The sequence below is a fragment of the Strix uralensis genome, chromosome 12 (genome assembly GCF_047716275.1).
Source record: "Strix uralensis isolate ZFMK-TIS-50842 chromosome 12, bStrUra1, whole genome shotgun sequence".
NCBI lineage: Eukaryota > Metazoa > Chordata > Aves > Strigiformes > Strigidae > Strix > Strix uralensis.
The window spans coordinates 493,012-637,190 of NC_133983.1; the positions used below are offsets into that span (position 1 = coordinate 493,012).

Here is a 144,179-nt window from a genome sequence, read left to right on the forward strand (position 1 = left end):
CACAGGCACAAGAGACAGCAGTTGGCAGGTTCTGGTGCCTGCCCCTGCCAGGACATCCAGTTGTGTACACCTGAATGATGTCCTGCAGTTCTACCCATCAGACAGCTGTGAAATGGTTGGTGGGGTAAACGTGTTCACTGTGTATCTAGGGAGTAGTGATCTTTCAAGATATGGATGCTACCTACAGTACTCAGTATTTTTGAAGGACTTTGCCCTGATTACTCAAATAAATTTCCCTAATGTTTGCTGTATGCTCTGGTTGTTAAGGGTGATTTCTTTCAGGATTTCAGGTTGGTCTCTTTATTAAGGAAAAGTCTTTCAAAGACTTGCTGGATTTGGGTGCAACTTTTATGCAAACTTGAACATGTTTTATGTAACAGCTGTACTGGTGGTGTCTCCTTTCAGCCTGTTTTTCTAGGGAAATGAGATTTCTTTTTGCTTTTTTCATGCTTATAACGTGTTTGTGATTTTTCTCCCCACCCTGTTGCCACTGTTGACATTACAAATTTGTAGAACACAGGGTTGAAGGAAATTCAGCTTCTGCATGAGTAAAGCAGCTGAAGAGAAGAGAATCCACAAGGAAAGGCTGTGGTATGATATCTCCTTTTATTAGACATCAAAGGATCCCCATGGGAACACAGCCTCTTGAAATTAATTCAGGTAACTTGTTCTCTGCTCAGAGTTACTTTACTGCATGGCAGGACAGCTTCTTGCAAGGGACAGTTCTCTTCTGCAAAGACATAGCTGAGAAGACCATTCAGTTCTGAGTTTCTGTTTTGGTTTTGTGTTTTCTACACTAGCAGAAATGGCATGTAGGACATGTGGGTTTAGCTTCTGATTATGCCCCAAACTCATTCTGGGCCTAGGGCCAGTCACCAAATGCCTCTGGGACTTGAGACATTACTTCTCATCAAAGCTAGGGATAAAGTTGTGCTCTTTGTATATCTCTTGCCTCATCAGAACTTGGTTTTCTCTTGAATTTCATAGCACACCTTGGCCTGCAGGAGTAAAGTGTTTGCGTTGTAATGTAGCAGGTCAATAACAAACACATCTCAGCAACAGCAGAGTCAGATGAATTAAAACGCTTGTTTTCCAGCACATGCAGGCTGTCAGCCAGTTCTGGGATTCAAGATGTCTTTGAAGTGCTTTGGCTGTCATTTGTCTGTTTGGATTAATTTGTTAAATAGTGCATGTGACACAGACTTGAGTGCAGAGGGAGACACAGTGAGTGTCCGTAAGAGGGAAGACACCAGGGCAGTAACAGGCAGTGCAAGAAAAAACTGGCAGTGCATAGGTAGGGTGCTGTGAGGTTTGGAGAGAGGATTACCAGAAAGCTCCCATGTGGTGGTTGTGGGCATTTATCCATTGCCAGTTTTCTGAGGGGGCTCATGCTCGTAATGGGGTATGACTGGCAGAGCCCTGTTTGCCCTGGATAGACAAACATGATAATAGCAGAGTCCTAAGAGGGAATTATTTTCAAAGATCAGCTTAATTGTGTTTGGCCTTCCTTTATAAACAGAAGTACTGTTTTCTTGTGGAAATCAGGAGGAATACGGGTTGGATGGAAGATGTAGCTCTACGGTTTCTGCAATTGCTTGCTACACTAGACAGGGTTAGTAAAGAGGCTGAAGTTCCTCAAACCTCCTTTTATACGATCAAGTTCATACCTGATAGTACATTAGTAACCCTGGGACTTCCATCTGGCCCTGCTATAAATGGAGTTTCTCAAAATCAGAGATCAGGCCAAGCAGACTCTGTTGCCTTATTCCATTTCAAGAGATACATTGAGAGATCCAAAATGGTGATAGTGCAAATTAAGACCTTTTTTTGCTCTTTTTGCTTTAACTTTCAAAAATGAGCTAAATTTAGCTCACTCTTTGAATTACATAGAGTACTTATCAGGGCAGGCTCAAGAACGAAGTCAGTGATGGTTCTGCCCCAGAGACATGAAAGCAGAAGCCCAGCTGCAGTGCAGTGAACACGTTAGCTCATTGCCTGCCCAAATAACATAGCGCCTGCACCATAAAACAGCTTAAAGTGAAATTGGTCCTTCACAGTGGTGAAAAATCTCAGTCTAGTTTAATGAGGTCAGGAAAATAAAAAGGAAAGGGGAAGCTGAAGCAATGACAGCAAGAGAAGGAAGGGGAGAAACCAAAGGGGTTTTTGTGTTGCAGTATAACGTGTACTTACAGCTGCAGAACTCGGTACGTTTCCGTAAGAAATTTTATGGGTAAGCTGGATGCAATTTACTTCTGAGAGTCCCAAACACTACTGACCACAGGGATATTATTAATTTCTTTTGAACTCTACTGTTGTAAGGGAGTTGAGTTGTGGGGTTTTCTGCAAGGGCTACGGAAAACCAAAGGAATTGCTGAATCCAGCACAAGAAACATGCAAGCAGCTATAAAACAACAGAAAAACCTATACAGAGAGTTATAGCCACAGTGTATTTATAGTGGTCTACTGTGCTACTTGAAGGGTTTTAACAGACCGGAATAAGAGATTGTGTTAAAGGTGGTGGTTTTAAGCAAGTAGGTAGTGTGTTCTGCAGAGAAATAGCATGACTGGGATTGCCATGCGTGAGTGTGTTCTTACACCTTGTGTGGGGTGGGAGAGGTCATACAAGCAGCTATATAGTGCAAGTGTCTCTGTCCAGAAAAGCTGGTCACTCCGCGTGGCAGTGGAAAGAACAACATGTCTATTGACAGCTGGGTGATTCAGGGCTGTGCTACTCTCCCATCTTGCTTTCTTTGCCTACGGATTCCCCCTTTTCCTCTCCTTCCCTCTGCCTGGCTTGTAGAGTTGCAAACTCTACCAGAGAGGCCAAGATGGAAGCACCAACATCAGCACAAACCCTGGCACACACAGGCAGCTATAGAGAGTGTCTGTTGCCCCCTCTGTCCCTTTTGCCTTTCCTTTTAGTATTTCTTGCCCTGTAGTAAGGAGTTCTTATCACGCTGGGCTCGTTTCTTTCGGAGTCTGTCCCCCCATAGAAGATTTTCCAGCAGCTCCCTGATCACCCCGCCAACCTTGCCTTTCTGTTCCAGCCCCTCTTGGTACTTGGCTCTTTTCCTCTCCAGGGCTGGTAGGGAGATGAAGCTTCTCTCTTACCTGTGGTTAACTCCTTGCAGCATTTGCCTATGTCGGACGGGCTCCCTTTCACCGTTTATAGTTGTTAAGCCCCTGCTGTTTGTTTGTTCCAAGCAGTACCAGTCCCCACACCTCCCCATCGTGCTTACAGAGTGCCAGGGCTCTGTTTCAGTGTCCCTGTGGCGAGGGTGCTTTGTGGCAGCGAGGAGAAACCAATTGGTGTGTTTTTTCAGCAACTCTGACACACAAAAAAAAATTCTGCTTCTGTCGCTTCGACACCTCTTCCCAGTGAAACGTGCCAGAAGATGGTGCTAACCTAGAGAGTATGGAGTCGTGCCTAGCTGTGGTTGCTGAAAAGCTGGTTTGTGGTGTAGACTGGCTTGGTCTTTCAGTAGGTTTTAGTAGTAATGCAGCATGTTGCTACACTAAGAAAAGAACTGAGCCATCAGTTTGAGATGCATTAGATTCACACGGAACTGTTTTTCACCAAGTATTTCAGGCCTTTTGATTAAAAAAAAATAAAAGAGAGAAATCCAAATAAAAATGGTAGAATTGGATCCAGGCTCAGACTAGTGTTGGTAGTTTGCACTTGATCTTCTGTTTTTCAAAATATATGAACAGCCTGAGATTCAGGAGAGTGTGCCTATGCAAACATTCGGGTAATGCAGAGAAGTTACACTTGGGTTCCTTCAAGAGGCTTTTGAAATGAGTGTAGGACCTAAACCTCTAGCATAATCAGTTAAAGCTGGTTTATGCTTGATTCTGGTTCCAGTTGTTATTTACGGGGCAGCAGAATCATCCCAAGGGAAGACAACATCCCTGACTGCAGGGCCTTACTGGTTCAGTGTGTAAGTAGCAAGTTTGAGGAAATCTTACGGTCTTGACTGTTGTTCAGGGTTAGGAGTTCAAACCCAGCTGAGGTTTGTTTAGTCACTGATTTTTGTTGTACATATTTTGCTTAGTTCAGATGTCAGCAGACAATCTTGGCTCTGAAGGAAGAGCCCTTTTGACTCATGAATATTTTGAGTGCTACCAACTTCAAAGCCTAACATGAATTTCTGCTCTGCCTGGCCAAGTTACAGTTTTAACCATATAAAAGCATATTTTGCTTGGTGACCAGCCTCTGGCAAGCATGTTCTCTTCCCTTGAGAGAACTTGCCATTTTCCTTAAACCGTCCATCACATGGCTTTTCATCAGCTGTCACAGTCTAAAGACTTTACTCTCTTTTTCATAAATATAATTATTTCAAATTCCCAAGCGAACACGAGTGTCCATGTAGGATGAGCGCGGTGCACCCCAGGTGTACACGAGTAGCCGCCCTGGGTGAGGCTCAAGGTGCAGCAGTCCCCGTCTCTGTGTTCCTGGCAGCGGTTGGTACCATGCTGAGGGGAGGCTGCGAGGAGCAGGGCGATGACCCGGTGACGTGTGGCCCTGGGCACCCTCTCAGCGCTTTGAGACCGCGTGGAACGGTTTGTGGGTAAGTCAGTGATGGACTGGGGGTTTTCAAGGAGTGTCTGCTGTGAGATAAATAGGCTGAGGCTGGGGATATGTGTGAAATTAGCCTGAGCAAATTACCCTCGCTCATAATCTGGAATTCTTTTATGTCAAAATGGTCATATTTTGCACTGAGGCTGCAGAGCATTCCTCGAAGCAGTGAAGGTGGCCCCTCCCGAGGCTGCTTTGTGACAGCAGGGTCACTCACCTTGGGTGTTAGCAAACTAAACACTAATGTCCAGGTCTGAGCACGCTGCCTCCCCTGCACTCCTGCCTTCAGGTTCCCCAGGGCCCCCTTTGAACACGTCCTGCATGTTTACCTGCATTTAGATGCCCTTTGCTTTAAGCGTGAGTTTATTCTGTAAGATAATCGCCCCGTTCTTACCTGTACCCTCAGCACGGTGCTTTTAGTTTCTTCAGAGAATGTTCTCTCTAAGGGTCACCTTCTACCCTCTGATTTGAAGGGAGAGTTACTTCATTCAATGGGAGCCTCGCTACAGATTTATAATTATATTTCACCACCCCCACCACGAAATGCAGTTAGAAATGCAATCTGGTCTCGAGCAGTGGTGTGGGTCCAAAGTTAGTGTCTTGTCATCTACTTTACATTTCACTTCATGAAGTATTTTTCAGAGCATGTTTCAAGCAACAAGATACTTGCAGTATGGAAATATTACATTCCTCTGCTGATGAAAGTAAGTATGAATTCCAACTAAACGTGTAGTTAAAATAATTAAGCCTGGGTGCTAAGAGCTGGAGTACAGTGGCAAAAGAAAAAAAAAAAAAAAGACTGACTTTACAGTGATTCTAAGCTTGTATAGTTTTCCATATTGTCTAAGGAGAGCTAACTCTGCTCAACGTATTGAGGGGAAAAAAGCAGAACGCTTTTAGTTACATGCCTCTTTAAATCAGAAACAATTAGTTTCATGGTAGTGCTTCATGATTTTTAATCCACACTAGAAAGACTTTGTGGCATCTTTCCAGAAACAGCTCAAGTCATATGTATTTCCTTTAGATTTCTGCTTGCTCGATGGCTCCTGTTGTGTTGTTTCCTGACATGGATGCCGTCAGTCTCCTGTCTTTCAAGGCTATTTGCAGGCTTGTAATGTCTATTGGCTATAGTCATCTCTTGGTGCTGCTTGCTAAAATGCCCAGAAAGCTTTGGGCAAGACTGAGGTTTTCCTATTTTTAAGAAGCAGCTTTGAATTTTTGTTTGTGTGCCCGGTGTGACCCTCTCAGCCTCTTGTTAACCAACTGATAGAGGAAATAATTTTTTTTCCTGCATGTGAACAGTTTGGAACAAAAACCCAAACTTTCTTAAATGGGTGCTTTATTTAGTCTTAATTTACCCAAGGACTTCAAGTGTGTTTAGTTTAAAACAAACATTCTGCAATGCATCATCCTATCAGAAGATGTTGTTTAATGAAAGTCACAGGAGGAGTTTGTTTATCCTTCTTCTCCTCCCAAACCCGTGCCCAAGGTTCTGCTTTGCCAACATTCACCGTAGTTGCAAGGAACAGGGCTGTGGAGAATATACACAAGCCCTCAAGGAATAAAGTACCTCATGCAGCTGATACTCTGTTTCTTTTGGGATGGGATGGACAAAGCCTTTTCTCTTTTAGAGATTAATTAAACACTTCATTAATTAAAACCTTCACAGGTTTATTTTAGGCCCTCATTCAAGGAAGGTTTAACTGCTTTTATGAAACAAGTTGAAAGAAATAAGCTAGCACAATCCCTTCCTCAGCCCAAAGTGTGGGTTTTTGGGGTGTTATTGTCATTTAGGGATGGCTCAGGAGGTTTGTGAGGAAGATGGAGCTTTTCAGCTTCAGGTCAGTACTGTGGTGTTCCGAGGTCCTAGAGAGTCTGAAGCTGTAAACCCACTTTAATCTTACTGATAACTATCTAGCTAGGTTTATATCTGCTATTTAGATCCAAAGCAGCATGCCTTGCTGGGGCTGTTTGTAGATTAATTGATTTGCTGGATCAGAGCTCTAAGGGACTAATTTCTGTATCAGTGAAAAGCCAAGAACTGGTAACACCTCTTCCACCTTCTTCATTTGAGCAAAAACATGCCAATGGAAAGGTCCCCATTTATTTGATTTTCAGTATCCTAATTCTAAAATACCAGTTACTCTTACAATCAACTGTAAAACACTCCAAAATGACCAGAGGACTTTGTGAGCCTGAGGCAACCCTGTTGTGGCAGACACTGCTTGTCACAGCTCCGCAGCCTCCTGTGCCCTCTCGTGTGGGGGACACACAGCAGCTGCAGAGCAAGCTTGGGGAAGGGGACTTGGCAGCCTGCAGCTGACCTGAATGGAGAATCCATCTGTTTTAAGGGTATTTTTTAGGCTTCTATGATTACTCACTTTGAGTACATATTCTGACCAAGGATTTAAATATTGATTCTGAAAATCCTGGAATCTCTGGAAAGGCTCAAATCCAAAATGGCTTACACTTTTGCTCTATCCCTCTTGAGGTTTCTATGTTTTTCTCCAGACCTGCAAGATCAACATGTGAAGAGCTATTTTTAATCATGGTTGGGGTTTTACTTATATTTTCGCTAAAATTAGCAAGGCCAAAAAATGTGGTCATTTGTCGTCTTTAGGGACGATGTTTGTTGCAGCAGCAGGAATTGCTGCTTACAGTACACCTCGTAAAGACCAGAGCTAATGAGCACTTCTTAGCTGCTATTGAAGACCCTTCTTGCTTTTTTGGCTCACTGTCAGGTGCACTGCCTGAGCCGGGATTTCACAGGAGGAGTGTCTGTGTAGGTGAATGCATGTGTCCATGGGAGAGAGAAATCTCAGGCCCTCTCCTGTCAAGGCTGTTGACACTTTGCACGTGTAATGGCAAAGCTGCCTTGGCACTGGTTTTTGTGCTCTGAGCAGTGAGTGTCTGCACTTTGGGGTATTTACTTAGAGCGCTGTTGAAGAGCAGATCATCTGGAGTTGATATAAATAACAAACCAAGCCCTTCCAAGGGCACAAAATGTGCTGGCAGCCTCTTCAGCAAGGAAATAATTCTCCCCATCTGTGGTTTTGTTTACAAGAGGATTCTAAATATATCTCTCATCTCCTGATGATGATTAGAAATAAGCCTACTCCTGCACTGTAGGGTTAGAAGACAATGGACTCCTGAAACTGGTTTTTCTTAGAGTACACTGGGTGCAGTGTTGCTCCCTGACTTTAGTTACGTGCTTAATAATAATGAATGCTATTACTGAAATCATGTGAAGAAGAGTTGTATCTGTAGAGGTCCCTGCTATAGTTGTCCCCTTCTGTGGTAGGGTATACATCTGGCTGCTGGGAGGAAATGTGAGACGATTGTTATGGATTAGAGTTATCCTGAAAGCCCTGTGTTTACTCTTCTCTGCCACAGGTTCAGCAGCATTACGACAAGAGAACCCTGTGAGAAATTACGTAGTCTTTTTCCAGGTCTTTCTGCAGATTTCATTGGAATAGATTTTTGGAAATTTGGAGGTAGGAGCAACAAAAACCACATTTCTCGCCATCAGGAAGAGGTAAAGCAAATACTTCCCAGACATTTGATTTGTTACCAGAATTGTAGTCCTGCTTTTGATGTGCGTTTTCAGGAAGAGAAGTTGCCCTTGGGGGTGTTGGTCTCAAGCCTACCTGTTGAAGTTGTTTGATTTGCAGATGTCATTTGCTTGTGGACTGGATGAATAAAGCGGCATACAAACAAAAGCTTTTCAGGCAAAGAGGCTGTGCAGGTAGTGCACACTTACTCCGTGTATATTTAAGGTCTGCGTTGTAATTGTAGACTAAAAATAACGACCATTTCTCCCCCAGCAGTACTGCTGCTTGGTCAGTAATGGTGCAGACCTGTGCCTTTTCCCTGGCTCAGATACAAACGTCACTTAGTGGCATGTTCAGCAGGGACTGGCGCCAGGATCTCTCCCAGCACATAAAACATGCAGACAGATCCCAGGGCTTGATGACGTCTCTGTTAGGACGCAGTGATCACAGGGTTTGTGTCAGCTCACTGTACGTGTTCTGCATGAGTGGTGTTCCACGTGCTTCCTCAGTGGGTTGTCATCTCTGACAGTGGGAAATCCAGAGCAGGTGAGATTTAGCTCTACTCTCTGAAGCACAGGATGGAGAAGAGGAAGGCCCTAGAGACTAGAAAAAGTTTCTTTGGAAACTACTGTTCCAATGCTGCAACTCATGCAAGAGAGAGTGCAAGTATTTGAGGAGAAATACCCAAATAAGCAAGGAGGAAGAAAGAGAATGCAAGCACCTGGCACAGAATAAATTAGAGATAGAATTTGGAAAAGAAAAGGCAAGCATGTTTGAAAAACTCCAGTTCTGTTTTAACCCCTAACTAAAGTAAGTATTTGAAATTTTCTTTAATAAAAGGAATTGGTTTCTGAAATACAGCTTTAGGGAACTGGATAGGAAACTGTTTTTCCCTTTCTTGATCTAAATTGCATGATTATCAGAGATTAACTTCTCAAAGCAGTGTCAGATTTGAATGCACTCTTTTATTTGTGAGCCACTTCACAGCAATTACTCTTGATGTGTGCTGGTGCCACTTGGCAGGAAAGCAGACTTCACTCCCTTTACCTGTGTTCTGTGGCTATAACGCAGCAATCCATACCTTAGCTAGTGTCTAGACCACCCCTGCGTTTGGTGAAGGGGCACTTTCAAGGTGCCATTTGTCTCATCTATTTTAGAAGTCTGCCTTCAAAGGCAGTTGCTCACACCTGAGGAGTGCATGTCTCTCCATGGACGACCAGGGGAGTCTCAAAGATGAGCTCCAGCATTCATATGGAACATGTTTATGTTTAGGTGAGAGGAATCCTACTTCATTTCAGCAGTGAGGCGCAGTCTTGGGAATCTCCCTGTTCTGTCGCTTGAACTGAGTTGTTCTTTTCTCATTTCTAAAGCTCTTACTTTTTGATTTTTTTTCTTCTGTTTCGAAACCCTGGCTTGCAAGTCGTGATGCTCAGCCAGGCCCAAAAGCATGACAGTGAGTGAGGAAGCTGTGTACCTAAAAAACCCTCTGCTTCATTTGTGGCTCGGTCCTTTGAGATTGCTTTGTAGACCTCAAACACAGCTGCTGAGAGTGGAAGTTCATATGAACCATAAATTTCTGAGCAGAGCCCTTTTTTAACTTTTAAAAGCCTATTTTATGCTCTTGGCATGTAAATTTGCCTAAAATTGACATATACAGGACATACAACTCAGGAAACCCTTTGTTTTCCATAGGGAATAAACATGTGTAGTGACTAGTTAAGGAGCAGTTTTCTCAAGGAGTTATTTCTTTAGGATGCTGATAATATGTCAGTCAAGTTAGCTTGGATGAAAAAAGCCTTTTTTGTGAATTCAGCATGCCCTTTGGGGCCAAATGTAAGCTTCAAGTGTGGCTGTTCTGAGCTTGAGACAACTGTGTGTGTTGTCGGAAATGAACACGGTCTGTGTGCAAGTCCGTTCAAAAGGAACTGAAGTCTGATAGATGTGGTGCTGGCAGTTAGTTTTTCAGAGTGCTTTCTGATTCAAACACCTGATTTTCTTCTTGCTTTGCCCAGTTTTTCTCTATGCAAATTATGTATATTTGTAAACCATTTCAGAGTCTCTGTGCTCAGGTGCAAACAGCTATGCTGAGGCCAGGGGGAGAGCAATCTCTCTTGGAAGCTCCTTCCTTCAGTGCACTGCTTTTAAACCTCAAGGACCTTCACGCACCAGAAGGACAGACCTGGAACAAAATGGCCAAGCTAGGAATGTCACGGTCTTTTCACTATTTCAGGTGTTGAGCTCTCACCTTGTACATCACAAAGGGGGTTAGATTTAAGGAGGTTACAGTGCAATGCTTTCTGGACATCTCTTGGAAGGTACCACGTAGTGACTATCAAAAGCTAAAGAGCACAAGAACATCAGTCTCTCAAGAAAACCTTTGCCAGGATTGCTGTGAATGGGCAAGACAGATGGAATTTCATACTCTAGGAACCAGATCATTCCGAGTAGAAGAGGATAGGAGGAGTACTGCATGTGGTAGTGGAGTTTGAGAAGTAATTTTGTACTACTTTCAAGTGATTTTAATCATCAGGTTTTGTCACTTACTACTATTCTGTTCTGCCATTTGGAGTGGAAGAACAGAGGCATTATGCTATCTTAGTACAAAAAGACTCAGCATTAAACCCTAGAAAAATCAGTATGTTGCTACCGTGCATTTCAAAGGTTGGAGTGCTGAAAGAGAAAAGACTTTCCTCATAGCAGAGGAAGAGGAGTAAGCTGGATCTGTAGATTCTTTAGAGAGAGAAAGAGAAGCAAACTAGTGGTATTGAAACAGATCATTTTTGGCTTACATAAATTTATTTTGTTGTATAATGGATCAAATAAAAGGTGACCCAGCTGAAAAAGCAGCAGCAACTAGAATTGGTATTGAATGAAAGGAGCTTTCAAACGAGAAGCCTTGTAAAGGAAGGTTCTGTGCTAACGGCTAAAGTGGACTCCTGATAGAGAAAACAATTGACCTTTGCTTTGTTTGCCTGCAACAGAGGCTGAGAGAGTGTGGCTGATGCTGTGTGAGTGTGTCTGTGCCCACACCTGCATGACAGCACATCACCGTGTGGGTGAGGGGGGGGTGCCTACGTAGTGCCTGCACACGTGGAATTGTACAGCAGATTTCAATGGAGGCGTTTTCAAATGGCAGTACAAATGTTTCAGGTATGAAAAAAGATAAATCAGTTCAGCCAAATAGAAGTGTATTCAGTTTTCAAATGCTGTGGTTTGACTTTGTTTTTTAAATGACCTTTCTTCATGTATTGTTCTTCAAAACATTTTATTGAAATAATAGGTAAAGTGCTGTATAGGTGTTTTTCTCTTGTGTTTACAAAGGGACAGATGTGGTCATTGCTATTATTTATTTGTATATTACTGAGGTGTGCTGAAGGTTTTGAACCAAAGTATAATTAAAGCTGCAGAAGATGCTGAAGTGGCTATAGTGGGGTAGCCAGAAGCCATTTATGTCCTTATCGATTTTTTTCTTTCAGTTTTGAATTGTAGCAAGTTGAGGGGTTTGTTATGGTGTTATGTAAACTGAATGTGTCACTTTTTTATTTTTTTTTTTTTCATTCTGCATGCAGTGCAAGTTATTTTTAGGACTGTTCTTAAACGTAATTATCCAAGTGCTGGCTAATCCTTGCAGTAGTTCTGTAGAGCAGGAAAGATGTCCCTTGTCCAAATCCCAGTGCCTTCCATAAGGTGAATAGTCTTCCTTTCCCAGTTTCTGGTCTAGACTTTAAATTACATGTCTGCCCCCAGGATGCTTTCCCAGATGCTTATGTCAAAAAACTAACCAGAGGTTCTCCATCATGTGAGTGCATGTACAGTGCTGTGGACGTGCACAGGTGCCTCGCAGCCTCCCTTGTCTGAATTGTTTCTCAGTATTACCATCCCAACAGCCTGCCTTGAGATTTTCAGAATGCATGTTACAATTACTTTCAATCAGTTCTAGCAGTCTCAAGTGATTGAGTCAAAATGAAAGTGGAAGGGACCTGCACACGCTTAAGCTACATAAATTGATGTGAAAGATGAGGCTACTGTGCGAGCAGTGCTGGTAATAAAGTTAGTGGTCAAACGTATTTTTTCTGGCTGCTCTTGCCTGGAGCTCCGAGGCCTCCTCACACCCTCTAAGAAGTGACTGTGTGCTTGTTAAAGCTAATCCCTGAGGTACTGTAGGTTGGACTTGAGAGGCACCGGCAGAGCTTTGTGTAAAGCATCTCACCTACTCTTTCCACGGTGTGTGCTGTTGTTTCCAGAGAGCCATCCTCAGAGCAGAGTGCAGACACTACCCATGATATTTCAGTGTGTTGCTCTTCGTTGCATGTCAAGGACAAAGAGCCCTCCTTGGCTGTCAGGCCTTCCTTTACTTTCCCTTTGTCTCTGGTGTCTCGGTGTAGCCCTTCAGGACTTGGGTCTGAGAGGAGGTGGTGAGGATCTGTGTGTGACCGGTGCTGTGCCAGTATCTGCTGCCACAGATGAGCACTGGGAAGTAAGGGTATTTGGTATGACGAGCCCATTTCAGAATCTGCCTGATCGTCAGAGGCTGTAAGGATGATTTGTTTTTCATAATCAAGCAAATTAAAACTCAGCTTTTATGTAAAATGAGTAATGCTTTTGATTTCTCTGAACGGATGTGGACACAAGTGCACCGATGTGTGTCTTGGCCTTCTTGTGTTCTCACCTATTAGCTGGTTATAGGAAAGATAATTAAGGTGGTAAGATAAGTGTGACTGAGGTTTTGTACTTGGAAGAGAGCCGTTTCTGCCAAGGACCAGCCATACTCCGTGAGCTGTGGGTGTGTGTCTGGTGTGCAGGGGCTGATCCCCTTGTTCTTCAGTGGGAATGGAAGTGTTGAGCACCTGTGCAGGCTGCTCCCCAGAGGAGAGGAGCTGGCGTCCTCAAGATGAGCAGTTTGGGATTTTTCCTTCAGACAGGCAAGTTCAGAGGAGAGAGGGGTGAGACCCTGCTTTCTAATGCATTACAGACACTACAGCCTCATCCTTCTGTGACTGTCAGTTAGGATGAATTCCAGTGCGGACTGGTGGAAGAAAGAGAAAGGACTTGGCTTTTCCAAGCCCAGTAGTTCCATGGCTTTGCAGAAATCCACATATCATTGCTGCCTCTGAAAACCCTACCTGGATTTTCATCCTCCTTCGTCCACAGGTGTCCATATTGAGATAAGCTTTGTTCCTAGACCATAATAATAAATGTGGTATCCAGGATGCACAGACCCTGCATTGTCCAGTGCAGCAGAAAGCAGGTAATTGCCTCTCTCAGCAAGCTGGGTGCGGCAGCCCTTGCTGTGAACTGCTGGCGCTGCATCTGCCACTGCTGAAGTTGTACCTCAGCACACTTCTGTTCTGGATGGAGCGGTCAGAATTCATCACGTATTTAGTCCCTGTTCTCCAGAGAAACTCTTTAACGTACTTGTAAGACACCGTGTTTCATGGGATAGTGTCCGAGTATCACTTTGGGTTGAAAAAGCTCTTCTCTGGAAAGCTGTTGTTTTCTCCTGGAGGAAGCTGAAGAAGGTTTTTTGGGAACATTTATTCTTCTGAATGGGTTCTTCACTTTCCATACACTGCCTTTCTTAATTACATAAAGAAGAGACACATTAACTGAAAGGCAGCATGTGTATTTAGCTCTACTCAGCATAGATCTCTGCTATTTTAACTTAGGGAAGCGCATCTACTTATGTAACAGGTTATTTTGGGCCAGTTTCACATACTTCATATGAAAAAAATGAAGCAACAACCAACCTTGTGAAGTTTGTATCTGTATTGGATAACCCAATACGATGGTTCAGAGAAGACAGCCTCTGCTTTTGTCACTACAGCTGCATGTTTTGCTTTCTTCCCTCTTTCTCTCTCCCCGTCAAAGTTCTTGGCAGGAAAACCTGCTCCCCTGCCACTGAGGAAGGCTCTTGAAATGCAAATAGATAAAGCTAGCAAGAAACCACTGGAGAGAAGAATGGGCAGCAGGCACTGGGCACACGCACAGCTGGGCACGTGACTGCTAATCCCGCGGTGATAGAAAGGAAAGGTGTGTACTGGAGCTGCTGCTTCTCCTTCAGAGCATCAGTTGAGTTCCCTTCCCAACAGGAATGGGTATCCTGTTGGAAAGAGATAACTCGCAAAGATCTGAGTCACTGCTGTTAAACAAAAACAAATGGCCCAGGTGAAATCCTGTTTTCCCTGGTGGTTAGTCTCCTGCCTGGAGGACTGGGAGGTGTGGGCTTGTGTAACACAAGTTACAAAGGCCACAGCCCTGTTAGCGCAGCCTGCGTGTGGTTGTGTCTGCGATGTCTGGGAATGGCTGCAGAGCAGAGCATTTGAAAGATGCTGTGACAGCATCTTATGCTCGGGTAGCATGAGTGGGAGACCCATCAGATCGAGTGTAATGGAGGGGAGATCATTAATTCTTCATCCTGTATGATCTTTCCTAAAGCTTGTGATGCCTTAGCCAAAAGATGAAATGCTATTGTTTGCTAATCTAACTGTTCCCATCAGATATAACCAAGAAATCTGGGTTAATGCCCCTTATTAGATAAACAGCAATCTTTCCAGACAGCAGGGTGCCTACTTTGGAAATTGTAAGCAGATTTACTTTCCCCATAACTTCTCTGGGGGTATAATTATTTCTGATTTCCCCATCCCTGCTGCTGTTTCCATTAGCTTTTCGAGAATGGCTTTAGGCAGAATGATATGGATGTATCTTATATTGCCATAAGTTTCTTCTCCTAAAATCCAAGTGAAAAAGCTCTGTGGTTTAATTGGGTTTGTGCTATCAGGTAGCGGTGCTGCTTTATCTTTGTATATGGTTAAGCTTGTACTGCTGAAGCTATACGAAGGATGCATATTGTCTGTCAGAGTATGAAGGAACTTAGTTTTACAAAATAGCATACCCTAAGCATCCCTCTGGGTTGTGGACAGCTTTAGCAGAGGTGATGGTTTTATGAGAGGATTGTGCTGCCAAGTCAGAGGAGAGCAAATTAGGACTTTGAAGTGAATCCTTACTGAAGTTGCAGGCCCACAGTGGAAGTAAGGGAGTCTTTAAATGTCAGGCTGTGTTTCAGCTGTTGTTCTTCAAACAAAAATCTGGTGAAAACATTTTCCTGTACATATCAGTAATACATTCTTACTGATGCTAGTGGGGTCACTTTCATTTTATTTATTTTAGTGACAACCTGAAAAACTAGTGACAAGCAGGAGGGAGTTTATTCTCTGCTACACAGCATAAGGTAACCTTCTGTTGGAGTGGGTTGCTTGCCACAAAAGCATATTGCTGGGAGGCAAGTCCCTCGACCTGATGGCTCTGCAGCCTGAAAAATGGAACAAGCTCTGGGATTCTGTAAGTGCAGTTAGAGAGTGTAAAGGAGCTTGCGTGGTAACAGCTTCATCACAGTTTATTGTGATAGACAAAGACATGGTAAAAGAGGGCACCATTGACAGAATACAGATGAGGAGCTTCAGCTGTTCATGTCAGGGATGCTGAACAGTGGGCTTGGAGGGGAGTGTAAATGGAAACAAACAGGGAAGATGGATTTCATTCAGCGTGACAGGCTGTATTTTATCTATCAGATTTGTAATGATGCTGTTGCTGCTCTTCCACATAAGAAAGCTGGCCTGAAAAGCCAGGGATACCTAGCGACCTGCTATCTGCAGGCTAGATGTTTTCAGAAAGCAAAAGGTCTTGAATCAAACCTGCAAATGGAGGATTTAAATCAAGTAAGCAAATAGATTGTTAGGCAGAATCACTTGCAGAGGAATACTTTGTGAGAAATTAGCCATTGCTGAAAATGAATGAGTGTAACTGGCTAGTTTGTATGTGACCGTTAGAGAAAATAACACAGCTTTTGGTTCTAAGGGGATGAGAGAATTCTGTGTCTGCCCTGAGAATTTAATAGCATAGATCCTAAAAGGAGGAGGTAGTAATCTGTAAGACAGAGGCATACTAGTGTCGTAGTTTAAGCCCAGAGGGCAACTGAGCACCAACAACACAGCCACTCACTCACTCCTTCCCCCTCAGGGATGGGGAGAAGAAAATAAAAAAAAAAGGCTTGGGAATCAAGACAAGAACAGGGAGGGATGACTCCCCCATTATGGTCATGTGCAAAAGACAGACTTGTTAGGGGGAGAAAAAGAACAACAATTTGATTTAAACACCACACCAACAACACTTAATCTAACAGTCAAACAGAGTAGGACAGTGAGAAGTATAACCACATCTTAAAAACACCTTCCCCCCACCTCTTCCTAATTCCCAGGCTCAGCTTTGCTCACGATTTCTCTACCTTCTGCCCCACAGTGGCGCAGGGGGCAGGAAATGGGGGTTGTGGTCAGTTCATCACCCCTTGTTTCTGCCACTCCTTCCTCCTCAGGGGGAGGACTCCTCACGCTCTTGCCCTGCTCCAGCGTGGGCTCTCTCTCACGAGGAACAGTCCTCCACAAAGTTTCTTCAACATGAGTCCTTCCCACGGGCTGCAGCTCTTCCCAAACTGCTCCAGCGTGGGTCCCCGCCATGGCCTGCAGCCCTCCCAGCAACTGACTGCCCCAGCGTGGGCTGCCCTCAGAGTCCTGCCCTTCTCCGGGCGCAGCCCCCTGCTCCCGCGTGGGGTCCTCCATGGGCTGCAGGTGGCATCTGCTCCCCCGGTGACCTCCATGGGCGCAGGGCACAGCCTGCCCTCTCACCATGGGCTGCAGGGGTCTCTGCTCCGGCACACCTCCCCGTCCTCCTCCTTTCTTCCACTGACCTCGGTGTTTGCAGAGGTATTTCCCTCACAACTCCTTCTCCTCTCCGGTTCCCCTTCTTAAACACGTTATGGCAGAGGTGCAGCCACCGTCGCTAATTGGCTCAGCCTTGGCCAGAGGTGAGTCTGACTGGGAGCTGGGGGAGCTGCGAGAAGCTCCTCACCAGGGCCACCACTGTAACCCCCTCCCCTGCTACCAAAACCCCGCCACACAAACCCTACACAACTAGCATAGCCTAATGCTAAACTGAACAGAGCGGTGGGTTCTACCTAAGCAAGAAAGGCACAAGTGTGTTGTTACACTACTGCAGCAGTAGCAGGACAAAAGTGAACTTGAGTCACAGCCACCATTTCTCCTTTGCTTACCCTTTGTCCGCACGTAGAAGTAACTTCCCCATCATTGCACAATCACTGCCCAGGGTACCTGGGGCAACAAGGAGTTGGGGGGGGACACACACCTGCCTTCACTCATTGCAGTAAGATATAGGGAAGTGCTCCCTGCTGTAGATGCTCACGGTGGGACCAAGCAGAGGGAGGTAAGCAGGCTCCTCTGTCTGTGCTGCTCAGCCAAGAACAGCCTAACCCTGAGAGAAGTGAAATATCACTGCAGTGTCAAAGCTACCATGACATTTGACCTTGAGCCTCAACTGTGATGCAAAAGAAGTGTGACTGGAGTGGCTTGGGAGCAGTAGTTGGCTGTCACCAATGCAGGTGTACTGGCCCGCTTGAGAGCTGCAGCCTGAAAGAACTGCGAATTTGGAAAGTATTATGGGAAGTTCTCACAGGCTGGAACTGAAGCTGCAAGTTTTGACCAAGCATGCTTAAAGAAAGAAGATGATCAGACAAACTCCCGTGTGCCTCATGATTGATGAGATGAACTGGTGAACAGAAAGGCCATTCAGCAGGAAAAAAACCACATGGAGAGCTATTTTTCCTTTGTTTCTCCATAAAAAAGGCCATCTGCATGTAGCAGAAGGTCACTTAGACAATGTTTTGCTGATTAGGGATATCAATTAAACTCAGACACCAGAGTGAAAAGAGCAGGTGTATTTTACTAGAAATAACTAAATAATATAACAGAATAATACAGAAAACATACAGTAAGAAAAGACAGAATAGTGCACTTAAACAAACAGGCAAATCCAGGGTAATGCATCACATCATTGCTACCTGAGAGAGAGAGAACAGTGATTAAGAAAGATCCATCACCACTTGCACACTTTACCATCATCCAGATCCGCAGTCGCTGGGCAGCCCCGGTTACAGCGAGGATTTGGAGAACCTTTCCCTGCAAGTGGGAAATCCTACGCGGTGCGTCCACCCGTAGGTGAGGCTTCCAAAGTCGCTGTGAGCGGGCCCAGCCTTATATACCTAAAAATCAGTAAGCCAGAATAGCTGGCACCTTTGTTTTAAGCGGAAACGTCTGGTTTTCATCTCACGTTAGGTTCCCCCCAGAGCCTGGCCAGGGCTTAAGGGAGAAGCTAAGGGAGTTTCCCTGCTTATCTAGTTAATTTATGAGCAAGGTCACAAGGCCAGACAACTGTTTCTGTGGCCTTGTTATCTTGCTCACACATAAAGAAATATAAGGATACATTCAGGATAGACATGTTTTATGCTGTTTAAGCTACATCTTCTATGCATATTTCACTAATGACTACACACTGGGTTAGCAGTTTCAGTTCAGGGCCTGTTGCTCAGGCTTCAGTATTCCCACCTTTTACATCAGAACAGTTGGTTTGCTATAACTTAGTATAATACCTGTTAGCACAATGGTTATCAGTTATAAAATGTACAGGATTCATCTATAGGTCAACTCTGGCTTGGGCCTATTGTCCAAGCCTTAGCACTTCAGACAGCTAAACAGAGTGAGAAGAAATTTGCCTCCATCCATAGGAAACTGGAGAAATAATAGGAAAAAATTGTGAAGCAGAACTATGTCACTCCAGAGGCTGATACAGAAGAGCACTGTCTGCCCACTGCCACAGAAACAGGGTGGCTCTCGACTTACCAGGAGGTTGTCCAGCCCTATTTTCCTGTGATACCTCTTACTTCCCATGGCTGATTAATCTCAAAAGGAAAAATAGTTATTAGTAATTTTCAGAGATTCCATTTCCTTTTCTCAGTTTTGTGTGGCTCCCCGTCTGTCATTATCCTCAGTAGTAGCCTTAGACTTTTCTAGAGATGCTTTTTCTTCACTTCTGTGTCCTGCAGCCTGGGCAGGGGGAGGTGGCATTGGTCAGAATTTCTGTTGTAGACCACCTCGTCCATGGTCAAAGCTCTTCAAGGACAGAGGAGAAGATGGTGTGCCACAACAAAATACTATTTTTGGTAGACAAGATGAGACAAAGGATGGGAAATCTGTGTGTTATTCTTCCTGTTTTGTTGATCAGGAGCTATTGTTAGTGGGGTTAAATTTGCTGAGAATTGACTGCAGGTGCTCTCATTTCACATGCAGATTGGTGACTGCAGGGACATTCTTCCTAGGTTCCCCTCAGATCTGCCTTAGCCAGAAAAAGAAAGCCCCCAAAATGATCACATTCTTCAGAGAAGTATCTTCATTTTGTCACCAAAACAGGGAATAAACCTCTTAACAGCAATGTAGCATTACGAAGCAGGCCTTCTCTTTATTACAGCACTGGATGCACAGGGGATCGCTCCACCTAACGTGTTTACAATAAAATAAAAGTTCATCCTTTAATACTTTAAAGACATGAATATTCATACATTTTCCAAGAAGTCTCCACCTTTGTGCCTATCTACTACATTTACATAATGTTGGCATTGCAAAGCTACACCACGCGTGCGCGGGGGTCTCACGTGGTCCTCGATGGTCGGTTGGGGAGTTACCCCCATGCTCCTTTTTCCCTTTTACGGTCATGAGTCTTTTGAGGACAATTTCTTCTCCTTGGATATGTCCCAACTCTGTTGTCTGGCCAAGTTGTTCTTATCCACCTTGTTTGAGCAGTTCTGCCAGGATGTGTCTCTTCTCAAGGTTAGGATATCTTCTCTGTGCACTTTAATCACTCAGGCCTCGTTAACTACAAAGTTAAACATTGTTTGGTAAAAGAATTTCTCAACAATTTCACCCCACCAGCAGGAAGCTTTGTCACTGTAGGATGGGGAAGAACATGATGGGATATCATAAAATTAGCTGCCTCAAAAAAGAAAAAAACAAACCCCAAACTGAAAAACAAGATGTGGAAAATATGGTACAAAGTTCTCAGGGTGCCTCCCACATGGACTGTTAGCACTAGGTTCATTCTGAGCCCAAATTTCTTTATTTTGAATTTACTGTGAGCAAGCCAACAGCTGAGGTGCAGTTCCTGCATGGTTTGCACATAGATCCTATTTGACTTCACTTACGATTAACTTGCTTTAAATTCTCCGTGAGAGAGAACAGAAAAACTTCATCTTTCCTGATGGCAGAAGTGGCTGTTGGTGGTGCTGCCTTTGAGTATTAATCTCTCAGTCTTCGTTATCATCTTGTTGTTCTATGCTATGAAGTATAAAGCCAGTGAGTGCACTTCTCATATTTTTTTGAGGTAATTCAGATGTTGAGTGGGATATTTATGGGCTGAAGGACTTGATGTTACTCTTGTGAGACTTCACAGTGGTGAGCTGTAACAGAAGCACTCCTCCAGCTCTCCTCCCCCGGCTTCTGAAGGTATTCATACTAGGTGAAAACAAGCTGTTTCCTTTCTCACTGATGTAGAAATACAGAGAAATGCTTGCACTCTCTCAAATCAGAGCATATCCCCAACAATATTACTTGCATTAATGGTATTATACATACCCTGAAGTGGATAGTACCCAGCAGAAATGGAGCTGCTTGAGAAGTAGACACAAGAAGTCCTGAGCAACCACCTGGAAAAAGCCGTGTCAGTCCCTTTGGAAGGACATAAAGGGCTGGACTTTCCTGCACCAGGATTGTCTGTAGGTGGGATTTGGCAGTTAGCTGAGGAGCTGGCACAGTTGGCAGATCTTGTGCTCTGACCAGTCTGGTGCTACTCTGAAAAGGGTCTTTAGCATTACTGGTCACTGATAGGGAGCAAATGTTGTCCTTTGGAGCACTGGCAAATATCAAAACACAGCCCTAATGTAGGAGTAAAACAAGAAAAAAGAATTTGGACTGCTGCTAGCTCAGCTGGTTAGGGAAACTTTTGGCTAGCTTACACAAATTCTTGGTCTGTGTGTGTGTGTCTTTAGGTAAAGATTGTGTCAAAGTTTCCCTGACACCAGGAATGTGAAGCGCCCCAGCCCAGAAGGCTTAGGTTTGGTTAGGTGGTTTTGTTTTCTGGATTAAGGAGGGCACGGCTACTCAGTTGATTAAGCTGGTGAGCTATACTGTATTTACAGTGTGTCTACTGGAGCAGAATGAAGTTTCTGGGATTTTCTTTCCCCCCCTGTTTGTAGGCATTTCTGGAGAAAAGGTACTACTCTCATTTTCTCTGTGGTAATCCCTCTCCCATAATTTTTACAAGATTAATCCTGTGGTTTTCGGGGAATTTCGAGAGAACCCAGTTTGGATTCTACTGAAGTGAGTGGCAGAGCTCCAGCCTGCTCTATGAGAGAGCTGAGACAGATCCTCTAGCTTCTGTAGAAATTCCCATTCAAACACACAATTCTTTTTATCACTTGTACTTTCTTGCTTAACAATTTAAAATGAGTTAACTTGTGGTGCGAAGTAGGCTCTTAGCACTGTGGTAGCCTTACTGGAAAATCGCAAGATGTTCTGCAACCATAGTCCCCCCAGAACTGAGTGAATCTGATGTTCACCTCTTACCACTGATAACAACTCCGAAGCCTCAGTTCGGTGTGAGAAGTTTTCATGTGAACAGGGCCGTGCACCAGCAGACCATGTACATGACTGGCTCAGGCAAAACCACACCTGGTTTGATGCCAAACACTCACCTGCTGCTGGTTTTTTTCATCCCTTTGCTGTATTTTCCTGTTGTATGTCTGCCAAGCACCCGGGCCATAATGACCCCGAGGTCTCCCCTCACAGCAGTGAACCTTTCTGCTGTCGGCTGCAGCCCTGGCCTGGGGAGTGGTGCTTCGCTGGCCTGGGGAAAGCCCCCCCTCCAGAGCCCCCGTGGGATGTGCCTCGGTGGCCTGGCAGGGTCCTTCCAGCCCTGGAAGTGTCTTGTCACACTAATTTGGGGCCAGATCCTCTGGGAGTTGTTGGGGGGCTGATGTAGCCCTTTATGGCCTTGCAGTTGTTGTTCACAGAATCACAGAATCGTCTCGGTTGGAAAAGACCTTGAAGATCATCCAGTCCAACCATCAACCATATGGTGAGTTTATTGACCTGGCTGGGAGCTTCCTAGTGAGGAGAGCTAATGTACAGTAAATAACCAGCAAACGGGCCAAAGCTAAAACTCTGAAGGACAGAGCTTCCTGAATTCGTTGCTAGTTCAGAAATGATGGTATTTAATGACACAGTCAGAAGGAGCTGCAGTCTCTTGAGTGCTTTAAAAATTATTCAATGTCAGGATGGGCTTTTAACTCCTCAGATTTTGGTAACACCATTTAAATTGATTTCTAGCATACGTCATTCTGTCTGAAAGGTCTCTGCAAATTTTGACTTGGAGACCTGGAGCATAATGGGTCTCTAAAGAATTCCTTAAGGGATAAAAGGAGCACGGGGTCTTTCTGACAAGTTGTATTTATAATCCCCCCTGGGTGACTGCTGAGTAAAAGATACTGTGTGGCAGCAAGCGGCTCTGAAGTGGAAGTACTGGCATAGCTGGTGCCTGGCTTCTGCTTTTCCACAGCATCAGACTGTTCCAGCCTCTTGTCAGTAAACTTGAGTGTACCGACTGTATCGGTCAGTTTTATCATTAGCCGAGGGTTAGTCTTGGGCACTGGGTATTTACAGAGCCAAGTAAATACGTCACAAAAGGAGACATCAAGCATAACTCCTAATGGGTGTGCATTTGAAATGTGCTTTTTCACTAAACCTCGTTCTAACAGGATTTCGGAGCACGCTGCATTCAGCACATGGAAGTGACTGAGAAGATGCACGAAGTGGAGTGGTCGTGTTTGAGGAGAAGGTGGCATTTTGAGTGCTGGTTTGTTCCGATACAGGAAAAGGTCCCAGGGGACCTCTGAGTCTCAGCCTGGATCTCTGTAGGAACTTGTAAGACCCCAAGGCACTCTTGGCATCTAAGTTTTAAGATGATCTCCGCTATAGATAGCGCCATCACGTGATGTTGAGGAAACATTTGAAATGCTGCAAAAGGCAGGGACAGCCCAGTTTGTGTTGGAATCGCAGCCAAGGAGATGTTTAGCTCCCGAGTCACTCTCCATGCAGTAGATTGTATTCTGTCAAAAATTCCTTTGGGCCTCAGGATTTCAGCATATCCCCGAAGACTTGGTACATGCCAGAGATCTCTGGCCTCTATGGAAGCATTTCTTCTCGGCCCATCTCCAGCAATACTAGCTACCCACCAGGGCTGTGCAGTTGGCACCATGCCACGTCCTGTTACTCCTTGGCTGTTTGGAAGTGCAGCATTGCAGGAGCTTTCAGCCAGCCTCGCTCACAGATGTAGTTCAAGGCCTTCCCTTGAGTAATGTTTTGATATTACCAATGACCTTGCCGTGATCTTAATTCAAACTAGACCAAATACAGATTAAAAGTATTTAATTAAAGTGTAGAAAGCCTACTGGAAAAAAAAAGCAAAGAAATAAAAGGCAAGTTTTATCTGCTGATACCAAGATAACACCTAAAAACTGTCCCTCCTGTATTTGGCTGTTGTGTTGCAGGTGCTTTCTGGTCCGACATCCCTGGAAGCCGATGGCCTGGCGGTAGCCTAGTTAGATTTCTCAGAGAAGACTGTTTCCTGGTGCAGCATATTTGCTTTGTAGTCCTTCTGCCTTTCAGAAGTTTTCCAGAGGTTCCATTCACATTCAGTCCTTTTTCAGCAGACCTTGTTCACTCCTGGCAGCTGATGACTGTGATACCTCCCGGGAAATCTAGATAGTTCACTGGGATGTCATCTATCACTTTCTGTATGTATTAAGAACTTTCTGGCTCCACAAGGGGTTAAACTCTCTGTTTTACCCCCACACCTACTCTCAGGAATATACAAACAGTGCGTGTATCCCTTGAACTGATCATCATGTCTCTATCAATATTTATATCATCTGTAAGACTAAATGCCAGAAACAAGAATGAATTAATGCAGCTCATTTCTGAGACTTGGATGTGATCAAACATGATCAAGCTTCCACCTGATTGATAGCTTGGGCAAGGCACCCCCTTGCAGTCTGGCTTGGATGGCCGTTCTTTTAAATGCAGGAGTCTCTGCCCCCTCTACATGTGGCACGTTGCCGTGTCCCAGGGTAGGACACACAGCGCTGGGTCCATGTTGGTTTGCTTGTGTTGCAGATTCTGGGTACGAGCGGTGGGAACTACGTAACTGTTTTCTGTCTGTACTTACGATCAGGAGTATTGGTTATGGTAAGATTGGCTTGGTGAGTCCCTGTATTCAGTTTTTAACTTAAAATTGCCAAAAACAAGCACTTGATTGTAAAACAAACCCTCTAGTGTTTTTTACATAAAAAAAAAAATCAAAGAACAGACCCAAGCAAGAAATAGATAAATCCAAACCAATGCTTATTCACCATCATCTCTCAGCAGAGGGGTAGATGTTTGAGGGAGAGCCGAGTTTTCATGTATAAACTTGGAAAAAGAAGCATAGAAAACAGAGTTCACAAGACTATAATTCCACTTAGAAACTCGTAAAGGGAAGTAGGAACGCTGTGTAAAATACTGCTGTTACATTTCTTAGGAACTTTGTGTAGGCTTTATTTCTGGTTTTGAATCATGTGAACTCCCAGTAGTTGAGCTTTGTTTTGCGTTTGGATGAAACCAAACCTTTCGAAACAAAACTCAGATTAAACTGCTCATTTTCATCCTTTTTGTGGTTTGATCACATGAAGTTAACATATTTCCCATGGTTTCTAGTCAAAAACATTAATCTAAGGTTTATCTGAAACTCAGTAAAAATTCATGTGGAATTGGGCTCAGGTTTTGAGGTGATTTCATTGAATCTGGACTGAATATCAGGGTTACAGCAGAACCACAGCACGTAGTGGAAAACACCTGTTTGGTTAAGTTCCCTGTCTGCCTCCTCGATATTTAACTTGACAATTTAACTAACATTTCTGTGCTTGGAAATAATAGTGAAATATTATTATGGCACCATCTGTTATCACCCTTTGAGCAAAGAGAAGCAAAGGGCAAACCAAAATCTTGTTCCACAAGAACATAAAGCAGTTGCTGGGTTTTTTTCCTTCCCTGTGTTCTCTGGTGCTATGCTGTTTTCTGACTATAGGGGAAAGTTTCTGCAACCTAAAATGCACTTTGGTTCTACATTTTGAATATTAGGTGTTCAATACTATTCAGCTTTGAGGGGTGGATACTACTGGGCTGGAATGAATGGGACAGGCCGTCTTTGCTGTGAGTCGTCTCAAGGAAGCTTGGCATTGCAGGATCTGACCAGGCAAAAGGAGCCATTGCCCAGGAACGATTGTGTCAGGATCAGTCCCGCTAGGTGCTGGATGTTCTGGCCTCCATCCATCAAAGCACTCCAGGAATACACAAAATACCCAAGAGATCTCATTACAGAGAGAAACTGTACTTCTAGGTTAGAAGGATATCCTTGGCTGGATTGAAGCTTGAATGCTGAATGACTTGGAGGACAAAACATTGATTCATTTTATTTACATGCACAGAGAAAAGGCAGAAGAACAACTTCAAGTCCAGTTGAATAAGGGTGGAATAAGGATTTTTTTAAATGGAATTTTTAGAGGCACTTGGATACTTAATGCTGCAGCTCAGTGCCAAAAAGGCCCTTGAGCAGTGAGCTGAAGTGTTGAAGACTCATTTTTCCCTGCTCAGAGAGAAAGAATGAGTCAATCGAAGCACTCATCCCCACCGTGCTCCTTCTCTGCCTGATTCCATTGCTTTGGCTCTGGTGCTCATCTGATCCTCTTGTGAGCTGGTTCACCCTGGTTGGTCTATCTGCTTTTCCTTTAAAAAAAAATTTTTAAAAAATGGACAGAGGAGTGCTAGATACAGAGTGAAAAGGAGGAGGGAGAACCTTCTGGGTGAGTAAATACTGTCAGCATGCATTTTAACATACTTGATGTAAAGGTCTGAATTAAATTAAATACTTATAGGTCAATGCTGTCTCTTGGCTGAAACCAAATGAAATTGGAATTAATTGCTTTAGGATGAGAAAAGGTTTGAGGAGACTGACCTGCCTATAGCAGTCTTCTCAGGATCTTTACCTTTAATCCAAGGATGCTTACTGTGGTCATGTTACTTTTCACTTCACGTGAAACCCCTGAGAGCAAAATTTGCCTTTAGTTCACTGTCAGTTGCATGTTTCTGCTAAGGTATTACTGCTGGGGAAAAAAGAGTTTCTGGGGTCATACATACAGTTGAAAGTTTCCCCTGAGTGCAAATAAACAGAACATATCTGTCACCTACCTGTTGGTAACAGCTTTGCATCCTCCAGAATGACAGCGTGTGCAGTGGAGTTGCGTGTAGAGACTTTTTGGCTGTGTGTTTCTTCCTCAGAATAAACTGATGATACGAAAGGCTTCTCAAATCACAGTTGCTTCCCAGTGGGAATGAACTGAGCAGTTTCTTGTGCCAGATCTTATGGTTTTGAGGGGAAAATCCTGCTCCTGCTGGAGTTATGTGCCCTGTATGCAGTGGGAATTTAACAAAAGTGCTTTAACTAGACTGGTACGCTCAGAGAAAAGTAAACCTGTGCTTTGAACCAATTCCATTCACTCCATCCTCTGCCAGTGCAGTCTGTGCTGCTAAAACTTCTCTTCTGACAGTATAACTGTGCCTAAATAGGGGTTTCTCTCTACTGAGTGGGGGTGTCACCACCACACAGCTTGGGTAATTTAGCTGTACTGGCAGAGATGTGTAGAGTAGCCAGCTGTACCAGGATGCTGGTCAGACATTGGGGAGATGTAAATGGCAGTTTGCAGCTTACTGGATATCAGGGAGAACATGCCCAGAACAAATTGTCCCCACGTCCGTGCCACCGTTTTAAGTACAAATGTGCTTTCATGGCTGCCTTAAATTAGTCTGGATGTAGTTCTGGAGCTCTCAGTGGCTCTGCCAGCTTAAGTGGCTTCAGGCTGGTTGTTCATCCTCAGCTGTGGCAGTACAACTGTTCGTGAGACAAAAGGGTGAAAAGGCTTGGGCGGCTGACCCAGAAGTTTTCCTCTCAGTTCTCTTCCATGTCCGAGCCGTGTTCCCACAGCAGCTTCCCAGACAAGCTGTACTGGTACAACTGCAGCCCAGGGATGAGCGGGGAGTGAGCTGTTGGGGGCAGAAAGTCTTCAAGCTGGTGCTTACACTGAGAGAAGTGGCCACAGCAGCAAGGCTTTTGGCTCTTTTCATGAGCTTCAAGACATTTTCTCTGTACCTGCTGCACGTGCATAAATACAAGGCTGCTTGTTATATTGTTTACAGCATTTCTGTGCTGACTACCACCGAGCTCATCTGAATGAGTGCAGATTCACTGTCATTTGTGAGAGTGCATGATCAAACAGCCACAGTAAATGTGATACCAACTGTCAAGAAGATTTAATCATCATATGAAGTGAAACATCTCCCACTAATGACACAGCCTAATCACAGGATGCTCTTTTGCATTCATCACTGTCAAATGCTTTAATAGTTTTAGTCTGAAGGTATTTCAGAGATTACAAGATGCTTGTGATTAAAATTAGTACAATTACACTGAAGGAATGGGATTTGTGTAGTTGCCCAAAGACACTTTTTGAAAAATAAAACTAAATTCCTGTATAAAGGATGAAACAACGCTAAGACAGGTTCATTTGAAAGCGTATGTCAGTACTGGTCCTAGTGACCCATGTGTTTTCTCTGTCAGTTTGCTTCTCTTGTATGTTGTCAAAGAAAATCCTTCCCTTTGAAATACAGACTTCAAAACATAAAAATAGAATGCCTGCCAAGAAGAAAGAGAATTTTTATTGGGGAAAATAACCAGAGAAGGATATGGAGCAGAGATGTGCATTTTTTTCCCCACTCTAGTATTAAGAATGTGTTTATATGTTTGTAGACTGAGTAAAACCATCTGTTTGGGTTAATGCCTAAGCTCAAGTGACACTTTAATTTAGGATCGAATGTATTGCACTGGTCTTCTAAGGAGGACCACTAAGCATTGGCTCTGTTGTGTAAGCCTGATACTTGGTATAAATGATGCAGGCCTTGTTAACGACTGTACCCTTGAAGAGGAGCTAAAAGATTGGTAAGAGGGGAACATCCTGTCCCAGAAGGCATCAGAGGCTGGATTGTCTCTGAGAAACTCTTTTATTTGCCAGATGCCTCATAGCAAAGAATTACTCTCCATTTATGAAATGTGACTGTTTTCCACGCTCTGAAGATACATATCAGAGCACACCTATGCAAATGGATTCCCTTCAGAAACTTGATCCTGAGCTCTCTGAAACAAGTATAAATAAAAAAGGAGGGTCTCTCAGATTCAGGATTTGAGCAGCAAGACCCGCTCATGGTTAGCATTCCTGCGCTCAGTTCAGCTTTTGGTACTCCAAGGAGTTTTCAAACCTGTTTTTCCACAAACGCTGCATACAGCTAGACTTGACTGTTATTTCTAAGTTCTGGTCTCCAGAATCTCCTGATCATGGGGGCTGATGTAAAGCTCCTTACCTTTTGTCCACAAGCATTATTGTGGAATAACAAGTGGAGAACTCTGCAGGCTATCTTACTTGGTGGTACAGTTCCCTCACACATGCATGGGTGTGTATGTACTGCAAGGACACTGCTCTGAGCAATCTGAAGATTGCTTGAGAGCATTTCTTTATTTGTCGCAACACAGTTCTAGATGTCATCAAATTCAAAACGTATTTGAACTTTCTGGTAAGCATTTAGCTTCTCTTTGAAATGCAAAAGGACATATCATGGCCCCATTCCATAAAAGCTAGCAACAGTGTCTTTAGAGGCTCGGGGCTAAATTCATGTGGAAACACTGATACCTTTGGAACAGTCTCCTTCATTTCAGCTATTGCAAAAGGGCCTGCCAAATTCTATACTTGGAGAGGACAATTAATAAAATCTTATTAAAGAAAATTAGTAATGGATATTCCAATAGTCATGTGAAGAGTTACAGATAAGGTGGTGCTCTGAAAGGTGAAGGCAGTCATATTAAACCAGCTGGGTGACTTCTGTTTGCATTTATCCTCTTGGTAGAGGAGACCGCATGACATAGAATCATAGAATAGTTTGGGTTGGAAGGGACCTTTAAACCTCATCTAGTCCAACACGATCTTCACCTAGATCAGGTTGCTCAGAGCCCCATCCAACCTGAACTTGAATGTTTCCAGGGAGGGGGCATCTACCACCTCTCTGGGCAACCTATTCCAGTATTTTACCACCTTCATCATAAAAAATTTATTCCTTATATCTAGTCTAAATCTACACTCTTTTAGTTTAAAACCATTACCTCTTGTCTTATCACAACAGGCCCTACTAAAAAGTCTGTTCCCATCTTTCTTATAAGCTCCCTTTAAGTACTGGAAGGCTGCAATAAGATCTCCCCAGAGCCTTCTCTTCTCCAGGCTGAACAACCCCAACTCTCTCAGCCTGTCCTCATAGGAGAGGTGTTCCATCCCTCTGATCATTTTGTGGCCCTCCTCTGGACCTGCTCCAACAGGTACATGTCTTTCCTTTACTGAGGACTCCAGAGTTGGACACAGGTGGGGTCTCACGAGGGTGAAGCAGAGGGGCAGAATCACTTCTCTCGACCTGCTGGCCACACTTGCTCTTATACAGCTCAGGATACGGTTGGCTTTCTGCGCTGTGAGTGCACACTGCCGGCTTATGTCCAGCTTTTCATCCACGAGTACCCCCAAGTCCTTCTCCACAGGGCTGCTCTCAATCCCTTCATCCTCCAGCCTTTACTGATACCGAGGGTTGCCCTGACCCATGTGCAGGACCTTGCACTTGGCCTTGTTGAACCTCATGAGGTTCACATGGGCCCACTTCTCAAGTTCGTCCAGGTCCCTCTGGATGGCATCCCATCTCTCAGGTGTGTCAGTGGCACCACTCAGCTTGGTTTGGTCTGCAAAATTGCTGAGGGTGCACTCAATCCCACTGTCTATGTCACTGATGAAGACATTAAACAGTAGTGGTCCCAAAACAGACCCTGCGGGTCACCATTCATCTCTGATCTCCGTCTGGGCATTGAGCCATTGACCACTACCCTCTGGATGCAACCATCCAGCCAGTTCCTCATCTACTGAGCCATCCATCCATCAAATCCATCTCTCTCAAATTTAGAGAGAAGGATATTTATTGTGGGGGACTATGTCAAAGGCATTACAGAAGCCCAGACAGATCATATCCGTAGCTCTTCCCTTGTCAACTGATGCAGTCATTCCATCACAGAAGGCCACTAGGTTGGTCAGGCAAGACTTACCCTTGGTGAAGCCATGCTGACTGTCTTGAATCACCTCCCTGTCCTCCATGTGCCTTAGCATAGCTTCTAGGAGGATCTGTTCCATGATCTTCCCAGGCACAGAGGTGAGGCTGACAGGTCGGTAGTTCTCAGGGTCCTTCTTTCTACTCTTTTTAAAAATGGGTGCAGTGTTTCCCTTTTTCCAGTCACTGGGGACTTCACCTGACTGCCATGACTTTTCAAATATCATGAAGAGTGTTTTGGCAACTATGTCAACCAGTTCCCTCAGGACTCTGGGATACATCTCGTCAGGTCCCGTAGACTTATGTATGTTCAGGTTCCTCAGGTGGTCATGAACCACCTTCTCTGAAATTGGAAGGACTTTGCTCCCCCAGTCCCTGTCTTGTGGTCCATCCACTCAAGAGGTGTAGAAAGAGAGGTTGTCAGTGAAGACTGAGGCAAAAATGTTGTTGAGTACCTCAGCCTTCTCCTCATCCGTTGTTATCAGTTTGCCAGTTATATTCATCAGGGGAGGTACACTTTATTTGACCTTCCTTTTCTGGCTGACATACCTATAGAAGCCCTTCTTATCATTCTTTGCGTCCCTTGCCAAGTTCAGCTCCAGCCTCACCTTGGCCTTCCTGACCCCATTCCTACACAACCGGGCAACATGCCTATACTCTTCCTGGGACACCTGTCCCTGCCTCCACTGCCTGTGCATTTTCTTCTTGCTCTTCAGTTTGACCAGCAGGTCTCGACTCATCCATGCCAGTCTCTTGCCTTCTTCTCCTGATTTCTTACACCTGGGGATTGAGAGCTCTTGCACCCTATGGAAAGCATCCTTAAAGATCTACCAGCTCTGTTCTGTTTCCTTGTCCCTGAGGGCAGTTTCCCAGGGGGTCCTGTAGACTAACTCCTTGAACAACTCGAAGTTGTATTTCCTAAAATTCAGGGTCCTGACCTTACTCTTCATCTGACCCATATCCCTCAGGACTATGAAATCCACCAGTGCATGATCACTGCAGCCCAGACTACCTCCAATCTTGACGTCATGGATTAGCTCACCTGCATTGGTGACCGTCAGGTCCAGTATTGCATCCCCTCTGGTAGGGCTGTCTCTTACCTGGCTTAAGAAGTTGTCCTCAATGCACCCTAGGAGTCTCCTGGATTGCCTACAGCTTGCTGTGCTACTTTTCCACCAGATGTTGGGGTGGTTCAAGTCCCCCAGCAGTATGAGTGCCTGCAAGTGCAATGCCTCCTGTAGCTGGAGTAAGAATGCTTTGTCAATAGGCTCCCCTTGCTTGGGCAGCCTGTAGTAAACACCAACCACAAGGTTCCCTTTGTTGCCTTGGTCTCTAATTCTTACCCGTTATCTTTCAACCTGCTTGTGGCTATTCTTCAGAGACAGTTCTTCACAATCTATCCCTTTCTTGACATAGAGGGCAACCCCTCTGCCCCTCCTTCCTTGCCTGTCCCTTCTGGACAACCTGTAGCCATCAATAGCCACACTTCATTCATGGGATTTGTCCAACCAGGTTTCAGTAATGGCAGCTAGGTTGTAGCATTCTAACAGCATGCTGTCTTCCAACTCCTCCTATTTGTTGCCCATGCTGCATGCGTTGGTGTAGAGGCACTTCAGCTGAGCTGTTGGCCGTGTCACCTTCTTAGAGGAACACACCTTAATTCATTTGAGGTACTTCACCAGTGTTTCCCTGTTGGGTCCTATTACCTAAGGAGCCCCTGGCTCATCTCTGTAAGACTTCAGGTGTGCTCCAGTGTACCCAGCACATCTCAGAGCAACAGGCTGAGGGTCCTCTAACCTTGGTGTGTCATCCCACAGCTTGTCATGAACAGGCCTGATATTATCCTCTTCCCACTTCAAGTCTAGTTTAAAGCTCTGTCAATGAGCCCCACTAGCTCATGAGCAAAGAATCTCTTCCCCCTTTGAGAAAGGTGAATCCCATTTGCTGCCAGCAGGCCTGGTGCCATGTAGACCATCCCATTATCAAAAAACCCAAAATTGTGGCAATGGCACCAGCCACAGAGCCATGTATTAATAGACCAGGTCCATCTGTTTCTTCCTGTATCACTGCCTGTAACTGGAAGAACAGAGGGGAAAAAATGAATTGTGCTCCAGATTCCCTTACCAACCATCTCAAGGCCTGAAGTCTCTTCTGATTGCCCTTCAACTACTCTTTGCGGCTTCATTGCCACCCACATGGAAGAGCAATAATAGGTGGTAGTCTGAGGGCCATACCAGTCTAAGAAGTTTCCTAGTGATGTCCTTAACCTGGGCTGCAGCGAGGCAGCAGACTTCCCTAAGGGGAGGGTCTGTCCAGCATATCAGACCCTCTGTTTCCCTCAGAAGGGAGCCGCCTACAACTATAAGCCGTCTTTTCTTCCTCGTGGAGGTGGTCTTGATACATGGGGTAGGCCTTTCTGACCTTGGCAACACCTCTGGTGTAGATGGACCATCATCCACATCATCTGTTGACTGGCCTTCCACATCCAAAGCCTCATACCTGTAGTACAGAGGCACCTAGGAAGGCAAGATAGGTAAGGAGGAGGTTCACCTGCTGCCCGTAACATGTGAGCACAGGCCCACAGTGGCTCTGTTTGCCAGCAGTTCTTTTCTTGGGAGGTTCTTCTTGTGACTTACAGTTCATTTACCACCATGAGTAAGGTGATGAAACACTGGCACAGGTTGCCCACAGAGGTGGTAGATGCCCCATCCCTGGAAGTGTTCATGGTCAGGTTGGACGGGGCTTTGAGCAACCTGATCTAGTTGAAGATCTGCTGGACTAGATGACCTTTCATCCCAATTTGTAATTGGTGAGAAGACCTACAGAGATAAAGGTCTTTCAGTACTGTCTCTTATGTGGTTGTTCAATATAGAGCAGATGACACAAAACGAAGAATGATTTCCTGGTGAGGAGACTCATCCAGGACTTTTGCCCATGAAATTATTGGAGCGAACTCATTCCGATGATCTTGTTGATCGCTGGACTGACCTGGGTCTACTCAAGAAAGAAAATATGGACAGCAAAGAACTGTATAGATAGAGAAGCTCTCTGATGATAGTTGTAATGCAATGAATGTCAGCATGCAAGTGATGGGAAAGAGATAAAAACGTCCCTGTGGTAAGGATGCAGAATGTAATTTTTTGAGTTATATAGCTTAGTTTATTTGGGAGTTTAGACCACTCACATTTGATTAAATTTAATTTTCTGATAAACTTTGCATTATTTACAATATGTTTAGTGGTCTCTGCTTGGAGGGAAGAGAATCAAACCTCTTGTCTCTTTTCCTTCCAAAGGCAGGAATAATATGTAGGTGAAAAATACATAGATGAGAAAGACTACCTGCCCAGCAGATGTGCTAGGAGAGAGCCTAGGAACCACTCAGTACAGAAGGAATGAGAACTAAAGAATACTCTTTGCAGACTGGTTATTTTTCATTTGATCACTGGATTTACATGCCTGTAAGCCAGCTGGATCTGACAGGATCAGATAGGCTGTAGGTCCGAGTTTCATTCTTCAGGTTGCGCTTTCCCAGTTTGAAACCCTTCCTTGGGAGGTGGGGATCCATAATCCAGCTGCCATCAGCTCACACATCATGCAGAGGTTTATGAAGCATCCTCAGACACTTATGTGCACAAATCCAGTTAGCTGTCGTAGTTGAACTCTGCAAAATAAGGTGAGGAGTGAAGAGTGTGAGAATGTGTTGTTGCACTTCAATCCCAAACAGCATTGAAGAGTTTTGGATGTATGCAAAGCAGTTAATTCCCAAATTCACTCTTTAACTTTCTGGATGCCTTACTACATTTCAAGAGTCCTGTGGATAGATGGAGCCTACATGAACTTCAAAACAGGAGCTCTAGTCTGCACTGTGGTAGTTACTGTCACAACGATAGTACAGAACAAAGGGAACCTGGGAGTTGGCACAGATGGGTTTCCCTATAGTGTCTGACTGGACAGAGCTACAAGAGTGAGGTCTGCAAGCTGCTGAATTTTCTTTGAAGCCCATATGTTAGTTGAAGGTGTTCCTAGCTGGTGAAGCACTTTAAGCCTACCTGTGACGATCTGTATCCAGCCCGTATGTTGGCAGATACAGCTTTAAGCTCACAGGGGGAAATGAGGTAATTGCGTGCGGGGGGGGAGGGTGTTCTTTGCCTGGTAAAATTTTGGAAGTTGCCTTTGTGCTGTCTAGCAAATTTTTCTATGAGTAAGTGTCTTTTGTAACCAGTGTGCTGGTTCACCAGTTCCTCCTTCTGCTGTGAATAGCAGCGGCAGTCACTTGTGGCGCAGGCAGCTGGCACGGGACTTGCCGGGGTTATTGGGAGGCAATCACGGAGTGAAGGCTGGAGAGAAACTGAGCTGGTACTTTGGGACAAAGCACAGTTCACCTGGGTGCTGACATACGTGCCCTGTCACTAACAGAGCAGCTTTCCATGTCCACCCCTAAGCAGGGCTCAAAGGTGTTGAGACTGAGCAGAGCAGAACCCCTCAGAGCTTACAGCTCTGGGCGTGACTCCTACAGCAGCAGGTTCATCTCCAGGTGTTGTTCCATTTCTTGCACGTCCAGACTGGCCCTTGGCATTGCTGAAGTAACCAGCCGTAGCTAAAGGACAGTATTCATGCCTGAAGCTGAGTGTAAAATCTATAAAGCGTTAACGCCAGGACTTGGAGCCGTTAAGCCCCACCGTATCTCACATCCTGGGAACCGACTGATGTTGCAGCATCGCAGTGACAGAGTGTGTTGTCTGTTCAGTCTGGATCTGGGCTGCAGGAATAAAACTTTCCCTTTGTGCCCAGAGCGCAGCCAGAGTTTGGGAACTATTAAACTGCAGGAAGTGAGCGATGGAGAGGGAGGCAGGCTTTCAAAGGAAGTGTGTGGTGGGACGGTAGAACTCCAGCAAAGCAAGTATGTGATATCCAGAAGGGATCAGGACACTGATTGGACCCACATGTCACAACAAAGAGTGAGAGAAAGAAATCTGCTTAAATGTGGGCAGATTGAGCTGCAGCGTTAGGGAGACCCAGCATGTCTTCCACACAGATCCTCATCCCTCAGAAGCAGGAGTTCAGCTCCATCTCTCTAGGAGCTCCCTGTAACTGCTCTGAAGCCTTCATAGAATCCCTTCACCGGAAGCCTTCCCCAGGGTGTTCTGCAGATTACAGGCCCTTTGAGTTGGGGAGAAATAGCTGATTGCCACAGACTGTAAACACCTCACTTCTAGTCAGGGTTCAGCTCCTTCCTGTTGTGGCTTTTCCTTCCTTACTTTTTCTCTCTCATTACTTCTTCAGGGCTACACATGGTCTCCGAAAGTGGCTGGAGAGCATGAGCCCATTAGAAGCAGAGAAATCCCCTTTCCTGCTCCGTGGAACACTTTTAGCCAGGAATCAGAGAGTTCCCTTCCTGCACATCAGAGAGAGATTTTGTGAATGACTCAGCATTCTGTTGCGCCGTACCCTACAGATTTATAAGGAGATGTAACTTTTGGTTGCAGCTTCTGAAGTGCTAAGGCTTGGACAATAAGCCCAGGCCAGAGCTGACCTATAGATGAATCCTGTACATTTTATAACTGATAACCATTGTGCTAATAGGTATTATACTAAGTTATAGCAAACCAACTATTCTGATGTAAAAGGTGGGAATACTGAGGCCTGAGCAACAGGCCCTGAACTGAAACTGCTAACTCCGTATGTAGTCATTAGTGAAATATGCATAGAAGATGTAGCTTAAACATCATAAAACATGTCTATCCTGAATGTATCCTTATATTTCTTTATGTGTGAGCAAGATAACAAGGCCACAGAAACAGTTATCTGACCTTGTGACCTTGCTCATAAATTAGTTAGACCAGCAGGGAAACTCCCTTAGCTTCTCCCTTAAGCCCTGGCCAGGCTCTGGGGGGAACCTAATGTGAGATGAAAACCAGATGTTTCTGCTTAAAACAAAGGTGCCAGCTATTCTGGCTTACTGATTTTTAGGTATATAAGGCTGGGCCCGCTCACAGCGTCTTTGGAAGCCTCACCTACGGGTGGACGCACCGCGTAGGATTTCCCACTTGCAGGGAAAGGTTCTCCAAATCCTCGCTGTAACCGGGGCTGCCCAGCGACTGCGGATCTGGATGATGGTAAAGTGTGCAAGTGGTGATGGATCTTTCTTAATCACTGTTGTCTCTCTCTCAGGTAGTAATGATTTGATGCATTACCCTGTATTTTCCTATTTGTTTAAGTGCACTGTTCTGTCTTTTCTTACTGTATGTTTTCTGTATTATTCTGTTACATTATTTAGTTATTTCTAGTAAAATACGCCTGCTCTTTTCACTCTGGTGTCTGAGTTTAATTGATATCCCTGATCAGCAAAACAGCTTCAGAATCTCATCCACACTTTTTTGTGCTTAAGGAGCGGTTTGTCTGCTTTGCAAAGGCAGCAATGACTTTGTAAGGCATGAGGCAGAAGGGGGTTGGGAATTTGGTTTCATTGTGGAGCTTTCTCAGAAAAATGCTACTTAATTCACTTTGCTGATACTTGGTGGAGTAGAGGCCAACTTTTACGTTGTTAGTGTATATTAATGAAAAATACACCCCAAAGAATGTTGCATTTCACAAGCCCCTGCACCTCTCTCTGCCTAGTTGCGTGTATCACAGAAAACCAGTTAGCTCCATTTAGAGCTACTGAAAAGTACCACAGAGGAAAATATTGCAGGTTTGGAAGTTGCTTCTATTATTCTTGAACAATTTGAATAGCATTATTTGTTCATGTGCTGCACGATTTTTAAACTCAGAACATCTGTGTAACTTGAAATTTCATTGTCCTTATTACCATTTTCTCCAAAAAAAACCCCTGGAAATGAAAATGTTTATAAGTACAGTCAGTTAAAGAAAGCTTTGAAAAATCCTAGCCAGCAGATTATTTTAAAAAAATTGCTTTTGAATAGGCTATTGTGTTTCAATGAAAATAACTCCATATGAAGTCCACCACATGTAGTTGTGTATATTTTCTGCAGAATTTTTTTCTGAAGATTTTTCTTGTTTCTGAAACAGAAGCTGAATGACCACGAAGGTCCTAAAAATCAGAAACACTGACATCAGTAAAATAATAATCATTAATATTATGCTGAATCTCTCATCAGTATAGCTATTCTGGACTTAACAAGTGGTGAAATATCAATTAAAAGGATGATTTCTTCTCCTGTGTTGTTTTCTAAATCCCAGCATGGTAAATTCTTCAAATTAGTACTTTTCGTCTGTTGAAAGCACTTTGAGAGATGGAAAATTTACACATTTACTGTTCAGTATCTCTGTATTAAAAGTAATAGTCATTGTTACAGCAATGCCACAAACCAGAGGGGAAGAAAGTGATCTTGTAATTATAGCAAGCCTTCCCTGAAAGTGTCCTCTTGAACTTTAATGCTGGCATGAACAGGAGTCAATTGTTCTCCATGGGTTACAGATCTCTCCTATTAAAGCGGCACACAAGAACCACAGAGGAAAAGGCAGTTTGGGACGGCAAAACAAAACTATTCTGGGCTTCCAGACCTTCTGTACTCAGCAACACAGCTTCCAGGCAGGAGCCAGTTCTCAGCTAGGAAAGCCCTACTGCTCTCAGCAACTTTTTTGGCCTGCCAGCTACTGAACTGAAAATGAAGAGTTGTCGTGTGGTGTTGCATCATTTTTCTTTCTGCTTCAGTTGTACTTTCCAATGAAACAATGAAGTGGCCGGAAAGTGATTTTCAGAAATGCACTGGTAGCTCTTCCAAAGATGTACATTGATAACCCACAGTGGTTAAGGGGTGGGGAAGGGTAGCACATTATCCAAGGCAGGATTGTAAACTCACATACTGGATGCAAGCCAGATTTGGAAATGAGGCAGAAGGAAAACTCCCAGGCATTTGGCCTGCCTTCTGTGAGCACTAAGTTACCCGTTATCAGGTGGTGATGTAGAAACCAATGCTTCTTGTGTTGACCTAGGCTTTCCTGTTCAGCACTTTGTGGTCTGTGACCCCAAGGGAAGATGACCTTGTCATTAGCAAGTCAGCCTTAGCGTTAGGAGACCAGAGCTTAAAAGTGCTTAAATGAGTCACGGGAAGGTGTTTTCCTGATACAGATACCCAGCTCTGAGAGCTCCAGCTAGGAGAGTGTCTTACCTGAGCAATGATCTCTTGAGCAGGGTGTTTCTGAAGAAGCAGCTGGGACCCTCAGTGACTGCTGCTGCCAGGACCAAACCAACCACCCCTGGAGGAGAAGGGTGTGGGAGCCGTGGGCTTCATTCCCCCTGTGGATTATTAGTTTCTGACTGTGTTAACAGTGAGTTGTAATCTCTAGAGTGTTTGGAGAGTTGGGCTGGTTAATGTGCTGGATTAAACTTTAATTAAACTTTATCACCTATTTCTCATTGTTTGAGTAGGGCAATCTGGGAAGTTATGTCCCTCTGCTTCACCTGGGTATTTTTATCTCCTCTTTAAAGCAGACAATCGGATAATTTCAGGGGGGTATAAAAAGAAATGTTTGTAAGGCCTTGACCAGAAAGGAACTGTTTGCATACCATGATATGACATGATTTTTATATTCCCCAGTAAAGATTTGTGATTACTGTTGAGTAAAAATTTTGAATAATTTTAAAGACATCAATATGAGTAGCAGTGCCCCTTTGAGGGTTTTGTTCCTTTGGCTGAAGCAAAACCCCTAAAGCTTTCTGGGTTGCTTCTGCTGGGTCTGATCATAATGTTTAGAGCCCATTGCTGCCTGATCCTACGGAGAGTAGAGCAGATTGGAGTGATGCTCCTGAGCCACAGGTGATGGAAAAGCCACCTCTGTAACGGGTGATGATGGGAGCCTTTCCATGTTCAATTTAGTTAAAACCAGGCACAGCTCTTTAGATGAAACGTGGAGTATGGGTTTGGTTTTTCTGCCTTCCATAGAAGAACACACAAGGAGTCTCATGGCAGCTAGGACCAACTGCTAGAGTCATGAATTTTTATGAAGAGCTTTCTGGCAACCACATTAAATTGTCCACATACTGGCTCTCTGAAGTAATTTTTATATCAACCCTGCAGATGGGTGATTTGTTGCAGCACTGGCCACTATTCCTACAACAAAAGGCTCTTCTGCTTGTCAAGATTTTCAAGTTTGCAGTTTCTCTTCCACTCAGGGTGATACTAGTGCTAGAAGAATTATGGAAGGGAAAGAAGAATGAAATATTATTTCACCCCCAAGACTCAGTTATAATATCAGTTTTAACACCAGTTGAATTTCTTTACATCTTACTACTGATCCTACCTTCCAGGTTATTGGAAATCTTCACACCTCTGACTTCTTTGAAATGGCCTCTAAAAATGAGTGTCACCAGGAGTTCACCCTTCAACGACTGATACCTCAGTCCAAATGGGCCCATATTATGTCATGCAGCAATACAGAAGGACAAGTGCTGTTCACCTTTATGTGCATCACCTGCATGCCTTCAAGACTCACGATGGGAAAGCAGTAAGTGTTGTAGCAGAGGTTGTGTGCAGGTAAATGAAAGCAGAATCTATTCTGCAGAGTGCAGGGCAGGTCTATTGGTAAACACTTCTGGAAGGAAATCCCATAGGGCTCAAGCCAGTAGGTTCATTTTGTTATGGTCATGCTATATTCTTCTCCATGATGTTTACTGAAATATGAGTTCCATGGTTTTCACCTCAAAATCCACGGCATTGTAGAATACCAGAATCCAGAGTAAGTTCCTTCTCTAATCAAGTTAAATAATTAAAACCATTGGGGTGTCATTCACTGATGATATAACCACCACCCTGCTTTGCTAGCACTGTTTTTATTTCAAGAGGCAGCGTCCTACTGGTGCTCTGCAGCTGCTCTTGATTCCGTGAAGTCTGGTGGTTGCAGTTGTAAAGGATGCTCGTAAACATTCTCCTAATTGTTAGAAACTGGTTTGGGAAGTGCTTTTCATTTCTCATTCTTCTTTTTGAAAGCACACCAAACTCCGTGTGCATGGTGATGCTCTTACTCTGGAGCTGTGGACTGTCTGACAGCTCCATGGAAATGACCCAGTTTTGCACTGAAGGTCTCATCCTGTAGGAAACAGAAAAAGAGAAACAGGGGCATAGAAGGGAAGTGATGCACGTACAGCTACAGAAATCATCGGTGACAGAACCCAGAGAATAACTTTGCTCTTTGCTCTCTAGTTCATTGGAGCCATCAATGCCTGTTGGCAACATTATCTCCAAGGTTTCATGAAACATCTTTTCCTTTGGCTGTTTCCTGACACCTATTCAGTTGTGGTTTTCTGCCGTTCTGATTTATACCCTCTGCAGGCTGGACAAGGCCCGTGACGTTTATAAAAGTAGAGTCCACTAATCTGTCGTATGCTCCAGGAAAGCAGCATGCAATCACCTATTGCCTTTGCTTTTGAAGATGCTTGGTACAGGCTTGGGGTTTCTCTGTGTGGACAACCAAGACACCTTTAGCAGGCTTTCCCGCACATCGATGTCACACTGTTCCTTGCTGCTGTTCTTCCCGTTTGATTACAGCACGGCTGCACAGATCTTAAACTGCAACAAAATGGTTTAGTGAAAACTGCACATAACAACCTCTGATTTCCTCTTAGGAACCACAATCCCTCTTAATTATCTTCTGCAGCACGGAGTTTTGTTATTGCTTTTGTGGTTGGACTTCTTTTTTAGCCAGTCCACCTTTGTTTATCCAAATGTGCCCCCTCTTTCCCTTCTCCAAAGCATAGCATTTGAGGGAATTTCTTAAGAGGTGGGAACCTTCTTAGAGCTTTGTGCTGCCCTAGTCAGAATACTTGTCAGGATAACCTCTGATCTGTGTGAGCAAGTGGCGTGAAACAAGGCCCATATGTCCTTGGCCAGACACAGAGAGGGGAGGAAAGGGAAGGAGACCTTGGAATTGGGAGCCAGTGTTGACTCTTACTCAAAAGCAAAAACCCTTTTGGCTTTGATCACATCAAACATTTGTGTTTGCCAAGAGAGTCAGAATTGTGCATGACCATGTGGAATGCCACCTGCTCATTTGGCATTACGAATTGCGTCTAAGCCTACTTAAAATTAATCCTGTCCTCAAAGAATGCTTGTTAAATTTGCAGGAGGAGGTACTCTCTTACCCAGATTATCCTCAGCAGTCTGTACGTATTTCTTAATCTGAATTTAGGTACATTCTCCCCTGTGCTGGAAAAAGGAAGGGATAGGCCAGGCTCTTGATGAAGACGATAATTCATGTTTATTCTTCAGAAATAGAGATCTATGCTGGGATATAGTTGACTGTTTGACTCATGGGTAAAAATCAATGTTGTATTGAAATTCTCCAGCTGGAAGCAAATGGAAATAATTTTGTGAAAATATTTTATTTACTTCAAAATATGAAATAGAAATCACTTTTAAAGAAATCACTCAATCTTTTTCCTACATGTTCCAGACCAAACCAGAGTAGATGTGTTTTGCTGGCTGTGCTTTCCCATGCCCAAACCGAGGCCTACTACAGAGGTTGTGAGAGGTGTGAGGGTGCCATGGATAATACCTAGAACCTCCCCCTCTGCCTTTGCTTTCTCCCAGACAATTGACAGATGAGCTGGAATACCTTGAGGTAAAAACAGGGTTATTTTTACATGGCTTTTTGAGCCTTAAAAATACATTTGGGTCATACATGCATGCTTCTTCCCATGGCCATGAAATTTAGGTAAAACCAAACAAAGGAAACAGATTTTTTGCTTTATAAAAATTTCTTTCAATGCAAGGAAGCAAATATCTTCATGCCAAAACATTTCTGATAAAATATTTGGAGCTGGCCAATTGAACTGAATTGCTGAAAAATGGCAGGACAATTCTGGCTTTTGTTGCAATATGAAAAATGAGCACAGTGTTACTCCAGTAACCCAGAAGGCTGAAACTGTGGCACTGCTGATTTCCAGAGACTTGTTTTCAGATACGTTCATAATCACTTCTGCATTTTACTACTGTTGTGTTTCTGAATTCTGACACTGTGGCTGTATCATTGTTTAGGCGCAAGAAAGAGGCAGGAGTTTATGTAAAAAAACCCCAAACTAGACTCAAAGCCTCTTTTTTTTTTTTTTTTTAATTAGTCTTCTGATTAATTTCTCCTAATTGCCTGTTGTGGTGTTCATCCCAGCGTTAGAGGTGATGAGAAATATCTTACTTGGCTGAGGTGATGCTCTCACAAAGTAGTACTGATGACAATAAAACAATCATATTTAAACACTGCTGTAAATCTGAGGAGGAAATTGCACTCTTTAGTGTAAACATCCTTCCTCTCAGCCTGTCTCCTACATACCTGCGCTCATGTGCTCTGTCTGAAGTACTGTGTGAATGTTTAATGAGACTCTCTCTCTCTCGGGTCAGCTCCTCTTAATGTTGAGCATGTGCATAAGGGTTTGCAGAATCTGAATCTTGGTTTCTGGCAGAGTGCCTTTCCTTTCCATTGTGTTGTAGGAAGGTGAAGAAGCCAACTGCCATTGAGAGCTGGTGAACTGGCACAGCAGACAAGAGTTTCAGCCTATCATGGGTGTAAAACTCTGCCTGCTAAACCATATTTAGACAAGAATTGAAGCGTTCACTATTTATTCCGTTTCAGGAATGGCTGTTTTGAAGCCATTTCTGTTGCGTGAAGTAACATTTAAACAGTTTTCAAATGTCTGTTACTTGCTTAATAGAATGAAACACTGGAGAGTCACACGGTGACAGGACAAGCTGCTAAACCTGCCTTGTTTCCCTTGAGACTTTTGTGTGTTCGCTTTCTGCCCATCAGAAGCATTGACTCGATGGCAAGTCTTTGCAGTGACAGAGAGTAACAGCAGAAAAAACATCAGTAGTAACCGTTCCTATCCTCTACCCCACCACTTTTTTTTCAGGAAAGAAAAGCCTTAGCATATTTCTGCAAAGAGATGCCCATCCCAATAGGGAGATACACAGCCAGGGCTTCTACCCTGCAGCTGGAGAAGGTTTTGGGTTGTTTTCTGCCTTGCATGTCCTGCCAGGAGGACAGTACCTGTGGCGGTCTATGAGCTCAGGAACTGTTGTTCCAGGACTTTTGGGAGACATACACCATGCTAAAAAAGGGGCTGAAGGCTGAGCACCAGCTGGTTTTCTTGCTTTGGGTGTAGTAGCTGCTCCATTATATGTGTGTGTGTGTGTGGAGTCGAGGGCTCCAGGCAGGTTTTATTCTGCAGACCTTTGTAATCCTCTGCACTGGAAGCTGGAAGGGGCAGCTGGGGACACACAGGCGACCTTTCAACTAAGTGGAGAGAGTATGAAATTTCCCAGGGACACTTTTTTCCCCTCATGACCAGACAAATTTTCAAAACTGAAAACCATCAGGAAAAAGGGTAGTTTTTGAAAAAACAATCTGATAACCTTCTCACAGGGGGAGAATTGAAAAAACTTTGAGATTTTCTACTTAGTTATTTCTGAATTTCAAAAATTGGGGTTTTTTATTCAAGCCGACCTTTGTTTTCACACATTGGTTAATTTATTAAATAAGGTTTTAAATAATACAAAATTTTGAATTTGAAATTTAGTCTTTTAAAAAATATATAAATTTTCAGTCTGAACTACGTTTGAGATTGTTGGTTCATGAACATGCATTTTTTGGGGCGATTTCAACATCTTTTGGGAGGGATTTTCAACATCTCACACATACTTGCATAGGAAGGCTATTCCTCATGCAGCTGCTGGGTGCTGTGGTGACAGTTTTGAAAATGTGGATCATTCCCTGGAACTTGAGAGAGGTCACACACCAGATTCTTTTCACGTAGACTGTCAAACTGCTTTCATTCATAACAAATCTTCCTTTTTCTTCACTGACCTGCAACTGAACTAACACCTTAAAAGTAATAAAGGCATTATTTTCTTCATTTTCAGGACATCTTTTCATTTCCCTTGCCTTTTCTGTTGACCTATAAGCCTATTTTGCACCACATAACAGTGGAAAGAATGCCAGATCCCTTCACAAAATAGCAAGCATAGAGAAATGTGTGTGCATACTCTATCCATACTTCAAAACAACATTTGTTGGTTTTGAAGTCTTTTAATCCTTTGTGTACTGGTTGTGGGTAGAGATGTCTGAACTCTAGCCAAAGATTTTGAGAGATCACTGCCAAGTTTATTAAACATCTGGGAGGCGTACCAAGTTTCCTGCAAGTCATCTGGTACAGAAGCTTCTTACTATAACCAGTGCTTTGAGGTTTGTCTAAGAGCCATCACTGCTGCAGGTTAAAAGGATGAATTTCCTCCATGACATCGCCTGACGGGGTTGGTATGGTTAGAAGTGACAGAAGGGAATGTCTGTCAAGCTAATGGATCATCCGTTACACCAGAGCGCCAGACTGGCTACATGCTAGGCATACACACAAGAGAAATAAACCAAGGACTAGTATAAACTTTAAGCAAACATAGTAGGATCATTTTCTCATTTTGATAATCCATTCAAATGGGGACTGTTGTGCCCTCGTGATACTTGTGGTACAAGACTCTGCGCTCCAAAGGCAGTTCAGAGCTCTCGAATTCCAGTTCAGCAGTTCAGGGAGGGTTTATGAACATTAGAAAATTCAGAAGAAGGGTTGGTTTGGCTCTGGGAGGAGGTGGTTTGTTTGTTTTCATTTGGAGCTTTGTTTTGTTTGTTGCATTTTTTGGTTTTGGTGGTTTTGTTTTTTTTTTTCCTGAAGACTCCCTTTGTTTCTGTCTACTCTTTCCTGTTATTTCCCCAAACCAGTGAGTCTGTTTCTGGTAGCCCAGATCCCAATATACAATTGCAGTACAGCGAAAGACCTTCAAAGCCTCACTGGCCAGAGCTCAGGCCTTGTTGTCTGGAACAGCAAAAGGTGGCATTCACCCCCACAGCTAATCTGTCGCTGCAGTCTTGCCCAGCCCCAGGCATGGCAAAATTCAGTGCACAAGGGTTTTTTTGGCTGCCTGTGTGGGTGTAGTGAGTCCACAGAACATTATTAACTTAATTATTAAATTATTAATTATTAAACCTTAAACCTGTGCCAGACTGTTAATGTCTTAATGCTTATTCAACTGCCATCAAGTGCTGGCAGATGGCAGAGTACAGGGCGGCTGTCAGTAAGGACATCAGCTGCCATTCCCAGGGGGATTGCTGCAGGCTGGCAGGAAGCTTTGAGAGGATGGCAGGCTGAAAGGAGAACAGGGCTGCAGGAGAAGTTGTAAATGTTTCCTTGTCTTGAGGGGGTGAGGAAGAAGCCTCCAGCAATAGCAACTGTAAATCAATAACTAAACAGAAATAAAGATCCCGACAGCCAGCTCTGGAATGGTGCTACTAAAGGAGGAGTTCAGGGCTGTTAAAGCTTAAGGCACGGGGCCCCGACACAGTCTAAAGCATTTGCAGTTCCCCACCAGCTGCAGAAGCCAGATCACGTTCATCAGTTCTCCTGTAGTTGTACGTCACATGCACATCATCAGTCGAGGTCCCAAATGAGAGCTTTTACCCGTAGTTAAAGCCAGTAATTGTGCAGGGCTGTTATTTCTTCTGGACAGTCTGGTTTGCAGTGAGGCTACTTCCCATCGCCAGCGCTCTGACCTCCCAGGGCACAGAGGGCTTGGGAATCAGGGTTCAGCTCTGTTCTTGGGGCTGGCTGCTCATGTGCTACATCATCTGCCTTTGAAAATGCCTCATCTTTGTCTTTAAGACAATGTGGAATATTTTTCAAATTTGCAGGTAGCTGTAAAGATTTATTAGTTTGAATACTTTGGGGAAGTTTTATGTAAATAAACAGGAAACTTAATTATTGTGCTCTGGACAGTTTATTCCTTTGGGGACAGTTAAACAGAGGCCATCAATAATGCAAGTGATTGCAATGAATCAACAACATCTCTTAGAGATAAAAGTCAGGATTAAGCCATACTGAGTTGGGTTCAGCTTTACTGTATCTCCCAGCTTGTAAGGGACGTCAGGAGCCAGTGAAACATCACGCATGGAGCTGCACTTCTTTTGATGGTTTTGAACTTGTAAAGTGCCCCAATAGTACTGGCAGAGTTATATTTACTCAAAAGGACACAGCCATTTGCTCCTTACAAAAATACATTTTTAAGGTAGGCCAAATGCTGACACGTTTCATCATGGCTAGTGGTTCCACAATGACATTGAAGGGTTCAGTGAGACTCTCAAGTAAGCAGCAGCCTATAAACTGTCGTAAATGAAAGAGTTGCTGCTTGTCCTTGAGAGCTTAAAGATGCTTTTCCAACATAACTTCAGCCTTATCTGGCTTGATTTATGCAACTTCACTCTCATGCTGGCCAGACCTGGGGAAGGGTCAAGATAATCCCCAGTTAGATGAGATGAAAGAGAAACTGAAGCTGGTGTCCTCCTTAGGCCAGCCTGTGCTAAGCCATTGGTATGTGCTTGCCTCACACAGGGGCTTCACAGGAGAGAAGGCAGGGCTGTGTGACAGCTTACAGAGGACAGCCTCAGGACACGTGAGCAATGGCTCAGACTGGCTTGCTTTGTCATTTGGGAGAGAAAATAACACTATTCCAGGATGGCTGTCTTTCCCCTCTGTTCCCCACCCACACCAGCGCTTGGCCTTGTCGTTCTCCGATGTCAGTGGCTTTAAAGATTCAATGTCTATTTTTACACATTGGTTGTCACCCACGTAAACGATGCCCTGTGGAGCTCAGGTGTGTGGAATGACTCAATGGAGTCCGTCCTCCTGTCAGCGTTCTCTGTCTCTGAAGCACTGGTGTATGGGCGGGGATTCAGAAGTTGCATGTTCCTCTTGCTGGCCTGCCAGATGACACAGAATTTGATACTTCTGTGCTTTGCTTTGCTCATCTGGGCAGTGCTTACCTCCTTGGCAAGGGGTCTTGAGCTCCAGTGGAGATACCTCCATGTGAGAGATGTCACCTACAGTTTTAATTTCTTCTGTGAGGTTCCTCCTTAACTATATATTATCACAATACACAATTTCCTTATCCCACCTTGTTTCTCCCCAACGTATAGTATTTGATCCTTCCACAGTTTTGTCAATTTTTCCCTCCTTTTCCCACTGTCTTGGTGTTAACACGGAGGGCCCTGAGAATATAGAAGACTCTCTCCATCTTCTCGGCTCTGGAGCCCGCTGCGCAGAGGGGCATCACTTCGGTGCAAGTCCAGCTCAGCTCCTGCCCGAGGCTGGCAGTCATGAGAAGGTCTGTGAGAGTTTTGCTAATTCTCACATGTGCTTGTAAGGCAAACAGCTTTCAGAAATTAAGAGCTTGTCTGAATTGGGGCATTAAAGGTAAATTACAGGGAGCATATTCTTTTCAATTTTCAAGCCCCTGTCCAGGGCTTTGTCACAGAATGTTTTCCTTCAATAGGTGACAGTAACAAATAAAAAAGATGTAGTCAACACAGGAACATGAGCAATAACAGTAGGTTTTTGTCCACCCCCTTTTCAGAAGAGTATAAATAGTTTTATCTGAATTTTGCCCTAGCCTGAAGCAGACACCTGCCATCAACACTTTCAGCTCTGATTGCTTGAATTCTGACAAAGCTGTAAACAGCTAAAATCAAAGTCTCGTTACAAAAAATCTATTACAGGAAGTGCTGTCTGCTTACCAGTCGAGTGCCCTGAGTGCTTGTACATCCCTTCATCTCCACACAGAATCATTCCCTGTCATAGCCCTCCATCGAAACACTGAAGACTGCTTGCATCCTCTGCCAAATCACTGAAGTACGCTCTTAATTTCCAACTTGAAGCTAAGGCGAGGTTTAAGCAATCTGCTGGACTGATCCCTCTAATCTAAATGTTTACAGTGTAAATTGAATTTGAAGCAGTTTTTTGAAAATTCAAAGTGCTCAAGGGTTTTGGTATCTGGTTCTGCAAATAATTGCCCCTGTGCAGGTGTCTCAGTGATTTCAGCAGTCCTGTGCAGAGGTTTAAATGTGCTAATATTGCCAGACCAATGCTTATTTCTGAATTTCAGAGAATTAACTTCAAACTCTAAATCCTTCCTTTCCATCTGTTTGTATCGAGTGCTCTTTGTGTGTGGGATTCTGCTGGGTACTTTTTGAAACGCCAGATACGTTGTGTGCTTTTTGTGTAACGGGACTTCTCCCGTTTCTCAGTGAAATGCTACTTGTCATTTAGTCTGACTTTGCTGTTATGTAAAACCACAGCTTAGTTTTGGCAAACATTAATAGCTCTTAAATGATTTGTAATCTATTTTTAATACGATCCTAGTTCAAGTTCAAAATGAATAAACATAGGTCTTAAAGGAAACCTCATGTCTTTCTGTTTTATGCAGGGAAGTGCTACAAACCACAGGGTAAGGCTTGATTTATTTGCACAGCATCGAGTATTAGAATGAAAAAAGAATGGGTATTGGCTATTTGCTCTTAATTACTCTTCTTTGATGATTCTTTGGAGTTACAGGAGGCAGAGAGCAACCAGTTTAGGCAATTGTTTCACATTGCTCTGATGGAGAACTGTCCAGTTACTTGCTGAAACAAGTGTGTTCTCTCTTTATGCTTAACATCCAGCATCACTTAACTGTTGTACAGACCCTGCTTGCATGATCTGACAAGTAAAAGATTACTGGGTAAACCAAGGGAAGTGGTTTCTGGTTTATCTCTTGGAAATGATGAGTATTTGGCTGGGGCACATAGCACAAGCAATGCTGCATGGGATCAGTATAAACCCAGAGCCTGGGGGCAGGGGGGAGGTTGTTTTATCAGTAGACAGATTGTTCAACCACGCAAGGGAAGTTAATCCACAACGGAAGCTGCATAGAGTTAACAGCTCTATTCTTAGTATTCCCAGGCTTGGTGATTTTTCTAAAGCTTAATTTCCTCGAGTCATCTGATGCCATTAAATATGCTTCTCACCCCCATTTTTTATAACTTCTGATTCTTATGTCTTGCAGAAACACTGGATAGTATGAATATGTTGATTTGAAGCTTATCAGCTCAGCTGCCAGTCACCAGAAAAGTAAACAGAAATATCTTGAAAAAATACATTTTCCTTCTATGTAAATATTGAAATTTTGGGAGTTAAACTCCTGCTTCTTCAGCGGTTAATACTGGCATTGGTGTTTCAACCCACCTTTTCTGGAGTGGGCCTGGAAGCCCAGGAGCCTGGTTACAATTAGCCAGAACTGTAGTTTGGTTGCACACGTGGGCCCACAGATTTCCTGTGTCTGTAGATACAAAAATCTCTTCTCTCCTAAAATCCAGTTTGTTTTGAAGTAACACATTCAGTTTTCATATTTGGATGAAAAAAAGCTTTTACAGTAATAATGGAGATAACATGGGGCTGTGGATGAAGTTTCCCACAGCTCAAACCCGCAGGCAAAGCGGAGGGCTGGTTTGCAGCCCAAGGTTGGGGTCTGTGTTTCTGCCACAGGAGAGGGTCCCGTGTTAAAGCCCAACCTAGATGCTGGGTTTCATGCCAGCAGACCCAGCCATGGGACCCGGGCCTGAATTTTAGAACACTGCCCACAAAGAACTTGTTTAGTGAACATCAGTCTAATTGGTTTAATCAGCCCCCATCTAGTTTTTTAGTTTTTGTTTGGGCTTAATTCCCTTAATCTGCATTGCTGTTGTGAGCACTACCATATCAGAAATGGGGAGGGTAAATAAGCAAAGCACCTGAGCAATGCAGACTGGGCACGTTCTGCGTTTGGAACGTTAGCTCACAACTATACCTCTGACCTCCTTACAATTCTTGATCTCCTCTCAACTCTTGCCAAGTTATTCATAACCGCTTGCACTGTTGCAAGCGAGGCCTGAGCAATGCCAAGCACACAAATTACCTCGCTTGCTTAGCATGATCCTTGACTTACAGCCCTGAGCTGCAGCATGTGCCAGTCCTGCCGCAGTGCAGCGCTGCTGATTCACGCCCCGCGTGCCGTTCGCTGCACGCCTGGCACTGCTCTGCCAGGAGAACACAGGCTGCCCTCCCTCTTGTCAGCCTGCACCAGGACAAACCAGGATAACAGGCACTTACTGTAGGAAAATATTTCTGCTTTAAACAAAGGTTGTGTCTGAGAATACGGGAGACACGGGGAGGGAAAAACATGTTTATCCTCGAATCTGAGAGGGTCGAAAGGAAAAGGGGGAAACACTTTATCTGGATTAAGTCTAAATCTTTTTTCTAGTAGATTTCTTGTAGGTATGGTGGCAAGAGTTGTCTGGTGAAGAGAATCGTAGGGGTAAACAGGAATCAATAGAGTGAAATAGTTTATTGCATTGGGATACCTGTCACAGAGAGGAGACATCACAGAGCAGAGCCTGGGGAAGATACTTCGCACCATCCTCTGACATACCCACCACAGTGGGAAAGGCCCAGGTGTTTTGCTGATCAGGGATATCAATTAAACTCAGACACCAGAGTGAAAAGAGCAGGCGTATTTTACTAGAAATAACTAAATAATATAACAGAATAATACAGAAAACATACAGTAAGAAAAGACAGAACAGTGCACTTAAACAAACAGGAAAATACAGGGTAATGCATCAAATCATTACTACTTGAGAGAGAGAGAGAATAGTGATTAAGAAAGATACATCACCACTTGCATACTTTACCATCATCCAGATCCGCAGTCGCTGGGCAGCCCCGGTTACAGCGAGGATTTGGAGAACCTTTCCCTGCAAGTGGGAAATCCTACGCGGTGCGTCCACCCGTAGGTGAGGCTTCCAAAGTCGCTGTGAGCGGGCCCAGCCTTATATACCTAAAAATCAGTAAGCCAGAATAGCTGACACCTTTGTTTTAAGCGGAAATATCTGGTTTTCATCTCAGTTAGGTTCCCCCCAGAGCCTGGCCAGGGCTTAAGGGAGAAGCTAAGGGAGTTTCCCTGCTTATCTAGTTAATTTATGAGCAAGGTCACAAGGCCAGACAACTGTTTCCGTGGCCTTGTTATCTTGCTCACACATAAAGAAAAAGATAAAGATACATTCAACATAGACATGTTTTATGATGTTTAAGCTATATCTTCTATGCATATTTCACTAATGACTACATACAGAGTTAGCAGTTTCAGTTCAGGGCCTGTTGCTCAGGCTTCAGTATTCCCACCTTTTACATCAGAATAGTTGGTTTGCTATAACTTAGTATAATACCTATTAGCACAATGGTTATCAGTTATAAAATGTACAGGATTCATCTATAGGTCAACTCTGGCTTGGGCTTATTGTCCAAGCCTTAGCACTTCATTCGGTCCTTTGACCTATAGGTGAATCATGGCTCTCAAACCATCTCTATGGTTAGTGACATTAGTTTTCGTTCATCAGTTGATGATGTTTTGTCAGGCATGTCCCGATCCAATATCAGGGAGGGTTCTTAAATGATCTTAGTAGTGATCTTAAGACACAAACGAGGTTAGATACCATGCAACCTTGTAAACTCTATTTCCTGTAACAAGCAATAACAGCAATAGGACAGAGGGAAGAAGAAAGAAAAAGTCAGAATACCTAAGCAAGCAAACAGAAGAGATGCAGCAAAATCAGTCACCACCACGAATCCAGTGATGTCCTGTTGGTTCAGTCTCTCCTGAAATCTCATCTCTGAGCCCTGAGAGAGGAGTACGCAGTCTTTTTATTGTCCAAGTCCCCACAATTTCTCCAAAGAGTCCGCCCATTTCCACGGAGCTCATTGTCATACGTGCCGCTCCGTGCTCCTCCAGGTGCGCATGTCCAGGTGTTCACAGTGGTCGTGCTGGAGAAGGGGTGTCGGCCTGTGGTGTCTTCATCTTCTGCATGCCTTCCTCACCCTGATTTTTCCTCCACCTGGCTCGTGCACAAGCGCAGCTTGGCAGGCACTGCCAAGGATGATGTTGTTCTGGCTTCAGGCAGATATAGTGGTTTCTTCGGGGACAATTCATCTCCTTCAGAGCGTACTCCTTCACGGGACAGGATGTTGAGGCCAGGTAGTGGTAGTGGTGCAGCAGCAATGTCGAGGCAATACAGTCTCTCACACTGCCCCATGGCTTGACATTGCTGTCCTCGTGGTGGCACAAAGGATATAGATATAAAGAGAGAGAGAAAGAAAGGACAGAAATAGCGTGCAACATGACAACTAACGATATTTCTGACTAACATATAACTAATAACATCTTTAACAGATATATAAATTTTCTGTTAATAAACATGTAACTAACAATATATTTAACAAATATGAATATCTTCAGTTAACAAGCATATAGCTAACAACATCTCTAACAAACATGTCATGCTCAAAATGAACTAACTCTACAAAACCAAAACATTCTACAAACCAATTTTAAGGTTGCAAGGAATCAGTAGAAGAACACAACGGCAGTTTACATGATTGACGTTCACAGGGACAAAAAAAAATGTATTATAAGAACAAATAAGAAAATGATTATCAAGGCTAAGGCTATAAAGTGAATTGAAATTATTACTAACATATTATCCATTATTTTTCTATGGTTCTGGTAATATATCACTGAGTGTTTGTGGCTCTGGTAGCCCACGCAGTCTGTTGCCCTGGTCTGCCAAAGTTGGGGTCAGCATACGCAGCAGGAAAATCTCTTTCCACGCCCCTTTATCCTAAAGCGCATGTGTCATCTGGGCCTAGAAACTTCTATCCCAGATTTAAACAAAGGTAAATGAGCAATAACACTACAAATAATAAATAAAACAATATTAACACTGACAATGGTTAACAACATCCTAACCAAACATATAATAAAGGTAACAGTGACAATAACAATGTCAATTAACAATATTTTAACCAAACATATTTAACTAAAATGTGTCCCACACTGGGCCTAATGGATGTACTCCCGGTCCTTGGGGATTGGGGGGGGAGAAAGGTGGTTGTCTACATGAACAAGTACAATTACAGGATGTTTTACATGAACACTTATAAGACTAACACATACATATCACAAGGGAAAATATTCTGGTTGTTGCTGTCAATTGTGGAGCTGAAGATGGTCTGGCTCGCTGGAGCTGGGGTCTGCCTTTGCAGCAGGAAAATGAATTTCCATGCTCCCAGCCCAGAGTGCATGTGTGGTTTAGGTCTTGATACCTCCACCTCACCTTCATGGGCCCAGTAATGACCTTTTAAAGCCCAGGCCCCATTAGCAAAGGGACCTTCCCTTGATTTGGTGTCTGTTGTTTGCTCATAATACTGGTAACTGACTTAAATCCACAAATTCGTTTTCCTCCCATTCTTGGTTAATACTTAGGAAGCCGGTGCTTCCCCCAGAACCAAGGGAGAGGGGAACAGTCACCCAAAGCAATTTTTGCAATGATAGACAATACATCTTAGAAATATTAATAAGACAATGAACATCAACACTATACAAAAATTTAAATTCACATAAGGATCCCCCGTCGTGACTCAGGATATCTTTCTCCGGGGGGTTTACCTGCAAGAAAAAGGAAAGAAAAGCTTCTCGGTTCATTTTGAGAACCGGAAGTGGGTTATAATTAGAAAGATGGGATAATCCACCTTGTATTAATTTTGTGCTCCTTTCCATGAGCATCTTTGCTTTCCAGATATACTTGTTTATTTGGGTATCCAATACCAATAGTACTGCTCCCACCATGGGGAGTTCGACTAAGACAGGTTGTCCTGGAAAATAAGATGGATTTCTGGGGTGGTCAGGGCCATGTGGGGCTGGCTTGATGCCCGCAATGCCACTGAATTCCCAGAAACTTCACTGTCTGAGACGGTCCTTGGATTTTTGCAGAGTTAATTTCCCAACCCTTCTGTTTCATATGATCTACCACTAATTCAAGAACTTGTTGTATTTCCTCCTCATCATTTCCTTGAATCAAAATATCTATATAGTGGCTTAATTGTGTGTGAGGAGGCAGCTGTATTTCATCTAAGTGTTCAGCTACAATTCTATAACAGATAGTGGGGCTGTGCAGCCACCCTTGTGAAAGCAAATGCTTTTCTGCAATTGGGATAGTAAAAAAAAAAAAATAAAAATGCACTAGTTAAATTTATTACAGCGTATCCAGTTCCTGGATGTTTCTGAACTTCTTCTATTAAAGTGACAGTGTCTGGCACAGCTGCTGCAAGCAGTGCAGTATGTTTGTTTACTTCTCTAAAATCCACTGTCATTCTCTAGGATCCATCACTTTTCTTGACAGGCCACACCGGACTGCCACCTCAAAACTTCTACATCTAATAAATCTCTAATTGTCTGTGATATCTCTTCATGTCCTCCCAGAATTCTATATTGCCTCATTGTAACTAACTTAGTTGCAGCCAGGATCTGCTCAGGAGGCATTTTTTTTTTTTTTACTTTGCTGACCATAACAGGTCTGGTACTAATACAGGGTTTAACTCCAAATTGATACTGACTATCAGAAAGATTTAAAGTTAGTCTTCTTAGAATGTCTATATTGATTTTATATTCAGGAATGGGGACAATCGTGACTGAATATAATAATTTTGGGAGGTTTCCTGTTTTCATTTCCATTTGTGTTTGTACAGTTTTAATTTATTTTCCTCCCAAACCTCAAACCTGTAATAATTACAGGTTGTCTTTTAAATTTCCTGGGATTCCCATATATTAAGGAGGCCTCTGCTCCAGTCTCAATTAGGGTATTTATAGTTTGTGGGGACTGGTTGTTCTAGATAAAAAACAAACAAACAACAACAAAAGAAAGAAAAAAACAAAACAAAACAAAACAAACAAAAAAAACAAACCAAAACTTTAAGTTCTACATGGGGCCATCGGTCCTTCTGCACCCACTGCCCTGGAACTTGGCCATTAATTCATATGTGCTGATTATAATATTGATTCACCTCACTTGCCTCCTGCAAAGGGAAGTCAGAAAATGCTGCCCAATCCTCTTTCACCCCCGGAACCAGTGATCCACTCACGGGGGGCCCCCCGTGGGCAGATGGAGGGTCCCGTTGAGGTTCGAGAAGGGGTGCCACCATAGGCTGAGTTGTCCCTGGATCCTTAGTTTTAGCACTCTGCACTCTCTTGCTAGGTTTATTCAGCCCTCTCTGTGTATATATTCGCCACGGCTCGTTAGTTGGAACACCATAAATTTTTTCATGAGACATGCTGTCTTTTAACAAAGCCGTAAACATTTCCTTACGAGAAATCCTGTTTTCGCTGCCTTTAGGGCTGTCTCGAGTATCTCGATTCCCTGCACTCCCTCGGGGGCCCCACTCTTCAAGGTCACGTAACTGTTGCACTTTTTCTATTACTTCATCGAGGGGATCCCCCATTTCATTAATGCAAAGGGGCATAATTACATTTTTATATGTCAGTGGAACGGTTTGAATCACTCTGTTTCTCATAGTGACCGACAAAGGATGCCACATCATAAAGTCAGCGTCTCCTACAAAAATAGCTGCTTTCATCCCTTCCTCTTTCATTCGCTGTATACAATCTCGCAAAGTATACCACTGACGGTCAGATGCCAGCCAATCATTCTCTGGAGGATATTTGGTATTACATCCCAGAGCAGCCAGTGTTAACAAATTAATATCCTGAGTGTTGTTTTGAAATGCATCCTGCACAAAAGAATCTGAACTTAAAATCAAAAACCTTTTAGAATCTCCTGCGTCTAGGGTTACCCCTGCCACTCCCTGATCCTGCAAACACACCATCCAAGAGAGCAAGGATTCCCCCGGTCTCTGCTTAAATCTTTCAATTATATCATTTACTTCATACTGTGTATAATCCTCTATCATATCCTTCCTCACAGCTTGCCCACTATTAGGATCTCTACCAGGATCCCACTGCACACCCACTTCTGCAATCACTGCATGCCTTTTCTTACACTTTCTCCTTTTCCTATACTCATATTGTGCTACTCGCACCGCAGCTTTCTCCACCACTGTCTGATAAGTATCCAGCTTATATATCAGCAAGCAACTTATTCTGGCATTGCAACATCACTATTTGACTCTTCAAATCACACATCTGTTGCTCCATCTGGGAGCGCTCTAACAACAGCCTCTCTTTACTCTGGTGGTGTTTTCTACATGCAGTTAACAAAATCCACCCTCGTTTACTTGAATTTGTAGTTTCTTTTCCTTTTTCAATAGGTACCTTTTCATACAATTTAAAACATCCAACGGTTACTTTAAATAATGGCATTTTTGTCGGATCCCACTTCTGACACCAATTTATGTTTTGCTGATCAGGGATATCAATTAAACTCAGACACCAGAGTGAAAAGAGCAGGCGTATTTTACTAGAAATAACTAAATAATATAACAGAATAATACAGAAAACATACAGTAAGAAAAGACAGAACAGTGCACTTAAACAAACAGGAAAATACAGGGTAATGCATCAAATCATTACTACTTGAGAGAGAGAGAGAATAGTGATTAAGAAAGATACATCACCACTTGCACACTTTACCATCATCCAGATCCGCAGTCGCTGGGGAGCCCCGGTTACAGCGAGGATTTGGAGAACCTTTCCCTGCAAGTGGGAAATCCTACGCGGTGCGTCCACCCGTAGGTGAGGCTTCCAAAGTCGCTGTGAGCGGGCCCAGCCTTATATACCTAAAAATCAGTAAGCCAGAATAGCTGACACCTTTGTTTTAAGCGGAAATATCTGGTTTTCATCTCAGTTAGGTTCCCCCCAGAGCCTGGCCAGGGCTTAAGGGAGAAGCTAAGGGAGTTTCCCTGCTTATCTAGTTAATTTATGAGCAAGGTCACAAGGCCAGACAACTGTTTCCGTGGCCTTGTTATCTTGCTCACACATAAAGAAAAAGATAAAGATACATTCAACATAGACATGTTTTATGATGTTTAAGCTACATCTTCTATGCATATTTCACTAATGACTACATACAGAGTTAGCAGTTTCAGTTCAGGGCCTGTTGCTCAGGCTTCAGTATTCCCACCTTTTACATCAGAACAGTTGGTTTGCTATAACTTAGTATAATACCTATTAGCACAATGGTTATCAGTTATAAAATGTACAGGATTCATCTATAGGTCAACTCTCGCTTGGGCTTATTGTCCAAGCCTTAGCACTTCACCAGGGTACGTGTGTAAGGGCTGTGGCTTCTGGCTCGGCATTGTGTCATCTTCCTCCAGAAATAACACTGCAATGTCATTTGGTTATACTGCACATTATATGTGACACTGTGCAGATGGACAGAATGAGCTTTTGTGCGAATCCAGATCTTGAAGCCTTGCAAGTAATTTCTAAAATTCACAGTGAGATCACATGAGCCTTTAAGTCCCAGTTCCAGAAAGGGAATTGTGTGGGCAAAGGCCCTTTGTGCTGGGGTCCCTTTACCTATTTGTTATCTTGCCAGCTCAATTATTTTGAAAGTAAATTTTTAAAGCATTTCTTTCTAGAGTCTGAATTTAAAGAAATGGCAGGTAGGTAGGGTTGTGTGCCTGCCTCCAAAATAATCCTGGCCAAAGGAGCTCAGGTTTACATGCTCCTTGTATGCTTGTGTGCAGAAGTAGTAGCCAGAGGCTCCTGTCTTTCAAGCATCCCAACGCCCAACAACCCCTTCTGTGAATAATATCCTAAGAGCCAGTCTGACCCTGCCCTGGCGCAGCTTGAGGCCGTTCCCTCTTGTCCTGGCGCTGGTTCCTTGGCTCAAGAGACTCATCCCCCCTCTCTGCACCCTCCTTTCAGGGAGTTGTAGAGGGCGAAATGGATCATATTCCCCAAGGTTAGTGGGAGTTTAATACGATATTGAAACCAGTGGTACTGTTACGATGATAGCGTAGGGGAAACTGCTCCTTTCTCTGTTGACAGCATCAATTTTCTATCTCTTCAGTCTGAAGTACACAGGAGGCACAAAGCATGCTGCAGAAATGACAGAGTGCCAGGGTTCTGACTCACTGGTGGGGATGGCATAGCATGGATGACATCTCAGGTCCACCCCGTTCCTGGACAGCTGAGCCACCGTGCATCAGCTGCTGAATCACCTGGTTTACAGCGTGGTGTTTTGAAGTAAATCATCACTGCTGTTCCCTTGCCTTAAAACTCCTGACTGCAAACCGCAGCAGTTCATCAGCTGATTGATGAGCAGCACTCAGCTGGCTGCTCAGCAGCGCGGGAGGCCAGGATGGAAACCTGCTTGGGTCTGTAGAGCTCTGTGCCTTGCTGGGGGATGGGAGCCCTGACGAGACTGAATAGAGAGGTGGCATTTTAGGGTTTTATGACTATAATATTTAAAAGACCTCTGTTCCCAACAGAACAGTTGGCAAAACTCTTCTGTATTTCACTCAGTGCAGTTAGGGGAATGCTGTGTCCTTCTGAAAACCCCATCCTGCTTCAGTGAGTTAAAAAAGCATAAGGCTTCAGTCGTGTGCCTGTGTTTTCTTTGCATTTAATACACTTGTACTCCTATTTCAAAGCTCTCGATTTTGCCATCAGCAGTTCCAGCCAATTTCTTAACACTTTGTGCTGGCCAGGCAGTAGCTGTCTGTCTTTCCTGATGGTGTCTAATTTTGAATGAAATCTAATGTGTAGGACCGAGGAGATCATACTCAGCTTGTGCATTTGTTTGGTTTTAAACAAAGTGCTTGGAGGACGGACCATTTATGAATTCTTTAATGAAAATAGATCCAGGAAGGGGGTGGGGGGAAGTTGTTTCTTATTATGATCCCAGTATTAGTTGTCTATCAAAACTTCTTTTGCTTTCAGTCCAGCTGCCCGCTCATAAATTTTGGTAGAAAAGAGTCGCTACATGTGTTGTCTGTTGTTTAAGGTGGATGGTACTTCACTGCAGGCTTTGGCTGGTCTGAGGCCTTTCTGCACCCTTTCCCATTCCATCCATTCTGTAAATCACTCGAGCTTTACAGGAGTTGCTATGGAGTGTGCAATGAACTGAACTTTTCTAGAATCTCTGGTGGCTTGTGACATCTGTGCTAATCCATCATGTCACTTAGATACTTACCCTGTATGGCTCCTTTTAAACTTCTCCTCTGAAACCAGAAAAAAAAAAAAAAAAGTGGGATTATTGAAGAAATTTACAAGGTTAAAAAACCCCATGGGAGAACAGCCTTATTTTGAACTGAAAATGTAATTAAAATGTTAAAAGGACATCATCCAGATGAAGAAATTGCCCATAAATTAAAAAATAACTTACAAATGAACTTAATAAAAAGATTAATCAGTCAGTGGTGGAGCACACTTCGTATAGTATCTTTTTTAATAATTGTGGCCGCCTCAGTTTTAACCTACAGATAAAAATCTCCGCTGCGTTGTGATCAAGGTAAGGTACAAGTGTGTGGAGAAAGCGAATATATTACACACGTGGTCTTCTTTCCATGTTCTGTGTGTCCAGGCAGCTGCTTTTGTGTGTCCAGCAATACAGATTGTTCCGTGTGTTTTGGTTGGGAGGAACATACGCCCTGCCCTCTCCCTTGGCCCAGGTCATTTCCCCGCAGTTGGGATTTTTGCAGTGGTGCAGTCTGCCCGTGTACTTGCGTGGCACTGCAGCATCGTGGTGGCACAGCCACCCTCAGCATCATCAGACCTGCGCCACTCTTCTGCCGCCCAGAAGAAGAGCACGGGGAAAGGGCAGAAGGGAGGTTGGTTCTTGGGGCTTAAGCAGGGGACATGGATTTACAGCACATCAGCATCAAGAGCAACTTGTTTGTTTTCCTCCCTTTTTCCACCCTGACATGTTTTGAGAAATTCAAGGCATTCTTACAGCCCCTGCACTTTTCCTAAGGCTCCCAAGCATACACACAAATGCATTCATATCCATCACGCTTTTGCAGTTCAGTAGCCAAGGTCTTTAGTTTTGGGTGATTCAGGATCCGCTTAATTACTGCGTCGGAGTTCTCCTATGTGAGTGATCAGTCAGCAGTGCTGCATCTGACCTTCCCGCATCATCAGCGAGATCTATCTATAGATCCAAGAAAGAGTTCCTTTGCACCTTCAGGAGGAAGATGCCTTTCATTGAAATTCAGTCCCTGGTCTGTTCTTTGCTTACTGGGGTTTTCCTTCTTCCTTTCCAGCCCATTGTTGCCTGGGGAATTTTTTGAGAACTTTACAAAATTGTAAACTTTACAAAATTGTTCCTCTGCTGGTTTAGTGAAAATGAAGAAGTCTCTCAAGGCTCAGTGGGGTTTGTTCTGCCTGCCTCAGATCTTTGCCTTCCCTGCCAGGGAGTGCACTTCACTGGTCTCTGCTGTGTGCAAGATGTGTTTCTGTTGCTATGTCGCTGTCTAGCAGTATCACCTGTGGATAGTTTTAGTGCTCCTGTTGCTCTGGGGTGGATTCCTTCTGAGTTGCTCTTAGTCTTGCTCTTGATTTCAGCCAGGAAAAAGCCCATATCGCTCCTCTTTCAATCTCCTGTGTGAGTATGAAATACTATTCTGTGCTCTGCCTCTTACAAGGTGCAGTTATGAAGAAGTATTTCTAGGAAGGACAATATATAGGAAGGAACTGTGAGTCCAAGTTGTGCTGAAGTCACACTGCTGGAATTGTGTGGCAAATTCTGCATGGAAGAATGGGAGCAGGAGGACTTGAGCTGGGATAGTTATAAGATCTAAGTTTCTACAAGTAAGGCATATGAAACACCAACCTGGGGGTATTTCAGGTTTTTATCTTCTCAATAGCTTGAGCTGTAGAATTTCACTTTACCTTTCAGTGCAGAAACAAATGCTTTTGTAAGCAAAGCAAACACACCCAGCTGTATGGAATGCAACCAGTGGTGGCCCCTGTGTCTGCTATGCTTTTGTTTTGGGTAGCCTGTGTCCTTGTCTAAAACACTCCACACTTTTCAGAAACACTCCAGAGAAAGCTGGGTGTTGCTGGCAAGCACCTAGTCCTTACTGCCTTTCTATCTGTGAAAGCCGAGGCTCATTCTGACTTGCTCAGACTTTCCCAGGTTGGTGCAAGGCGTTAAGATTTATAGTCCTTTCCCCAGCACTTTTGTTTTGCCATACCTCAGTTTTGTAATGGCATCCTTAAGAACAAGGCAGGATGGTAATCGCCTACTAAATGTGGTTTGGGGTTTCTGATTCGGTGGTGAAGCAGCTCTGAGGGGATGTAACTGCACACATGAGGTTTATATCTTCTTTGAGGAGGTGTGACTTGGGACGCGTAACAAATTCAGTCACCGTTCCTCTGGCTGAGGGATGTAGGATAGGAGGTATCTGCACATAACCAAGGAGCTGAAAATGTTTGGCAGTCTTTAAAGGCACCTTCCGTGGCTACTACTGAACCCCTCAGTGGGTGCTTCTGTAAAGGATACGAGCTGTCCATATTGCTGGCTCTGTTTTATACACCCGACGGGCAGACTGAGCTCTCTAATATAAATGAAAACGAACCAATGCAACCTTCCTCCATTGCTAGTAGAAAACAGATTTTTCTTCTGTTGCTGAACACAGAGGTTTGGACAAGACCTTGGCGGCCTGGAAGCTACGTCTGATTCTTTTAGTTTTGCCAAACTGGAACTCATCTCCTGCAGGAACCGGTGGGGTTTTGAGCACATTGTCTTTGGCTCTGGCTTTCCATTTACACTGCTGTTACTGGGAAGGTTGGGACTTCTTTCTTGTCAGAGGCTACTCAAAGCCAGAATCTGGACCTTAATGCCCAAGATCTCACGTTCTCCATAATGACACTAAATGCAGAAAAAATGTTTATTCCTCTTTGCACAAGGCAGGGAGTTACCGACTTCACTCTGTCATAGGAGAACATCACTGGTAGAGCAAGGAAATTATCTAATTGCTCTTTCCTTCAAGTCGGGTCTTTAACAAAAAAAAAAAAAAAAAAAGCCACTCTTTTCCTTCTTAAAAAAAAGAAAAAAGAGAGGAGAGAGAAATGTTTTTCATGTTAGTGACAGCCAAATGTTTTCAAAGCCCAGTTAAAAAGTTGCAGTTTTAACTCTCAGCATGTTTTTCACTAAAATCAGATTTCCTGTCTTTTTTTCTAATTCCTGCTTGTCAGATATTGTATTGCTGTGGTTTATCAATATTTTTAGGTCCCAAGATACCTCTGCTCTATATGCTAAGGCTTTGTGGTCCAGATTCTGCTCAGTGACCAAATTTCAGTTCCACTCAAGTCGTTCTGAAGACACGGTTTAGTGTTCTGTATTTAGCTCCTGAGCTAGTTAGAACTGAGCATGCTGCTTTGTTTCTCCACCTCCATATAAAATACAACAGAAGAGTCAAGGTCGAGGTAATAAAGGAGTCCTGCTGGAAAAGCACGTGTGTTGGATGAATCATCCTGTTGGCTATGCTGTATTTATCTCTGTCACACTTTGGTATCATCCCTTTTCATTGCATCGAGAGCATGTCCTGTTCTTGTTCACAGTGTTTGAACGTGGAGCGTACAGAACATCTCTTAGCTTGATGTCTCACTGAGCAGAACTGAACCATCTCTGTCAAGCAGCATCCAGAAATAGAGAGCAAACAAGTGAGCCAATATGTACCTTTCGCAGCCAGACTTTTGGGAATTTTATTTTATTGTTATGAATCAGTGTATCTATTAATGACCTGATGATTTTATTCCTTTCCTCTTGAGGCTAGGAGGCTCTCTGTGTCTCAAATTTATTTTTTTCTGAAGAAGGATCCACGTGGTTGTGGGAGTAAGTGTTGTGCTGAGCGTTAGGGGACTGCAACTTCAAATTGAAAAGGAAAAATCCAGCCCAGTGTCTTCCAGCTTCAGATTCTCTTAATACTTAAGGCAAAATACTCATCAGTCTGCACCTCAGTGCCCGTGGAATAACCAATTTCCTTGGTCTTACCAAGGAAAAGATCAGCCGGAGCTGCAAACCCAAATTCCCTTTGGGAATTAGTTATTAGAATTTAAGCACTGCCTGCAGACCTTCTGACAAGTTGTGCTTTAACAGGCAGTAATACGTAGTATGCGTGTGTGAAATAGGTGGGAGGAAAACCCTGCTGTGATTCACACCTGTTTCAGTTCTTACCGTGACAGAAGTTAGTGGTATGGTGGAAGTGGAGGTTTTTCCCCAAACAATGTATCACCCATGAAATGAGATACCGCCCGAGTCAGCTTTGTATTAACCAAAACAGCCCAATTCAGGGTGAAACTGGAATCTATAGACGTTTTAGCGAGCCGAGCCAGCAATTAGTTGTGATTTCACATAACTCTCACCACCCAAAGCAAAAATCTGGAGTGAAACCACTACTCGCCTTGGTGTTTTACAGTGACAATATTGATGTCAAGTTGCTTTGCAGATGCAGACTAGCCTTTCTCACTTTCCTTGTAGAGTATTATTCCCTTGTAGAGTATAAGGTTTGGTGGGTGGCAAGTGTTTACACACTGTCCACTGCCACTTGCCTCATGGCTGAGTAAACTTTGCTACAGTAGCTGAAAGCTTCTGAATTTGTGTGCAAACAGGACATCTTTCAGTGCCGTGGGCTGCAGAATATTTTGGATTTGTTCAAGTCTCTGTGATTAAAACACGGTGAGCTTTGAACAGTATGAAAACCTAGAAATTGCTGCAGAACGTTCCTGTCAGCTCCTTGGTAATGCTTTGTTTCTCAAACTTTGCCAGCCTTGCAAAGAGCCTGAAAGCCCAAGAGACTTTATGCATCAGGATGCTTTATCATCGCAGAGTGTGGCTGTGGTTGGATTGCTCCTCACTTGCCCAGTGATTTGAACTCTCTTGTACAGGAACCTTGTTTTGTTCAGTCCTGCCCCTCATGCTCTTACGCTGTGGCACAAGTGTTGACTTTGTTGTTCTCTTCTCCCAAATCGTTGGGCTGGATGGAATTCAGTCACTGGTGAACAGCTGCACAGAGTGACTCATGTCACTTTTCAGACACGGAGACTCCTCACTGTTTCCCGTTTGGATGCAGATATCTTTTGGCATCTCGCAAGGTGGGGTCAGCACCCATCACACAGGCCGAGAGGCTCTTTTCACTGTCCCTCTCTGTCTTTGCAACTGGTTTTGGCTTTCTCTTGCTGTTTATTTACTGAATCCCTCAGTCTTGTGCTGGTTTGAATGCCTCCATTGTCTGGACATGCTGCCAGCAGCATCAAGTCTGTGGTGTGTGTGGTGCTTCAGGTCCCCAGGAATCTAGCTAATAACTTAATAGCTCGTCATCCCCACTGAGCTCACTCTGAGCAGATCTTTGTCGTGGGTTGCGGAGCACACAGATGGCAGCATGCTGTTTATCTCCAGGCTGTCACGTTGCTAGTTGTTCTCAAAACGGGGTGCCTTCACAGACTGGTGTTTGCTGAAGTCTGTGGCTTTACAGAGCCTTTTCCCAAATAGGATTTGATACAATGGAGAGAAAAGCAACAGCATCTGCACTGACAATGATGGCTCGGGGGCATTAATGCTTTTCTCAGGCACATGCACACACTCTGTCAGCACACAAGCAGGGCAGCCTGGGCATACTATCTTCTCAATTTGATCCCCCTTGCCTCCCAAGGCGAGGGGAGGGGGGAAGCATGTGCAATACCTTTCTGCACTTGATCTGTCCACCCCCCGAATGTGCCTGGCCCATTAGTACTCACGGTCCAGTAACTGCTGTAGTAGAGTTAAAACCAGCACATATTTGTGGTTAAAATTGAGCACAAACTTGGCTTGCAGTCAAGGCTATAAAACCCAGGTTCCTTAAACTGACAAGAACTGCTACTCCCAAAAGGAAGGAGAGAGGGGAGTGGAGGGAAGGAGGGTAGAACTCAGCTCTCAGATAATCAGAGAGATTTTATCTTTTGGCCTTTGTCACCAAAAGAGCTCTTGGGTGCTCACAGCCCCCTTGCTGCCCATCCACTACTCTGGATGACTGAACAGCCTGCAGCACTGGCTGATCTTTTCCTTGGTAAGACCAAGGAAATTGGTTATTCCACAGGCAATGAGATGCAGACTGATGAGTAATTGTTTTATTTTTCCTTAAGTATTAAGAAAATCTGAAGCTGGAAGACACAGGGCTGGATTTTTCATATTGTCACAGAATTTGGAGAGAGCGTTTAACAGATGTCTGACTTTGCTCACATCTTTGATATCATTGGTGAGCTTGGACAATATTGATAAGCAACTACACACAGGCATATTTTTCCAAATTTCTGTGAAGCCACTCAGAGAGTAGGTGGAGACAGATGCCCTGAAGTGTCGGTCTTTAGCCTGGGTCACACCTGTCATGGTAGAATTGGAAAAACCCAGCACTGATTTACCAGGGCAGAGTTGGGAAATTGGAGCTTTTGATTGTAGTTACGAGGTTGTCGTGTTGCATAAGGAGACTGTCCTCACACGTGGCCTCTTCAGGGCTGGGCTTCGCTTCAGTCTCTCTCCCTCTGCGCTGACGGGGGCTGTGGCAGCCCATGACAGCCTGAACACGCTTCCCCATCAGAGCGCTGCTCTTAGGTAGCTGCTGTAAGGATTTGCCCAAAGTTGTCAATGAACGTTATGCCACGTCCCCAAAAGCTTTACAAAAAGTTTGAGTTCCCAAAACCTGTCAGGATTCTTGTACGCTCCTTCTAACTCTTAACCTTGACCTCTTATCTGTCATTTAATGAAGAAACAGCAAGATACAAAATAAAGCACGTGGCAATTGCAGTAGACAGGCAGTGATGAGAGCCTGTGTGGGCCCTTCCCTGAGAAATCTGCACGGGCTGGAAGACGGTACAATCTTTACTGCTGTGTGCAGGCAACCCAGGGTATGACACTGGGATTTCTTCCTAGTGCTCTAGTGCTTCCTATCGCTGCAGTGTAGAAAGCCTCTTACATTGTTGTGCCTTGGGGTAATTACCCCGTATCTTTTTTGTGTGTCTCCTCAGGAAGGGATGCCACAGACACCTCCCTTTGCAGCTGTGTTTGACAGCAGTGGCTACAACAGGAACCTGCATCAGTCAGAAGAAGACAACTGTGGAGGACTCTGTTACCATGACAACAACCTCCTGTCGGGGTCTCTGGGAGCTCTGATCCAGCACTTGGTACCCAGTGTAGACTGCTACCCTGATGTAAGTCTGTACCCCCAGTTAGCTGTATGGCTGGGCCTCACGCGTCTCGTAAAGAGGAACTGCACATGTACAGCCAAAGCAGAACGTGTCACATCAGATTGCCAAGGAAGGGGTTCAAGTGACTGATGTAGCAATGACAGGATAACTATTGCTTCATGTGAGTGCAGCGTGCAGTAGCTCACCTGACCTAGGAAGTCTAATTCTTTATTACTCCTGTTGTGAGGTGCACAGCCCTGGTCTCATTTATAAAGTAAGTACTAGTGTGGCTTACTGTTTGGTGGGTTGTATGTACCATTGACCCTTTAAAGTCTGTCAGGCAAGCTGAGGAGAAAGACGTGACCACCAGCGTGACAGTATGAATGTCTTCAGTTTAAAAACAAACAGTTTTTAATGGTTATTTCCCATTGCTCGTGTGAGGTCCCCACCTATCTTGCAATTAGCAACTGGTTGAACTAGTGCCACCCTGTTTGGAATCAACAGATGCTGGACATGAGAGTGGAACATTTGTCATCTGAGAATTTTTGGCCTGTCTAGATGCATCTGTGCATTGAGACATTTTATATAATTCTTAGAGAAGAAGAATGATATCAAAAGGGGGGGGGGGGGGGGGGCAGTTGAGGATGACTGAAGGGTGATGAAACTGCATCTGTGCTTGTTGAAAGGCTCTTGCTGAAGACATAACTCTGCCTATATTCACTTTCTGTTGTTGTCGTAGATCTATTCATGTTTCCAAGACAGGATCTTTTTTAACTTGGGTCAGAGTTAGTAGCAGCACAGGACTGTGCTTGAGCTAGTGCTTATCCATTAATGCTTAAAATTCAAACATGCAGCAATTTAGACATCAGTTGGTCAAACATGATGTTTATTCCAAGTTCCTAGGACTGGGACATTGTAGAATCTTTCTTGTGGGTGCCACAGATACTTAACTACTGGCAGTGTGGAGAGTGGAGTGGCTATTTTGTCTATCCATCTCACAATGAGTTCAAATCATGATATATGGAAAATCAAAGCAAAATAAGGAGCCTCTTACTCTTACTCTTCTTGTAACCTCAGAATGAGTTACTAATTTTTGTTCTGTAAAATTAAGCTATGCAGTTCCCTCTGCTTTCACCCAGGAGACAAGCAATACTGTGGGAAATGAACAGTATTTGGAGATTCTTAAAGGAAGTACAAGGTCATAGTGTGCAGTTTACTGAGGTCAGACAGGCAAACACAGCATGGTAAAGATGGTGTACGTGGCAAAATTGAGTCAGCTCAGCGATCTGGCCAACTGGCATCTTTTTTTATTCTTTTTCTGAAGACTGTTTACTTTCACTATCAATGTGGAAGCAGACAGGATTTCTCTGTTGGTATTCTAAGTATCTTGGACTTGCAGCATGAATTTTATTCCATTGTCAGCCTACAAAGAGTTATGTAACATGGTAATGGCTCTCACAAAGATTTACTGTAGAGCAAGAGAAGATGAGTTGAAATTTTATTCTGAGTAATTTTAGGTACTGAGCTTGCAGTAAGGCTGTGTGCAATAGGAGAGCTAAACCAGCCCTACTCTACCTTGTTCTGGTTAAATCTTGCATAACTTGGCTCAAGCACGAATTTATAACACTGATTCTGGAGCAATGACAAGTGTTAAATTAAATGCTTATTGCTGTAGTAATAGCTCTTGTCACAGTCACATGCAGAGTTTTCTTCTGCAGACAGTAAAGTTTTAGGAATGGATTTGTCAGGAACACAGTTGGAGAAAATATAAAGCTGGTGGTAATTTATCCTCATCCCTTTCTCTGTCTTCCTCTTGTTTGCAGAGGACGTACATCTTCACCTTCCTTCTCAGTTCACACCTGTTCATGCACCCGCATGAGCTCATGGCCAAAGTCTGCCATCTGTGCCTTGAGCAGCAGAGACTGAGTGAGCCTGGCCTGGACAAGGTAAGGTCCCTCGTTCTCAGGGACTCCTGTTACTTCCACTCAAATGTCTCCACCCTGCCCGCGGAAAAATGTTCCTACTCAAGAGAGTCCTCAGTAGGATTAAACAGATTGAAAACCTGATGCAAGCACCTAGAATGTGACCCTTTCTTTGCTGACATTCATGTGGAATTTCCACACTGCTCAGCCTGTCTCTGTGAAGACTGTTGCTGCTGCTGCACTGTTGTACCAATATATGGCCCAGAAATGAAAGTGCTGCTGTTAATGACATATCCCACACTGGCCCTGCAGTGGTTGCTTTTGTTTCAGGGCTCTGAATGTCTTGACATGTAATGCCAAAATGTTGGAAAGACGTAATGATGAATTGAGCATGTCAGTGGGGATTACACTGACCTGTCTCACGTGTTTAAGCTACGCTCTTGCTACAGTCTTTGCAGAGTGGCTTAGATCGCTGGCCCCTTTGCATGTCATGGCTGGAGCTGAAAGGGGATGGGATGTGGATGTTTGGAGAGAACCTCCACGCCAGTAGAAAATGACACAAATTAAATTCAGATACTTGAATAATTCCATTGCTTTCTCCCTATAAGGTATAGTGTGTGTGTAAGTCCTGGCAGAACTGGAGCTTATCACTTTCATTGTTGACAGTTAGCCATAAGTTATAGAAACACTAATAAATGTCTTGCACTGAGACACTCCTGATAATGGGGGGAATCATTCTAAGATTTCCACCTACCTGGGGCCTAATTTCCACATCAGATAAGCCAATGAGAATCTCTTCATTGGGTATTGGCTCTGGCCTTTATTCCAATGCTGAATTAAGTTAAGCTTAAAAATTCAAGTGACCTTCATACCCTTATGCTCCACAGTATCCTGTAGAAGGGAATTCTATTTCCTTTGGGTTAGGTATGTGCTGTACTGCTGTTACTTGTATCATTCCTCCTTACTGTTTTCCAATAGAATCAGATATGAAAAATTGCACCCAAAATCCTACAGTTGTTGACTGAATGGACAGAGACGTTTCCTTATGATTTCCGAGATGAAAGAATGATGAGGAACTTAGAAGAGCTAGCACAAAGAATAGCCAGTGGTGATGAGATAAGTTGTCTGTGTACAAAGTTATTGGGTAAAAAGGCATTCCTTTAACGCTCTGATATTGTAGGTTTGTTGTTGGTATGGCTCTGGGTGGCTAAGCTAGCTTAGTATGAAGGTGCTGGTAGGCAAGAAGTTCTGCCTGGTACCTAGGCCTAGGAGGAAACCACGCAGCATAGGCAGATCCTTTTCAAAGCACACGTAAGGTTCGCTCCATCCCTAAACCCATAATATAATTGCATCTTGTGCAGATAGACACAGCTTGCTGGCTGGTAGTATTTTTCATTTTAGTGATTCTGCTTGGAAGCCTTGCATATCTGAGAAATCCCTACTGATGTTGATAATTTCTTTGATTTGTGTGAGTAAAGTGTGCTGGCATTGGGCCTGGGTTTTCCAGCTACAGAAGCAGGTCAGTGGAAGAGTTATAGCAGGTTTGAAAGAAAGTTTCTAAAAAAAAAAAACTGGACCAGGAAGAATTGTCTTGAACTTAAAGCATCAGATATGGGCTGAGAGGGAGTCTGTCATATTCGTTCCTCTTGGATGGAGCACACAAGGAAATCACCTGACCTTTTTCTAAGTCCCAGTTCTCAGGTGGAAGTAAAGTTTCACAGAGGTATTATGAAATATTTTGACGCTTAACTGATGGTTGTCTTGTAAGTACTGAAATAAACTCAGCCAAAAGCCAAAAGTTAATATTCACTTAGTGGCAAGGCAATTAACAAGGTTTCAATGAGCAGATCATGCGTAGCTGCCATAATACTCACATTACAAAAGGCACTGGAGTGGCATTTGGAAGAACTATAAACACAAAGAGCAGTTGCTAAATGGCATCGTGTTTGAGGCATTCCTCAAGGGCTGGTATTCCTTAGTACCTTATGCCAAGGGCATGTTAACAAGCATTTAGGTGAGCTTTACTGGGAGGGGTTGCAAGTTCTACCAAAGGCCTGGAAAGGTCTTGAGAGACTGTAAACAAGGCTGGAAAAGAACAAACCTAAACCGAGTTTGGAAGCTAAAATACATTGTGGTGTTGTGAAAATGGGGAGGGACAAAAGAAGATGGGACAAGAGAGTGAGATGCAGTATGGAATAGAAATGAAAATGATACCAAATTTGATGAGCAAGCTTAGAACTGCTGCGAGATAGCTACAGGGGGCTCTGGACTGTGGAGGTTTGCCTTCACTGTGGGGTGCCAGGAGGAACTTTTCCCTGTACAGCGCTCCTGCACCGTTGCTTTGTGTCTGGGTACTCTTAATAGGAAGACAGGGAACTGCAGTTCAGTTCAAGGAAAAGGAATAATATTGAGGACTCACACCTGTTTGAAAAATACCCACTGGCACAAAAAGAGAGAGCGAGCTGTTTAGCCTGGGCCAGTTGGGTTGGTGGATACAAGGGTGAAATGGCAACAGGGAAGGGTTGTCTACAGTGAAGTTTCTGGCACTGCAGACAGTTTAAACAGTGAAATCATCTATTGAGGGGAAAGGCAAACGTACAAATTGCTAGAAGATGAGCGCTAGGGAGCAGTCTTACTCTGGCAGCAAGCTGTAGATCTTTTCTAGCTCTAGCTTTGAGCTTTTTTGGACTTTGAGGTTTCCTTCAGAAAGACAAAGGGAAAGCAAGCACTGCAGTGAATTGACTTGTGTTACTGTGAACTGCTTGGAACAGTAAATGGCAACTTCCTTGACCTTGCTTTTCTACAGATTGCTTGGATTTGTGTGAGTCATTACCTCGAAGGACACAAAAGAGGCAGTGTTTCTGTCCACTACAGCTCTTCTACTTGTAGCTTCTTAATCCACTTCCCAAATTATCGTGCTCCACTGCTATTAAGAGCTGTCAGTAGGAGTACAACTAAAACCCTTCACCATGCTAACATCAGAAAGTCGTCTTGGGAAAAACCTTGGTGGGGTTATTTTTGTCCCTCTTCTCCCTCAATTTAATTCCATTCCTTCCACTTTTTCCCTCTGTGTCCTGAGAGGTCATCATGCTCATGAGATATTTCTAGATTGTTCTGGTCCCTTTTACCACTTAACTGACCTTTGTTTCAAGGTATATCTGAAACCTTTCCCATCAGCCATTGCCTCCCATTTCCTGATTAGTTCCATATAAACGTTTAGCAGTGGCTTTTTCTGTGAAATACTTGATGGCTGTGTGCAGTCAGACCAAAGCCACATCCCGTAGCCTGATCTCTTTTTCATGTGCAGCCCAACATCGCACTGACCTCTCTTTTTTTTTTCCCCACCATGATATCATATAGTGAGATTGACTGTGGAAACTCATTTAACGTGTGGTATTCCAGATCTAGCAGGTAGTAATGGTACTTCCAATCACTATCCATGTGGGACAGACACAAAGGAGTGACCTTGAGGTGAAGTGTCCCATCACTTTCTCCCATGCTGTCCAATCCTCAGAGATTTTTAAATATAAATAAATATCAGCATTGTCAGTGTGAAAATAGAATAAAAAATAAGACTGTGGGACAAATAAGTGGAAAGGGTCAACCTAATTTAGAGGAAGACTGTATGTTTAGGCTGACTGGGAGCCATACTACAGTCAAATTAGTATCTAAGAGACATATTCAGTGAGTTCATTGGTGTGTTGTTAAATATATATATCTATATATATATATGGAATTAAAGAAATGCCTGAGATGAAGTAATGGCCCAGCAACAAATCCCTGTTATGTGTGCAAAGTGCAGTACGTACTTATCCTCACACACAATGCTTCGAGGTCGCTGCCCCTTTGCTCAAGAGGAGGCTGAAGCTCAAAAGAGCAGAGGGGTGTTGGTTTTGTGGGCTCAGCTACATCTATGAGGTGTGAGAGGAAACTGGCATTTCCTTCTGCCTTTGTGCCAAGAGGGTTTTGCCTCATCACTGGACAGAGGGGATGTTTGTTATGCTGAACTGCTGTTAGACCAGATGTGGGTAACTACCCTGATTTCTTGTTCTGGTTTGGAGGGTATCTGCCAGTTTGCCTTTTCTCCCTGATTTTGTCAGTTCTGGGTTGACATGAACCACAAATTAAGGCGAGGTTTGGGTTTTTTTGTTTTGAAGCTTAACCCACTGGTTACTACGTGATTTCCATCAGTAGCCAGAACTCATCCTGAGTATTTTAGACTTTTTTTTTCATTCTCAGGTGAGGACCAGCTGGGCAAGAAAATGCTTCATAAAGTTCTCTTACATGAAATTTCAAAGAATTTGGAAGGGAGTGGGTCAGTGAAGCAGGTCTCTGTGTGTCACCTAACACCTGTTGATGGAAGTGCAGCACTTGAAGTAATACTTCTGTGTCTTCCTGAGGAAAATGTAGATCCCCTTGTGCTCTTCCCACCCACCCTGGTGAAAAATTATGCCGTGTGTGTTTGTCTAGAAAATCAAAATACATCTAAGCAGAAAGCAATTATTTACCAAGTAACAAGACAAATCCAGCCTTGGTTGAACATAACTGATTTCAAGAATGAATCTGACCCAAGATAGTGCTGTTGTATTTGAGTAAATTTGGAAATCCATGTAAATGGCAGCTTTGGAGGGAATGAGAATTTCATTAGAATATGGGAAACATTCCTGCCTTGGACCGATCACACTGTGCTGTGCTGCCAGTAGGTTTTGGACACTCCTTTTTTCATCCACTTAGGTTTTGCTTTAACGGCTTTAGGATGGTATCTGGAATTTGGAATGGTAACCACCTTAGGGTCAGTTACACAGATCTATCTACTTAAGAGTCAAGTCCTGCTCCTACTTAAATTTGTCCCTCCTGTTAACTTAAACTGCCACAGGGAAAGGCCTGCAAGGTGAAAGAGAGATGTTTGTACTATCTTCTCCTTTTTCTCATATTTACTGCAAGTTTTAATTCTGACTTCAATGAAATTGGTCTTGATTTACTCCAGAGAGAAGCAGGCCCTTTTTTCATCATTGAATGACCATATATTGGTTTTCCTGTGGTCTTAAGCAGGAGAAGATGGGAGTATTTTCATTTCTTGTGTTTTGTCTGGTGATTGTTGGTACTTTTCTTGCAGTAGGTTGTGCATGTCTTTTCTGCTTTTCCTTGAGCTAACCAGGTCACTGTTGAATCTGTGAGACAATCAGTGTTTAAATTCTTGGCTGGATTCCTTTTGGTCTGATGAAATGTTAATATTAGAAACTCACATAGTGGAACGTATCTTAAGTTGGCAACAAATACAGGTATCAGCATCAATCTGTTTTGGTGTTATGCAGACTTTAATACTATCTTTGCACATTTCAAAAATGTCTCCGGATTGTTTCTTGTCGTGACAGATGTATCGGAAGAACGTACAGCAGCTCCTCCAGAACCTGATTCAGAAGCTCACCACTGTTAGCCAGTATGAGGAAGTACTTGCAAAAATTAATGCCACGTCCACAGATCGCCTCACAGTTCTAAAGACCAAGCCCCAGTCCATGCAGAGGGACATAATCACAGTCTGCAATGACCCCTACGTGTTAGCTCAGCAGCTGACACACATAGAGCTTGTAAGTTGTCATACTTCAACCACGATTGCATCCTTCCCCTCTTTCTGAAATGCAGGTTAACATAGTGTATGACTTGGCTGCTTGTGTGCTTTGTTTAGGAGAGACTCAATTATATTGGACCAGAAGAATTTGTCCAGGCGTTTGTGCAAAAGGATCCTTTGGATAATGACAAGGTAATTGGAGCAGATCTGGAGCAGCTCTGAAATGTGGTATTTAACATCCTGGAGCTCAGGTGCCCCATGACCTGGAAGCGAGGTCCGGCAGTAAATGAGAACCAGCAGAAATGAGCTTTATAGTGAAAGTGCTTTAGGATTCCTCTTAAAAATTTGGTTGATGCTTTTTCTTCCTGGAGGACAACTCCTGGTGCTCTAGAACTCAGCCAACAGGTTGACTTGAATTAACACATTTGCTTTTTTTCTGATTTAAGCTAAGTGAGAACTTAATCCTGTGAATGGTTTCTGCAGACCACCTACGTGGTCGACAGCTGGAAAAAGCTGAGTTTAACTTTGGCTTTTGCGTTACTCATTCTCAACATCTGTTCTTCCTTTTAGTAAACTGCACTCTTGCAGCAAACTGGCAAGTGAGTCAATTTGCAGGTGAGCACGCATCACAAGAAGGGGGGCTGTGAGCTCTAGATCTATGTGAGATGAAGGGCAAGGACGCAGGGTTTTTAGCTAACCGTGCTAGAGCTGTCATCTCCTTGAGTGCAGCTTTCAAGATGACTTATGCTCTGTAAATAAACTGTGCCAAAGCCAGGCAGTTAAAACTTGAATTACTGTCCTCCCTAAAACGGACAAACGTAATAGAATGACTCAAGTTTACAATTTGATATTCAGTCAGACAGTCTCTGAAAATGATTTTGTATGTCGATCACTAAAACTGCAGTCTACCCCTTTTTAGGCAATCCTGAGATGTGGTGTGGGAATCAAGATACTACAGAACAAATAACACTGACTAGGAAAGGGAGAATCTGAACATAATGTGCCAGTGGAGTGGGCTGGCCTCTGTTTTCCTTCTGCACTTGCAGAGAGCATAATGTTGTCTCCACTGTATTAATGGGACAGGAGTGAGGACAGACACAGTGCTCATAGTCAAGGAAGCTTTAGCAGATACTTAGCTTTGATTGTTTGCATAAGTCTATCATAAGTCCTGGTAGGATTTACAGCAGGCGATGAATTCTGCACGCCTGCTGGAGTGCTTTACTGCGCCAACGGCTCAGGAAGGAGTTACACGTGCTCAAATACTGTCACTGCTGCTTTCCCTCTCAGGCTTTTTGTCACTTTGGGTAATTGGGTTATTCCTGGTTACTTGATGGTGTTTGGGGATGACAAGGTGGGAAGCCAAAAGGTCTCTCTCAGGAAAAAGATGAAGATTACACTAGAAGTTGCTATTTTTCTTCTGTCTGCAGAGCTGCTACAGAGATCAAAAGACAGACCGGGAATCTGGAAGCCTGTGTGGAATGGTTTAACAGGCTCAGTTACTTGGTTACAACAGAAATCTGTATGGTGAGCAAAGACTTTTTCTGCTAAAAGGTTTAGTCTAATCTAGTTGTCTAAACCTCTGAAGCCTTTTCAGGTGTGGTGCCCTTTCAGTGTGCCCTTTGACTTTTCATTCTCTCAGCTCTTTTTCCCATGTGGATGCAGTCAATGCAGGGCTGAAGAGGAAATAAGTTCCGTGTTTTCGGCATCAAACTCATGCCTCAGCCTTGTTCATCTGACAAAGTGGTGACGTTGTGCTAGGTTAGCCCTTCTTAGCACAGGAGTGTGTCTGGCCTGCTCTTCTCTCCTGTGAATACCCCTTGTGAGTGGAGGCATCTTTTCTCTCCTCTGTGCTGACCCCCTCCTCTGCTCTACTGTTCTTCATACCCTTCTTCTTGGCAGAGTTCTTTGCCTGTTGTCCTTGCTCTCTATCTGCCTGGTATCTGGGTTGTCTTTGTTGTCCTGAAGGCTTCTGGACACAACAGTGTGGTGTCCTCTGCATGTTAAGCACAGTGTGAAGTTGTGGTGTATGTGGAAAAGAGGAACAAGGGTGTTGTTTCTTTTGGGGAGGGGTCAGAGTGCTCTGTTTCCTGCAGAGCGTAACGCTCCAATGGCACGTCCTGCAACCTGTGAAGAAGAAGCAGAGAGCAAGAGTGATAGAATATTTCATTGATGTGGCACAGGAATGTTTTAACATTGGCAACTTCAACTCCTTAATGGCTATTATTTGTCAGTACGTGTCCTGAGGTGTTTCGTCCTTGTTTGAATCCAGATAAAGGAAGCGCGGTGCTTTACACAAAAGTCTGCCCCTTAGCATGCTCGGCTGTGTGAAGTGGGGAGGGGAAGTGGTGGAGAACTGCTCAACAGTATTGTAGTGTGATGTGTGTCAGAAAGTATTTACTGCCATCGTGTAAATTACAGAAAAACAAAGTTTTCATTGCAGCTGTTCAGAGATCTAAATCCACACTTTTTGAAACCAACTTTAGTGCTCAATTGGAATAGAAACTCTTCCTGTGAGATGGAGGGTTGATATCTTCCATCCTTTCTATCACACCATATATATCATAGTGGTTTAAAAATTCCACACCTTTTTATATCTAATAGGAAAATATTGGGAATATTTTTTTAATGTGAAATGTGAAAACTTTGTAGATGTGTGTAGTTTTCAATGAAAGACATGAGAGATGGTGTTGAGAACTCACTTGTGCTTTTCTACTGTATATTCATGTTTTATCAAACCCACATTAAATAATGTCAGAGCATTTTATTAGAGCTTTCATTGTGTAAGAGATGTTGATTTTGTTTCCAAAGTTGTTTTTAACGTTGAAATTTCAAGAAAATGATGAGTTTGATTTCTGAGTAGCTGTGTTGAAAATAATTATTATTGTTAATAGCTCCTTTACTTCAGAAATACTTACTGCCCTAAGCTACTTGAAAGATTTTTTTTTCTTTAAATATTCCTACAAGTTCTTTCTCTTATCTTAAGCTGGCATGAACATGAGTCCTGGGTCTCGGTTAAAGAAAACTTGGGCAAAAGTAAAGACAGCCAAATCTGATATTCTTGAGGTAAGTCTGGCCAATATTTGGACACGGGGCTGTTAATAGCATTTTACTTTTAACTGCTCTAAAATGCAAGTTTGACTTCATTATGACATGTGTCATTAGTATGTTTGTGTTCTTAACGGAAATTCTAGAAGATATAATAAGAATTGTTCAGCTGAGTTGTGCTCTTTTGATTTGGAAGAAGGAAATTGAAGTAATTAATTCCCAAACCCACCTCCTAAGAATTATTTTTTAAAAAATAATAAAAATGTAGGTAACCTCTTGAAAGGGAGATGTATTTGAGGGGGATGGTGTGGGTGCCTTTGAAAATCGAGGTGAGCTGTAAGGCGGCTGCCTTGCCCTGTCAGCGAAATTTGTCGTGAAGTCATTGATTGCCAGTTACCTTCAGGTAGTAAAGACCTTTGTCAAAGATCAGACAGGTGCAGCAGTGGAGGAGTCTGTGATTTACCCAACAGGTTATTTACCAAGAAGTTAATTATCCTGCTGTAAATGGTGATTTGTTAATTCAGGTTATTTATTAGTAAGATAAAGGAAATGTAACGTTTTGTGCTTGACACAAGCATGAAATGTTTATTAATATCGTCAGGAGATTTGACTTGTCTTTTGACAACAGATTAAAACTGGGTGGCTGTAGCCACCTCACACTTCCTTCCCCCGCCCTTGGGTGGGAAGCAGCCTTCCTTGTGCCAAGGGTAGCTGCACAGCTCGGGAAGTTGCTCTTAAGATTACAGCCCTGTTTCATTCAACCTTATCACACAGGCTGGGCTTTGCTGGTTAAGGACATGCTTTGCGAGCCGTGCGGTCATCCCAGTCACTGAGGTGCAGCAGTCAGTCGTGGAGCAATGAGGCCACTAACAGCTTTAGGTCTCTGATCTTACTTTGACATTACAATTGAATCAGCTCTGAGAAACCTGCGTACTAGGAAGAGCAGAATATTAGTGCCAAGACCCATTGTTGTCTTAGTTTCGTGATTTTGGCTTTTGAATTAAAGCTGAGCTACCTTCTTTGTGGAGAGAGAAAGAAGGTCCATGAAGCCTTGCCTTTGCTTTCCTGCCCCTGACTTGGATTGGATCCCTTGTTGTGCTGAGTGAACATTTGTTAAAACAAGGTTCCCTTCTGATCGAGTGAGCAGATGAAAAGATACTGCAGTCCTCTAAAGGGCTGTATTTGTGGTGCTCTTCAGCAGACCTCTTGCTTTTAAAAATAGTTGCTCAAGTGAAAAAGAATTGTGTGTGGTGATGACACTGGCTCATTATTTACATTTTTTCATGCCTTGTAGCATCAGATGGACCCTTCTAGCAATTTCTATAATTACCGAACTCCCTGCGTGGAGCCGCTCAAAGGTCCCTGACAGCTCATAGCAATAGAGAGAAGGTATGTTTGCAAATGATTTGGCAGTGGGCAAAAATGAAATGTGCTTGTGTCCTGGTTCAGCCAGGATAGGGTTAAGTTTCCCCAGCAGTGGGGGGAAGCTCTAGCCGGGTTCTTCAATACCATGCTGACATCTGCCACATCCCCTACCATGCACCAGCCTCCGGGAAGATCGAGCACTACAATGGACTGTTAAAAACTACACTGAGAGCAATGGGGGGTGGAACCTTCAAACACTGGGACACACATCTGACAAAGGCCACTTGGTTAGTCAACACGAGAGGATCTGCCAATCGAGCTGGTCCGGCTCAGTCAAAACTTCCACGTGTTGTGGACGGGGATAGAGTCCCTGTGGTGCGCATGAGGGACCTGCTGGGAAAAATGGTCTGGGTTAGTCCTGCGCCGGGCAAAGGCAAACCCATCCATGGGATTGCTTTTGCTCAGGGACCTGGGTGCACCTGGTGGGTGATGCAGAAGGATGGAGAGGTCCGATGGGTACCACAAGGGGACTTGATTGTGGGTGAAAACACACCGTGAGTTATACTGAGCTTTTGTTAATTTTTCTTTGTCAATGCTAATTGCTAAGTGGCAGCTGGATGTGACGCACATGGTATAGAATAAAGGGGTGGATTATGTCCTGGTTTAGCCAGGATAGGGTTGAGTTTCCCCAGCAGTGGGAGGGAGCTCTAGCCGGGTTATTCATTACCATGCTGACATCAGGTCCGGGTGCCCAAGCACGGGAAGGTTGGCAGTCGCCCTTTTTGTGAGGTCGCCTCTCTCACTGCTGTATCGGTACATCTCCTGCTCTGTTCATTGTTATCACTGTTATTGTTATTGTTGTTGTTTGTTTTGTTGTTGTTACACTGTTGTATTAAACGTCTCCTTATCTCAGCCCCAGGCTTTGTATTTCACTCCCTGCCCCGTCTGGTCAGAGGGTGGGGGAGAGGCAGTGGCAGCATGGTCTCAGGTCCCAGCAGGGCCTAAACCACCACACTGGGACATAGTGGGGGCACGGGGAGGGCTACTGGGATGTACTGCAGGGCACTGGGACATACTGGGATATATTGGGAGCCCTAGGAGAGTCACTGGCACATAGTGGGGGGCACTGGGAGGGTCCCTGAGATGTACTGGGGGGCACTGGGACATACTGGGGCACACTGAGGGGGTTACTGGGATGCATTGCAGGGCACTGGGACATACTGGGATAATTGGGGAGTGCTAGGAGAGTTATTGGGATATACTGGGGGCCACTGGGATGGTTACTGGGACGTAGTACAGGGCACTGGCACATACTGGGATATATTGGGGAGTGGTAGGATAGTCACTGGGACATACTGGGGGCATTGGGAGTGTTACTGGAATGTATTGTAGGGCACTGGGACATACTGGCGTGCACTGGGGTGGATACTGGGACATACTGTAGGTTACTGGGACGTACTGGGATATATTAGGGAGTGCTAAGAGGGTCACTGGGACATACTGGGGGGCACTAGGTGTCGCGGTTGATAGTATTGACACGGTGATGGTTTAGCAGGAAATCTGGATTTATTAATAACTAACAGCAATTTATCATTACAAAATAATTCAGAGATGCTGAAAGAAAGAAAAGCGACTGATTCACAGACTCTGAACTGCCCAGATTCACACTCCCTCCCTCACCGGTGCCTTCACTGACCCATCGATCCCTGCGCATCCACCAACGGACAGACACCCGGAAACGAGGGTCCGTCCCCCCATGAGCAGAGACCGAGCGGGTGACAGAGCAGCGAGCTCAGAGAACATTTCCCTCCTCTCGAGGGCAGAGCCAATCCTCCCGAGGCCTCAGCATTCCCCCGCGGGCCATCCCTGAGCCCCGAGCGGGGGCACCTCGCCCCGGCCTGCCCTCAGCTCTGGCAGCAGACGACACCTCCAGGGTTTGGTCCCTGCGAGGCTCCAGCTCAGGGCAGATGCTGGTCACAGGCCGCTGGGATCCAGGGGAGCTCCAAGGGTCTCCCTGGGGGGCGCAGTTTAGAGGGTCCAAGATCATTGACTTTTGCCAGGTCCCTTCTGGTGCCGCCCAGCAGCTGCACAAGAACTTGGTGAATGTGCAGCTCTGTTCTTGTTCCCATCTGGCTCCACCCCAGCCCAGGTGTGCCCGGCCCTGAGGAGATGAGGGGCCATTAGAGCCGATCCCCAGCAGGCGGGAGGGCAGGAGCCAGGCTCGGTGACATTCTCAGTCCTTATCTCCACAGATGGGGCACAGCTGGGGGAGGTGGGGGGAATCACACCCAGCATCAAGCACCTGACCAGGAGGGGCAGGGAGGGGTGAGAATTGCACCCCCACACCCAGTTATCCCAGTTGTTGAGACAGGAGACAGCAACAATCAGTCACAAACGAGCTGCCAGAGCATCACAGGAGCTCATGGCACTGGCACCAAGTCCAAGTGCGCTCTCTGCCAGCCCCGTGCCCTGTCCCTGCGCCAGCCCCCCACTGCAGAGGATTCCCTCGGACCAACGGGATCGAGCAGCTCCCCACCCCTGCCCCTTCCCTGCTCCCAATGAACACCGCCCCAGCACACCCGCTCCTCTGAGCTCCTCACCCAGCGCAGAGCCCAGCCAGTGCCCCAGGAACAGCACTGCGATGGTTCCAGCAGCGTCACCGCCGTCCCTCTGCAGGACGGGCCGTGGCCTTGGGTGAGCCGCGGCTGATGGCATCGAGGGACTCCTGGTGTGGGGCTCTGCCTGGCTTTTGGAAGGACAGAGGGCAAGAGGCTGATCCAGGGTAATTCAGGTGGTGTAACAGAAGGAAAATAGCCCCCTTCGAACCACATTAACACTTCATATTTAAAGTCACGTGGGTTGTTTGGTTTTAAATTATCCTACTCAGGCCTGAACGCTCAGGCCAGCAAAACCCCTCTGCACCCCACAGCTTGTTCCCCTCAGACAGCCCCAGAGCACCTTTCACAGCAATAACTGATTGCCGCGGTTCTCCAGAAGCACTTTTGCTCTGAGGCTCACGACATCACCCTAGAGAGTCACTATAGCTGATAACAAAGGGGTCCCACCGCCCCGCGTACCCGGGGGGGCGGGCAGGGCCGGGCAGCGATCCCCGCTCCAACCATCCGCTGCCCTCCCCGCTCTCTCCTGCAGCGGGGCAAGAAAACCCAACCCCAGCACCGGGAAAGCGCTGCCCGGAGCGGGAGCAGCAGTTCAGTTCCCCCCGGCCCCGAACTCACAGACACGCCTGCAACGAACTTTGTACTTCTACCTGCCCCCCCGCGGCACCTCCACTCGCGGCCGTCACCGAGGGCACGGACGGGGCGTGTGGCGGCACCGGCACCGGCTGCCCGAGCGACGGCGGGGCGGAAGGGCCGTGCCGGGGGCGGGGAACAAGCTTCCCCGAGCGCGCTGAGCCCGGCTCCAAGAGCCTCGGCTGGCGCCTCGACGGCCCCAGCTGTCCCAGCGGGCTGTCCCCGACCTCCCCGTGCAGGACGGGCTGCGGCACCAGGGACCAATCCCGGGACAGGCAGCGCCGTCGGCCTTCAATCCCGGGGCGGGCAGCGCCGTCGGGGTCCGGTCCCGGGAACGCCAGGGAGGCACCGGGTTCTATCCCGGGGCGGGCAGCGCCGTCGGGGTCCGGTCCCTGGGCGAGCTGGGAAGCACCGGGGACCGGTGCCGGGGCTGGTAGCGCGGCACCGGGTTTCGGTCCCGGGAGGGGCAGCGAGGAACCGGGGGCGGTCCCGGCACAGGCAGCGCCGTCGGGCTTCGATCCTGGGGTGGGCAGCGCCGTCGAGGTCCGGTCCCGGCAGCGCAGTACCGGGGGCCGGTCCCGGGGCGGGTAGCGCGGCACCGGGGGCCGGTCCAGGGGAGGGCAGCGAGGTACCGGCGGCCGGTCCTGGGGCGGGCAGCGCGGCACCGGGAGCCGGTCCCGGGGCGGGCTGGGAGGCACCGGGGGCCGGTCGCGGGGTGGGCAGAGAGGCACCGGTGGCGGTGCCGGTGCCAGCAGCGAGGCACCGGGGGCGGTCCTAGGGCGGGCTGGGAGGCACCGGGGGCCGGTGCCGGGACGGGCAGCGGCGTCGGGTTCCGGTCCCGGAGCGGGAAGCGAGGCAAAAGGGTTCGGTCCCGAGGCGGGCAACAAGGCACTGGAGGCTTGTCCCGGGGCGGGCAGGGCCGTCGGGGTCCGGTCTCGGGGCGGGCTGGGAGGCATCGGGGGCGGTCCCGGGGCGGGTAGCGCGGCACCGGGGGCCGGTCCAGGGGAGGGCAGCGAGGTACCGGCGGCCGGTCCTGGGGCGGGCAGCGCGGCACCGGGAGCCGGTCCCGGGGCGGGCTGGGAGGCACCGGGAGCGGTCCCGGGGCGGGCTGGGAGGCACCGCGGCCGGTACCTGGGCGGGCAGCGCCGTCGAGGTACGGTCCCGGCAGCGAGGTACCGGCGGCCGGTCCTGGGTCGCGCAGAGAGGCACCGGGGGCGGTGCCGGGGTGGGCTTGGAGGCACCGGGGTCCAGAACCGGGGCGAGCAGAAAGGCACCGGAGGCTGGTCCCGGGACGGGCAGCGAAGCACCGGGTTTCGGTCCCGAGGCGGGCATGGAGGCGCCGGAGGCTTGTCCCGGGGCGGGCAGCGCCGTGGGAGCCCGATGCCAGGGCGGGCAGCGCGGCACCGGGGACCGGTCCCGGGGCGGGCAGCGAGGTACTGGCGGTCGGTCCCGGGGCGGGCTGCGCGGCACCGGGAGCCGGTCCCGGGGCGGGCATGGAGGCAGCGGGGTCAGTTCCTGGGCGGGCAGCGCCGTCGAGGTACGGTCCCGGCAGCGCAGCTCCGGGGACCGGTCGCGGGGCGGGCTGGGAGGCACCAGGGACCGGTGCCGGGGCGGGTAGCGCGGCACCGGGGTCCAGAACGGGGGCGGGCAGAGAGGCACCGGCGGCCGGTCCCGGGGCGGGCTGGGAGGCATCGGGGGCGGTCCCCGAGCGGGTAGCGCGGTACCGGGGGCCGGTTCCGGGGCGGGCTGGGAGGCACCGGGGGACCGGTCCCGGGGCGGGCAGCGAGGCACCGGGGCCGGTTCCTGGACAGGCAGCGCCGTCAAGGTCCGGTCCCGGCAGCGCGGGACCGGGGACTGGTCCCAGGGCGGGCAGCGAGGTACCGTCGGTCGGTCCCGGGGCGGGCTGGGAGGCACCGGCGGCCGGTCCCGGGTCGGGCTGGGAGGCACCGGGAGCGGTCCCGGGGCGGTCTGGGAGGCACCGGGGACCGGTGCCGGGGCGGGCAGCACCGTCGGAGCCCGGTGCCTGGGCGGGCAGGGCCGTCGAGGTTCAGTGCCGGGGCGGGCAGCGCGGCACCGGTGTCCGGTCCCGGGGCGGACAGCGCCGTCGAGGTCCGGTGCCGGGGCGGGCAGGGAGGTACCGGGGCTGGTTCCTGGGCGGGCAGCGCCGTCGAGGTACGGTCCCGGCAGCGCGGCACCGGGGACTGGTCCCGGGGCGGGCTGGGAGGCACTGGGGACCGGTGCCGGGGTGGGTAGCGCGGCACCGGGGTCCAGAACCGGGGCGAGAAGAGAGGCACCAGGGGCTGGTCCCGGGACGGGCAGCGAGGCACCGGAGGCCTGTCCCGGGGCGGGCAGCGCCGTCGGAGCCCGGTCCCGGGGCGGGCAGGGCCTTCGATGTCAGGTGTCGGGGCGGGCAGCGCGGCACCGGTGTCCAGAACCGGGGCGAGCAGAGAGGCACCGGGGACTGGTCCCGGGACGGGCAGCGAAGCACCGGGTTTCGGTCCCGGGACGGGTAGCGAGGCACGGGGGCGGTGCCAGGGCGGGCTGGGAGGCACTGGGGTCTGGTCCCGGGGCGGGCATGGGGGCACCGGGGGCCAGTGCCGGGACGGGCAGCGTCATCGAGTTGCGGTCCCGGGGCGGGCAGCGAGGCACCGGGGTTCGGTCCCGAGGCGGGCATGGAGGCACCGGAGGCTTGTCCCGGGGTGGGCAGCGCCGTCGGAGCCCGGTGCCGGGGCGGGCAGGGCCGTCGAGGTCCGGTGCCGGGGCGGGTAGCGCGGCACCGGTGTCCGGTCCCGGGGCGGGCAGGGAGGCACCGGGGCCGATTCCTGGGCGGGCAGCGCCGTCGTGGTCTGGTCCGGGGAGCGCGGCACCAGGGGCGGTGCCGGGGCGGGTAGCGCGGCACCGGTGTTCAGTCCCGGGGCGGGCAGCGTGGTACCGGGGGCGGTCCCGGGGTGGGCTGGGAGGCACCGGGGTCGGTTCCTGGGCGGGCAGCGCCGTCGAGGTACGGTCCTGGCAGCGCAGCACCGGTGTCCGGTCCCGGGGAGGGCAGCGAGGTACCGGCGGCCGGTTCCGGGGCGCGCAGAGAGGCACCGGGGGCGGTGCCGGGACGGGCTGGGATGCACCGGGAGCGGTCCCAGGCCGGGCACGAGGCACCGGGGTCCGGTCCCGGGGCGGGCAGCAAGGTACCGGCGGCCGGTCCTGGGATGGGTAGCGCGGCACCGGGGTCCAGAAGCGGGGCGAGAAGAGAGGCACCGGGGGCTGGTCCCGGGGCGGGCAGCGAGGCACCTGAAGTGCTAAGGCTTGGACAATAAGCCCAAGCCAGAGCTGACCTATAGATGAATCCTGTACATTTTATAACTGATAACCATTGTGCTAACAGGTGTTATACTAAGTTATAGCAAACCAACTGTTCTGATGTAAAAGGTGGGAATACTGAGGCCTGAGCAACAGGCCCTGAACTGAAACTGCTAACTCCGTATGTAGTCATTAGTGAAATATGCATAGAAGATGTAGCTTAAACAGCATAAAACATGTCTATCCTGAATGTATCTTTATCTTTCTTTATGTGTGAGCAAGATAACAAGGCCACAGAAACAGTTGTCTGGCCTTGTGACCTTGCTCATAAATTAACTAGATAAGCAGGGAAACTCCCTTAGCTTCTCCCTTAAGCCCTGGCCAGGCTCTGGGGGGAACCTAACGTGAGATGAAAACCAGACGTTTCCGCTTAAAACAAAGGTGTCAGCTATTCTGGCTTACTGATTTTTAGGTATATAAGGCTGGGCCCGCTCACAGCGACTTTGGAAGCCTCACCTATGGGTGGACGCACTGCGTAGGATTTCCCACTTGCCGGGAAAGGTTCTCCAAATCCTCGCTGTAACCGGGGCTGCCCAGCGACTGCGGATCTGGATGGTGGTAACGGGTGCAAGTGGTGATGGATCTTTCTTAATCACTGTTGTCTCTCTCTCAAGTAGTAATGATTTGATGCATTACCCTGTATTTTCCTATTTGTTTAAGTGCACTATTCTGTCTTTTCTTACTGTATGTTTTCTGTATTATTCTGTTACATTATTTAGTTATTTCTAGTAAATACGCCTGCTCTTTTCACTCTGGTGTCTGAGTTTAATTGATATCCCTGATCAGCAAAACATAAATTGGTGTCAGAAGTGGGATCTGACAAAAATGCCATTATTTAAAGTAACCATTGGATGTTTTAAATTGTATGAAAAAGTACCTATTGAAAAAGGAAAAGAAACTACAAATTGAAATAAACGAGGGTGGATTTTGTTAACTGCATGTATAAAACAACACCAGAGTAAAGAGAGGCTGTTGTTAGAGCGCTCCCAGATGGAGCAACAGATATGTGATTTGCAGAGTCAAATAGTGATGTTGCAATGCCAGAATAAGTTGCTTGCTGATATATAAGCTGGATACTTATCAGACAGTGGTGGAGAAAGTTGCGGTGCGAGTAGCACAATATAAGTATAGGAAAAGGAGAAACTGTAAGAAAGTGCATGCGGTGATTGCAGAAGCGGGTGTGCAGTGGGATCCTGGTAGAGATCCTAATAGTGGGCAAGCTGTGAGGAAGGATATGATAGAGGATCATACACAGTATGAAGTAAATGATATAATTGAAAGATTTAAGCAGAGACCGGGGGAATCCTTGCTCTCTTGGATGGTGCGTTTGCAGGATCAGGGAGTGGCAGGGGTAACCCTAGACGCAGGAGATTCTAAAAGGTTTTTGATTTTAAGTTCAAATTCTTTTGTGCAGGATGCATTTCAAAACAACACTCAGGATATTAATTTGTTAACACTGGCTGCTCTGGGATGTAATACCAAATATCCTCCAGAGAATGATTGGCTGGCATCTGACCGGCAGTGGTATACTTTGCGAGCTTGTATACAGCGGATGAAAGAGGAAGGGATGAAAGCAGCTATTTTTGTAGGAGACGCTGACTTTATGATGTGGCATCCTTTGTCGGTCACTATGAGAAACAGAGTGATTCAAACCGTTCCACTGGCATATAAAAATGTAATTATGCCCCTTTGCATTAATGAAATGGGGGATCCCCTCGATGAAGTAATAGAAAAAGTGCAACAGTTACGTGACCTTGAAGAGTGGGGCCCCCGAGGGAGTGCAGGGAATCGAGATACTGGAGACAGCCCTAAAGGCAGCGAAAACAGGATTTCTCGTACGGAAATGTTTACGGCTTTGTTAAAAGACAGCATGTCTCATGAAAAAATTTATGGTGTTCCAACTAACGAGCCGTGGCGAATATATACACAGAGAGGGCTGAATAAACCTAGCAAGAGAGTGCAGAGTGCTAAAACTAAGAATCCAGGGACAACTCAGCCTACAGCACCCCTTCTCGAACCTCAACGGGACCCTCCATCTGCCCACGGGGGGCCCCCCGTGAGTGGATCACTGGTTCCGGGGGTGAAAGAGGATTGGGCAGCATTTTCTGACTTCCCTTTGCAGGAGGCAAGTGAGGTGAATCAATATTATAATATAATATAATATTATAATCAGCACATATGAATTAATGGCCAAGCTCCAGGGCAGTGGGTGCAGAAGGACCGATGGCCCCATGTAGAACTTAAAGTTGTTTCGGTTTTTTTTGGTTTTTTTGTTTTTTTTTTTCTCCTTTTGTTGTTGTTTGTTTTTTATTGAGGACAACCGGTCCCCACAAACTATAAATACCCTAATTGAGACTGGAGCAGAGGCCTCCTTAATATATGGGAATGCCAGGAAATTTAAAAGACAACCTGTAATTATTACAGGTTTGGGAGGAAAATAAATTAAAACTGTACAAACACAAATGGAAATGAAAACAGGAAACCTCCAAAAATTATTATATTCAGTCACGATTGTCCCCATTCCTGAATATAAAATCATTATAGACATTCTAAAAAGACTAACTTTAAATCTTTTTGATAGTCAGTATCAATTTGGAGTTAAACCCTGTATTAGTACCAGACCTGTTACGGTCAGCAAAGTAAAAAAAATGCCTCCTCAGCAGATCCTGGCTGCAACTAAGTTAGTTACAATGAGGCAATATAGAATTCTGGGAGGACATGAAGAGATATCACAGACAATTAGAGATTTATTAGATGTAGAAGTTTTGAGGTGGCAGTCCGGTGTGGCCTGTCAAGAAAAGTGATGGATCCTAGAGAATGACAGTGGATTTTAGAGAAGTAAACAAACATACTGCACTGCTTGCAGCAGCTGTGCCAGACACTGTCACTTTAATAGAAGAAGTTCAGAAACATCCAGGAACTGGATACGCTGTAATAGATTTAACTAGTGCATTTTTTACTATCCCAATTGCAGAAAAGCATTTGCTTTCACAAGGGTGGCTGCACAGCCCCACTATCTGTTATAGAATTGTAGCTGAACACTTAGATGAAATACAGCTGCCTCCTCACACACAATTAAGCCACTATATAGATGATATTTTGATTCAAGGAAATGATGAGGAGGAAATACAACAAGTTCTTGAATTAGTGGTAGATCATATGAAACAGAAGGGTTGGGAAATTAACTCTGCAAAAATCCAAGGACCGTCTCAGACAGTGAAGTTTCTGGGAATTCAGTGGCATTGCGGGCATCAAGCCAGCCCCACATGGCCCTGACCACCCCAGAAATCCATCTTATTTTCCAGGACAACCTGTCTTAGTCGAACTCCCCACGGTGGGAGCAGTACCATTGGTATTGGATACCCAAGTAAACAAGTGCACCTGGAAAGCCAAAGATGCTCATGGAAAGGAGCACAAAATTAATACAAGGTGGATTATCCCATCTTTCTAATTATAACCCACTTCCGGTTCTCAAAATGAACCGAGAAGCTTTTCTTTCCTTTTTCTTGCAGGTAAACCCCCCGGAGAAAGATATTCTGAGTCACGACGGGGGATCCTTATGTGAATTTAAATTTTTGTATAGTGTTGATGTTCATTGTCTTATTAATATTTCTAAGATGTATTGTCTATCATTGCAAAAATTGCTTTGGGTGACTGTTCCCCTCTCCCTTGGTTCTGGGGGAAGCACTGGCTTCCTAAGTGTTAACCAAGAATGGGAGGAAAACGAATTTGTGGATTTAAGTCATTCTGTTACCAGTATTATGAGCAAACAACAGACACCAAATCAGGGGAAGGGCCCTTTGCTAATGGGGCCTGGGCTTTAAAAAGTCATTACTGGGCCCATGAAGGCAAGATGGAAATACCAAGACCTAAACCACACATGCACTCTGGGCTGGGGGCATGGAAATTCATTTTCCTGCTGCAAAGGCAGACCCCAGCTCCAGCGAGCCAGACCATCTTCAGCTCCACAATTGACAGCAACAGCCAGAATATTTTCCCTTGTGATATGTATGAGTTAGTCTTATAAGTGTCCATGTAAAACATCCTGTAATTGTACTTGTTCATGTAGACAACCACCTTCTTCCCCCAGTCCCCAAGGACTGGGAGTACATCCTTAGGCCCAGCGTGGGACACATTTTAGTTAAACGTGTTTGGTTAAAATATTGTTAATTGACATTGTTATTGTCACTGTTACCTTTATTATATGTTTGGTTAGGATGTTGTTAACCATTGTCAGTGTTAATGTTGTTTTATTTGTTATTTGTAGTGTTATCGCTCATTTACCTTTGTTTAAATCTGGGATAGAAGTTTCTAGGCCCAGATGACACATGCGCTTTAGGATAAAGGGGCGTGGAAAGAGATTTTCCTGCTGCGTATGCTGACCCCAACTTCGGCAGAGCAGGGCAACAGACTGCGTGGGCTACCAGAGCCACAAACACTCAGTGATATATTACCAGAACCATAGAAAAATAATGGATAATATGTTAGTAATAATTTCAATTCACTTTATAGCCTTAGCCTTGATAATAATTTTCTTATTTGTTCTTATAATACAACTTTTTAGTCCCTGTGAATGTCAATCATGTAAACTGCCGTTGTGTTCTTCTACTGATTCCTTGCAACCTTAAAATCGGTTTGTAGAATGTTTTAGTTTTGTAAAGTTAGTTAATTTTGAGCATGACATGTTTGTTAGAGATGTTGTTAGCTATGTGCTTGTTAACTGAAGATATTCGTATTTGTTAAAGATATTGTTAGTTACATGTTTATTAATGGAAAATTTATATATCTGTTAAAGATGTTATTAGTTATATGTTAGTCAGAAATATCGTTAGTTGTCATGTTGCACGCTATTTCTGTCCTTTCTTTCTCTCTCTCTTTATATCTCTATCCTCTGTGCCACCACGAGGACAGCAATGTCAAGCCATGGGGCAGTGTGAGAGACTGTGTTGCCTCGACATTGCTGCTGCACCACTACCACTACCCGCTCACAGCGACTTTGGAAGCCTCACCTACGGGTGGACGCACCGCGTAGGATTTCCCACTTGCAGGGAAAGGTTCTCCAAATCCTCGCTGTAACCGGGGCTGCCCAGCGACTGCGGATCTGGATGATGGTAAAGTGTGCAAGTGGTGATGGATCTTTCTTAATCACTGTTGTCTCTCTCTCAGGTAGTAATGATTTGATGCATTACCCTGTATTTTCCTATTTGTTTAAGTGCACTATTCTGTCTTTTCTTACTGTATGTTTTCTGTAATATTCTGTTACATTATTTAGTTATTTCTAGTAAAATACGCCTGCTCTTTTCACTCTGGTGTCTGAGTTTAATTGATATCCCTGATCAGCAAAACAGCACCGGAGGCCTGTCCCGGGGCGGGCAGCGCCGTCAGAGCCCGGTGCCGGGGCGGGCAGGGCCTTCGATGTCCGGTGTCGGGGCGGGCAGCGCGGCACCGGTGTCTGGTCCCGGGGCGGGTAACGAGGTACCGGTGGCCGGTCCCGGGGCGGGCTGGGAGGCACCGGGGACCGGTGCCGGGGCGGGTAGCGCGGCACCGGGGTCCAGAACCGGGGCGGGCAGAGAGGCAGCGGGGGCCGGTCCCGGGATGGGCAGCGAGGCACCGGGTTTCGGTCCCAAGGCGGGCAACAAGGCACCGGAGGCTTGTCCCGGGGCGGGCAGCGCCGTCGGAGCCCGATGCCGGGGCGGGAAGCACGGCACCAGTGTCCGGTTCCTGGGCGGGCAGCGCCGTCGAGGTACGGTCCCGGCAGCGCGGCACCGGGGACCGGTCCCGGGGCGGGCAGCGAGGTACCGGCGGCCGGTCCTGGGGCGCGCAGAGAGGCACTGGGGGCGGTGCCGGGGCGGGCTGGAATGCACCGGGAGCGGTCCCGGGCCGGGCAGCGAGGCACCGGGGTCCAGAAGCGGGGCGGGCAGCGAGGTACCGGCGGCCGGTCCCGGGGCGGGCTGGGAGGCACCGGGAGCGGTCCCGGGGTGGGCTGGGAGGCACCGGGGTCCAGAACCGGGGCGAGCAGAGAGGCACCGGGGGCTGATCCCGGGACGGGCAGCCAAGCACCGGGTTTCAGTCCCGGGACGGGCAGCGAGGCACCGGGGTTCGGTCCCGAGACGGGCATGGAGGCACCGGAGGCTTGTCCCGGGGCGGGCAGCGCCGTCGGAGCCCGGTGCCGGGGCGGGCAGCGAGGCACCGGGGTTCGGTCCCGAGACGGGCATGGAGGCACCGGAGGCTTGTCCCGGGGCGGGCAGCGCCGTCGGAGCCCGGTGCCGGGGCGGGCAGGGCCGTCGAGGTCCGGTGCCGGGGCGGGAAGCGCGGTACCGGTGTCCGGTCCCGGGGCGGGCAGCGAGGTACCAGCGGCCGGTCCTGGGGTGCGCAGAGAGGCACCGGGGGCGGTGCTGGGGCGGGCTGGGATGCACCGGGAGCGGTCCCGGTCCGGGCAGCGAGGCACCGGGGGCGGTCCCGGGGCGGGCTGGGAGGCACCGGGGACCGGTGCCGGGACGGGTAGCGCGGCACCGGTGTCCAGAAGCGGGGCGGGCAGCGAGGTACCGCGGCCGGTCCCGGGGCGGGCTGGGAGGCACCGGGGGCCGGTCCCGGGGCGGGCAGAGAGGCACCGGGAGCGGTCCCGGGGTGGGCTGGGAGGCACCGGGGTCCAGAACCGGGACGGGCAGCGAGGCACCGGGGGCGGTCCCAGGGCGGGCTGGGAGGCACTGGGGTCTGGTCCCGGGGCGGGCATGGAGGCACCGGGGGCCGGTGCCGGGACGGGCAGAGTCGTCGGGTTCCGGTCCCGGGACGGGTAGCGCGGCACCGGTGTCCGGTCCCGGGGCGGGCAGGGAGGCACCGGGGCCGGTGCCGGGGCGGGCAGCGCCGTCGGAGTTCGGTGCCGGGGCGGGCTGGGAGGTACCGGGGGCGGTCCCGGGGCGAGCTGGGAAGCACCGGGGACCGGTGCCGGGGCGGGTAGCGCGGCACCGGGGGCGGTCCCGGGGCAGGCAACAAGGCTGCGGGGGTCTGTCACAGGGCGGGCTGGGAGGCACCGAGGTTCGGTCTCGGGGCGCTCAGCGCCTTACCGGGGGCGGTCCCGGGGCGGGCAGCGCGGCACCGGGGTCCGGTCCCGGGGCGGGCAGCGAGGTACCGGCGGCCGGTTCCGGGGCGCGCAGAGAGGCACCGGGGGCGGTGCTGGGGCGGGCTGGGATGCACCGGGAGCAGTCCCAGGCCGGGCAGCGCGGCACCGGGGGCCCGGTCCCGGGGCGGGCAGCGAGGCACCGGGGCCGGTTCCTGGACAGGCAGCGCCGTCGAGGTCCGGTCCCGGCAGCGCGGCACCGGGGACTGGTCCCGGGGAGGGCAGCGAGGTACCGGCGGTCGGTCCCGGGGCGGGCTGGGAGGCAGCGGGAGCGGTCCCGGGTCGGGCTGGGAGGTACAGAGGACCGGTGCCCGGGCGGGCAGCGCGGCACCGGGGTCCAGAACCGGGGCGGGCAGCGAGGCAACGGGGGCGGTCCCGGGGCGGGCAACAAGGCTGCGGGGGCCTGTCACAGGGCGGGCTGGGAGGCACCGGGGGCCGGTGCCGGGGCAGGTAGCGCGGCGCTGGGGTCCAGAACCGGGGCGGGTAGAGAGGCACCGGGGCCCGGTCCCGGGGCGGGCTGGGATGCACCGGAGCGGTCCCGGTGCGGGGAGCGAGGCACCGGGGGCGGTCCCAGGGCGGGCTGTGAGTCACCGGGGACCGGTGCCGGGACGGGTAGCGCGGCACCAGGGTCCAGAACCGGGGCGGGCAGAGAGGCACCGGCGTCCGGTCCCGGGGCAGGCTGGGAGGCAGCGGGAGCGGTGCCGGGGCGGGCATGGAGGCACCGGGGGCGGTTCCTGGACGGGCAGCGCCGTCGAGGTACGGTCCCGGCAGCGCGGCACCGGGGACCGGTCGCGGGGCGGGCTGGGAGGCATCGGGGGCGGTTCCGGTGCGGGCAGCGAGGCACCGGGGGCGGTCCCGGGGCGTCCTGGGAGGCTCCGGAGACCGGTCCCGGGGCGGACAGAGAGGCACCGGGAGCGGTCCCGGGGTGGGCTGGGAGGCACCGGGGACCGGTGCCGGGGCGGGTAGCGCGGCACCGGGGTCCAGAACCGGGGCGAGCAGAGAGGCACCGGGGGCTGGTCCCGGGACGGGCAGCGAAGCACCGGGTTTCGGTCCAGGGACAGGCAGCGCGGCACCGGGGGCCGGTCCCGGGGCGGGCAGGGAGGCACCGGGGCCGGTTCCTGGGCGGGCAGCGCCGTCGTGGTCCGGCCCTGGCAGCGCGGCACCGGTGTCCGGTCCCGGGGCGGGCAGGGAGGCACCGGGGCCGGTTCCTGGGCGGGTAGCGCCGTCGTGGTCCGGTCCCGGCAGCGCGGCACCGGGGGCCGGTCCCGGGGCGGGCAGCGAGGTACCGGCGGCCGGTCCCGGCGCGGGCAGCGAGGCACCGGGGGCGGTCCCGGGGCGGGCAGCCAAGCACCGGGTTTCGGTCCCGGGACAGGCAGCGCGGCACCGGGGGCCGGTTCCTGGGCGGGGAGCGCGGCACCGGGGTCCGGTCCGGGGGCGGGCAGCGTGGTACCGGTGCCGGTCCCGGGGAGGCCTGGGAGGCACCGGGGACCGGTGCCGGGGCGGGTAGCGCGGCGCCGGTGTCCAGAACCGGGGCAGGCAGACAGGCACCGGGGGCCGGTCCCGGGGCGGGCTGGGAGGCACCGGGGGCGGTTCCTTGGCGGGCAGCTCCGTCGAGGTCCGGTCCGGCAGCGCGGCACCGGGGACCGGTCCCGGGGCCGGCTGGGAGGCACCGGGGGCCGGTCGCGGGGCGGGCTGGGAGGCACCGGGGGCGGTCCCGGGGTGGGCTGGGAGGCACCGCGGCCGGTTCCTGGGCGGGCAGCGCCGTCGAGGTACGGTCCCGGCAGCGCGAGCACCGGGGGCCGGTCCCGGGGCGGGCAGCGAGGTACCGGCGGCCGGTCCTGGGGCGCGCAGAGAGGCACCGGGGGTGGTGCCGGGGCGGGCTGGGATGCACCGGGAGCGGTCCCGGGCCGGGCAACGAGGCACCGGGGGCGGTCCCGGGGCGGGCTGGGAGGCACCGGGGACCGGTGCCGGGACGGGTAGCGCGGCACCGGTGTCCAGAAGCGGGGCGGGCAGCGAGGTACCGGCGGCCAGTCCCGGGGCGGGCTGGGAGGCACCGGGGACAGGTCCCGGGGCGGGCAGCGAGGCACCGGGAGCGGTCCCGGGGTGGGCTGGGAGGCACTGGGGTCCAGAAGCGGGGCGAGCAGAGAGGCACCGGGGGCTGGTCCCGGGACGGGCAGCGAAGCACCGGGTTTCGGTTCCGGGACGGGCAGCGAGGCACCGGGGGCGGTCCCAGGGCGGGCTGGGAGGTACCGGCGGCCGGTCCTGGGGCGCGCAGAGAGGCACCGGGAACGGTCCTGGGGCGCGCACAGAGGCACCGGGGGCGGTCCCGGGCCGGGTAGCGAAGCACCGGGGGCCGGTCCCGGGGCGGGCAGCGAGGTACCGGGGGCGGTGCCGGGGCGGGCTGGGATGCACCATAATTATTAGTAATATCAATATCGGGTGAGTCAGTATATTTAAGATTTTGGTAGCTGGTGGGGAATAGCCTGTAAATACATCCCACCAATGGTGTTCTCCATCTGATTTCACTTGTTTCATGGTTTGGTGTATTCTCTCTGTGTCATGCTGGACAGGAATTAAAGTCTTTTGTCCACTTTTTTGGACCTGTTTCATCAATCTTTTTAAATTTTCGTGGTGCATAAGTTTTCTTACTAGGGTCAGATCCAAAATTTAATACAGGAGAAACACAAATGAGGCAATAGAGGAAACAAAACCGAAACCATGGAGGGGGGGGGGGGGAGGGTATTGTTATTTTGGCTTCCAGAGTGAAGAAAAAGAACTGATCAGCCAGCAAGATGCTGGCAGTGTTAGCAGGCAGGAAGAAACGGGGTCTTGGTACACTGCTCATGACATTTCAAGAGCAGATCTCAGTTTCATGCCAGAACTACAGAACTCTTGGGTTTTGTAAGAGCAGTAGTGCTCAGTCACAAGACAAACTTTTACATTTAATTGTGCATGCTTACAGACAGATGGAGGCAGGGTGCCAGGACTTCTGTCTCTGCAGAAAATTTTCTGGGAGGTACCTGTGTACTTTCCACCCATCATTCGCCATGGACTCACAATGTTGTTTTCTGTCTCACATAATTTTTAGGGAGCTAATGGACAGATTGAGGCAGGACAATAATTTCAGCTTTTACTACTGGACAATGAAATATTTTTTCTTGAGCACAACCACAGCATGAAAGGTAGAAGGAGAAAGGATATGAACTTCCTGCTTCCATGTGCTCCATCCGAGTGCCCAGCTGTACTGCCGGCAGGAGGTCACCTCTGTCTGTGTTTCTAAGCTATAAAAGCATTGCCTGCTTTTGTCATTTGCTTTTGTGCTGGATGTAGTTTCCAGAGCTGTTCTGGAAACATAAACCTGAATAAAAGGACCGGAAAGGTTTGAAATCACATTCCTGTTCTCTGCAAACTGGTGCTGTGGTGGCTCAGGGGCAGACAGCCCCATGCAGAGTGGGGGGCAGCTCGCTGCACCTACAGGACTGCTCGGACTCTGCCACCCTGCAGTCAGAGCCTGGCCGCCTAGGACTTGAGGAGCTAGGTAGTAATGGGGTTTATTTTATTTTTGGTAGCCTTCTGTCTCAGAATCATGTTCATTTAATCCCTTAAAGCAAGCTTTTAAAATGCTGTGCTGGTATACATCTAGAACAGTGCCATTAAAATGTCCAGGTTCTCTGTGTTTAGAGGAGTAACTGAGAATGGTGTTTAGTCCTCTCCTCATTTACCCTTTTGTTACTACAGAAAGAGCTTCGTTCCCCCAAGTTTGATGGCAATTAGACTTTTATTTCAGTGTGCACCTAAGGTACCATGCAGTTGTAAGCACCAGTTTGGGATTATGATTATAGAGACTGCAAAAGGAAGGGACAGGGGAGACAAAGGAGGGTTTGCTAATACTGAATGGTAACTGTGAAGGGCTGTCAGGCTGCAATGTAACATTTTCTCATGACATTTACAGGCAAGAGGAGGAAATGTCCAAGCTGGAATAGCCTTCGTCATAGGAACAATACCACAGTCTTTTAAGAAAAGGAATTAGCAGCCTTTAGGTGCAAATAGTCACCCAAAGAGCTTGTGGCTGAGGTGGAAACAGGACTGGCACATCTTGGAAATCAGCATGAAATTCAGCTCCTCCCAGCCCCAAACTCTTGCAAATACCTCTGGGAGCAGTAACTTTATGCACAGGACAGTCCCTTCTTGCATGTGCAGAGGGTCACAGGCAGAGAAGTCCCCATGATCAGGGTTTTATGTTTTTTTAACTTTAACTTTTTAACTTTACTCAAGCAGGCTGTGACTGAAGTTAATCAAATTTCTCCCAAGGTAGAAAAAAACCCCAAAACCAAACAAGCAATAGCAAGACATGGAGTACAAGAGCGATCTCATCTGCCCTGCATACTCTCCTTTAACCAGCACAAAGCAAGCACACAGCCACTATTCTTATGCTGAAACATTTTGCAGTTTGCTTTGCACCAGAGACAGCAACGACACAAAGTACATGGCCCAGGAGATTCGTACTGGAATGGAGCATCATCTATTTATGTAAGTGCCCCTATGGGAAGCAGGGTGTATTTGTAAGAGCACAGATGTTTCTTTGTATTTTGCTCAAGTATTTTCTTCTCCTGAAAGGCACTTACTCTGGGATGGTTAACAGGACAGATTAATTCATGTGCATCCTTGCAGCAGAGTAGGGCTGTCACTGGTGGGGAGAGAGGTTTGATTATATTATTCCCTATTGTCAACACAGGCACTTTATAATAGATTTATGGCTAATAAAATCTTTTAATAGTAGAGGGTTCCTGAGTTTCAATTTTGAACCTTTGGCCCTTGCTCAAGTCACCAGCAGATGCAAGCATTAAAACCAAATAGCACGTGGATACTAAAGAGGCATATGGCTGGGTACTCAATAAAGGCAGTAAAACACAGATAGGGATCTTTACACTCTGGTTTGACATAATGGAATCATTCTTCTAATAATAAAATCACTCTTTACTGACACATGATATAGAATACCTCAGATCAGTGAAGTAATTCCCAGAAAATTCAGGAGTTGAGGGTTGATGCTGCTCAACAAAATGTTTTCCTTTGAAAATCTGAGGTGATTTCACAAACATGGACTGATAAGGAGAAAACTGAACTATGGGTAAGGAAGCAAACAGGTGCAAAGTAAAGAAAACACAGGGCTTTGCGGAAAGCTTCCTTGACGAAATGATCTCTTTTCAGCCAGCAGCTCTGCCTGAGATGCAGACTCCAGGATAGTCTGCCAGAATGCGTTGGGGATGTATCAAACCTTTCCTTAAATTCAAGCCAGAGATGCATCAAATCATAGACCCTGGGTTCAATTTAACCTCATTTTGGGTTCTCTGCTGATCTATCTTCACCTACTGTGTTATCAGTAAGCTGTGATACCAGCAGGCAAACAATGAAAAAACTGACCATGTTCAGAAATCCAGACACTTTCCTCCAGTCCCAGGTACGCAGCCCATGTTTGCACGAAGGGAGTGGTAAGTCCAGGAATGGATGACAGCAGTTCTGGTCACCAGGCTTTGATGCTCTGCAGAGATAAATCCCTCCTTGCTCATACCCAGTGGATCTGCCATGGCATATACAACCTAGCAGAGGCTGGATTCACATCCAGCTGGATGTAATTCCCATCTGGGTCTGGATTCATATCCAGATTTTGCCAAGCAAAACTCTGCTAGCAGCAGCACAGACCACCATCAGCTTGCAGAGAACGCTCAACTTCTCCACACTGGTTTCTAAAAGCATGGCAAGTGCAGTGGGCATGTGCCTGGGACTTGCTCAGCAAACCCCCTGCCTACAGGAACGAGGGCAGGCACCATCTCTGCCATCCTGCCTGCACTGTGCCCAGGTAGTGAGTGGCTCAGGACCTGCACAGCCACTGCTGACAGCAGTGGGCACAGCATTGCCTCCAGATGTGAGCACACACCGCTGAGAGCTTTGCTCTCCTGTTGGCCTTGGGCTCTCAGGGGTTTGATGCTGCTCTGAGCAGCATCAACGTAGCGACCTACAAGACAGCCATCACACAGCACAGTGCTGGGGAGTGAAAAGCTCCCAAAATGCAACTTAGTCTTTCTGTCTTTATGGGCATGAGAAGAGATCACGCCAGTGACTGCCAGAGTAAGGCAGAGCACGCCAGGCGGTTTCAGACTAGAGGCTGCCATAAGCATCCAGTGTACTGCAAGTGAGTTTTGTTGCTAATTAAATCCTTTCTCCTGATTATTTATAGCCCTCTATTTACTGGCTCATTGATTTTAGAGGCCATGTTAGTTTTCTTTTTTACATGTCTCTCCGAATGGCTAGATTATAACTTATTACACAAAGAACAAGTGAATTGGTGTCAGAGTGATCTATTACACAGATGGTCTGTGAGCAAAGGGCCTCTGTCTTTGATGTTGGCATACCGAGAACACAGGGAAAGATGCTGAGCTCAGTTCATTTGGTGCAAAATAAGATTGTCATCCCTGTCAGTGGCTGTTGCAGGAAGTTTAGGACGTTGGCTCCATGCAGTTTCTTCTCGTGCTGGCTGAGGGTTAGAGGAGAGACAACTGGGGAAGTCATCTGTGAAAACACAAGAGTCATGGATGGTAAGGAGAAAAGGGTGTTTGCTGCCCATAATAAGAGAACTCTTGGATGTCAATTAAAATTAGCAGGCAGCAGGCTTGAAAACAAGAGGAAGCTCTTCATACACGTAACAACGATGTGCAGCTCTGCCACAGGTTTCTGTAGGAGAGTTGCATGATTTCAGAACTAGGGAAGACAGGCCCTGAAGAGATCCTAAGCACAAAGCAGCTCAGGTTTAGGAAACCCTACGAGTCACTGTGGGAGCACTCAGGGGAGTCAGCACGATGCACCTTCCATATTCTCATACTTTGCTCTTGGCCACCACTGTCAGAGGGAGTAAAAGCCTGAGCCAGGACAGCTGCTCCAAACTGACCTTAACTGAGTTAAAGCTAAAAATCAAAGAAGAAGCTGGGGAACACATTTAACCCGGCCACCTGAGGCAGCTCACTGAGCAGAAATGTCCCACAGAGGCAATGCTGAGGCAGTGGAGGCTGCCCCGCGCTGTGTGAGCGACCATGAAACCGTCAGCCTTACCCAAACCCACCGAGGGAGTGCAGAGCAAGTGCTCAGCATGCAAACACATTAACTCCACTGTGCAAGAGGAAGAAGGTTGGCTTTGTACCTACCACGGCGTTCAGTTTAAAGGATTCAAATCCATTTCCCAGGGTGAACAACCCTTTCACAGTGTGTTCACCTGGCCCTTCAGCATTAGTACCTTAAGATCAAGCACTTCCAGTTGTTGCACCACCACGTAGCTGGGAGGGAGCTATCAGCACTCTGGCAGGGAGCTGGAGCTGAGTCGCATGTCACAGAGCAGGGGTTACACCTGCCCACTGATAAAACATCTGCTGCGGTGTCCCCAGAGAGCCAGCGCATGCCTCGCAATCACAGGACATCAAGGGTTCAGAGACCACATCTATCTTTACAGCACTGCAGCAGATACACTGGGAAAACCAGTTAGCATTTCCATTCCGGGCTGATCAGCACACTGACGTGTGTCAGTGCTCTCTCACCACTCTGAAGACAAAGACAGAGATGTAGTGGGAATTGGACTATGTATGAAATGAGGAGGGGGTGGATCTGGAGCCACATCTGTTGTGGGAAGATGCTAGGCTGCAGCACAAGCTTCACCCTTGGCTAGGTTTTGAGGCCGTCTGAGTGCCTGTACTCAAACTTTTAGTAAAACTTGGTACTCCAGCTGTAACGTGGCAGCAGGGCTCTTGCTGCACCTGCTGTGGGGTATCTGCACACATCCCTGCAGGCACCAAAGCAGCGAAACCTCAGTCCAAACCAAAGCTCGACTCAGACTCTGTAAGGTCTTTATGACTCCAGATACAGACAGACAAAAAAAAAGTGTGCTGTTGTGAGGCTGCAAAGCTTTTTATTGCTATTCTGAGGAATTCTTCCAAGTGTTGACTTGCCCACTGGTATTGTCAACTTGTACCTGACCTTTAAATTTACCGTATTTGCAAGAAAAGAAAACTGGCTCTTTCCCTCTACTCCCCGATTGTTTTGTGCTTAAAGGAAATAAACTTTTGTTTCAATAATCATAAACACAAAAGGTTCCCCAGAGGCTGTTTAAGACTCCAAGATAGTTAAAAAGAACATTTGCATGAATTAAAGAGAAACAACAAGTCACCACTGAGCTAAGCTTCTTTCTAGTGCTTAACTAGTGTCCGTAGGTGGGGGAGAGCAAGACAGATCGGTAGGAGGCAAGAAATTCAAAAACTGGGATGTTTGTTCTGCTTTACAGGGCGTTTCCCAAGCAGCAGCCGGGGGAACAATACCTGTCCTCCACCGGCCGCGTGGTCACTTTATGCCTGTATCTGTAACAAGGCGTAAAGGACAACAAACCTTTCTACAGTGGCTCATAATTTTTGTCTTCCATAAGACACCATCGGGATTAAGCGGGGAATAAAGGGAGCTTTCATGAGCCTTCCCATTATTCAGATCTGCTGCAGCACAACCAAGGATGGTGACGCCAGCTGTGGTGCTGCGAGGGCCATGCTGGGCACCATCCCTCATCTCACACAGGGAGCTTTGCCGTGGCTCTTCCACTGCAGACCCCAGATGAAACCCCCAGTGCTGAAGCCTGTCTGAATTACATGGCAGGAATAAAACCCACGAAGTGTGCACGTCTGTGGCTCTTAAATACACATCCATACACTATAATGCACACAAGTGCATTACTAGTGTTTCTTTTGTTCACATCAGATCTTATTTATAGATGTCTGACCCCAACAAGTGTGTACATCTACACTCGTGACCCGTCCATACCTCATGGTTCAGACTGCACAAGGAGCCACTTTGCCACGGGGACTTTCACAACACAGACTGTCGGCGAATTGTTTCATGTCAGATCTGTGGGCTGTTTTACACAGCAGGTCCTGTTCTGTGTAAATCCTGTGTCTCTACTCATTGCCCAGCACTGGGAAGGTGATGGGCAGGTTGTGTTAACCTGCCTAAAAGCTTTGCTAAGGTGAATGCTAGTAGTCACTTAGGACACCTGCAGCCGCTCTCTCCCCCTCCCCATCTCCCCTGTCAGGGGTGAGACACATACACATGTATGAATACATACACCCACATACAACTCTATATTCACCGGTGTAATTTCCCCACACAGCACAGCTGGGAAGCTGGGAGGATGAGGATAAACTCCTACAAGGACTGACTAACATCCTCAGTGTGCTGTTTATAAAGCCTGCCACACAAAATGGACATGAAATCATGTCCTCTGTAGCTAGTGCTGGAACTACAGACCTTTGTCTTTCACTGCAGCTAAAGACCCAGGCCTTTCCTTAAATGATCATGTTCAGAGAATTCAACATCCTCTGAATCACCCAAAAGAACCCATTGGAAAGGGACTAAAACGTAAAGTCCTTTTTATAAGAGAAAAGCTCTTTTTGAATGCATTCACATTGCTGCAATACACAAACCATGGAAGATTTGGCAAGGATGATGCATAGTTTAAGAGCTCCAGCGAGATCAGATACCAAACACCCAGGTGCAGTGAGACTCAAATCTTCTCTAATTTTAAAGCATTGTGTGGCAATGAAACTTCTCAAGAAGTTATGCTCAAGTCTGTGAAGCCTGAATGGTTTTGATCAATTATTCAACCACAGCCCAAAGTCTCTGCTAAGCTACATAAAAACCAAAGGGACTTGCAATGGAAAGCAGTGGGCTGGGTGAGTAGTTTTGCAGGGTAAGCGCAAGCTTGGCCTCTGGGGCTCAGACACCACGACCTTTGCTTTCTGGCTGTAGCAAGGTTTAATCAGAAACTAGTTGTGAGGCCACACATACTTGTCCGCTAGACTGTGACCAGCAAGTCCTCGCTTACTGGATGTTACAGTAAGGAGTAAAATCTGTGCAATTAGAGGAGGCTGAAGGGCCAGGCTGGTTTTAGGTTTTGCAGTGCTGAGATTGTTACAGAAACCATTCCAACAGCTAAAGAATTATTTTTTTAAATCCCCCAGTCTCGAGAGTTCAAGATTACATAGTGTGGGCACCTGTTGTTCTCAATAGCTGTGCAGCAATCACCCAGCCAGGGAAGGAACCCTGCCATGCCATTAGGTGACCAGCAAGGAGACCATTTCACGAGCACGAGCATCACTCAGCAGCGCCATAGGAGAGGGCTGAGAACTGGGAATCCTTCACAACCTCTGGGAAGCGGCACAAGCCCAGAGGGGAGCTTGGGCTGGCACATGGCAGTCACCCCCAAACCAAAGTCTCAGGCAGGATGGCTGCAGGGTGGGGGCAGAGGCTCAGTGTTTGCTTAACTCCATAGAACAGGAGCTCTGGGAGCACTGGGACAGCCCTGTCCTCCCAGCACGGGAGCCCCTGTAAGGGCAAAGTCACACCATGATTTTGCAGAAGGGGATGAAGGTCTTTATTTGAGGCAGGGGAAATTTATAAGTCACTACTGGGGAGGGGGAGTAGGATCTCCTCCAGTGCAAATTGATCAGTCTATGCTCTAATAAATGGCTCCAACAGCAGAAATAATGATTGCTGTCAGTGTCCTGGAATGAACTGGCTGTGACCCAGCGATCAGCCCCATGTCCCTGTCCAGCTCAGTTCCTGAGGTTGGGGTGGGAAGAGACAAGTGCCATGCATGTAAGGTGTAGTCACTAATTAATCCAGGGAATGCCACAAAGGAATGATTTCTCTTTGAGGTAAGCATCTGGGATTAGAAATTCTTTTTACCTAGAAAAAAATAACCATGCTGACAGTTTTTACATTTCCAAACTCTTCTTTGATCCTTTACAAGATACAGGAAAGCAGAAACCATTGTGGGCATCTGATCAATACACCTAAACTCCACTTTCACTTTGATCTCACACCAGGCCCTGGTTAGTTTTTGAAATGTAAATAGTGCTTTTGAGCACTTAATCTTCCCTTAAAGCCTGATTGAGGGGAGAGATTTGGCTGTTCAAAGAGTAGAGGGCATCTAAGCTGATCCCAGACCTGATGACAGCAAGGTCTGCACTGGGATGTTAACCTCCTCCCCTCTCCCCATCACCCAACCCCTTCCAGGGAGTCTAGCTGCTGTCGTGGGCAGGCTAGAAAGGACAGACCCCAGAAAGCTGCATCTAATTCCAAAACACAGTCACTTGCTCTTTAGGCCGTCACCAGTGCCTGAGAGTCAGAGCACACATGGACTGAATGAAGCCAGCCAAGGACCTGGCACCCTGTATGTTACCCTGCAGCCACAGATCCCATCCCACCCAGGCTTAGGCATTTCTGACAACAGGAGGGACCAAAGACAGTCCTCTGGAAACACTGAGCTTCCAGCTGCAGACAGCAAATACAGGAATAATATCAACAGAGAACTTGAGATCAGTGTGGGAACTAATGACTCACACAGGACACCTGGGTGGGTAGGCACAGCTCAGGAACTGAGGGGTCTCTGCCCTCAGCTGTGGCCTGGCCCCCCTATACGGGCTGCTGTGCAGGCTGCAAAGCTCTTGCTTCCCTTGAACTGCCATGTACCAATGTAATTTTTTTCTGAAATAAGCAGTACCACCTTTGGAGAGTGCTGGGTATTCAACAGAGCTCCTAGGAAGAAATAGAAACCTTTAACTGTTCCAACGTTTGCTGCAAAGCTATTTAACCTCAGAGCAAAGTTCCTAATAGCCTTAACTAACCAGAGAAAGGACACAGCATTTGCCCTGTCTCTCGTGGCCAGACAGTACAAAAGAGCCTGGACTTGGCCAAAGCTACTCCACTAAAAGAGCACAGTTTGTTCAGACTCCTCCTAGCCCCAAGGCACAGGGTAAGACGTACATCAGAGGGTAAGTGCTTACCTGTGCATGGCTGGTTTTCATCTGGCACTAATTTACCCCAATTTCAGTTTGTACATAGAACCTAGTCATCTAGGATTCTTTGGAGGTTGATGGATCGGAACACACAATAGACAAAAGCTGATCTCATCCTGAGGTCATCAACCTCTGGAAAAAAACCCCTCAATTATGGCTAAAAAGACCTACTCTTCATCATTAAGGAGAGTACCTAAGTCAGCTCACACTTTGACAACAGGCAATGATGCACGGTCTGAGTGGAGAATGGTGCCTGTTTTAGCACATTAGTCTTGCTACAGGTTCCCAAGCTCTGCAGCAGACTCTGGCTTCCCCTCATTCTACCTCCCTCCACAGACAGAGGTCCTGTCTATCTACCTCCAGAAGTTCCTGATCAATATAATGAATTATCAGTGTTCGCTCCACTACTAAGAAGAAAAATTAGTTAGGAAATGGGAGGCTCCCAGACACTTTTGCAAGAAGAGCCTATATTAAATGAGCTGCTTAAATGAGATAAGCAAGTTATAATCAGCATTGCTAATCTTCTCTGGAGTCTGAGTTATACAGATTAACAATACAGTCTCTGAAAGCTACTGCTGTGAGATTCCCTTACACATAATTCTCAAGCAATTTGCACAAAGACCTTCCCAATCACTAGCTCCCAGCTAACACAGCAGCAGCAGCCACCCACCCCACGCACAGACAGACAGCAAAGCTTGCACAGGATCTATAGAGCTTGGGAGGAGGAGGATGGCTCAGCGACCAGCAGAGGATTCAAGGAGGGGATTGGTGGGTCCCAGTGACGCATGGCCACATGGTATGGGTTAGTAATGCAAAGTGAAACAAGAGGGTTTTCAACACTGAGGCCGAGAGCTTGCTGGTCTGTTCTCTGCTCTGAGCATGTTGGTGTCCCTGTGGCTGCAGGACAGGCAGCGCAGCTCCGCAGAGCTGTGCAAGGATCACAACTGCAGGACAATGTGCCCGTCTGCAGCTGGGGCTACTCCCCAGATGGGATGGAGCCTTCCTGCAGCCGTGGCTGTGCTCGCCTGGGGCAGGGGAGGTTCAGGAGCCAGGGGTTTGTTCAGCCCAGGCCAGGCCACTGGCAGGGTATCTGCTTGCTGAGAAAGTCCAAAATTTCATCTGTTCATGTCAAGTAAAGACAGAAAGAATGATAAATGAAGATCAGATAAAGGGGAAAATCTCACCAAAGATTTTAACAGTTTCTGGTGACATTTTAAGCTACTTTTTCTGTTGGATCTGCAGACTCTCTGCCCTTTTATGAGCATTCAGCTATGTTTGGACTATATTCTCAAAACTGTGAGGTTTTGTTTGTTTTCCTTGTTGGAAACTAAGGACATGTCAGGTCTTGATGAAATCATCACTCTTCACTTAAAGGACTGAAGTCCTTTATCCAAGTACAATCATCAAAGGGCAAGGCACGGACTGCCCTGACCTCTTGTTTCAGAGATCTCCCGGAAACATCAGCATTTCAGGCTGTCTGTATTGTTTATCATATCAGGAAGGAACAGAGGCCTAGCAACAATATCTATTTATCAGTCCACCTGTCAGACAAATAAAGCAGTTGTATTAATCATAATCATCCAAACTCTTATCTGAAGCACAATCTTGAACTGAGCAAATCTCCCCAGCACAATGCATGGCCAGTCTTGGTTGGCCTGGTGGTAGGAAAGCAGAAGGAAATAAAAGCTTCATTAGGTCAGAGACTTGGGCCATCTCTTGGGGTTGGTGATAACAATGTACAGTCCAGAGGAATTGCTCAGGAAAAGGAAACAAAGTTGTCCAGGTTTAATCACATTGAGGTTTTGGGAAGAAGGCTGCAATGTAGCCATAATCTCCACCACAACTAAATGCACAGCGTTGCCCATGGGCTTGTGCCTTTTTCGTAGAACCCACCTATGAGCAACAGTGAGGTGGTCATTTAACATTGGTCAAATCACTGGGTAGTATCTGTGACCTCCTCTTTTACCACCACTTGTTCCAGTGGGGACAACAGTGCCACAGGATGGGACACCACACTGCAGTCAGAGCTAAAGAGCAGAATACAGAGGAAGCACAAAGAGGAGAGGTTTGGAGGTACCAGGACCTGTGGCTCTAAGCCGAGCTGGAGGCCAGCCCAGGATGCTGTGCAAAGGATGGGCTGATGCTCCTCTGAGTGCCAGGTCTCCCCTCTCAGATGGAAATGACTGACAGCAGAGTGATGGTTTTAGTGTGCTTACAGTCAATGTTGCAGGAGATGCTACAGCTCATTTCTGTTCAGGCACCTTGTGTGGATCATAAATGTTCTGTAACAGCTGCAATATTTAGTGGTTAATGTAAAATCACTTGCTCCTAATGCTTTGCACTTGCAAGGTTATGAAGCTTGATTTACGCCTGACTGCAGAGTTGACAAATCCCCACTAGTCCCCAGCCCAGGTAGCTGCATGGCAAACATGTAAGTGAGGAAAGTCTTTTCCACCCCATCCCACCTTTTATATCTTTCCACCAAGATCTTTTCTCTAAACAGTCCCCAAAACAGCTGGAGTATATTAGTAATAGACTTCCTACACCTTCCCATAAACATTTTCTCACATGTGCTTCAGCATCAGATGAAGAGAACACTCCCATCCAGAAAAATCACCCTGTGTGGCAAAAATCTCTCTGCTTCCGACTTCCCATCCTTACCACAACCACGCTTTGTGCTTTCCCCATCCAGGCCTCAGAGGAGCTGATAGAGGGAGAGGACCATGAAGGGAGGAAGGGGGCACCTGCCTAAATATCAAAATACTGTCGATGTCTGGGGAAACTAAAGAGAAAAGGACCCTCAGGGCTCCAGGTTGACAGCCCGGTGGCCCATGCACTGGCCCAGGCTCTGTGCCAGTACGTGGAGCTCTGTAATTGCAGCAAGCACGGTGTAATGCAGCTCAGCTCTTGGAACAAGAACAAATATGATTTCTTGGAGGGATGGTTGCTTAAAATCCAGAGACTAGTGTCAAGAGCACGGCAATCCACTCCCGTTACTGTCATTTATTTTGTGCTGCTGGTGGTTGCCTAGGGGGAAAAACAGGCAGAGATTTGAAAGACAGTGCTAATTTAATTTGCCAGTATGAATAAAGATAAGACTGTAAAGCATGTTAAGAAGCTACAGTATCACATAATTCACATGCAAGGGAAACACTGCCTTTCTCAGATCATGTTTGTCTTTTCCACATTTAAAACTGATTAAAACAGGATGAGGGCATTTCATTACACGCCCTCCCATGAGAGGCAATGTTCTTCCAGGGACACTGGGGCACATTTAGAAAAAGCTGTAGGAGGAAAGATAGATGCCTATTGCCACGGTCGGTTAAATGTACAGATTCAAGTGCACTCACCATGCAGTACATACCAGCATACTTTACCTGTTCACACCTGTTTATCTTAGTTTTACGCCTCTCTGGTATTCTTTCTCTCTCCCTGTCTCCTTTGTTTGTCAATTGACAAAAAGCAAATAGCCCAAATTATGTTAAAAAAAAGTACTACAAACCCCAGGGAGCGAATTATGCCCCTAGAAGAAGATGAAAGATTTTCTTCTCAGTTAGGCAAATTAGAATTTAGAAAAATCAAAATTCTCGACAGCAGATGAAAGCCCTTGCTGGCTCCCTGAAGCACCCATGAGGGTTCCCAGGCATGAGTTTTCATCAGGTTCTGGCTTCATAAAGCAGGTATGGTTCAATCTGTATCTGTAAAGAGAAGATGACTGCTCCTTACAGATAGGAAGGCTTGTGTTTCTCACTGAGATCAGTAGGAAATGAGTTCCCAGCTCTTTAAGAGAATAGCAAACTATCGTCTGTAACTCAGAAAGAAAAAAGCAAATTATTATTAAAATTAATTACCTATCAAGCCCCCTTAATCTTGATTTAACTGCATGAGAAAGATGGATTTGCTGGTCTAACCAACGGGTGGAGAATTTAAGGGAATTCTAGGAAAGGAATAAAAGCACTTTCATTGATATGTGGGAAAGGGTCACCATGACTTCCTGACTTGGAAGCCAGGGTGTGTGCCCTGTAGTGTTAGGTCAGGGTCCTGTGGGGATGCCATATGCTCAGTTTTAAGACACTTTGCTGCTGTTGTGCAGTACTGCCAGCACAATGACTCAACCCCAGAGGGATGTTACTGCATGAGTAACACGCTCTGTGCTTCCTCGGGCATGGAGATGTCTGGTTTGTGCCTCTCTGAGGTCTTCCTTAATTGCCAAAATTGCCCAGATTGAAAGTACTCTTTGGGGTAGGAAATCACAGCACAAGCACCACATATCTGTGCTCTTTCACTTTAAAAATGAAAAATAGTAGCCTGCTTTCATCCTGTGTCTGATCTGATCACAGCAAGCTTCAGGAAAAGCATTGGGAAGACGTCTTAGCCCCACTGCTCAGCAGCACCGTGCTCTACCGCCACCAGGACACAAGGACATGGCGTGTGGCACAGACAGAGTGCGTTTAGAGGAGACGGAGGCAAAAAATTGCCCAAGCTTTAATTTAGCCATCACTGCTATGGACCCCCAAAATCTTTTTTTTAAAAAAAATGGTTTTAGGGACTGCAGCAGTAGGTTCAACCCATGGGTGGCCTCTATGGGACAGAGGGTCCATGAAGTGCTGCAGACAGTGTGCAAGGGGGTTGGCCATCCCTATAGCCCTGGGACAAGAGCCAGGTGCCACATCTATTCCCCTTACAAAGATCTTCTCCTTAGGCCACCGCAATGAGGTCAGCATGGTTATGGCTGTTTGGGGCCCACCTGGAGTTGTCACCAACATCACGGTGGCTCCTGTCAGCTGCCTTGTTTCAGGCTGAGTGTGGCCAACATGTAGGTGTGGGCACAGCGGGGAGCAACAAGCCCAGGCACTGCTCACACCCTGATTAAGGACTCCAGCACCAGTGGAGGGCAGAATTACAGTCTCTTGGCCATTAAAGGCCTCATGTTTCAGATCAGGCTCCCACAATCCTTGGGCAAGGCTGGGAAAGAGGAGGGGTGATAAAACAAAGTGATATTATTGAGTGTGTCATACATTTACTCCAGCTTTTTTTTCAAGCAGCTTTGGAAATCTCATCTCTAAGGATTTATTTTTTTCCCTCTGCCTCAGCTCCCTCTGCCACTCTCCCTCTTTTTTCTTTCTGTACAGCAGTATCTCTTATGCCTTCCTCCATCTAGTAAAGGGCTATGAATCCAGGAAATTCATGAACTCCCAGAAAGTTATAGCTCTTAAAAAAGTATTCATTTGCAATGTGAAAAATGGTTTGATGTATATCTAAATCTAGGTGACTTTATGGAGCCGTTACGGTGCAGGTTTGAATTGTAACACTATATATCTGTCTGTAATTACTTGGTCTTAACTGTTGCTCAAACCTTCTGTTTTATACAGAAAAGGTACAAGCAACAAAACCACTCTTGCTTTGCCGTGAGTCTCCAGGGATAAACCTGTGCTGAGGAGTCAGGCCAAATGCGAGAGGTGTGTTGGGGTTAATTGACTGAAATCAACTAAAATGTGTTCAGTTTCACAGAACAAAGAATTGCACAAAAGAAAGAACTGGACTTCAGAAAATCATAAAGTATTTGAAACAATAAATACTGCCCGCTCTCTGTATTTCTTTTGGTTTCTAAACCTTTATAAGTCTACTTGATTTAATTGTTCAGGCTTTTTTCTACATCCATACTAGAAAGCTGGGGGTTTTTTTTCCTTTTAATGAGAGAAGAAATTTTCCTGTAATCACATGCCTGCAGGAGCAAGGGCTTTATGATATGAGACTTGAAAAACAATTGTGATATTTGGCAGAATGTCACAGTCAGCAGCTGGTTTCTCCAAGCCTTGCAGCTTTGGAGTTTCACATACCTCTCTTCCAAATAGGTGCAGGCCTGGCACAGACCATCACCAGGAACAGTTAATGCTTTATCCTTGGTTTTCTCCAGGATGAAATACCAGTTCCAGAGCAAAGAGGATCATCAGTTCCTTCAGAATTTGGCTGAACTATTGTTTGCTTTCTTTGCCTCCTCTATGCTCTTCCAAAGGAGTTTGTTTTTCTTGTAAATGATAACTTCTCCCTTCACCTAATAGAAGGCATTACTGCATTGCTTCACTGCAAGGCAGCCCGCTGGACGGATGGGGAAACTGAGGCAGTCACTGTGAGCATAACAGTAATGCCAAATATACTGCATTTTCCACGTGTGCTCATGCCAAGAGCTTGTGAAGAGCATTTCACCAGCCTCTTGAAAATGTGGGCTGCGCATGTTCAACTGCTGCCTAAATGTCTCTCCACTCAGGGTTTTCATCCTTAGAGCACGCGGATTAGCAGTGGCACAAGTCACTTCACAGAGTAACATCATCCAGCGTGGAGCAGAGCGCTGCATCTGCCAAGGACAGGTTTTAACAAAGCCTTTAGCACACAAGGTAGTACCTTACAAAACCAATCTGGAGTTCCTGTACAAAACTCTGTCTGCTGGATTTGGCCCTTTTTTCATGTAACCCTTTCTCATAACGTACTGCTCAGACTAATGCTCTGAGAGAGCACTTCGGGAGACCTTGAGGTTGGACCCATGAGAAAGCGGGTATCTCTAACTGCAGATTTGCATCACAGGTACTGGGCCAGCTCTTCGGTGACTAATACAGGTGTGAAAGATCTCATTTTGGTAAAATATTACAGCTCTTGTAATGATACTATACACTGCAAAAATGGGCATAAATTGGAATGTGCTACATCATTATCATTATTTGCACAGCACAAAAATATAATTAGATGGTATATGAGGACAGAGTTAATGGCATTTGCTAACAATAATAAATTTCATATATTTCAAAAGAGTTGGTTTTTACATTATTCTTTAATTTGGATTTTCTTGGTTTCATCTTTTTTTTTTTTTCTTTTTTTTTTTTTCCTAAACATCTTTTCAGAGGTTAGATTATTGCTGCTATTAATATTTCTGGGGGTTCCTAACTTTAGCTGTATCTATGTTTTGAGATTATTTATGTGTTGAGTATCTTTGGGAGTAGTAACCAGACTCTTTAGGATGGCAAGTATGAGTGACAGTCAAAGAAATCATTTTATACAGGATCCCTGACACAATATTTTGACAATTTCATTTTAAGTAAGACACTATGATTGTCAGTTCAGTTACAATATGGTTGATGCTCCCTAGTGGAAAAAAAATCAGAAAATTGAAGGAAATCAAATTTCTGGCTAAGTGATTTTTACAGTAAAACATTCCAGTCTTGCCCTGGCCTCTCATTGCAGATGTACAGCATTGTATGATGCCTGAAACGTATAAGGAGAGAGCAAACATCTAGTAAGCATTTGAGAACTGAGGGATACTTTGAATAAGCATGTAGAAAATATGGGTAATTCATCACTCTTTGGGAGCTGGTAATAGTGTTTTGCCATTTCCCCTCCTTTTCTGCCTAATGCAATGCCCAGAACAAAACACAACATTGCTGATGGAAATGCTTTGGGGATTTCTTCTTATTTTTAAGCCAAAAAAAAATATTCTCATGGGAATTGTAAGGGAAAATGTAAGACAGTGCCTACACATAGCTTTCTTGGATGTCATGGGGGTAAGTGTAGTGGTTTAGCCCCCGCTGGGGTCTGAGACCACGCGGCCGCTGCCCCTCCCCCACAAAGGGAGTGAAATACAAAGCCCCAAGACTGAAATAAGGAAAGGTTTAATACAACAGTGCAATAGCAACACAACCAACAACAACAATAACAATAACAGTAATAGTGATAGCAATGAAAAGAGCAAAATAGCTACCAAATACAGCAGTTTGAAGCACGATGTACAAAACCACGAGTGCACCGCGCTCCGCGCCAGGAAAATGTGACCTGCCAGGATGTGACGTCCGCATGGTATCTGAATAACCCGGCTAGAGCTCCCCCCCACTGCTGGGGAAACTTAACCCTATCCTGGTTAAACCAGGACAGGAAGGCAGGAAGGCTGTTAGGAAGAAATGAGGTGGCACTTGTGGGGAATTATTGGGGAAACATTTATTTCTATGGTAGACAGAGAAGGTTTTAAAGAGGAAATGCTGTGGGAAATATATTTGTTTTAATAATTCTGCTTTTCTTGCATCACCTGGTCTTTTGGACAAAGGGAACAGGTAAGGCTGGCTCTGGTGCCAGAAGTCTTGGATACTTCAGGAGAAAGTGGGTGGGAGAAGTCCAAGCCTTGACTGTTTCATTGAGGGTCCAGAGCTGAACCCTGCATAATAACTCTTCCTGCCTCATTTCTTCAACACCAAGTTCAGACCATTTCCCTTCTGTTCAAACACGTAATGAAAATGCATTCTGAAGCTGTAATTATATCACTGAATGGAATAAGTTTTCTGGACAACTCTAAATTGTATGCCACAAACCCAAAGGAGGGTGAGGATTAACTGGGGCAGGTCATTAGAGCATTCTGAAGAGTTACGGGATTAAACAAAGAAAGGGAAAATTCAGGCTGAATATCAGGAAAAATCTTCTTGGCAATAAGCTTCTTGTGGCTGTGATTTATACAGCCAGTACTGCCTAGAAGCTTACATCAGGGGCTTTCTACAGGTCTATAAATTAAAGATTGGGGCCTCACTTTAGAGATACACAATGGATGATAAAATACTGAGGTTGCTGCTGGATTAAGTGCTGGACAAATGCATCCTTAAGGTCAGATCTTAGACCAAACAATTTGCAATGCAAATATGTCAGACATACTGGATATAGTGAGGGAGTGGTGGTGGTGCCCTATTAGACTGGCTTTGCACAGGCAGAAACCTCTGCAGACTGGGTCTTAAACTGGTCAGTGCTGGCTCTACCTCACCAAAGTCAGCAGAGCTATTTCTGCTTACAACATCCAGGAATACAGTCCCTAAGTCTTTATATTAACATAATCCTCTGCAGGGTTGCTGGAAAAGGTTTATTTTTGCCTACTGAGAGAGCAGAAGAGAGAGACTGCTGCAGAGAGACAGCAACAGGCAGCTTATCCAAGCTGAGGGTGCCTCTGTGGATTAGAGTGGTGCAGGAAAGAAAAAAAAAATATAATTAAAGTATATGTTATCTTTTGAGAGTATTTGCAGTCAAGTTCTGTCTCTGTAGTGAAAGCAGGCCTTTGTAACGAAGGCTGGTTGGACTCTAGCTCTTGCTTTATTTAAAGTTTGTGCGTGCGCAGTAGGAAAGCAGATAGGGACGGGTATATGGTGGATCAACACGCAAGGCAAGGCTTTCACCAGCAGCTTGTAATTTTAGCTGTCAGCTGAGTTGTTTACATAGTTAATAAATGGATCCCAGTCTCACTGCTGCTTATCTCTGGTACACACACACAGCAGGAACAAGTTAGAGAGGCCCCTCTAAAAATATTGCTTGCTCACTGCTGGGTGCTGGGTCAGGAGCCCTGAATTTGTTCCAGCTGGCTCCATATATTAGATGAGAGCCCTTGCTCTCTCCTCTGCTTCCATCTCCTCTCCATGGGAGCATGCACAGGGTCAATGTTGGTTGCATGGTTTTGTTTTCCAGAAGGGTCCATCTGCTCCTGCCTTGTGTAATCCCATTACAGGCATTCCTGGGTTCCAGCCCTGCTGCTGGCTGCCATGAGTGACATTTTTCATTTCCCGCTCTTGCTGCCAAGGCTCAGTGCCATCCCGGGGAAGGCCTCACTCTCCCTTTCTGACCTTTTCCTTTGCTATTCGCTCATTGGCTCACACTAAACACATTCAAATGTTTCCTCTGATGGGCAAACCCAGCTCAGAAATGATCAAAGAGTCACCCACCCTCTCAAGGTCAAGCAAACCAAAGCTTAAATGCTCCTCTTCTTTTGCACACATACAGTTGCATCAGTTTACTCTGGGAAAGATGGCAGCAAAGTCTGTGTTTCTGCTGGTAGCGATTTGCAGTAAATCAAACCAAATCAGGCACAGATACCACAGGTTAGTAAACTCTTCAGCTGACTTTATTTTAGCTGTGAGGCAGGTGATGTGTCTGACTCTGCAGCATCTTGATTTGAATTTCCTCGTGGGGGAAAATATCAAATCACTCTTGGTGATTCCAGTGGACATTTTCACCTCCTAAAGATTTCTTACAGTGGCTCTTAAGAGTTGCTTTTGTTGAAATGTGGTGGGAAATGGGCAAAAGAGACTTTTCCAGCCTCTCCCCTGGACTGCATGCTGTTAAGCAAAATGGGCAGGAAAGAGCCTTCAGTGGAATGTAGCCTTAAGAGCTGAGGATACTGAGGGACCAACATAAAAAGCAGCAGTCCCTCCACAGCAAGCACACACTAAGCTGGCTGAGTTTGAGAGAAGAGAGGCAACAGTAAGCTGGATTCACTTTTATCTGAAGCATCATCTTGCAAGTGACCAGAAGAAGTGCAAAGTATGATCCCACCTTGCAACACAACAGAGGTCTCTCTAAATTCTGGCTTTGCTCAATGATTGAATTTAATCTGAGCAGTGAAAACCCACAGGGAAGGAGGGAGGGGTTAAGAACCAGGCTGTAATTTATCCTGCAATTTATCCTGGTGTTATATCCAGGATGTCTAATGTGCCCGGTTCATCTTCTTGCCTACAGCTCAAGCTACAGGTGCTCAAACAGCTCTTAAAATTAGACCCTAAGGCTGGGATTCATCTGCCATCTGGCAGGGGACTGGTGAGATGTCACCTCCCAGAGGCACTAGGCTGTGTCCTGTGATCCAGGTGTGATCCTGGTGTGATGAATCCAACCTCTGCTGACTCTCTTCATGCTCTGGGACTGACACAGGGAGCTCAGATGCACCACTCAAAGCTCCCACACATCCTACCAACTGCTTTGAAGAGGTTTGGAGGCATTTCTCTGGCTGGATGAAGTGTCCCCTCTCCACCCCATGGACACCACCAGCATTTGCACCCTCCCGGTTTCAACTGTGAACAAGAAACAATCTGGCCCTGCACTGCCTTGTTCCCACCAATGCTGTGCTTGTTTGTTTATTTCCGGAGTGCAGACCCTGCTAATTTATGTTAATTGGAATTGCACAGGTAGGTTTTTTCCCCCTCCATGTCCCCCTGCATCCTGCTGTGAAATCAAGCTGGCTTTATAATCTCCAGCAGCCTTCCTTAGCATGCAAAGCATGTTGAGGAGCTGCCTCCCCCCCACTTCCTCATGAGGAAGTTTGCATATTTGGATAGTTTTAAAGGCTTGATGAGCCACGATTACAATTCCCTTTTATTTATTTATTTAGCGAGAAACTGCCATTTACGAGGCTGGCTGCCCTGAGGCACCATAACAATATGTTTTCCCTCCCCTTTTGCTGGCTCCCACACACTCTTCTGGGGAATAAAAAGCAAGAGGAGGCATTTGTGCTCCTCATGCCTCGGTGCTGGGCAACGCTTGTCATTTGGTCTGTGGTGTGGGTCTGATTGGCACCTGGCACGCCCAAGGTGTGGGAGTCGGGGGGATCTTTGCCTTTGGCTCCCAGGGTCTGTCTTCTTCAAGAAAGTGAAAAAGCTCTGCTTGCCTTGCTCTTTTTTTTCCCCCTTAGAGCAGTTTGAAGGGGAAACCCTCCTTCCCCACAGGCATGGCTGTGGGTGTGCAGGCTGTGAGCTGGGACCCAGGAATTCCTCTCCCAAGAGACCCCATGGAAGGTGAGAGCACCAGGGGAGGGGGGATCTCTAAGCTCCAGGGACACACCACCCTATTGCTATTTTAAGAAGCTCAGAAAACTCAAATCCCAAGAGTTTTGGGGGCTTTGATTACTAAGGGAGTTTTTAAAAAACAGCTTATAGCTTGAGAAAATTTGTTTTACCCAGCAGACAGAGCAGGGGCTTTTACCTTCTGTAGGGAATTAGCCCAGATTCATATCACTGTAATAGAGATCAGAACTTGTCCACAAATATCTCATTAGTTTGAAAAGTTAACTGTTTTATTTCTGTCCAAAGGATATTTTCCTTGGGTGCTTTCATCTTAAAAACACTAACTTCTAGAAAACTAAGCTTTAATGTCACGTGTGATTCTGCTTTCTTTGAGGAGTGGAAAATGCCACACACTGTGGCATATGCACAGGATTGAGTCACAAGGGAAAAAATAAACAGTCGTCTTTCTTGGTTTGATCTATGTACCTCTGTTTCCTGGGAGAGAGGTGAAATGGGATATTTACTTGGGTAATATTGTAAGCCAGATGCCCTCCACTGTGAAATAAAAAAATGATATTAAAATTAACTATGTAAAAGGGATCTGGAGCTGGGCTTTTCATCAGAAACTGGAGTTTTTGCGTATAGCACGCATAACAAGACTATGAATATCCTCATCTCTAAAGTTTCCAAATGAAATGTCAGTCCCATCAGAGATAAAAACAAAACTTCTTGCTTTTAATGAGACTGGGATTTCCCTCTGTGCCTGATGGGGCTGCTCTACTAATCTTGCTGTTGGCCGTGGTTTGGGGCAAAACCAGACATGGGCGGGTAGCTTGCAGTCTGGGCTGGCACACAAAAATCACCGCATCTCTCATCCCTTCCTTGCTGCTGGGACAGATGGACACTCGCTGTCTGACCAAAGACTTCAGATGCAGCCCCAGCACCTCAATATCCTATCAAAAGACATGTGACATCTGGTCCTCAATGAAGTCATGACTTCAGAAGGGACTTGCATGTTGCTACTAAGAGTAAACTGTGATTTGATCACTGAGATAAGCTGTAGGAGAATGGCCTCTATCGGATGCCCATCTGACGCCAGCAGCTCCCTAACCCAGCAGAGCTCCTTCAGTAGCTCAAAGATGAATATTAGAAGAATTAAAGGAGGAAATAAATACCCATGTTTTAAGAAGGTAGGTAATTTATAATCACAGGGCTTACCAAGGGATGATGCCATATTGGGATGGGTCAGCACTGGGACCAGCGCTGTTTAACATCTTTGTTGGTGACATGGACAGTGGGATCGAGGCACCCTCAGCACGTTTGCTGACACCACCGAGCTGTGTGGTGTGGTCACACACTGGAGGGAAGGGATGTCATCCAGAGGGACCTGGGCAGGCTGGAGAGGTGGGATGTGCCAACCTCATGAAGTTCAACAAGGCCAAGTGCAAGGTCCATGTGCAGGGGCAATCTCAAGCACAAACACAGGATGGGCGAGGAGTGGACTGAGAGCAGCCCCAAGGAGAAGGACCTGGGCGTGTTGGTGGGTGGAAAACTGACTGTGAGCCAGCAATGTGCGCTCATAGCCCAGAAAGCCAATCGTGTCCTGGGCTGCATCCAGAGCAGTGTGGGCAGCAGGGCGAGGGAGGGGATTCTCCCCCTCTGCTCCGCTCTCCTGAGACCCCCCTGCAGTGCTGTGTCCAGCTCTGGGGGCACCAACATCAGAAGGAACAGACCTCCTTGAGTGGGGCCAGAGGAGGCCATGAAGATGCTCGGGGGGCTGGAGCACCTCCCCTGTGAGGACAGGCTGAGAGAGTTGGGGGGGTTCAGCTGGAGAAGAGAAGGTCCCTTCCAATCCAAACCATTCTATGATTCTATGATGCTATGTTTGTTCTCTTGTCATCTGGTATCTTTAAGTTAAGATGGGATGTCTTGCTAAAAGATACATTCTGGTTTAAACCCGTGTTGTTGGGCTCAGAAAAGGAATCACTCTGTGACAACGTACAGCAGGAAATCAGACTTGATGGTTGCAATTGTGTTCCCATCTGGTCTCAAAATCTATTGATCTGTGAAAATAATTGCCACAGTTTACTGATTTTCCTGAATGTTTGATGTAAGAAATATTTGTCTCCTGTGGCCTGAGCTGCCCTGAAAGAATTTCCTCTTAGCATTGAGCAGGAATTAGAAAAAAAAAAAAAAAAAGAAATTTATTCAGCATAACCAAAGAGAAATTTTAAATGGAGCTTTGCTTACTTGTTTGATATATTTTTTTTCTGTATCTGCTCAATGGAATGTGGCTGTCAGGACTACTCAACATCATCCTGTGGGTGGGCCTGGGAATGCTGGTATGCAGAGAAACACAGGCACTTTCTGACTTATTTGACTTAATTGCAAGCCATCACATCACTCTTGCTCAACTGATGCGATTAAAATTGTGAACATATACCAAGCGGTGTCCTCATAAAGGTTGAAGAGTAAAAATAGAAATTTGTTTTTACTTCACATACAAAGAAAAGCTAAAGCATGTAGAACAGAAGAGGAAATATTTAAATTTTTCCAGGAAAGAATCCTGATCCTGCAAGTCCCTGGGCTCCATCAGGCACTCTGTGGGAGCTGAGTGTGCCCACACCGTGCTGGAGTTTCAATGCCTGACAAAATGCACTTGGAACAGAGCGAGCTGGGTGCATTTTCTGAGTGTAAGTGCTACATAAATGGTGCAGAGACCTGGTATGAGTCTGTAAGTACAAGGTAAGTGTTTCTCTCTATACAACATCAACCCCTCCTAACACATTGAAATACGCTCGTTTGCATTTGGCAGTTTAAAAGGAGAGTCATTCTCGTCCTGTGCACCAAGCCTGCTCCCTCCTCTTGCCGAGACCTGCATGGTTTGTCTTCCCAGTTATCACTGCGGAAACTCAAACATGATATTAGTTCAATTAGAGATCAACTCCTTTTATGGAATGCCAATGCCCTATCCGACTAAATCCCCCTTTTGAAGTTGGCAGATGCAAATTAAATCCTGTACACTGAAGTGTAATTTGGCTTTGAACACTCTTACAGGCTCTCGGTGATTCAGTGGGTGGAGGGGAATTAGTCTTAAGCTGCATTTGTTGCTTTCTCCTCCCTTAATTTGCTTATATGAATGCTACTGAAGCAATATTGAATGTAGACAAATTGCCAAGTGACACAGATGAATGAAAGCCAAGGTTTTACTGTTTGGTTTTGGAGCTGTAAATAACATAGGTCCAGTCTACCTGAAATAATGGTAAATAATGGGCTATCTGCCACTTCACGTCCCGTCATGTTCTCAGTGACCAGCAGGCTTGGAACGGCCAAGCGGTCCCTCCTGCAGTCATGCAAGGGCAGCAGCGCTGGCCTAGGGCGTTTCTGAGCCCCCCAAGAGCCGTATTTTCCAGTGAAATGCTTTTCTTTAGCTGGTTCATCCCGGCCTGATGGGTGCCTTTGGAAACCCCATCCCTCCTGGAGAACCCTTGAAGCTGTCCCTGCTGATGCACCAGGCTGGTTCCTCCAGACACCACCATCCTTCTCTGGTGGGCCTCGAACAAAATTGCAATCATTTTGTCTAGGATTACAAACAGAAGTATTACACGGAGGATCTGCAGGAGAGTCATAGGAGCCCACATAGTGCATTGTTTCTCAGCTTCTTTAAATTAACAGACAATACAGAGATTTTGCAAAAACAATCTATGACAATCTTCTAGTATTGCCGCAATGGTTTTCACACACAGTCAGCTAACGGGTACCACTCTGAATGTTCTCTTATTTTCCTTCACTGCATTTACTTGGAAGTAGATGTCTATGATTCTGCATGCCAAATACCATAATGGGAGTCTGATCACATTGCACCAGTCTGATCAATCCTTTTACTCCATACAATGCAATTTAAGCAAGAGGTGTTTTAAGCCAGCCCCAACAGATTAATTACAGACCATAGTCAGCATTTTTTTTTCATTGCTCTTAGATCAGACAGCGATCTAGCCCAAGTATTTTTGCTTCACCGTAATGTTTCTACAGCTTTTATTTTAGAGTCTCTGTTTCCTCCCATGTTCTTCCTGTCTCTGATGATTCATTATTGGGTCTGAATTCAAAGTATATGTTCATCTCACCAGCAGGAGGATTATCACACCGCACAAACTTCTTGTGTCCCACACTCACCAAATGGCTTTCATCCAGTGTCTCCAGGTTTTTTTCATAAGGAGTGATTTTAAAGCCTCCCATGTGCGAGTTTGTAGAAATGAATCAAACAGGAGAATCTGTAGGTAACAGATTCTGGTTTTCTGTTGAACATTTTAACAACTGAGCAAATAAGTGCCTTTCAATTACATGCTTGTTGCAGACACTCCCTCCTTATGTTTTATAACAATGATTTTGGATCAAGACGTTTGCAGCTAAAGGGATAAACATTTAGCTCTGATAAGCAGATTTGTAGAAATTATTGTTATCCAGAGCTGGTTTGACCCAGTCCAAAATAAAATTGTCTTCCAAAGGTTGGGCAGAGACGTGTAGAAGTTTTATATGTTGTGCCTTTTTATGCATGATCAACTAAGGCTGGGAAAAACAAGCATAGCCTTTAGCTTCAGCTACTAATCCCTGTTCTTGGCCAAAAAAGCAATGAAAAACTGTAAATGTTAGTGAATTCAGACCTTAGTTACAGCAAATCCTGACAGAGAACATAGTAACAGGTAGTTTGATGCTGATTTTTGGCAATTAGCATATTTAGCCAGAAGCATAAACTGCCCTCGTGTTTGTCATGTTTGCTTTCAGATCAGTGTGAGACTCTACTCCAACCCTTATCCAAACTCTCAATAGATCAGCTGAATCTGCAGAATTTGATGAGAATGCACAGTTCTGAGCTTTTTGGTACTTTTAAGTTCTAGACAGGTCAAAGAAAAGAAAAAGGTGACAACCCTGAGGGTATTGTGACACTCGTATTCACAGCACCCATCACAATTCCAGTATGCAGTATGCATTCCCATTTTGCACGAAAATCAACAACCACCATCCCCTCAGCCCTCTATCTTTCATGGACATTTCATATTCTCCTAAAAACCCCCGGAAGTCTGACTCATAGAAAGGAATAGGCTCAAGTATGGAGGAAAATTCTTAGATTTATGACACATGCACTCAGTTCACAGAAGGATTCTGGTGAGATCCAAATATATCCTCCCTCCTTGCACAGGGCACAAGAGTGACACATGAATTTTACCAAACAGTTGACCTTTTGAACCAGTATGCCTTGCATAATGGGAAGACTAATGCCCTCCAGCTTAAGAATTACTCCATGCGTGACCTGAGCTATGGAGGAAATCATCTAAATAATTCCTGTGATATCTTCTGGCCTTCAACTCCACTGCCCACATTATTCATTGGCCTGAAATTTATGTCATCAAGTTGTGGCAAAGTTGCAAGGCAAGTGCAGACCATCAGGGTTCTCATTTAACAGCTTTTTATATCAAATTTGTAGAAGTACATGTAAAAATGTAAAAGGCAGAGCAATGGTGTATCAGACAAAATCTGCAACTCAGCTGGAATTTCACAGACCATTTACTTTTAGTCCATGAGCAAGAAACAAATATAACCACAACAGGAAAGTTACTGAAGACAGTTCAAAACCAAATACGATGTGTGTCACCACAGGCCACTGATAGATCCTTCACAACAAGAAAAATCAGCTCATTTTTCCTCCCAGCAAATGTCAGATGTTTTAAGAATGGTTTGTTCTGTTGATTATTTTTGTTAAATGAGTCCTATTATAATTAGGAAGCCTGTGATCTAGAGTTAACACCTGGCTTCAATCTCCCCAGTCTTTGAAAAAATTTGATCTCAATCTTGGCATGAACCATTGTGTTCAGTCTCCTAAAAATTCAACTCAGGGTAGACAAAGCTCCATAAATGTTCCTGAGGTCAGAAATGAATGCATATTTATTGCAACAATAGCTGTATTAGCAGCCATTCACAGCTCCAAGAGCCAAACACAGGAGTTTCTTCAGAAATAAAACCAAACAGATGTCTCCAATGAACACAGCTATCATATTGGCAGAATATTTCTTTCAGTAATCTCCCTAGTAATTAATTTTTCTGTTATCACGAAAGCCATTTCAGGGACTGGGAAGAAAAAGCCCCTGTTTCACTCACTGGCCTCCACGCCGATCCCAGGATCGCAGCCCCGTCTCATCCAAAGGCAGCTTCCGAATAGAGAAGTCACTTGAGACACCCCTCCTCTGTCATTCCCCGGCAGAGGCCGGCAGCCCCCATTGTCTTCCTGCAGAGAGAGAGATAACAATGCGGTTTTCCCCCCATAAAAGCGAGTTCAAAAAAGCATTTACCTGTAACAACAAAAGCAAGCGGATAAATAAGAAGAAAGCACACGTGGTGTTTAGGATAACATGCCATTAAAGGATTAAAAATTCATACATTTTGATGGGAAATGGCATTGAAATTGCTGAGCCATTAATGACTCTGAATGAAAGGGGGACTTATCTCTTCACTCAACTGGAGTGTTCAGAACCAAGATAGACCTTTTATCATTATTAATTGTTTCATTCATGACACACAGGAGATGTGTGCCTGCCAGAGAAGTTTTGTTATTCCAATGACTGAAAGAAACTTTTCTAACCCTGCTGCTACTGCCTTGGGTGGTGGAGCTGCCTGGGGAGGATGAGGCAAGGGGAGGAAGACCACTGCTGCCTTTCTGCAAAAGCTGGCTGGAGGTGTGTGAGCACAGCCCACTGCCCAGTCTCATATAGCTAGAGCCTGGCCTGGAGATGTTTAGTCCTAACAGGATGGTGCCAATCCCCCTGTGTCCTACATTCATTTGGCTGAGCCCTTCAGTTGCCATAGGGCTTTGACTAGGAGAAAACCACCCCTTTCAACAGGGCCAGCACTAAACCCAAACCCTTCCAGGTCCTCACAGAAAGGCTCAAATAAGATTTACAGGATGCAAGGCCTTCTGCTGAATGACTGTCACTCTTTCGACATTACATTTAAGCACATCTGTTATTTTCAGAAAGACAGATAGACAATCAGCTAGCTAGGTGGACAGGCATAAATAGATACACTAGAGAAAGAGAAATTCATACCTGCATCTTGCTGTCTATCTCCCTTTAGGAAGCAGTGTTTTAAACATTACTCTTTTCACAGCCATAAAGACAAGATGACTGATTGTTTTTTTAAAGCCAGCTGAGAGTCCCGTCTGGTCACACAAATGACTAGAGTGGAGCTTGAAGGAAAAAACTCAGCTATTGGGAGAACTGCAACAGAATTGTAATTGGACAATAGCCAGTTCAGAATTACAGATAAGGCTGAAGTCTGACAGATGAAACACAAGACACTGGCAATGTGTTTTTGAACTCTATTTTCATCATGTTAGAAAAGTGGCCTGATTTTTCTCATTTCTGGAAGACTACGGGCACTCTTGATTTATAATCTGGCCATTCCGTTTGTAGTACTTGATGATTCTTTCTTTTATAATTGTGACCAAAAACATCAAAAAGGATTTTGCTTACAGAATTCAAAAACACAAAACAAAAAATAAAGACATCATCTAATGAAAGGGATCAATCAGTAATAATCATAGCCTGAAAGATGAAAAATTTGGGAAGCAATGGAGGTGTGAAAGGACGAAATTGGAAAGAATTTTCAGAGCTTAACATCTGGTCAGACAGACATTCTCTAATAGCCATCAGATACATTTGTCTCTACAGGGGATGAGAATTATCCACTGGTGGTGTTTGCTGTGGGTTCCCTCAGTGCCCAACTGTGCAACATGCAGAGAGCCATTCCTACAGCTACAGTGCTGCCTTCTGTCCTGTTTGGAGGGCACTCCTGTGTGATTTTAGTGGGGTTTTCCCCCCTTATTTTAATCTTGTGTTGTTGGTATGGATGAATGCGTTCCAGAACTATGCAAATCTGTGTAAACAAGTGTGGTCTTACTGAGCAGAAAAGAGTTACATAGGCTTTTTCCAGCAACAGACCTTTCTCTCTAGCTCAGCACTGTGAAGGGCACAACTGAGACCTGGTAGCTCTGACTTGTGCTCCCACTAGAAATGTTCACAAGCTCTTGATTTATTAAGCTCATCCCACAGAAATACTTAAAATTTAGGTATGCACTTAAAATTAGGACTGCCACCTTGAAATGCGGCCACCATGGTCGTAATGTCAGTGACTACTGTAATAAAGACCATTTGTCTTTGCTGAATTTTAACATGCAGCTGCAGCACGTCTCTGTTATTTCTCCATTTTGAATAGGAAAATACCAAGAGGTGAATTTTTTTTAATTACTTTTTTATTGGCATTTTCATTTTTTTAAATACAAACATCATCTGGTTCACATTACTCAGTCAGCCACACAGGAAATGGTAATAAGTTTTGTTGATATTATTTTTCTCTGAGGGATTAACAAGGATAATATTTATATACGTATTAAGAGATTGGTGCATACCCCCAGGCAGCAGCAAAGAGAATAAGAAGTATCAGCAGCATCAAAACAACTTGCAGGTGGCTGGCCGTTACTGCATTTCAGCGGCGTGGCAGGACCAAGGGCACGGAAAGGACATCACTTGGGATGCTGGCACTGGATTACTCTAAGATAAATCACCTTGTGCCACTCACCAGAAAGGGGACGATTTTCCAGGAGCGATTCCAACAGAGTTATCTATCTGATCAGCTATTGTGGGCTGAAGATTTGGGGCCAAATCAAGCAGCTGTATTTCAGCAGGGAGAAATAAGGGAGAAATCACCCTCTAAAGAAAATACTAGATCTCTTATATCCTAATTCTCTCTTAGTCTGATCTAGTGCATGTTTATGATGATGAAAACCAGTGTTGTGGTAATGTTTGGGGATCCCAACTCCAACCAAAGGCCCTTTTGCAGGGTGTGACCCATACAGCCTGCAGCATACACCCACTCTTCAAGGTGCAACTGTGGCACTTAACTGAGTCATCTAAATTAAGAAGCAAGTCAGTCCAGTTGGCCTCTGTAGTCAATAGCAAGAGATGGGTAACTTCAGACATTCTCAGGCTATTTGAGGACCCAAGATGGTTTCTGTAGGGCAAAATTCTGGTTTCATTGCCTGAAAAGGGAACATCGGGTGGGATTTATCTCACTACATGTTAGTAATGTGGTATCCAAGCCAGAAACAGTTATGCAGGTCCTGTCTGCGTCTCCTTTTACTAGAGAGATCCTCCACAAAACATAAGCTTCCAGCCATTTATGATCAGGGAGAAACTTGGTCCAAGAATTGTAACCAGAGAGGGAATAAAGGGGATGGGGTGAGTAACTGGAGTACGATGTGCTGGAGTTCACAGAAGGGCAGGAGCCCACCAGGTCCTGACCCCATCTCCTGAATTCCTGTCCTGTGGGTGGGGACATAACCATAAGATGATATTCAGATTATAACCATACATACTGACAATATTTTGCTCTTTTGCACACCATTTGACACCAGACCTCTAACCATTTTATGCTGCTCTTTCCTTCCAGTTTCTCCACAAGCAACAGCCTCTTTAATCCACAGTAGGTCTGTGAGGATGGAGTGCAGTGAAGGAAATAAACCTTGTGGCATTAGAGATGGGAGGGAAAAAAGCAAGCTGTGATTGATGCCTGTAATACCGACCACACAAATCACAGAGCTCCGTGAAACTCCTATAACTTAAGGGAGAAATAAGAAGTGAAACATTATGCCCATGTCACATATGATGGCTCTTGGAATAAGACAAACGCTGTGCAATTGGTTTAGACAGCAGGACACAGAAGAGAGGCCACACGCTGAGACTGTAAATACTATGGACCCAAAATTGTCCATTCCCAGGTCTGGGCATCTGGCATGACAGCACCAATCTGAAACAGACTGCAGCATCTGCTCCAGGAGACTCCTCGGAGAGTACAGTGAAAGGCAAAGCATCTCTCTGATCTAATTGCTTTGAAATGTTTTCCATTCTTCCTGTGCAAAGATTTTGTCTGAACCAACCTCCTTTCAGGTCAACAGGACATCAACTTTGTGTTGTGACTGACTTAAATGAGATTATTTACTCTGCTGTGGCGAAGCAGAGCATGGCAGAAGATGCTCTGATGACAGGCTGTCCCTTTTGCAACAGAGGTTATAACTTGTTTTTAATCAGTGTTTGCCCTCTTTTCTTGTTTCATTTTTAGCTGCTGAAGGCAAAAGCTAAAGTCAATTTACTGTACATATAGATCATCTGCTGTTTTCAGTGTTGCACAGGGTAAGTGATGGGAAAGGTCTCAGGCAGTGATGACAGGAGATAGCAAACAGGATTACCACTGACAGCTTGCACCAGGTTCGTGAGTAGATGCGAGAGCTGGGTCTCACACATCTGGCATTTGAACGGTCCATGGCGAGCACTGAACAAAGGTTTTTAATGCATCAAGACAAAGTCTGGGACTCAGCCAAGGCTTTTCACGTGAGTAATGGGAAACTGTGAGGAGCTGGGGGCAGGGACTCACCCAACACACTCCATCTCAAAATGTTTGCCAAGTTGTTGGAAATGTTTCAATGTGCTTTTAGTGATAAAGCTTCAGAAGTTGGTTTCGAATCTGCTATGGTTCTTAATTCAACCAAAGGCAGGACCTTGTTTTGTGCATTCTGGATGTATCCCCACACTTCTTCACTTGTTCCACATCCTTCCAGGGAATTCCTCTCCCCTGCACTGGACACCTTGGCATTTCCTCAGAAAAGGGCAGTGCTGTGACCATAATTATCTCCAGCTAATTATGTTAAGTTATAGGAAGGCCTCTGTACCAAAGATCCCCATTGACATACACCAATACTACAGTGACAAGACCCTGATTAGTCTGATCCTGCACACAATTCCCAGCTGGCGCTGGGGTGAGAGGGCTCACATTTAGCAGCAGACTGACCTTCTCTGGGACCTTGGAAGCGGCTGGACATTATATCCTCCTGTGGTCCCTTCTCCACACAGGCAGCCATGGGAAATACCCTTTTGCTTGCCTGCATCCAGCTCCTTTGCAAGAGGCACATGAGCGGTGCTGAGATGCCTGCATGCTCTGATATTGCCTGCTACAGCACTGCTGCTGGGTTTGCTGTAGGCAGCCCGCTGCTCCCAGCAAAGCCTGACATGCCAGAGAAAGGTTTCCACAGGTCTGGAGAAACAAAGGGGCTCTGAAGTCCCTGTGAGCTGCCTACATCCAAAAGCTTTCAGAGAGAAGCAAAAAAAAAAAAAAAAAAAAGGCATAAACAGGCATAAACATGAACTCGATGTCTCCTTTGTTGAATTCACCCACCTCTGCAATGGATCTCAGCCTCTCTCAGATTGCAGCTTACTGAACACTCTCCAGCACAAGTGCTGGGTACTGGATTTCAGCCCCCAGGCTTGCCTTGCCCATGTCCCCTCTGCCTGCCTAGAAGTGGCCCCAGGAAGCCCAAGGAGCCACTGTCTGCTTTGCCATGGTCCTCCTGCTCGACAGCGACAGGCGAGGCTGCAGCGCAGGGTCTGCAGCGGCGGGCTGCTCCCCATGGCACCGCAGTGCAGATGAGCTCTCCCAGACTGAGACACGCCAGGTGATAAATAGGGACGCACCAAGGGATGGAGGAGGCAGGAGGTCCCTGGAGCAGACTGTGGCAAGTCCACCCAGGCTCATTTCTAGCCAGAGTTAATAGGGAGCCTGTGGACTAGTGTGAGCGGGACAGCAACGTGCCCATGTTTCTTAAGCATGGCAAGAAGACAGTGAGCAGGCTCCCATCCCTCCTGCTGCCTGGAGAACTGGCCCCGCAGGAGTCTATGGAGCAGCTATTTATACCAGACCAGGTGGGAGGAGATGAAGGTATTTCAGAGCTGTGTGTGCAAAGAATAGCAGCAGCTTCCCTCCTCTTTTTCCATTTCTCCACAGATTTATTCAGGATCCTGCAAGCCATTTCTGTGAGACTGCCCTCCCCTTGCTAACAGCCCCTGCATAACTGGAGACGAGCTCTACAGCATAAGCCTCACTCCCCAGACTTGAGTTACACACCCACTACATACATCCATTTTCTTATTTTCCTTTTATTTTTTAGTATTTGCCTGCATTTTCCCAGACTCCTTTTCCCCAGCTGAAAAGCAACACCCCTCTGCCCACACAACGCAGAATCCAAGAAACTCACCAGCAGCTGCTGCAAACCACAGAAGTGTCTGCAGTGTTTTAATTTTATCATTTAAATCATCTCAGTCAATGGGAATTTCCTTTCTTTCCTGCTCACCACCACGTCACTTTTTTATTTTAAGTAAGTTCATAGTGCTGGAGCCTCAGCCAGCAGACACAAGCAGCAAAGTCGGAGGGTCAGAGCCAGTTTGCACCCGTGATGAATTTGGCCTTGTACCCGGATCAGGCGCTTCAGCATCCCACCCGCAGCAAAGCGTTATTAAGGGGTTGAGAGGAGGAGGAAGCAGCACCTGAGCTGAATTCACAGTTCTCCAGCTTTATCCACAATCTTCTTCTTTTCCCTTCTTTGCTGAAGCACTGACAAATTTTGCCCAGCTCATGTCCAAGCACCCCACCTCCCTCCCAAGCTCACACGTTTCTCTCTGCTGTTGTCAGTTGGACTGTCAGTCCCCACAGTCGTTAGGGCTGGAAGGAGCTGGGGGGAGATGCTCATACTGGGGATTCGGCTTGCGAGATGCTGCAGTGCCATCTTCAGACAGCAGGGCAGCAACCACAACCAGGATATTCTTAAGTGTGAATAGCAGGGGAAAAAAGAGACAAAACCAAAAGCCCATCCAAATCCAGATGTTTGCAGAGGGAACATGCAACCTGAGGCTAGGAAAACATTTGCAGTCGGAGTCACAGGAATCAAACAGCACAGCTTGTCACACACTCCTGGCCTCTACGGATCTCAGTGCACGAGGCAAAGAACAACCGATTAACCTCTGCGCTGCCCTAGGAAGAGTGAAACTCTTCACTCTGTGCTAAAGCTTTGAGATTGTGGGATTCAAGTGTATTAAACAGCTGAGAGGTTTTATGAAAAGTAAAACCAGATTCTCTCTCTCCTCCGATTTGGTATGCTGGGGTGGAATATTGTAACGCATGTTTTAACACCTTCCTCCTCTCCCTCCCTTCCAGCAAGCTGAATAACATTATTTTATCCTAATGGCTTACTCTGTAATAGCAAATAAAACAGGCCAGAGACTTCTCTCCCTCTCTGCCCTGAGATCCTGCAGCACTGCGCAGCCTCTGCCCACACTCTGCCACCACCCATCATCCACACTGCCTTGGGAACAGCCTCTGCTGCCTCCTGACCAGGGCTTTGGTGTTTTCCGGGGAAGGTAAGCGATGGCAGAGAGCAAGGAAGGTGTTTAGAGATCTTGGGGTACTTGGACAAGTGCTTGGGTCTACACCCCATTTAATTCAGCAGCACGTTAGTAACAACCAACAGCAGCGGTGGATTGACCCCCCAGGTAGATGGTGTATGTAGCTTCTCGGATATTCACCAGGTGGGGTATGGTGCTAAGACAGTTTCAAACATTGACCCTCTGAAAATCAGGGCCTTTAAGAAGTCTTTTTCTAGTAACACTGGCTATTTGGGCCAATTTTTAGTGATTTTAGTAATGTTGGCCTGGTTGCACACGTCACTGCTGACGTAAGTCTCTTTGGAGTGCAGGAGACAGCAGCCCAGCCCGCACTGCAAAGCTTTAGAGACAAACGAGCAAACGTTCCTCAGGATTTCACTGGGATGATAAAACTTATCCCACATGTCTTCCACCAAGGAACCTCTCCCTCAGAGCCTCTGAGCAAAACTGCACGCTACAAAACACATCTGAAGACAGTGGATTTAGTGAGCTAAGGAGGGGATTTCTGCCATAGCTACAGAAAGTGGAGCCAGTTTTCAGCAGGAAAGTCACAAATGCTGGATCCCCCTGGAAAGGTTCGCCTTGCTTGGTTTTGGGCATTTTGAAGTTTAATTTTTAAGACTGAGCTAGTTAACTTGCTTCTCTCTGTAGTTAATGGAGAGAAATAAGGACAGCTAGAGGGCAATTCTTCTGACCTGTTGTTAACACTTGTCTTAACGTTAGAGCAAGAGCCCTCCAGAGAGGCCTGTCTAGCCATGGATGACTAGGTCAAGCTCTGAAGTCCAACTTGTCAACAAATCTCATCTGAAGTGCCGGACTGTTCCCCAAGCACGTTTCCTTGCTCTACCCCCCACGTGCACAGCTGGCTGACAGCACTGCCTCCCAGCCCCACCAAGCCCTCAGAAACCATCCACCCCTTGTCAGGCTGGTTTCTTGATAATTCAGTGAGCTGAAACTGCTTTGGAGGGAAAGCTTGTGCCAGAAGGAAATGTGCTGGCAGAGTGGGACAACAGCACCATCCTCAGATCAGCTTAGATTTGGCAGAGACACCACCTCGGGAATTACAGAGAGCTCAGGCTGGGAAACGTGCCTGGTGTTGGCCAGACAATCAGTTGCAGGTCTAAGACCTGAACTCATTTTGCCCCACTACCCTGACTGCAAAGCCAAAGTGTCAGGTAACAGAGACCCACCCACAAAAAGCTTCCAGTCAGTACTGAAGCCAATTTGCTGAATTCCCAGTAAAAGGTGTTACACAGCAAGATCTTCTAGTTACATCTAACTCAAAGCCCTTCCCTCCCTATCCCCCGAGCCAGCTCAAACCTACTCCTTCAAAAGCTCCTTGGAAAACAACTTTTTTACATTACTACAAACTCCACCCAGCTGAATCTGATGCCTTGAGCACAGTTTGGAGAGAGGAAAAAAGTAGAAAAACACCAGGTTGTAGTTCTGTGCTTATCGATGCTGCTTCTGGATGAGCATGTAGGGAGCCACATGTGACCCTCATCCCCAGACCAGGGGACAAGGTGGGCATGAGCCTGAAGTGTCCCTACACCGTGCTGGGTTGGGTGCAGCCAGTTTGGGTAGAAGCACATGGAAAGGGACATCTGCAACCCCACTCCAGCTGCAGCCTGCAACCCCCTGCTCCTGCTGGTTACCTGCACATCCATGTGTCCACCCATCCTGCAGGCATGTCTCTAACTGGGGTCCCCAGGCCCAATAAACAGTACAAAGCTGTGCACATATACACAAAGCTTGCTCACTGTTCTGCTGCACAGATATAAAACTGTCCCAGCTCTGGCAAATGAGAGTAATGAAGAAGCGATTCCTCATACCAGATTGAAAAAACAACTCACCTTCCCAAACTGTCTTTATTCTGCCACCATGGCAACTTTTAACAGCCTTAATTGCTTCCCATTTTAACACCTGAGGAAGAAAACCTTTGTCATCTTCTACCACTTCATTATTAACACTCATTAAAACAAAAGTAAAATGCAGACAAGCACAATTTTATGTGTGCGTATATTTGCAGCTTGCATTTTACCTGCAATCCCTGCGTACGGATCTTTGCTACTCTTTCAGCAACTGGCAGAAGGTTGTAAGAAATACCTGAACATTTGCTTGCTCAAGGCTCTGCCCTCCCCAGGCTCTCTCTTACAGGTCAAACTGGAATAAACGTCTTTCCAGACTGCACACAAGCCAGCAAGGAACAGCCAAGACTGAAATTTCTCTCTTCTGGCACAGTTTCTCTCATGGAAATTCAACCGCAGGGAATTGCTCTAAGGTGTGCACACACACCCACATACGCATTCACAGACGGGGAGCACCACCGCACAGGATTTGTCCCTCATTTCATCCTGCCCATCACGGTGTAGTCACCAACAGGTTGTTACCAAATCTTTCCAATTGCAGGTGTGATCTAAAGGGCCAAACTGGTCTGATTTTCCCCAGGGCCATGCTCACACTGGGAAAAACTGGTCATACCTTGTCTCACCTGACAGACGACCCAGTGGAAACACCCGGGTGTTTGTACGGGCGGCTGAGGAGCGCGAGGTCACAGCCCAGAGCTTGACACGATGCCCGGTGGGCTGCTGTAACACTCTGGGGTGGGGTTAACCTCAGCACCGGCAGCACAGTTCAGCTGGGAAGTCCATGGAGCTGCACAGGGCATGAAATTGGTCCACAGTGACCTGAAGGTCAAATTCATCCCCACGGCACCTGCCAGAACCAGTGAATCTCAGGCTGGAGCAGACCTGTCTCTCTTCCTTCCTTGACAGCAGCTCATTTCTGAATCTTGGCAAAGCATTTGTCTCTTCCCTGAGAACCTAGAGCAATAAAGCCAGTGACCTCCTTGCTGCAGAACTCTCACCTGCATGAATAACAATAAAAATATACAATATTTTACAATCTGCTCCCTATTCATTAGGACTTGCTGAATATAATAAAGCTGCCACTGGACCAGCCACTCTTGTAGCGCTCAACTCATGCTGAAAAATATAATTATATTGCAGTGAGGTTTGTAAACAGCCCCAGCCTTGTTTATTATAAGCCTCTCTCTTTAAAATCAATCAGATTAATTTAATATGCAACATATTAAATTGCTGCTGCTGCTAATTTTAGGTAATGTGCTTGATATATTTCTTTTCTGTGCCTGCAGGAAGTGTTTAAGGCAGATTTCAGGAAGGTGTCCAGGTCCCTGTAGACAGTGGCACCCAGTTTGAGGTCTCGGAGGGCTGGGGTGAGACAGGAGTGACCAGAGCTCCCCATTCCCAGCACTGAGCTACAGCCTGTCACCCAAGGGTGCTCCCCATTTCTCAGTAATGCTCTTTTCGGTGCAGTGCTCCTAAAAAGTACATCTTCAGCCGTGGTGCACTAACCTGGGCTCATATCCCCACGTATGCGTGGGGAGGTCACTGCCTTGCCGAGGCTGGAGATGCAGATAGTGAAGCAGCAGAGGAGCATAAGAAAAGGGTCAAATGTCTGAGGCTCACACTCTTCTGCACGAAGGCAGAACTGCAAAATCAATTTGCCTAAGGTCAGATCAAAAGAAATCACGTTTCTTACATCTTGGGTCTGTACCTGAGCCACAATTAGCTTCATTGCCCCCCTCTTCAAGCCTCTGCTGTTCTCTTTAGTTTCCAGAAAGGATGGCTTTGTGTTGAAAGAACGCAGAGGGAGCCCAGCCATCATTTAATGCACAAAGGCTCAACTTTATTAGTACTCACACTTCTTTTATATCCACAATAATTAGTTCATACATATTGCAAAAAGCAAGCTCCTTATAGGTTGCTAAGGTTAGATACCTTGGTTGCTAAGGTTAAATACCAATCTCGCCCCTTATGATTTCTGCAAGGCCTTCTACATAGTCCTGCTTCTGTTCTTTGTTCTTCTTTGATACTTTTCGGTATTCTCCCATCACGTCGCCGTTGTCAGCAGTTCCTCGGTGCTGTGCCCTTTCTCACGTAGCCAGTTGTTAGCAAACTGCTCCACATCTCCCCCGTTTTCTTTTTGCACTTGTGCTAAAAATATTGCAGAGGCAGTCTTCTGCAGGGCCCTTTGCAGAAGACTGACAATACATGGCAACATCAAAAGCACAACCACAATTACCAAGATCATGACCCCCACAGACTTGATCAGAGATATTAACCATCCTGAAAGTCCCCATCCTTTTAACCAGCTTTCAATCCCTAATCCATCTTTTGGATCCTTATAATTTACCCATATCTCTTTCCTTCCTTCACTTACTTTTGCCTTCTCATAATGTAACATAGCTGGTGGTTGTTCTGCGTCTCCAAATATACACAAGTGATTCATTACAAATAATGTTTTTGCTAATCTTTCCTGTACATCCTGTATTTCCTGATATTTTGCTACATAACGTTTCAAGGTACCATTTGCTCTCTCAACTATGGCCTGTCCTGTGGGAGAATGCGGTATCCCTGTTACATGCTTCACTCCCCACTTGTTTAAAAATCTTTGCACTCGACTTCCGACATATGCTGGTCCATTGTCTGTCTTTATAGTATTCGGGACTCCCATTATTGCAAAACAACATGTTAAGTGTCTGATTACCTGTGTGGCCTTTTCCCCACTCTGTGCAGAGGCCCATATATATTTGCTATAAGTATCTATAGTAACATGTACATATTTAAGTCTACCAAAACTTTGTATGTGAGTCACATCCATTTGCCATACTTCATTAGATTTCGTCCCTCTAGGATTAACTCCTATTCCAATACCAACCCCTTTATTGTGAAAACTACAAACAGGGCATGTTTTTACTATGGCCGTTGCTTCCGCCATTGTGATGCCAAACTGTGTTTTTAGCCCTTTTGCATTCTGGTGGAATATGTCATGTGCTTCTTTTGCCAATTTGTCTTTCGGCATAGGAACATGTATAACAGTGGATACCAATTTGTCCGCTCGAGCATTACCTTCCCCAAGTCCTATATCCCATTTATGACTCCTAACATGAATTACAGCATACGGTTGTTCCCTTATTTTTATGGCCCTCTGTAATTGTAAGAACAACTCATAGAGATGCTTATTTTGTACTTCCCTGACTTCTGCATCTTCTATCCTTGCTACTATTCCCGCTACATACATAGAATCAGTTACAATATTCAATGGCCCATTAAACTTAACCATCGCCCAAACTACTGCCAACAGTTCCAAAGTTTGTAGTGTGTCTTGTGCTGTGGCTTTTAATATCTCGTGTTTCCATGTATTATCTTCCTGCCACGTTATAGCTGCTGTCTGAGATTTCTTTCCTGCATCTGTATAAACTGTGATGGCATTCGGAATCGGCGCCTGTTGTCTTTTTGGCTGTTCAATCCAATGTAATTGTCCTAACCATCTCAAAGGTTCCATAGATAATTGATCAGTTGACAACATCATTGGCCCATTTAACATGGCTTCCTGCAATACTGTGCTATTTGCCAGGTACCACTGCATGGTTTCCTTCTGCATTGGACAGTATATGAATTGAGGTTCTCTTCCACTTATTTGAATAACTCGCACACGACCTTTCTTTACTAAATTTGCTAATGCCTCAATTTTTTGAAGTAGAGATTTTGATTGTTGTAATGCTGGCGTGATCCATTCTAGCACCCATGTCTCCCCCGTTTTCTTTTTAGACTGCGTAATAGCTCCGAGCAAATGCTGTGAACCCATCCACACAAGTATGTCCAGGGGGAGCTCAGCGTCTCTCCGACGCACTTGTCCAGAAGTAATACGATCCATAATTTGTTGTAGCACTCGCTTCTGATCTGCTGATAAAAACACCACCTGTGCAGGATCATTTCCTTTTAACAGTGGTCGTAATTGTTGTAAAAGCTCGTTTGGGATGCCCACTATAGGTTTTAGCCATTGTAAATCTCCTAATAGCTTTTGAGCATCATGCAGTGTTGAAATTTCAGGATTAATTGTCAATTTTTGTGGTGCTACTATTTGTTTCGTCAAAGACAATCCTAAATATTTCCATGGAGCTGTTTTTTGTATCTTTTCTGGTGCAATTACCAATCTTTGCTTTGCAAGGGTGTTTACAATTTCTTTTATCTGTGCTTCTGTAAATGGTTCTTTCTGTGCAAATAATATATCATCCATATAGTGATAAATTATAACATCAGTCCATTTTTGACGTAATGGCTGTAAGGCTGCATCTACAAAAATCTGACATAAAGTTGGACTATTTCTCATTCCTTGCGGTAAAACTGTCCATTCAAACCGTTGATCTGGCCCTTCTCTATTTATTGCCGGTAAAGTGAAAGCAAATCGGCGCATGTCCTTTTCATGAAGCGGAATCGTAAAGAAACAATCTTTTAAGTCCACAATCAATATAGGCCATTCATAAGGTAACATAGCTGGATTCGGCATACCTGGTTGTAAAGCCCCCATTGGTTCCATTTGCTTGTTTACTTCCCTAAGGTCATGCAAAAGTCGATATTTGCCTGATTTCTTCTTTATGACAAATATTGGAGTATTCCAAGGACTAGTAGATAATCTTAAATGTCCTTGCTGATATTGTTCTTGTACTAGCAAGTGTGCTTGCTCAAGACTTTCCCTTTTTAGTGGCCACTGCTTTACCCATATTGGATCGTCAGATGTCCAAGTTATAGGGATCGGGAAAGTCCAAGCAATGGCCATTAGAATAAATGGTGATCATTTGTCAAAACTATTCCCATTTGTGCTAACACATCTCTTCCAATTAAGCAATTTATCCCTGGAGGTAATTGCACTACAGCAAGCACCGCTGTGACTGTTTGTCCTTCAATTGTTAATTGTAGGGGTGGCGTTCGATTAGCTAAAGTTAAACCACCCACGCCAGTGATGGTAGTGGTATGCTCTTGTAACGGCCAGCCTTGTGGCCAAGAAGAAGGCGACAGTATGCTGGAATCTGCGCCTGTGTCTAACAACCCTTCCACAGTTATTGCGTTACCTTGAAATGACAGGTGAACAGTCTTCCTGGGTCTCGTACTCAGATTCAGTGTTAGCAGGGTCAGGCTTTCTGTGGATCCAAAGCCTTTATTTCCGCGACTCTCCTCAGTTACTGGTCGTATTGTTTGAGTCAGTTGTGGCAGGGGTACCAGCTGTGCAATCCGTTGTCCCTGTGCAATCTTTACTGGTGGATTCAGTGTATATGCCATAATATAGATTTCACCTTCATAATCTGCATCGATAACTCCCGGTAAAACAAATAGTCCACATTGTGATGCCGATGATCTTCCTAATAATAAAGCTCCCATGGCTCTCCCATTAATAATGATAGGTCCTCGTACATTCGTAGATATTGTTTGAGGATTATTTGTTAACAGAATAACATCTACTGCTGCTGCCAGGTCCAACCCGAGACTTCCTCGGGTGGCGGGTTGAAGGACTGCGCTGCGGCTGCAATTTTGGTCGTTGCGCGGCGGCCGGCGAACGCGCTCCGTGTGGAGTTTCCTGACCGTCTGTGGCAAGCCACCTCATTATGGGAGTTGGATCGGCAAGTTTGACACCATACATTTCTGGCTGTACAACTCTTTCGTACATGCCCTGGAGCTCCGCATCGGTAACACCGTAGCTGCCCCTTTTTAGGTGTTTGCACTTTAACTGCTGTTGCTGCTGAAGTCTGGAGAGGCGCAAGGGCTGCCATAACCTGACTTTGAGTAGCCTGAGCCTGTTCTTTCATTCCTTCCCCTAATTTCTTTATTGCCTCTACAAGAAAAGCCTGAGGTCCAGTAGGTATCGATGACGCTTTTTCAAGTGCCTCCTCTACAGTCCAATGTGCCCTTAATGTATTCAATAAACTCTTTGTAGCAGGATTGCCATTTTGTGAAATACACTGTTTTAAGAGAGCACCCTGCATGTAGAGAGGTACTCTTGCTCTTTCAATTGCATTTACCAACTTATCTACAAAACTGCCCAAAGTCTCTTCTCTCCCTTGCTTAATCCCCATATACATTGGAACTCCGCCTGGCTCTTTCACTTGTTCTATGGCTTCTCTCACTAACCTCATTGCCTCTCTCACTTTATCCGGACCGAGCAATGCTTGAGCTTCTACTCTAGCATAAGGTCCTAACCCCATTAATTCATCCATTGTAATCCCTTGTAATGGATCTCCTGCTTGCCGCTGTACCGCTATCGATTCTAACACTCTCGCTTGCCAATGCGCATTAAACAACAACCACTGACTAGGAGAGAAAATTAACTTTGCTATACCCCGACAATCTGCAGGCAAAAGAAGTTGAGTGCTCCAGAGATAATCTAACATTTGACGAGTCGGTTCACCAGTAACACCATAAGAACTCACTGTAGAGCGCAATTGTGATAAAAGCTTCCAATCTAATGCCGTAACAGTAGCATTTAGTCCACCAGCTGGGTTCGGCTGAAACTGAACTGGAAAAGCCATTGCTGTCGCCATCTGAGTCATCTCCTCATCCCCTTTTTCTAACCCCTCTCGTGCCAATGCATTCCAAGCCCGACACCTTTCTTTAGCGATCTCTATCCCCAGCCCATCTTCTGAGCCAGGAGTAGAATTCTCGCTTTCCGGCGTCACAGTCTGGCTGGACGCGTCAGGGCTACTCAGGGCAGAAGCGGGGGGAGCGGTAGGGAGAACTCGTTCTGAGCTTTCCTGTCCCGTCTCTTCGGAACGTAAAGGTGGTAAAACAAGCTCACGAAACGTAGGCGGTAATGGCCACCTAGTTTCCTCCTCCCCATATCTGGTGTTTTTCTCTTTTGCCGCAATTGCGCTCTGTGCAGCTCTTTTTTCAGCCTGATACCTTAGCAATTCATTATGAACCACCCTCCATAACTTTCCCAACTTTTTTGCTGTCTTTTCATTGTTCAATGTTAATTCCCATAACTTATCTCCAAATTTTCGCCATTCCGATAACTCATGAACTGTATGTGGATTAATAAAACAACTTTGCTCTACCCCATAAGCTAAAAGCCCCTGAAGATCCTTTTTTACATCTATTCCCTCAACCCGGCGTTGTGCCAGCCAGGATGCAAATAAATCATATGCTGCTTGCCTGTCCATACCTTAATTTTTCCGTTGCAGCCTTTCCAGGTCTCGGCAGCACGTATCAGCAGGGCTCACCTCTTATGACACCCAGGGCGCGGGCCTTTTTAGTCGCCTTTCGCCGTCCTCGCTGCTTAAGGACCTGAACAACCTTCTCTGGTCTTTATCCTTCGTGGTGCCTTATACGTCCTTTGGCACGTATCACGTCGGGGTCACCATTTGTTGAAAGAACGCAGAGGGAGCCCAGCCATCATTTAATGCACAAAGGCTCAACTTTATTAGTACTCACACTTCTTTTATATCCACAATAATTAGTTCATACATATTGCAAAAAGCAAGCTCCTTATAGGTTGCTAAGGTTAGATACATTGGTTGCTAAGGTTAAATACCAATCTCGCCCCTTATGATTTCTGCAAGGCCTTCTACATAGTCCTGCTTCTGTTCTTTGTTCTTCTTTGATACTTTTCGGTATTCTCCCATCACGTCGCCGTTGTCAGCAGTTCCTCGGTGCTGTGCCCTTTCTCACGTAGCCAGTTGTTAGCAAACTGCTCCACAGCTTTGCGCCCAAACAAGACCCCCCTCAACTGGGAACTCTGTTCCGTTTTCTCCCTGCCATAAGTTTGCTGCAGTGTGCGGGAGACTTTGGTCTGATTCAAGCCCAGAATTTTTGCACCTGTAGTTGATACCCAGCTCTGCCCTTTCCTCTTAGTTCAGACCTGATTCAGGATCACAGGATGCAAAAGTGATGACAATAAACAAAGGGAAGATGGGTGCTGAATACATAAGTGGATTTGTGTTTCTCCTTAAGCATAACACCTTTTATTTCTTTAAAAAAGTGATAGGGGAAAAAGGAAGATTAAGTGAATTTAGCAAGAAGTTGGTCAGTCCTTTAATACCAGGAGGTCAGAGCCATCCCACATGGATCATCAGTTTGCTTTCAATTTCTCCTTGGTGGGTTGCTGCTTTGAAAAATCTCATTTCAAGACACGAAGAGTCAGGTCACGGAAGTCACAGCTCCTAATTATGTGAAATGAAGTGGGACAGAGTGGATTTGAAGCAATCTTGGCTGTAAGCATCTGTGGGAAAGTTTTCCAAAGCTGCCTTTAGAGTGGGGATTGGGCTGTATCTAACCTAAGGGGGCTCAAGGATGGCTGCAAGATGAAACAGAGAAACCTTCTTTCCCTCCACCCACAGCTCCAGCCTTTATACATTTGTCCCAGGGAAGTAGAAATTAAAGGACCAAGTTCTATAACATCATGTAGCTCAACTGTATGACAGACTCCCAAAGGGCAGCGTTCCCCAGATTTTTTCAAATAATTAATTTTAGGTCTCATCTGCCTTCCTCATCACTAGACTCTGATGATGATGAATCTGGTAATGAGAGATGGGAAACCTGCCACAGAGAACCTGGCAGTGGGTGGATTTCTCCCCACGCCTTCCTGAATTATCTGTCTAAAGCAGATGCTGGTCCACCCCAGGTCACATCTTTGATCACAGCTGATAGCTCAGGCTCTGTCCTTCCTCTTAACTCCTCTAACAAAGTGGTGTCAGGCTCACAGTACTTGGAAACTGCCACATCTATCAGATGCTCCTTCACATCTCCAAACTCTCTTAAGAGCTTTTTGTGTCTCCACTGGTTGCTGGAGAGCACAAGGAAAATCACTTCCCTGCAGCTTCACGTCACTTCAGACATGCAACCAAGGATGGAACAAGAGAGGGCACTCTGCTCGAGGAAATCCATGCATCACTCCAACTTCTGTGGAGCAATACATCAGTCACAGGCTGGCAGAGACCCTGTTAAAGCCATTGCCTGAAGGAAGCTACAGATCATAGAAAATGCAGCATTAAATTTTTAATGACTCTGCCCTAGCAGGTCACTGCTGACATGAAGGACGGTAGTTGGGCAGGAAGGATCCCAACACCAGAAGGATATGAAGCCACAATATCCCCAGAACCAAACAAAGGAATGAGATGTATGTATCTGTTTTAAAGCTAAATTACCAGTCAAGTGGAGAGGGGAGAGAAAAAGGGAAATTTGATGGAGTAGTTGGGAGACACCTCCTACGGGTGATGCTATCGGAACTGGAGGCATTAGACTCCTGAGATGCCATGGGCTGGGAAGCAAAGGCTGCCCTAGAGCTGGGTGGCCCCACAAAAATACAGAATCCCCAAAACTGCTGAAGAACCATGGGGAAACTGAAGCAGATTCCAGCATGCAAAAGCTGCTCACTTCTACCAAAATCTGTATTGTCCTTCAGCTCCCTAAAGTCAAGGGCAATTTTATCTGACACCCCATGCAAGGTGTCTGGCTGTGTGCACCAGCTATCATATGTGACCCCCAAAGGGAGGGGGTGCTGACTTGCAGAAAACAGACTCTACAACTCAGAGAGAGTTATACAGCAGGTATGTTTACTCCAGCACCGGGGTGCAAGGGGATTTCTCCACAAAGCTTGCACACCCCCAGCACATTTTACCAAAAACTTATCGAGTGTGGATATACATATTCATTGGATCACATAACACAAACATACATATGCATGAGTGAGGCTGGGTTAGCTCTAGAGGCTGGTGTCAGCAGTTTATGTTCTCTTTGCACCTGCCCATTGCCTCCTGGGGGGTGTCTCTGGGGGTCTGTTGGAGGAAGGCTCACAGTCCTCCTCACCTTGTACTTTTCCCCTGAGCATGTGCAGGTTCTCTCCACCAATTTCTTGAATAACAAGAGTGTTTTCAGCCAGTTTACTCATTCTATCTTACCTAAGAGAAGCAATGGAACTTCTACCGTCCGTACATGGCTATCTTTACTCATTACCAAGACCCAACTAGTCAGAGCACATCTGTTTCCCAAGGACAAAAACATGATATTTTGCTGAACACTGCAGTTCTTGGTAGATTTTCACAGTAAACTGCTTTGTTTTGATGGACACAGCAGTCCTTGGTAAAATTCCACAGAACAGTCGGGGCAAGCAGGATTCTTAGCAATATTAAAAAATACTATAAGTAGTACTATAAGTTGCTATAAGTAAATAAGGTGCTAAGCAGTTTGCTATAAGTAAATAAGTCTCAAAACAAGTAATCATTTCTCTGTATCAGTGCTTGGTTTACTGTGGAGCTCTAACAGCCAGAACTACTCCTACGGCCACAGCAGGCCAGCAAGTTCCTTGTCCCAGAGGAGGTAGCAGGCTGTAACCTTGAAGTGCATCCCCAGCTCTAAAGCTGTAGGCACTGCTTCCAGGCTCAGCTAAACTAGAGCAGAATTGGATCCAAACTGAGCAAGGAGGCAAGGACCCAGACTAGGGACAGGGAACGGGAAAGAGAAGAGCTGGAAGGGTTATATTTCACTGCCTTCAGGAGCCTGTTGCATGCAATTTGAGTTTAGGTCAAGGAAAGAGAAAAACCATTTTCTAGAGATGCTCTTTTGTTCAATTCTCTGGTTTGTTGCTTGAAGGAAAGGACATGCTCCTGGCCAAGAGACTCCCTACGGAAACAGTGTGATACTCTGAGTGAAGAGGCAGCTAGTCATGGGGGCTAAAAAGAAATAGAGGGATTTAAGGAAAGCAAAAGGAAGAGATTTTTCACTAAACAGACTTCGGTCTTCCTTCCCTTCACACGTAGCATTCATCTTTAGACAAAGTGTCCTTGTTTCTGTAGTAAATAAGACAACATAGCTTTTAAATACATGAACTCCTCCAGAAAAGGAGTAGTGAAAGAAAAGAAATAATCAGCTGGACCTGACAGCTTCACCGGTTAGAATGGAATGAAGAGGGAATGCTTTGAGCTCTGAAGAAGGCTTTGGATCTAACCAGGTTGCTGGGTCAGAAGATACAGAAAAGTCTTTCCTGCTTGGAGAGCTTTAGCAGCAGGTCAGGAGGGGTTCCTCTGCCTGGGATCTGCACTTTATACCTTTTTTTTATCCTCCCCTCCCCAAAAAGGAGCCCAGGTGCAGTTCCTTCAAGGCCCTCAGTCCTGGACACTGCTGCCCTTCGTGGCTTCTTCAGGTTTTCCCTACTAATGGGATGTTATTCCACCAGCAGCAACAAGCAAATACAATTTCAGAGGGAAGAACACATGGGAGCATTTGCAGCTGTTGTGGGAAAGGTGTTCCATGCCTGCTCTTTATCTCATTACCAAGAAACTGCAGACCAGCAGCTTGCTAATGGATTATATAAGTAGCTTTTCCTTATTCAGACACACAGACTTATATTCTACATGCTGTTATCTATTCTACAAATAGTTATCTTTTAAATGCAATGAACAGTTTCTGGATGTTTCACAGCCAGAACTTCAGCTGCAGATGCAGAGAGAATATTGTTAGGAAACAAGAAATTACAGCCTTTGGTGTGTTTGTTTAGGAGTGGAAGTGGGAGCTGTAATGCCTCCCATCAGCAGAAGTTTCCCTCAGTCATCTGCAGAGAGTTACCACCCAGTCTGGGATGATCCTGGCTTTTTGGTTCATTGTTGTTAATTAAGTAGAATCTGGTCATATTGATTAGATGGCAAGTTTTGTAGAAAACAGAAGCCTGTGAAAGGATTATGAAGAGGTTTTTTTAAAAAAAGACTTTCTTAGCCTTTTTGGTGCATGGAAATATCAAAAGTTTCATCTTTATGAGAGAGATAAAAAGCACAGTTTAGGGGCCTCTGTGTGTTTAGAAAACTTGTTTATGCTCCTCACAATCAAGAAATAAACTTAGAATCGAATGCTTCAAAAAATTGTGATCATCTGCTTTTAGAGATTTTACATTCATAGGTATATGTACATATACAAAGTTTTCCTCTGCAGTTGCTTAGACCAGAAATGCTAGCATTTCATTTTGCTTTAATGGAAAACTATCAAGAAAACACCCTAAAGCAATTTAAAATAAAACTTGACAGCACCACAAAACCAACCAGCCTTTATCCACCCTCTCCTACCCAACCTGTATCCAATCTCTTTTACCTCAGATAGAGCATCCTAGATAAGGAAAGCATTCACAAACGATGTGTAGACAAGCTTTTAAGCACTTCAAAAATTTAGATGAATTAAAGGTGTAACTTCGAAGTGGTTACTCAAACTGATATTAAGGCCTCTCACAGGCACTTTCTTATTCGGAATCAGAACAGCACTAATTTGATTTAGTTTAATGCTGAATCTGAAGATACACTGAATTAAACCACACTGAAGAGTGCCTATACTGGGATTTAATGCAATCTAATCTGACCCCAAAGCAGGGAATTCAGGCCATACATAATGGGCTTGCCTTGAGCCATGGCCTTGGGTGCCAAAACCTGAAGGCTGCTTCATCTGAAGAGTGTCACACAAACAAACACTGCTGTGAACCTAAAATCCTCAGGATGCTGAAGCTGAAAGCATTACCCTTGGCCAGCCTTGCCATTTGAGCAGGCTCTTGTCTGCATCCAGACTGCAAACAAATTTCATTTGGTGCTCACCAAAATCCCACATTCTCTGGCATTTTTGGGTTACTCTCTCCTCCCAGCATCCCAGCTGCAATTCAGTTCTGCATTTCCCAGCTGCCAAAGCCTTGTCAGGCTCCTCTTGCACTTGCTGTCCTGCCTCTGCCTGAGCAAGCCCCACTTGAAAGTAGCAGTTTGCAGTAAAACTGCCCAGAGGTTCCTAATAAGGAGCAAGTGGATTAGCAGGGCTGCAGCAGCACTCCACAACTACAAATCTTGTATGAGGAGACGCTGTTTTACGCCTCAGGCTCATCCTGCACCTGATTACAGTATTTGTCTTCCCCTCCCGGGCGAGGGAAAAGGTCTCTCTGGGTAACACATCGCGTGCTGAGAGGGGGGAGAGGGCTGCAGAGCAGTGTCGTAATTCTTAGTCTTAATAAGGAACATTGCAAGAAGTCCAAAGGTTTTTCTTTAACAGGTTTAAGGGAGATACTTTGAGGTCAGGAGTTGCTGCAATCACTTGCAAAGCTGGGCTAAAACAGAGGATGAAAATGTATATAATATATTAACATATATTAAATATATTGTATTTAATACAGTGATGAAACATTGGGTGAGAGACACCAGTACAAGGTAAGTGTTGGATCCTAACTGCTTAACACTGATATTAAAAGATCAAACATAATTACCAAATTCCAGAAGAAAAAACCCCAAGTACCACGTCTTTTACCACCCCCATGGAGAAGCCGCTGTTTGCAGCAGCCTGAGTGCAAGCCCTGCCTCTGCCCGCCTGGCTGAGGGGAGGTGCTGGGATCCCTCAAACTCAGGGGAGCAACAGAAGAGTACAGAAATCACCACTGCATAAAGACACCCTCAGCCATAACATGACCAGGTCTGCCAACGTGCTGTCCCCCAAAATGTCAATCAACCGGAAGAGACAATTTGGGGAGTATTGCCCTTGGCACCAGAGAAAGCCAAAGAAGAAATCCAAAGCCTTTGGCAAGAGCTTGCTGGGAACTGCATTCAGGCAGTGTAACAAACTGCAGTTCAGACACAAGAACAGCAGTTACCAGCTAGTGTGATAAATGACTAAGTTATCAAAAAGCTTCACTCTCTTTTCTTTCTTTGTTGTTTGGTGTGGGGTTTTTTTAAATTCTACTTGTTACAGCAGCAAAGCATCGTAAAGTTGCATTTAAATTAAAACAATCCTCCAGCCTGGGGAACAGAAACACAACAGAGCCATCCATT

At 46.1% G+C, this 144,179-nt stretch overlaps 1 long non-coding RNA gene and 1 pseudogene across 1 annotated transcript; one reads left to right on the forward strand and one right to left on the reverse strand.

Moving 5' to 3' along the window:
- The first annotated feature begins 8,206 nt into the window (after positions 1-8,206).
- Positions 8,207-78,516, forward strand: LOC141948703 (ras-GEF domain-containing family member 1B-like; annotated as a pseudogene).
- On the reverse strand, positions 17,897-20,875 carry LOC141948771 (uncharacterized). Its single transcript, XR_012630546.1, has 2 exons — positions 20,658-20,875; positions 17,897-19,902 (listed from the first exon to the last, which is right to left on the reverse strand). It is a non-coding gene; the product is annotated as an uncharacterized LOC141948771 (long non-coding RNA).
- Positions 78,517-144,179: the final 65,663 nt, after the last annotated feature.